Source organism: Rattus norvegicus, chromosome 13, assembly GCF_036323735.1.
Source record: "Rattus norvegicus strain BN/NHsdMcwi chromosome 13, GRCr8, whole genome shotgun sequence".
In the NCBI taxonomy this organism is placed as follows: domain Eukaryota; kingdom Metazoa; phylum Chordata; class Mammalia; order Rodentia; family Muridae; genus Rattus; species Rattus norvegicus.
The window spans coordinates 77528943-77673121 of record NC_086031.1 but is presented as its reverse complement, the minus strand read 5'-3'; the positions used below and the strand labels follow the sequence as shown (position 1 = coordinate 77673121).

Here is a 144179-nt window from a genome sequence, read left to right as displayed (position 1 = left end):
CTGCTGTCACCTGAGTTTTTGATCTTAGCCAATCGCACTGGTGTGAGGTGAAATCTCAGGGTTGTTTTGATTTGCATTTCCCTTATGACTAAAGATGTTGAACATTTCTTTAGGTGTTTCTCAGCCATTCGGCATTCCTCAGCTGTGAATTCTTTGTTTAGCTCTGAACCCCATTTTTTAATAGGGTTATTTGTTTCCCTGCGGTCTAACTTCTTGAGTTCTTTGTATATTTTGGATATAAGGCCTCTATCTGTTGTAGGGTTGGTAAAGATCTTTTCCCAATCTGTTGGTTGCCGTTTTGTCCTAACCACAGTGTCCTTTGCCTTACAGAAGCTTTGCAGTTTTATGAGATCCCATTTGTCAATTCTTGATCTTAGAGCATAAGCCATTGGTGTTTTGTTCAGGAAATTTTTTCCAGTGCCCATGTGTTCCAGATGCTTCCCTAGTTTTTCTTCTATTAGTTTGAGTGTGTCTGGTTTGATGTGGAGGTCCTTGATCCACTTGGACTTAAGCTTTGTACAGGGTGATAAGCATGAATCGATCTGCATTCTTCTACATGTTGACCTCCAGTTGAACCAGCACCATTTGCTGAAAATGCTATCTTTTTTCCAATGGATGGTTTTGGCTCCTTTGTCAAAAATCAAGTGACCATAGGTGTGTGGGTTCATTTCTGGGTCTTCAATTCTATTCCATTGGTCTATCTGTCTGTCTCTGTACCAATACCATGCAGTTTTTATCACTATTGCTCTGTAATACTGCTTGAGTTCAGGGATAGTGATTCCCCCTGAACTCCTTTTATTGTTGAGGATAGCTTTAGCTATCCTGGGTTTTTTCTTATTCCAGATGAATTTGCAAATTGTTCTGTCTAACTCTTTGAAGAATTGGATTGGTATTTTGATGGGGATTGCATTGAATCTGTAGATTGCTTTTGGTAAAATGGCCATTTTTACTATATTAATCCTGCCAATCCATGAGCATGGGAGATCTTTCCAACTTCTGAGGTCTTCTTCAATTTCTTTCCTCAGTGTCTTGAAGTTCTTATTGTACAGATCTTTTACTTGCTTGGTTAAAGTCACACCGAGGTACTTTATATTATTTGGGTCTATTATGAAGGGTGTCGTTTCCCTAATTTCTTTCTCGGCTTGTTTCTCTTTTGTATAGAGGAAGGCAACTGATTTATTTGAGTTAATTTTATACCCAGCCACTTTGCTGAAGTTGTTTATCAGCTTTAGTAGTTCTCTGGTGGAACTTTTGGGATCACTTAAATATACTATCATATCATCTGCAAATAGTGATATTTTGACCTCTTCTTTTCCGATCTGTATCCCTTTGATCTCCTTTTGTTGTCTGATTGCTCTGGCTAGAACTTCAAGAACTATATTGAATAAGTAGGGAGAGAGTGGGCAGCCTTGTCTAGTCCCTGATTTTAGTGGGATTGCTTCAAGTTTCTCTCCATTTAGTTTAATGTTAGCAACTGGTTTGCTGTATATGGCTTTTACTATGTTTAGGTATGGGCCTTGAATTCCTATTCTTTCCAGGACTTTTATCATGAAGGGGTGTTGAATTTTGTCAAATGCTTTCTCAGCATCTAATGAAATGATCATGTGGTTCTGTTCTTTCAGTTTGTTTATATAATGGATCACGTTGATGGTTTTCCGTATATTAAACCATCCCTGCATGCCTGGGATGAAGCCTACTTGATCATGGTGGATGATTGTTTTGATGTGCTCTTGAATTCGGTTTGCCAGAATTTTTTTTTTCTTTCTTTTTTTTTTTATTAACTTGAGTATTTCTTTATATACATTTGAGTGTTATTCCCTTTCCCGGTTTCCGGGCAAACATCCCCCTCCCCCCTCCCCTTCCTTATCGGTGTTCCCCTCCCAACCCTCCCCCCATTGCCGCCCTCCCCCCCACAGTCTAGTTTACTGGGGGTTCAGTCTTAGCAGGACCCAGGGCTTCCCCTTCCACTGGTGCTCTTACTAGGATATTCATTGCTACCTATGAGGTCAGAGTCCAGGGTCAGTCCATGTATAGTCTTTAGGTAGTGGCTTAGTCACTGGAAGCTCTGGTTGCTTGGCATTGTTGTACATATGGGGTCTCGAGCCCCTTCAAGCTCTTCCAGTTCTTTCTCTGATTCCTTCAACAGGGGTCCTATTCTCAGTTCAGTGGTTTGTTGCTGGCATTCGCCTCTGTATTTGCTGTATTCTGGCTGTGTCTCTCAGGAGCGATCTACATCCGGCTCCTGTCAGTCTGCACTCCTTTGCTTCATCCATCTTCTCTAATTGGGTGGCTGTATATGTATGGGCCATGTGGGGCAGGCTCTGAATGGGTGTTCCTTCAGTCTCTGTTTTAATCTTTGCCTCTCCCTTCCCTGCCAAGGGTATTCTTTTTCCTCATTTAAAGAAAGAGTGAAGCATTCTCATTTTGATCATCCGTCTTGAGTTTCATTTGTTCTAGGGATCTAGGGTAATTCAAGCATTTGGGCTAATAGCCACTTATCAATGAGTGCATACCATGTATGTCATTCTGTGATTGGGTTAGCTCACTCAGGATGATATTTTCCAGTTCCAACCATTTGCCTACGAATTTCATAAAGTCGTTGTTTTTGATAGCTGAGTAATATTCCATTGTGTAGATGTACCACATTTTCTGTATCCATTCCTCTGTTGAAGGGCATCTGGGTTCTGTCCAGCTTCTGGCTATTATAAATAAGGCTGCAATGAACATAGTGGAGCACGTGTCTTTTTTATATGTTGGGGCATCTTTTGGGTATATGCCCAAGAGAGGTATAGCTGGATCCTCAGGCAGTTCAATGTCCAATTTTCTGAGGAACCTCCAGACTGATTTCCAGAATGGTTTTACCAGTCTGCAATCCCACCAACAATGGAGGAGTGTTCCTCTTTCTCCACATCCTTGCCAGCATCTGCTGTCACCGGAGTTTTTGATCTTAGCCATTCTCACTGGTGTGAGGTGAAATCTCAGGGTTGTTTTGATTTGCATTTCCCTTATGACTAAAGATGTTGAACATTTCTTTGGGTGTTTGTCAGCCATTCGGCATTCCTCAGGTGTGAATTTTTTGTTTAGCTCTGAACCCCATTTTTTAATAGGGTTATTTGTTTCCCTGCCGTCTACCTTCTTGAGTTCTTTGTATATTTTGGATATAAGGCCTCTATCTGTTGTAGGATTGGTAAAGATCTTTTCCCAATCTGTTGGTTGCCGTTTTGTCCTAACCACAGTGTCCTTTGCCTTACAGAAGCTTTGCAGTTTTATGAGATCCCCTTTGTCGATTCTTGATCTTAGAGCGTAAGCCATTGGTGCTTTGTTCAGGAAATTTTTTCCGGTGCCCATGTGTTCCAGATGCTTCCCTAGTTTTTCTTCTATTAGTTTGAGTGTGTCTGGTTTGATGTGGATGTCCTTGATCCACTTGGACTTAAGCTTTGTACAGGGTGATAAGCATGAATCGATCTGCATTCTTCTACATGTTGACCTCCAGTTGAAACAGCACCATTTGCTGAAAATGCTATCTTTTTTCCATTGGATGGTTTTGGCTCCTTTGTCAAAAATCATGTGACCATAGGTGTGTGGGTTCATTTCTGGGTCTTCAATTCTATTCCATTGGTCTATCTGTCTGTCTCTGTACCAATAAATGCAGTTTTTATCACTTGCTCTGTAATACTGCTTGAGTTCAGGGATAGTGATTCCCCCTGAACTCCTTTTATTGTTGAGGATAGCTTTAGCTATCCTGGGTTTTTTGTTATTCCAGATGAATTTGCAAATTGTTCTGTCTAACTCTTTGAAGAATTGGATTGGTATTTTGATGGGGATTGCATTGAATCTGTAGATCGCTTTTGGTAAAATGGCCATTTTTACTATATTAATCCTGCCAATACATGAGCATGGGAGATCTTTCCATCTTCTGAGGTCTTCTTTCCTCAGTGTCTTGAAGTTCTTATAGTACAGCTCTTTTACTTGCTTGGTTACAGTCACACCGAGGTACTTTATATTATTTGGGTCTATTATGAAGGGTGTCGTTTCCCTAATTTCTTTCTCGGCTTGTTTCTCTTTTGTATAGAGGAAGGCAACTGATTTATTTCAGTTAATTTCATACCCACCCACTTTGCTGAAGTTGTTTATCAGCTTTAGTAGTTCTCCGGTGGAACTTTTGGGATCACTTAAATATACTATCATATCATCTGCAAATAGTGATATTTTGACCTCTTCTTTTCCGATCTGTGTCCCCTTGATCTCCTTTTGTTGTCTGATTGCTCTGGCTAGAACTTCAAGAACTATATTGAATAAGTAGGGAGAGAGTGGGCAGCCTTGTCTAGTCCCTGATTTTAGTGGGATTGCTTCAAGTTTCTCTCCATTTAGTTTAATGTTAGCAACTGGGTTGCTGTATATGGCTTTTACTATGTTTAGGTATGGGCCTTGAATTCCTATTCTTTCCAGGACTTTTATCATGAAGGGGTGTTGAATTTTGTCAAATGCTTTCTCAGCATCTAATGAAATGATCATGTGGTTCTGTTCTTTCAGTTTGTTTATATAATGGATCACGTTGATGGTTTTCCGTATATTAAACCATCCCTGCATGCCTGGGATGAAGCCTACTTGATCATGGTGGATGATTGTTTTGATGTGCTCTTGAATTCGGTTTGCCAGAATTTTTTTTTTCTTTCTTTTTTTTTTTATTAACTTGAGTATTTCTTTATATACATTTGAGTGTTATTCCCTTTCCCGGTTTCCGGGCAAACATCCCCCTCCCCCCTCCCCTTCCTTATCGGTGTTCCCCTCCCAACCCTCCCCCCATTGCCGCCCTCCCCCCCACAGTCTAGTTTACTGGGGGTTCAGTCTTAGCAGGACCCAGGGCTTCCCCTTCCACTGGTGCTCTTACTAGGATATTCATTGCTACCTATGAGGTCAGAGTCCAGGGTCAGTCCATGTATAGTCTTTAGGTAGTGGCTTAGTCACTGGAAGCTCTGGTTGCTTGGCATTGTTGTACATATGGGGTCTCGAGCCCCTTCAAGCTCTTCCAGTTCTTTCTCTGATTCCTTCAACAGGGGTCCTATTCTCAGTTCAGTGGTTTGTTGCTGGCATTCGCCTCTGTATTTGCTGTATTCTGGCTGTGTCTCTCAGGAGCGATCTACATCCGGCTCCTGTCAGTCTGCACTCCTTTGCTTCATCCATCTTCTCTAATTGGGTGGCTGTATATGTATGGGCCATGTGGGGCAGGCTCTGAATGGGTGTTCCTTCAGTCTCTGTTTTAATCTTTGCCTCTCCCTTCCCTGCCAAGGGTATTCTTTTTCCTCATTTAAAGAAAGAGTGAAGCATTCTCATTTTGATCATCCGTCTTGAGTTTCATTTGTTCTAGGGATCTAGGGTAATTCAAGCATTTGGGCTAATAGCCACTTATCAATGAGTGCATACCATGTATGTCATTCTGTGATTGGGTTAGCTCACTCAGGATGATATTTTCCAGTTCCAACCATTTGCCTACGAATTTCATAAAGTCGTTGTTTTTGATAGCTGAGTAATATTCCATTGTGTAGATGTACCACATTTTCTGTATCCATTCCTCTGTTGAAGGGCATCTGGGTTCTGTCCAGCTTCTGGCTATTATAAATAAGGCTGCAATGAACATAGTGGAGCACGTGTCTTTTTTATATGTTGGGGCATCTTTTGGGTATATGCCCAAGAGAGGTATAGCTGGATCCTCAGGCAGTTCAATGTCCAATTTTCTGAGGAACCTCCAGACTGATTTCCAGAATGGTTTTACCAGTCTGCAATCCCACCAACAATGGAGGAGTGTTCCTCTTTCTCCACATCCTTGCCAGCATCTGCTGTCACCGGAGTTTTTGATCTTAGCCATTCTCACTGGTGTGAGGTGAAATCTCAGGGTTGTTTTGATTTGCATTTCCCTTATGACTAAAGATGTTGAACATTTCTTTGGGTGTTTGTCAGCCATTCGGCATTCCTCAGGTGTGAATTTTTTGTTTAGCTCTGAACCCCATTTTTTAATAGGGTTATTTGTTTCCCTGCCGTCTACCTTCTTGAGTTCTTTGTATATTTTGGATATAAGGCCTCTATCTGTTGTAGGATTGGTAAAGATCTTTTCCCAATCTGTTGGTTGCCGTTTTGTCCTAACCACAGTGTCCTTTGCCTTACAGAAGCTTTGCAGTTTTATGAGATCCCCTTTGTCGATTCTTGATCTTAGAGCGTAAGCCATTGGTGCTTTGTTCAGGAAATTTTTTCCGGTGCCCATGTGTTCCAGATGCTTCCCTAGTTTTTCTTCTATTAGTTTGAGTGTGTCTGGTTTGATGTGGATGTCCTTGATCCACTTGGACTTAAGCTTTGTACAGGGTGATAAGCATGAATCGATCTGCATTCTTCTACATGTTGACCTCCAGTTGAAACAGCACCATTTGCTGAAAATGCTATCTTTTTTCCATTGGATGGTTTTGGCTCCTTTGTCAAAAATCATGTGACCATAGGTGTGTGGGTTCATTTCTGGGTCTTCAATTCTATTCCATTGGTCTATCTGTCTGTCTCTGTACCAATAAATGCAGTTTTTATCACTTGCTCTGTAATACTGCTTGAGTTCAGGGATAGTGATTCCCCCTGAACTCCTTTTATTGTTGAGGATAGCTTTAGCTATCCTGGGTTTTTTGTTATTCCAGATGAATTTGCAAATTGTTCTGTCTAACTCTTTGAAGAATTGGATTGGTATTTTGATGGGGATTGCATTGAATCTGTAGATCGCTTTTGGTAAAATGGCCATTTTTACTATATTAATCCTGCCAATACATGAGCATGGGAGATCTTTCCATCTTCTGAGGTCTTCTTCAATTTCTTTCCTCAGTGTCTTGAAGTTCTTATAGTACAGCTCTTTTACTTGCTTGGTTACAGTCACACCGAGGTACTTTATATTATTTGGGTCTATTATGAAGGGTGTCGTTTCCCTAATTTCTTTCTCGGCTTGTTTCTCTTTTGTATAGAGGAAGGCAACTGATTTATTTCAGTTAATTTCATACCCACCCACTTTGCTGAAGTTGTTTATCAGCTTTAGTAGTTCTCTGGTGGAACTTTTGGGATCACTTAAATATACTATCATATCATCTGCAAATAGTGATATTTTGACCTCTTCTTTTCCGATCTGTGTCCCCTTGATCTCCTTTTGTTGTCTGATTGCTCTGGCTAGAACTTCAAGAACTATATTGAATAAGTAGGGAGAGAGTGGGCAGCCTTGTCTAGTCCCTGATTTTAGTGGGATTGCTTCAAGTTTCTCTCCATTTAGTTTAATGTTAGCAACTGGGTTGCTGTATATGGCTTTTACTATGTTTAGGTATGGGCCTTGAATTCCTATTCTTTCCAGGACTTTTATCATGAAGGTGTGTTGAATTTTGTCAAATGCTTTCTCAGCATCTAAGGAAATGATCATGTGGTTCTGTTCTTTCAGTTTGTTTATATAATGGATCACGTTGATGGTTTTCCGTATATTAAACGATCCCTGCATGCCTGGGATGAAGCCTACTTGATCATGATGGATTATTGTTTTGATGTGCTCTTGAATTCGGTTTGCCAGAATTTTATTGAGTATTTTTGCGTCGATATTCATAAGGGAAATTGGTCTGAAGTTCTCTTTCTTTGTTGTGTCTTTGTGTGGTTTAGGTATAAGAGTAATTGTAGCTTCGTAGAAGGAATTCGGTAGGGCTCCATCTGTTTCAATTTTGTGGAATAGTTTGGATAATATTGGTATGAGGTCTTCTATGAAGGTTTGATAGAATTCTGCACTAAACCCATCTGGACCTGGGCTCTTTTTGGTTGGGAGACCTTTAATGACTGCTTCTATTTCCTTAGGAGTTATGGGGTTGTTTAACTGGTTTATCTGTTCCTGATTTAACTTTGATACCTGGTATCTGTCTAGGAAATTGTCCATTTCCTGAAGATTTTCAATTTTTGTTGAATATAGGTTTTTATAGTAAGATCTGATGATTTTTTGAATTTCCTCTGAATCTGTAGTTATGTCTCCCTTTTCATTTCTGATTTTGTTAATTTGGACGCACTCTCTGTGTCCTCTCGTTAGTCTGGCTAAGGGTTTATCTATCTTGTTGATTTTCTCAAAGAACCAACTTTTGGTCCTGTTGATTCTTTCTATGGCCCTTTTTGTTTCTACTTGGTTGATTTCAGCTCTGAGTTTGATTATTTCCTGCCTTCTACTCCTCCTGGGTGTATTTGTTTCTTTTTGTTCTAGAGCTTTTAGGTGTGCTGTCAAGCTGCTGACATATGCTCTTTCCTGTTTCTTTCTGCAGGCACTCAGCGCTATGAGTTTTCCTCTTAGCACAGCTTTCATTGTGTCCCATAAGTTTGAGTATGTTGTATCCTCATTTTCATTAAATTCTAAAAAGTTTTTAATTTCTTTCTTTATTTCTTCCTTGACCAGGTTATCATTGAGTAGAGCATTGTTCAATTTCCACGTATATGTGGGCATTCTTCCCTTATTGTTATTGAAGACCAGTTTTAGGCCGTGGTGGTCTGATAGCACGCATGGGATTATTTCTATCTTTTTGTACCTGTTGAGGCCCGTTTTTTGACCAATTATATGGTCAATTTTGGAGAAAGTACCATGAGGAGCTGAGAAGAAGGTATATCCTTTTGCTTTAGGATAGAATGTTCTATAAATATCCGTTAAGTCCATTTGGCTCATGACTTCTCTTAGTCTGTCGACATCACTGTTTAATTTCTGTTTCCATGATCTGTCCATTGATGAGAGTGGGGTGTTAAAATCTCCCACTATTATTGTGTGAGGTGCAATGTGTGTTTTGAGCTTTAGTAAGGTTTCTTTTACGTATGTAGGTGCCCTTGTATTTGGGGCATAGATATTTAGGATTGAGAGTTCATCTTGGTGGATTTTTCCTTTGATGAATATGAAGTGTCCTTCCTTATCTTTTTTGATGACTTTTAGTTGGAAATTGATTTTATTTGATATTAGAATGGCTACTCCAGCTTGCTTCTTCTGACCATTTGCTTGGAAAGTTGTTTTCCAGCCTTTCACTCTGAGGTAGTGTCTGTCTTTGTCTCTGAGGTGTGTTTCCTGTAGGCAGCAGAATGCAGGGTCCTCGTTGCGTATCCAGTTTGTTAATCTATGTCTTTTTATTGGGGAGTTGAGGCCATTGATATTGAGAGATATTAAGGAATAGTGATTATTGCTTCCCGTTATATTCATATTTGGATGTAAGGTTATGTTTGTGTGCTTTCATTCTCTTTGTTTTGTTGCCAAGACGATTAGTTTCTTGCTTCTTCTAGGGTATAGCTTGCCTCCTTATGTTGGGCTTTACCATTTATTATCCTTTGTAGTGCTGGATTTGTAGAAAGATATTGTGTAAATTTGGTTTTGTCATGGAATATCTTGGTTTCTCCATCAATGTTAATTGAGAGTTTTGCTGGATACAGTAACCTGGGCTGGCATTTGTGTTCTCTTAGGGTCTGTATGACATCAGTCCAGGATCTTCTGGCCTTCATAGTTTCTGGCGAGAAGTCTGGTGTGATTCTGATAGGTCTCCCTTTATATGTTACTTGACCTTTTTCCCTTACTGCTTTTAATATTCTTTCTTTATTTTGTGCGTTTGGTGTTTTGACAATTATGTGACGGGAGGTGTTTCTTTTCTGGTCCAATCTATTTGGAGTTCTGTAGGCTTCTTGTATGCCTATGGGTATCTCTTTTTTTAGGTTAGGGAAGTTTTCTTCTATGATTTTGTTGAAGATATTTACTGGTCCTTTGAGCTGGGAGTCTTCACTCTCTTCTATACCTATTATCCTTAGGTTTGATCTTCTCATTGAGTCCTGGATTTCCTGTATGTTTTGGACCAGTAGCTTTTTCCGCTGTACATTATCTTTGACAGTTGAGTCAATGATTTCTATGGAATCTTCTGCTCCTGAGATTCTCTCTTCCATCTCTTGTATTCTGTTGGTGAAGCTTGTATCTACAGCTCCTTGTCTCTTCTTTTGGTTTTCTATATCCAGGGTTGTTTCCATGTGTTCTTTCTTGATTGCTTCTATTTCCATTTTTAATTCCTTCATCTGTTTGATTGTGTTTTCCTGGAATTCTTTCAGGGATTTTTGCCATTCCTCTCTGTAGGCTTCTACTTGTTTATTAATGATTTCCTGTGTTTCCCTAAGTGTGTTCATGTCTTTCTTGAAGTCCTCCAGCATCATGATCAAATATGATTTTGAAACTAGATCTTGCTTTTCTGGTGTGTTTGGATATTCCATGTTTGTTTTGGTGGGAGAATTGGGCTCCGATGATGGCATGCAGTCTTGGTTTCTGTTGCTTGGGTTCCTGCGCTTGCCTCTCGCCATCAGATTATCTCTAGTGTTACTTTGTTCTGCTATTTCTGACAGTGGGTAGACTGACCTATAAGCCTGTGTGTCAGGAGTGCTGTAGACCTGTTTTCCTCTCTTTCAGTCAGTTATGGGGACAGTGTGTTCTGCTTTCGGGCGTGTAGTTTTTCCTCTCTACAGGTCTTCAGCTGTTCCTGTGGGCCTGTGTCTTGAGTTCACCAGGCAGCTTTCTTGCAGCAGAAAATTTGGTCTTACCTGTGGTCCCGAGGCTCAGGTTCGCTCGTGGGGTGCTGCCCAGGGGCTCTCTGCAGCGGCAGCAACCAGGAAGACCTGTGCCGCCCCTTCCGGGAGCTTCAGTGCACCAGGGTTCCAGATGGTCTTTGGCTTTTTCCTCTGGCGTCCGAGATGTGTGTGCAGGGAGCAGTCTCTTCTGGTTTCCCAGGCTTGTCTGCCTCTCTGAAGGTTTAGCTCTCCCTCCCACGGGATTTGGGTGCAGAGAACTGTTTATCCGGTCTGTTTCTTTCAGGATCCGGCGGTGTCTCAGGCGCAGAAGTCCTGCCGCTCCTGGGCCCTCCCCCACGGGAGCCCAGAGGCCTTATACAGTTTCCTCTTGGGCCAGGGATGTGGGCAGGGGTGAGCAGTGTTGGTGGTCTCTTCCGCTCTGCAGCCTCAGGAGTGCCCACCTTACCAGGCGGTTGGATCTCTCTCTCACGGGGTCTGGGAGCAGAGAGCTGCTCGGTTTGCCAGAATTTTATTGAGTATTTTTGCGTCGATATTCATAAGGGAAATTGGTCTGAAGTTCTCTTTCTTTGTTGTGTCTTTGTGTGGTTTAGGTATAAGAGTAATTGTAGCTTCGTAGAAGGAATTCGGTAGGGCTCCATCTGTTTCAATTTTGTGGAATAGTTTGGATAATATTGGTATGAGGTCTTCTATGAAGGTTTGATAGAATTCTGCACTAAACCCATCTGGACCTGGGCTCTTTTTGGTTGGGAGACCTTTAATGACTGCTTCTATTTCCTTAGGAGTTATGGGGTTGTTTAACTGGTTTATCTGTTCCTGATTTAACTTTGATACCTGGTATCTGTCTAGGAAATTGTCCATTTCCTGAAGATTTTCAATTTTTGTTGAATATAGGTTTTTATAGTAAGATCTGATGATTTTTTGAATTTCCTCTGAATCTGTAGTTATGTCTCCCGTTTCATTTCTGATTTTGTTAATTTGGACGCACTCTCTGTGTCCTCTCGTTAGTCTGGCTAAGGGTTTATCTATCTTGTTGATTTTCTCAAAGAACCAACTTTTGGTCCTGTTGATTCTTTCTATGGTCCTTTTTGTTTCTACTTGGTTGATTTCAGCTCTGAGTTTGATTATTTCCTGCCTTCTACTCCTCCTGGGTGTATTTGCTTCTTTTTGTTCTAGAGCTTTTAGGTGTGCTGTCAAGCTGCTGACATATGCTCTTTCCTGTTTCTTTCTGCAGGCACTCAGCGCTATGAGTTTTCCTCTTAGCACAGCTTTCATTGTGTCCCATAAGTTTGAGTATGTTGTATCTTCATTTTCATTAAATTCTAAAAAGTTTTTAATTTCTTTCTTTATTTCTTCCTTGACCAGGTTATCATTGAGTAGAGCATTGTTCTTTTTCCACGTATATGTGGGCATTCTTCCCTTATTGTTATTGAAGACCAGTTTTAGGCCGTGGTGGTCTGATAGCACGCATGGGATTATTTCTATCTTTTTGTACCTGTTGAGGCCCGTTTTTTGACCAATTATATGGTCAATTTTGGAGAAAGTACCATGAGGAGCTGAGAAGAAGGTATATCCTTTTGCTTTAGGATAGAATGTTCTATAAATATCCGTTAAGTCCATTTGGCTCATGACTTCTCTTAGTCTGTCGACATCACTGTTTAATTTCTGTTTCCATGATCTGTCCATTGATGAGAGTGGGGTGTTGAAATCTCCCACTATTATTGTGTGAGGTGCAATGTGTGTTTTGAGCTTTAGTAAGGTTTCTTTTACGTATGTAGGTGCCCTTGTATTTGGGGCATAGATATTTAGGATTGAGAGTTCATCTTGGTGGATTTTTCCTTTGATGAATATGAAGTGTCCTTCCTTATCTTTTTTGATGACTTTTAGTTGGAAATTGATTTTATTTGATATTAGAATGGCTACTCCAGCTTGCTTCTTCTGACCATTTGGTTGGAAAGTTGTTTTCCAGCCTTTCACTCTGAGGTAGTGTCTGTCTTTGTCTCTGAGGTGTGTTTCCTGTAGGCAGCAGAATGCAGGGTCCTCGTTGCGTATCCAGTTTGTTAATCTATGTCTTTTTATTGGGGAGTTGAGGCCATTGATGTTGAGAGATATTAAGGAATAGTGATTATTGTTTCCCTTTATATTCATATTTGGATGTGAGGTTATGTTTGTGTGCTTTCATTCTCTTTGTTTTGTTGCCAAGACGATTAGTTTCTTGCTTCTTCTAGGGTATAGCTTGCCTCCTTATGTTGGGCTTTACCATTTATTATCCTTTGTAGTGCTGGATTTGTAGAAAGATATTGTGTAAATTTGGTTTTGTCATGGAATATCTTGGTTTCTCCATCAATGTTAATTGAGAGTTTTGCTGGATACAGTAACCTGGGCTGGCATTTGTGTTCTCTTAGGGTCTGTATGACATCAGTCCAGGATCTTCTGGCCTTCATAGTTTCTGGCGAGAAGTCTGGTGTGATTCTGATAGGTCTCCCTTTATATGTTACTTGACCTTTTTCCCTTACTGCTTTTAATATTCTTTCTTTATTTTGTGCGTTTGGTGTTTTGACAATTATGTGACGGGAGGTGTTTCTTTTCTGGTCCAATCTATTTGGAGTTCTGTAGGCTTCTTGTATGCCTATGGGTATCTCTTTTTTTAGGTTAGGGAAGTTTTCTTCTATGATTTTGTTGAAGATATTTACTGGTCCTTTGAGCTGGGAGTCTTCACTCTCTTCTATACCTATTATCCTTAGGTTTGATCTTCTCATTGAGTCCTGGATTTCCTGTATGTTTTGGACCAGTAGCTTTTTCCGCTTTACATTATCTTTGACAGTTGAGTCAATGATTTCTATGGAATCTTCTGCTCCTGAGATTCTCTCTTCCATCTCTTGTATTCTGTTGGTGAAGCTTGTATCTACAGCTCCTTGTCTCTTCTTTTGGTTTTCTATATCCAGGGTTGTTTCCATGTGTTCTTTCTTGATTGCTTCTATTTCCATTTTTAATTCCTTCATCTGTTTGATTGTGTTTTCCTGGAATTCTTTCAGGGATTTTTGCCATTCCTCTCTGTAGGCTTCTACTTGTTTATTAATGATTTCCTGTGTTTCCCTAAGTGTGTTCATGTCTTTCTTGAAGTCCTCCAGCATCATGATCAAATATGATTTTGAAACTAGATCTTGCTTTTCTGGTGTGTTTGGATATTCCATGTTTGTTTTGGTGGGAGAATTGGGCTCCGATGATGGCATGCAGTCTTGGTTTCTGTTGCTTGGGTTCCTGCGCTTGCCTCTCGCCATCAGATTATCTCTAGTGTTACTTTGTTCTGCTATTTCTGACAGTGGGTAGACTGACCTATAAGCCTGTGTGTCAGGAGTGCTGTAGACCTGTTTTCCTCTCTTTCAGTCAGTTATGGGGACAGTGTGTTCTGCTTTCGGGCGTGTAGTTTTTCCTCTCTACAGGTCTTCAGCTGTTCCTGTGGGCCTGTGTCTTGAGTTCACCAGGCAGCTTTCTTGCAGCAGAAAATTTGGTCTTACCTGTGGTCCCGAGGCTCAGGTTCGCTCGTGGGGTGCTGCCCAGGGGCTCTCTGCAGCGGCAGCAACCAGGAAGACCTGTGCCGCCCCTTCCGGGAGCTTCAGTGCACCAGGGTTCCAGATGGTCTTTGGCTTTTTCCTCTGGCGTCCGAGATGTGTGTGCAGGGAGCAGTCTCTTCTGGTTTCCCAGGCTTGTCTGCCTCTCTGAAGGTTTAGCTCTCCCTCCCACGGGATTTGGGTGCAGAGAACTGTTTATCCGGTCTGTTTCTTTCAGGATCCGGCGGTGTCTCAGGCGCAGAAGTCCTGCCGCTCCTGGGCCCTCCCCCACGGGAGCCCAGAGGCCTTATACAGTTTCCTCTTGGGCCAGGGATGTGGGCAGGGGTGAGCAGTGTTGGTGGTCTCTTCCGCTCTGCAGCCTCAGGAGTGCCCACCTTACCAGGCGGTTGGATCTCTCTCTCACGGGGTCTGGGAGCAGAGAGCTGCTCGGTTTGCCAGAATTTTATTGAGTATTTTTGCGTCGATATTCATAAGGGAAATTGGTCTGAAGTTCTCTTTCTTTGTTGTGTCTTTGTGTGGTTTAGGTATAAGAGTAATTGTAGCTTCGTAGAAGGAATTCGGTAGGGCTCCATCTGTTTCAATTTTGTGGAATAGTTTGGATAATATTGGTATGAGGTCTTCTATGAAGGTTTGATAGAATTCTGCACTAAACCCATCTGGACCTGGGCTCTTTTTGGTTGGGAGACCTTTAATGACTGCTTCTATTTCCTTAGGAGTTATGGGGTTGTTTAACTGGTTTATCTGTTCCTGATTTAACTTTGATACCTGGTATCTGTCTAGGAAATTGTCCATTTCCTGAAGATTTTCAATTTTTGTTGAATATAGGTTTTTATAGTAAGATCTGATGATTTTTTGAATTTCCTCTGAATCTGTAGTTATGTCTCCCGTTTCATTTCTGATTTTGTTAATTTGGACGCACTCTCTGTGTCCTCTCGTTAGTCTGGCTAAGGGTTTATCTATCTTGTTGATTTTCTCAAAGAACCAACTTTTGGTCCTGTTGATTCTTTCTATGGTCCTTTTTGTTTCTACTTGGTTGATTTCAGCTCTGAGTTTGATTATTTCCTGCCTTCTACTCCTCCTGGGTGTATTTGCTTCTTTTTGTTCTAGAGCTTTTAGGTGTGCTGTCAAGCTGCTGACATATGCTCTTTCCTGTTTCTTTCTGCAGGCACTCAGCGCTATGAGTTTTCCTCTTAGCACAGCTTTCATTGTGTCCCATAAGTTTGAGTATGTTGTATCTTCATTTTCATTAAATTCTAAAAAGTTTTTAATTTCTTTCTTTATTTCTTCCTTGACCAGGTTATCATTGAGTAGAGCATTGTTCTTTTTCCACGTATATGTGGGCATTCTTCCCTTATTGTTATTGAAGACCAGTTTTAGGCCGTGGTGGTCTGATAGCACGCATGGGATTATTTCTATCTTTTTGTACCTGTTGAGGCCCGTTTTTTGACCAATTATATGGTCAATTTTGGAGAAAGTACCATGAGGAGCTGAGAAGAAGGTATATCCTTTTGCTTTAGGATAGAATGTTCTATAAATATCCGTTAAGTCCATTTGGCTCATGACTTCTCTTAGTCTGTCGACATCACTGTTTAATTTCTGTTTCCATGATCTGTCCATTGATGAGAGTGGGGTGTTGAAATCTCCCACTATTATTGTGTGAGGTGCAATGTGTGTTTTGAGCTTTAGTAAGGTTTCTTTTACGTATGTAGGTGCCCTTGTATTTGGGGCATAGATATTTAGGATTGAGAGTTCATCTTGGTGGATTTTTCCTTTGATGAATATGAAGTGTCCTTCCTTATCTTTTTTGATGACTTTTAGTTGGAAATTGATTTTATTTGATATTAGAATGGCTACTCCAGCTTGCTTCTTCTGACCATTTGGTTGGAAAGTTGTTTTCCAGCCTTTCACTCTGAGGTAGTGTCTGTCTTTGTCTCTGAGGTGTGTTTCCTGTAGGCAGCAGAATGCAGGGTCCTCGTTGCGTATCCAGTTTGTTAATCTATGTCTTTTTATTGGGGAGTTGAGGCCATTGATGTTGAGAGATATTAAGGAATAGTGATTATTGTTTCCCTTTATATTCATATTTGGATGTGAGGTTATGTTTGTGTGCTTTCATTCTCTTTGTTTTGTTGCCAAGACGATTAGTTTCTTGCTTCTTTTAGGGTATAGCTTGCCTCCTTATGTTGGGCTTTACCATTTATTATCCTTTGTAGTGCTGGATTTGTAGAAAGATATTGTGTAAATTTGGTTTTGTCATGGAATATCTTGGTTTCTCCATCAATGTTAATTGAGAGTTTTGCTGGATACAGTAACCTGGGCTGGCATTTGTGTTCTCTTAGGGTCTGTATGACATCAGTCCAGGATCTTCTGGCCTTCATAGTTTCTGGCGAGAAGTCTGGTGTGATTCTGATAGGTCTCCCTTTATATGTTACTTGACCTTTTTCCCTTACTGCTTTTAATATTCTTTCTTTATTTTGTGCGTTTGGTGTTTTGACAATTATGTGACGGGAGGTGTTTCTTTTCTGGTCCAATCTATTTGGAGTTCTGTAGGCTTCTTGTATGCCTATGGGTATCTCTTTTTTTAGGTTAGGGAAGTTTTCTTCTATGATTTTGTTGAAGATATTTACTGGTCCTTTGAGCTGGGAGTCTTCACTCTCTTCTATACCTATTATCCTTAGGTTTGATCTTCTCATTGAGTCCTGGATTTCCTGTATGTTTTGGACCAGTAGCTTTTTCCGCTTTACATTATCTTTGACAGTTGAGTCAATGATTTCTATGGAATCTTCTGCTCCTGAGATTCTCTCTTCCATCTCTTGTATTCTGTTGGTGAAGCTTGTATCTACAGCTCCTTGTCTCTTCTTTTGGTTTTCTATATCCAGGGTTGTTTCCATGTGTTCTTTCTTGATTGCTTCTATTTCCATTTTTAATTCCTTCATCTGTTTGATTGTGTTTTCCTGGAATTCTTTCAGGGATTTTTGCCATTCCTCTCTGTAGGCTTCTACTTGTTTATTAATGATTTCCTGTGTTTCCCTAAGTGTGTTCATGTCTTTCTTGAAGTCCTCCAGCATCATGATCAAATATGATTTTGAAACTAGATCTTGCTTTTCTGGTGTGTTTGGATATTCCATGTTTGTTTTGGTGGGAGAATTGGGCTCCGATGATGGCATGCAGTCTTGGTTTCTGTTGCTTGGGTTCCTGCGCTTGCCTCTCGCCATCAGATTATCTCTAGTGTTACTTTGTTCTGCTATTTCTGACAGTGGGTAGACTGACCTATAAGCCTGTGTGTCAGGAGTGCTGTAGACCTGTTTTCCTCTCTTTCAGTCAGTTATGGGGACAGTGTGTTCTGCTTTCGGGCGTGTAGTTTTTCCTCTCTACAGGTCTTCAGCTGTTCCTGTGGGCCTGTGTCTTGAGTTCACCAGGCAGCTTTCTTGCAGCAGAAAATTTGGTCTTACCTGTGGTCCCGAGGCTCAGGTTCGCTCGTGGGGTGCTGCCCAGGGGCTCTCTGCAGCGGCAGCAACCAGGAAGACCTGTGCCGCCCCTTCCGGGAGCTTCAGTGCACCAGGGTTCCAGATGGTCTTTGGCTTTTTCCTCTGGCGTCCGAGATGTGTGTGCAGGGAGCAGTCTCTTCTGGTTTCCCAGGCTTGTCTGCCTCTCTGAAGGTTTAGCTCTCCCTCCCACGGGATTTGGGTGCAGAGAACTGTTTATCCGGTCTGTTTCTTTCAGGATCCGGCGGTGTCTCAGGCGCAGAAGTCCTGCCGCTCCTGGGCCCTCCCCCACGGGAGCCCAGAGGCCTTATACAGTTTCCTCTTGGGCCAGGGATGTGGGCAGGGGTGAGCAGTGTTGGTGGTCTCTTCCGCTCTGCAGCCTCAGGAGTGCCCACCTTACCAGGCGGTTGGATCTCTCTCTCACGGGGTCTGGGAGCAGAGAGCTGCTCGGTTTGCCAGAATTTTATTGAGTATTTTTGCGTCGATATTCATAAGGGAAATTGGTCTGAAGTTCTCTTTCTTTGTTGTGTCTTTGTGTGGTTTAGGTATAAGAGTAATTGTAGCTTCGTAGAAGGAATTCGGTAGGGCTCCATCTGTTTCAATTTTGTGGAATAGTTTGGATAATATTGGTATGAGGTCTTCTATGAAGGTTTGATAGAATTCTGCACTAAACCCATCTGGACCTGGGCTCTTTTTGGTTGGGAGACCTTTAATGACTGCTTCTATTTCCTTAGGAGTTATGGGGTTGTTTAACTGGTTTATCTGTTCCTGATTTAACTTTGATACCTGGTATCTGTCTAGGAAATTGTCCATTTCCTGAAGATTTTCAATTTTTGTTGAATATAGGTTTTTATAGTAAGATCTGATGATTTTTTGAATTTCCTCTGAATCTGTAGTTATGTCTCCCGTTTCATTTCTGATTTTGTTAATTTGGACGCACTCTCTGTGTCCTCTCGTTAGTCTGGCTAAGGGTTTATCTATCTTGTTGATTTTCTCAAAGAACCAACTTTTGGTCCTGTTGATTCTTTCTATGGTCCTTTTTGTTTCTACTTGGTTGATTTCAGCTCTGAGTTTGATTATTTCCTGCCTTCTACTCCTCCTGGGTGTATTTGCTTCTTTTTGTTCTAGAGCTTTTAGGTGTGCTGTCAAGCTGCTGACATATGCTCTTTCCTGTTTCTTTCTGCAGGCACTCAGCGCTATGAGTTTTCCTCTTAGCACAGCTTTCATTGTGTCCCATAAGTTTGAGTATGTTGTATCTTCATTTTCATTAAATTCTAAAAAGTTTTTAATTTCTTTCTTTATTTCTTCCTTGACCAGGTTATCATTGAGTAGAGCATTGTTCTTTTTCCACGTATATGTGGGCATTCTTCCCTTATTGTTATTGAAGACCAGTTTTAGGCCGTGGTGGTCTGATAGCACGCATGGGATTATTTCTATCTTTTTGTACCTGTTGAGGCCCGTTTTTTGACCAATTATATGGTCAATTTTGGAGAAAGTACCATGAGGAGCTGAGAAGAAGGTATATCCTTTTGCTTTAGGATAGAATGTTCTATAAATATCCGTTAAGTCCATTTGGCTCATGACTTCTCTTAGTCTGTCGACATCACTGTTTAATTTCTGTTTCCATGATCTGTCCATTGATGAGAGTGGGGTGTTGAAATCTCCCACTATTATTGTGTGAGGTGCAATGTGTGTTTTGAGCTTTAGTAAGGTTTCTTTTACGTATGTAGGTGCCCTTGTATTTGGGGCATAGATATTTAGGATTGAGAGTTCATCTTGGTGGATTTTTCCTTTGATGAATATGAAGTGTCCTTCCTTATCTTTTTTGATGACTTTTAGTTGGAAATTGATTTTATTTGATATTAGAATGGCTACTCCAGCTTGCTTCTTCTGACCATTTGGTTGGAAAGTTGTTTTCCAGCCTTTCACTCTGAGGTAGTGTCTGTCTTTGTCTCTGAGGTGTGTTTCCTGTAGGCAGCAGAATGCAGGGTCCTCGTTGCGTATCCAGTTTGTTAATCTATGTCTTTTTATTGGGGAGTTGAGGCCATTGATGTTGAGAGATATTAAGGAATAGTGATTATTGTTTCCCTTTATATTCATATTTGGATGTGAGGTTATGTTTGTGTGCTTTCATTCTCTTTGTTTTGTTGCCAAGACGATTAGTTTCTTGCTTCTTCTAGGGTATAGCTTGCCTCCTTATGTTGGGCTTTACCATTTATTATCCTTTGTAGTGCTGGATTTGTAGAAAGATATTGTGTAAATTTGGTTTTGTCATGGAATATCTTGGTTTCTCCATCAATGTTAATTGAGAGTTTTGCTGGATACAGTAACCTGGGCTGGCATTTGTGTTCTCTTAGGGTCTGTATGACATCAGTCCAGGATCTTCTGGCCTTCATAGTTTCTGGCGAGAAGTCTGGTGTGATTCTGATAGGTCTCCCTTTATATGTTACTTGACCTTTTTCCCTTACTGCTTTTAATATTCTTTCTTTATTTTGTGCGTTTGGTGTTTTGACAATTATGTGACGGGAGGTGTTTCTTTTCTGGTCCAATCTATTTGGAGTTCTGTAGGCTTCTTGTATGCCTATGGGTATCTCTTTTTTTAGGTTAGGGAAGTTTTCTTCTATGATTTTGTTGAAGATATTTACTGGTCCTTTGAGCTGGGAGTCTTCACTCTCTTCTATACCTATTATCCTTAGGTTTGATCTTCTCATTGAGTCCTGGATTTCCTGTATGTTTTGGACCAGTAGCTTTTTCCGCTTTACATTATCTTTGACAGTTGAGTCAATGATTTCTATGGAATCTTCTGCTCCTGAGATTCTCTCTTCCATCTCTTGTATTCTGTTGGTGAAGCTTGTATCTACAGCTCCTTGTCTCTTCTTTTGGTTTTCTATATCCAGGGTTGTTTCCATGTGTTCTTTCTTGATTGCTTCTATTTCCATTTTTAATTCCTTCATCTGTTTGATTGTGTTTTCCTGGAATTCTTTCAGGGATTTTTGCCATTCCTCTCTGTAGGCTTCTACTTGTTTATTAATGATTTCCTGTGTTTCCCTAAGTGTGTTCATGTCTTTCTTGAAGTCCTCCAGCATCATGATCAAATATGATTTTGAAACTAGATCTTGCTTTTCTGGTGTGTTTGGATATTCCATGTTTGTTTTGGTGGGAGAATTGGGCTCCGATGATGGCATGCAGTCTTGGTTTCTGTTGCTTGGGTTCCTGCGCTTGCCTCTCGCCATCAGATTATCTCTAGTGTTACTTTGTTCTGCTATTTCTGACAGTGGGTAGACTGACCTATAAGCCTGTGTGTCAGGAGTGCTGTAGACCTGTTTTCCTCTCTTTCAGTCAGTTATGGGGACAGTGTGTTCTGCTTTCGGGCGTGTAGTTTTTCCTCTCTACAGGTCTTCAGCTGTTCCTGTGGGCCTGTGTCTTGAGTTCACCAGGCAGCTTTCTTGCAGCAGAAAATTTGGTCTTACCTGTGGTCCCGAGGCTCAGGTTCGCTCGTGGGGTGCTGCCCAGGGGCTCTCTGCAGCGGCAGCAACCAGGAAGACCTGTGCCGCCCCTTCCGGGAGCTTCAGTGCACCAGGGTTCCAGATGGTCTTTGGCTTTTTCCTCTGGCGTCCGAGATGTGTGTGCAGGGAGCAGTCTCTTCTGGTTTCCCAGGCTTGTCTGCCTCTCTGAAGGTTTAGCTCTCCCTCCCACGGGATTTGGGTGCAGAGAACTGTTTATCCGGTCTGTTTCTTTCAGGATCCGGCGGTGTCTCAGGCGCAGAAGTCCTGCCGCTCCTGGGCCCTCCCCCACGGGAGCCCAGAGGCCTTATACAGTTTCCTCTTGGGCCAGGGATGTGGGCAGGGGTGAGCAGTGTTGGTGGTCTCTTCCGCTCTGCAGCCTCAGGAGTGCCCACCTTACCAGGCGGTTGGATCTCTCTCTCACGGGGTCTGGGAGCAGAGAGCTGCTCGGTTTGCCAGAATTTTATTGAGTATTTTTGCGTCGATATTCATAAGGGAAATTGGTCTGAAGTTCTCTTTCTTTGTTGTGTCTTTGTGTGGTTTAGGTATAAGAGTAATTGTAGCTTCGTAGAAGGAATTCGGTAGGGCTCCATCTGTTTCAATTTTGTGGAATAGTTTGGATAATATTGGTATGAGGTCTTCTATGAAGGTTTGATAGAATTCTGCACTAAACCCATCTGGACCTGGGCTCTTTTTGGTTGGGAGACCTTTAATGACTGCTTCTATTTCCTTAGGAGTTATGGGGTTGTTTAACTGGTTTATCTGTTCCTGATTTAACTTTGATACCTGGTATCTGTCTAGGAAATTGTCCATTTCCTGAAGATTTTCAATTTTTGTTGAATATAGGTTTTTATAGTAAGATCTGATGATTTTTTGAATTTCCTCTGAATCTGTAGTTATGTCTCCCGTTTCATTTCTGATTTTGTTAATTTGGACGCACTCTCTGTGTCCTCTCGTTAGTCTGGCTAAGGGTTTATCTATCTTGTTGATTTTCTCAAAGAACCAACTTTTGGTCCTGTTGATTCTTTCTATGGTCCTTTTTGTTTCTACTTGGTTGATTTCAGCTCTGAGTTTGATTATTTCCTGCCTTCTACTCCTCCTGGGTGTATTTGCTTCTTTTTGTTCTAGAGCTTTTAGGTGTGCTGTCAAGCTGCTGACATATGCTCTTTCCTGTTTCTTTCTGCAGGCACTCAGCGCTATGAGTTTTCCTCTTAGCACAGCTTTCATTGTGTCCCATAAGTTTGAGTATGTTGTATCTTCATTTTCATTAAATTCTAAAAAGTTTTTAATTTCTTTCTTTATTTCTTCCTTGACCAGGTTATCATTGAGTAGAGCATTGTTCTTTTTCCACGTATATGTGGGCATTCTTCCCTTATTGTTATTGAAGACCAGTTTTAGGCCGTGGTGGTCTGATAGCACGCATGGGATTATTTCTATCTTTTTGTACCTGTTGAGGCCCGTTTTTTGACCAATTATATGGTCAATTTTGGAGAAAGTACCATGAGGAGCTGAGAAGAAGGTATATCCTTTTGCTTTAGGATAGAATGTTCTATAAATATCCGTTAAGTCCATTTGGCTCATGACTTCTCTTAGTCTGTCGACATCACTGTTTAATTTCTGTTTCCATGATCTGTCCATTGATGAGAGTGGGGTGTTGAAATCTCCCACTATTATTGTGTGAGGTGCAATGTGTGTTTTGAGCTTTAGTAAGGTTTCTTTTACGTATGTAGGTGCCCTTGTATTTGGGGCATAGATATTTAGGATTGAGAGTTCATCTTGGTGGATTTTTCCTTTGATGAATATGAAGTGTCCTTCCTTATCTTTTTTGATGACTTTTAGTTGGAAATTGATTTTATTTGATATTAGAATGGCTACTCCAGCTTGCTTCTTCTGACCATTTGGTTGGAAAGTTGTTTTCCAGCCTTTCACTCTGAGGTAGTGTCTGTCTTTGTCTCTGAGGTGTGTTTCCTGTAGGCAGCAGAATGCAGGGTCCTCGTTGCGTATCCAGTTTGTTAATCTATGTCTTTTTATTGGGGAGTTGAGGCCATTGATGTTGAGAGATATTAAGGAATAGTGATTATTGTTTCCCTTTATATTCATATTTGGATGTGAGGTTATGTTTGTGTGCTTTCATTCTCTTTGTTTTGTTGCCAAGACGATTAGTTTCTTGCTTCTTCTAGGGTATAGCTTGCCTCCTTATGTTGGGCTTTACCATTTATTATCCTTTGTAGTGCTGGATTTGTAGAAAGATATTGTGTAAATTTGGTTTTGTCATGGAATATCTTGGTTTCTCCATCAATGTTAATTGAGAGTTTTGCTGGATACAGTAACCTGGGCTGGCATTTGTGTTCTCTTAGGGTCTGTATGACATCAGTCCAGGATCTTCTGGCCTTCATAGTTTCTGGCGAGAAGTCTGGTGTGATTCTGATAGGTCTCCCTTTATATGTTACTTGACCTTTTTCCCTTACTGCTTTTAATATTCTTTCTTTATTTTGTGCGTTTGGTGTTTTGACAATTATGTGACGGGAGGTGTTTCTTTTCTGGTCCAATCTATTTGGAGTTCTGTAGGCTTCTTGTATGCCTATGGGTATCTCTTTTTTTAGGTTAGGGAAGTTTTCTTCTATGATTTTGTTGAAGATATTTACTGGTCCTTTGAGCTGGGAGTCTTCACTCTCTTCTATACCTATTATCCTTAGGTTTGATCTTCTCATTGAGTCCTGGATTTCCTGTATGTTTTGGACCAGTAGCTTTTTCTGCTTTACATTATCTTTGACAGTTGAGTCAATGATTTCTATGGAATCTTCTGCTCCTGAGATTCTCTCTTCCATCTCTTGTATTCTGTTGGTGAAGCTTGTATCTACAGCTCCTTGTCTCTTCTTTTGGTTTTCTATATCCAGGGTTGTTTCCATGTGTTCTTTCTTGATTGCTTCTATTTCCATTTTTAATTCCTTCATCTGTTTGATTGTGTTTTCCTGGAATTCTTTCAGGGATTTTTGCCATTCCTCTCTGTAGGCTTCTACTTGTTTATTAATGATTTCCTGTGTTTCCCTAAGTGTGTTCATGTCTTTCTTGAAGTCCTCCAGCATCATGATCAAATATGATTTTGAAACTAGATCTTGCTTTTCTGGTGTGTTTGGATATTCCATGTTTGTTTTGGTGGGAGAATTGGGCTCCGATGATGGCATGCAGTCTTGGTTTCTGTTGCTTGGGTTCCTGCGCTTGCCTCTCGCCATCAGATTATCTCTAGTGTTACTTTGTTCTGCTATTTCTGACAGTGGGTAGACTGACCTATAAGCCTGTGTGTCAGGAGTGCTGTAGACCTGTTTTCCTCTCTTTCAGTCAGTTATGGGGACAGTGTGTTCTGCTTTCGGGCGTGTAGTTTTTCCTCTCTACAGGTCTTCAGCTGTTCCTGTGGGCCTGTGTCTTGAGTTCACCAGGCAGCTTTCTTGCAGCAGAAAATTTGGTCTTACCTGTGGTCCCGAGGCTCAGGTTCGCTCGTGGGGTGCTGCCCAGGGGCTCTCTGCAGCGGCAGCAACCAGGAAGACCTGTGCCGCCCCTTCCGGGAGCTTCAGTGCACCAGGGTTCCAGATGGTCTTTGGCTTTTTCCTCTGGCGTCCGAGATGTGTGTGCAGGGAGCAGTCTCTTCTGGTTTCCCAGGCTTGTCTGCCTCTCTGAAGGTTTAGCTCTCCCTCCCACGGGATTTGGGTGCAGAGAACTGTTTATCCGGTCTGTTTCTTTCAGGATCCGGCGGTGTCTCAGGCGCAGAAGTCCTGCCGCTCCTGGGCCCTCCCCCACGGGAGCCCAGAGGCCTTATACAGTTTCCTCTTGGGCCAGGGATGTGGGCAGGGGTGAGCAGTGTTGGTGGTCTCTTCTGCTCTGCAGCCTCAGGAGTGCCCACCTGACCAGGCGGTTGGGTCTCTCTCTCACCGGGTCTGGGAGCAGAGAGCTGCTCCTACTACTTTATTAAAACCACTTTGTCTCCTGTCAGTGATCACAGAATTCACATAGTTCATTATAAAAGTATAGCTTAAATAAAATCATGCACTATCAAGAAGACAAAGAGCTGAACGAGACTTTGGAAGATCACACTCAAGGAAATTAACATTAATCCAGTGCGAAAAAAAATCTCCTGTTCAGTATCAAAATACATTTGAAGTAGAACCAAAACGGTTCCTTTGAGCGCTCCTGCACAGTTTTGAAACTGTGCTCTAAAGGATAACCCTGTAAATGGAAACCCTTCAAAGGAAATTTTGTTTTTTAAAAAGTACTAAGCTTCAGATATTGCATTTTTACTTTAATAAAAATACATAAAAAAATTTGGGAGGAAATAAGTTCAGCTTAAAAGCATTTTTTTTTATTTTTGGGGGACTACACTTTTGCATACACATATGTGTTCTAACATCTAGATCTTCCAAACTGAGCTCATTGAATGTGTTTAAAGCAACCCCTTAGTGTCTGTAGTATTAGAAATCACATTAACTCTGCAAGAGAGACACGAAAATATACAAATCTGCAAAAGACACACATTTACATGCGAGTTCACCGGGAGTCAGTTTACTTGTACCAGGCAAAGATGTCTCCCTCAGCAACCTCAAAGCTGGCATGTGACAGACGGTACAAAGAAAGAGCAAATGGCCCACTGCCAGCAGCAAAGACTACTAAGAGACAAAAACAGAGAAGAGGAGCAACTAAGAGGAAGACGGAGAGAAGCAAAGACTCCAACAAAAGCAATGGCGACCTCCTAGTCACATAGAAGAATTAAGCCACTCTCAATAATACCTTAGATCTTAGCAACAAGAGCAATGCCTGAGGCCAGGTCTGCTAGTGCACACCTGCGATTCTAGTGCTGGGGAGATGGGGCAGAAAGACTAGGACCTCCAGGTCAATCTAAGCTACATAGTGGATATGAGAACAGTCTGGGTTATATGAAATGCTCTGTCAAAAAAAATGAAAATAATCCATCATTAACATCAAAAGAACTATGAGCTATGTATTCCGAGGAGCAACGTATCATTGCACCCAAGGAACAAGAACAGAATATTCTAAAAGAGCAATAGAAAAGAAGCTTGGAGAAAATAAAAACGGGAATGAAAGAAAAGTTCAGGAATCCTACAGAAAATGAGACCAAAGATAAAATGATGAATCATACAAAACCTAAGAACAGGGTACGTGGGAAGCATAGCATGGTTTTTAATTGTTTCATTTTGTCCTTGTTTTCAGTCAAATCTAGAGCCTCACACACACTGGCCAACCTTTTATTAGATTCCCTTGGAAATTGGACAGCTGAATAAGAGAGCTTCCAGAAGAAGAAATGGACAATCAGAATAAAATATCAATAACACATCTCCACCTCTCAACACACACACACACACACACACACACACACACACACACACACACACACACACAAAACTGAAAGCCTAGTTTGCAAAGGCTCACAGAAAATCTTGCACAATGAGTTAAAAATTTCTCAAGCTAGGCTTCCTAGAATTCTGTTTCAGGCCTGTGAAGCTTCTAAGTCCCATTACAAGTTAACAGTGAGCTGTCCAGGTACAAGAGTCCATCTCAGAGAAGCCAGGGTTGGAGATGTGAATTGGGAGATATTTGCATAGGGAAAGTATTTGAAGCCAACACACAAATGAATCAGTTGGTGAAGAGTTGTGCAGATACAATGGCTGATAGCTGTAATCTCACACTTGGAAGACTGAGACAGGAGGGTTGCTTCTACTACACAGTCAGTGCTGGGCCAGCCTTGGGTTTTTCTTCCATATACTTCCTCCCAAAATCCCAGCATAAACACTTTGTTCAGTGCTCAGGGCTACCCAGATTTTTTAAAATACATACATACATACATACATGCATACATAAGCCAAAAGAACCTCAGATATATATTTTTAAATGACAACATGCAATTGCAGAAAGGTTCTCTACATATGTACATCCTATCCTATAGCACGCACGCATGCACACACACACACACACACACATACACACACACACACTTGCATACAGGACAACATGTAGAACAGAGAACAAGAAAGGGTAAATATTAGGTGACAGGGAAAGACTGGATGCAGGCGATGAGTACTTGAATCATAGAACAGGATATAAAACTAATTTTTCCTGCTTTTAATTCTGCCCAGATTTTAATATTAACAGCATGAGTTATTCTGAAGGACAGTGGGACAGTGGAATGTTCCACTCAGACAGGACACATGAACATTAGCAAACAGCTCCTCCTGCTGGCCTGGGTTTTAACGATGCTCTTCAAAAGTCCTGGGACAGGCTTAATGGACAAGCCAGAAGAACCGCAGATGACTCCTCAAAGCAAAACAACTGTTGTATTCACAGACCATGCTTATCCCGAAGAGATGTCTACCACTGGAAACTGTTACTATGTGTTCAGTATTTAATGGGAAAGCCCACCCCCACTTTCTAAAGACCATTTGCCATGTGAAAGAGCTATATCAAGTCACAATATATTGGCACATTGGTTCCAAGATGAAATCAGTTGAGAAATTAACTTCAGAAAGACTAATTTGGGATCTTATATTTCATGAGGCAAGACACGGATTCTTTGGAGAGAGATGTTCTCTACATACTAAGGATATTCTGCACCTACCTACAAATAGTTTGTTGGGGAAAAATATACTCTGCTAAAGATTTTTAAGACATCATTCCTACCAACTCTAGTAGAAAGGGATTGCATGACTGAATGCTGAAGGTAGCCATCTTGCTTACTGTCACCCCGAGAAATGTATCCAACTTCAGATAGCCTTAGGTAGCTGGAGCCCTTTAGAGAAAGTGAATACTCACAAAGAAAGTAGGAGATGGTATACATCGCTGGATGGCTACAATAAATTTGTAACAGCAATATGCCTTACAATGTGGTTCTGTGCATTGGCTTATGGCATAAGTCATTAAAAGTGATTCTAAGAAGAACCAACATAGCCCTGTGTGAGGGGACAGGCATGTGATGGAAAGACTGAGAAATCTTCCCTGGGGAGCTGGAGATGGCTCAAAGCTTATGAGAGCTTGCTGCTCTCGAGGAGAACTGGAGTTCAGTTCCCAACACCCACATAATGGCTCACACCTGCCTGAAACTCCAACTCCAGGGACCCAACAGGGGATCTGGCCTTTGCTGGCTCTGGCATGCATTTGGTACACATAACTCATACAGGCAAATAGATAAACACCCAAAAGGAAGCCAAGAAAGAGATCACCCTTGAAAGTTACTTTTCTTGGGTAAATTTTCAGGCCAAGTTTGCTGCCTGCAGATAAGTGGTCTGGAGGATCCGTACACCGTGACGATCATTCTGCAGACACACACAAAAGCATCTGGAGAACTATGAGAGCCCAATTCTCTCCCACGTGATTTCCTGAAATACCTTAAGCCTGGAAGAGTCTCTGAGCTCAGGATTTCAATTTACTCAGCTACTAAGAATTAATGGAAGAAAAGGAAGAGGAAGAAAAGAAGGGATCAGAAAGGGAGGAGAAGAGACAAGAACTTCTGTGAAGTGTTTTCATTTTTGCATTAGCAGTAATGTGGAGAACCCTTCTGAATACTCTAGTTTCCGCCTCTGAAAAACCTGAGTAAATGAGCTAACATGCTTATTTATTTTATATAAACCAATTCAGTAGGCAGCTACACACTGAAGATGAACGAATGCAATAATCTCTATTCTCCGAGTGCTGATATTCAAGTGGAAATTAAACACATCACCACGACACAAACAGTGACAAGTGTGAGATAGGCTTTGCAGGGATCATACAGTGGGGACCATCCTATGAGCTAACTGGGGAAGTGAGCCTTCAAATAGAGACAAAGGAGAGATAGTTGCTCTTCGGATGCCGACTGGAGGAGTAAGGGTATTCCAAGCCAAGGACTGTAGACGAGAAGTCCCTGAGCAAAAGATAGTGTGTCACATTGCTGAGGGGCCGGATAACAAAGTGTGGAAGACCCAAGGTTAAGACCAAGTAACAAGACTTTAGAGGCCGTGGCTATCGCTTCTGACTTGATCTAAATGTAAAAGGAACATGACTTAATTCGTGTTTCTAAAAACTTTAAGTACTACAGAGTATTTTTCAAGAGCATCATACTAAGGTATGCTTGATTTAGGATATAACTCACCCACTTAAGGATACAGTTTGACAAATTTTATAAATTTACTTAGTTGTCATCCATCAGTGCAGTCACCTCTAAATGTGTCCGGTGTCCTGGACGCCATTCTCTTCCTACACTTCTCCCCAAAGCAACCACTGATTTGATTTCTAACTCCATGGACAGGGCTCAGAAGTGGTTTATGTGATCCCAGTGTGGGAGTGTTGAAGTGTCGGAATGTTTAAGGGGTTGGGCTAGTAGCTGGCAATCGATCATGAGGTCTCAGGAATAATTATCGTACCACAAATTGAGAGACATAAACAGGTAGATGGATACGAGAGTAGCGTCTACACACAGGAAGGTAACAGCATAAGCCCACACTCAGAACAGCACCCCTATTCTAAGACGCATTCTTACAACAACGCCGATAAAGGAGAATGCAACAGTAGACGGTGACCAGGAATGGGAGGCAACAGGATGTCACTTGCTCTAAAGAACATCAGGAGGAGCATGAAAAGCAGAAAGCCTTTGTTCAGAGCTCCTGAGGAAACTGTCCCTTCAAAGACCCTGAAAACATAAATGAGTAACATTATACAGACTGAGCAGGTTATATCTAGGAAGATATTTGTATATACATGTCTATGCACGTACCCACAATTAGTGAAAAAGAGGCCATAAATAAGAAAAGAAGAGGGAAAGAAGGAAGAAGGGAGGGAGGAAGAAGAGAGGGAGGAAAGGAAGAAAAGCAAGCAAGGAAGGAAGAAAGGAACAGGAAGAAGGAAAAAGGAAGGAATGAAGGAACAAAGGGAGGGAGGGAGGGATGGGAGGTAGGTTGGAGGAAGAAAAGTGACAGGCAAAATTGTGTAATAATATTATAATCAACAAAAAGAGAAAAGAAAATCTAACCATCAGAAATTTCCTAGGAATTCAAACCAAAGAACAAAGTACACAGGAAGTGACCATCCCTGTTCTCCCAGGAGATCCCAGGGCTACAATCATTGTTGGGTTTCTCAAGACAAAATAAAATACATCCGTGGTCCTTTCTGCATCCACCTCCCCCGTCTAGTTCAAGATCTCCAGACTCATTGATCTCCACACCTGTACTCCCTTCAGCTGCCAAAAGCATGCATTAGTTTCCCCTCCCATGTACAATAAATCCTATCTATGGGACACTAGCCACAGCACTGCTCAATCCACCTCTTCCAATACTAAAATCTGGGCTGCTTGTCCCTTCTACAAAAGGTCACAGGACTGGGGAGACAGGTCTGTTGGTAAAGCATTTGTCTGGCAAGCATGAGGACCTGAGTTCCATCCCCGGATCCCCTACCCTTTTGAGACAGATTCTCACAAGGTAGCCTGGCTGTTTGAAAGCATGTGGTATAGATCAGGGTGGCCTCAAACTCAAAGATCCTCCTGCCTCTGTTGCCTGAGTGCTGGGATTAGCGTCATGCACTCCCATGCCCAGCGTTTCTTGCTCTTTAACTGCCTGCTGCAGTGCCATGTCCCTCTAATCTCAGTGCTGGAGCCATGAGACAGGAGACTACCTCGAGCTCATTGACCAGGCAGCCTGATTGAAGAGCTCTGAGTCAGAAACAGACCCTGTCTCAAAAAGAGACCTGCAAACATACATATGTACAAATACCCAAACATATGTATGCACCTGCACAGTTATAAAAAAATCAGAAAAACAAATGGCACATCCACACACATGTACACACGCACACATACTATACATTCTCTCATATAATTCAGATCATCCCTATATTGACTTACAATACCAAATGTGATACACACAGTATATAATTGTTGTTACACTACGCTGTCCAGCAATAATGGTGTGAAAAAGCATGTTTGATACAGGCTCCATTTCTAAAAGACGTCTTTGGCCCATCACTGGTTGTGGATGCCCCTGGTACAGAGGGCCAAGTCATCTCAAGGTTCTTAAATAAATCCCTCGGAATTGCCTGAGGGGCAGTGGTAATAAAAGTATCTTTTATTATAATGAGGTCTGCACAGAGCTACTAAAACCCTTAGAAATCTCTAAGCGATGGTGGCATCTCATTCCTCCTAAGAACCTGTGGTGGTTTGTTATGAGGTGGTTTGAAAACAGCCTCCATACACTCATAGGGAGTGGCACTATTAGGTGTGGCCTTGTTGGAGGAAGTATATCACTAGGGATGGGCTTTGAGATTTCAAAAGCTCAAGCAAGGCCTGATCATCTCCCTCCCTCCCTCTCTCCTTCCCCCCCTCCCTTCCTCCTTTCCTCCTCCTCCTTCACCCCCCCCCCACCGATGCCTGCAGATCCAGATAAAGAACTCTCAACTACCTCTCCAACCATATCAGCCTGCATGCCTCCTTGCTTCCCGCCATGAGAATAATGGTCTAAACCTCTTAATTGTAAGCCAGCCCCAATTAAATGTTTCCCTTTATAAGACTTACTGTGGTCATGGTGTCTCATCTCAGCAATAAAACCCCTAACTAAGCCTCAGGTCCACCTGGTCTCGGTTTATGGGAATAGGACAATTTAGGAGTCTTGGTTTCAAGGACAGAGTTACTAGCCTAAACAGCAAGTGGTTAGAGGATTAGGATGCTCGGCTTCACTCAGCAATGTCCAGGGGTGAGGGCAGGGCCCAAGGTCAAGGTCCAGGCGGAGTCTTTACGAGCTTCTAATTGCTGGAGACTAGGCTTTAGAAGGTGGTAAACCTCTGAAGACATCGGAAGCCCTGGCCTCTCTCTCTGATGCCGATCCATCTCCCCTTCTCACTCCCTGTGTCTCTTGTAATACACGTTATTACAAACATTACAAAACAACAAAGCATTTCCCTGGGCTTTGTGAACCACTTTAAGCAAATTAAACAGACAGAGGGAGGGAGTCGCGGAGAAGCCCCATTTGCAGCAACTCACTCAGTGAACCCGGCACAATGCAGGGCTTTCGCCTGGCACCTGAAGGGGAGAGGAGCTCATGGAATTGCTTTGCTTGGTGAGGGCCACCTCAGCCTGCTCAGTCTTTGCTCCGAGATGGAAGAGGCGTATGCTCAAGGGAGCCTAGCCTGAAGAGCAAAGCTTGATGACTGAAAGGCATTGTGGGAATTAGAACGTAGTCAGCTTTCCCCGTGTGGGCAGGGCCTGCGCCACGTCCACGGGAACGCCCCTGCCTGCCTGTGCACTTCTTTCTGGGTTCAGACTCTTCTGGTCTCTAAGTTGTCACATTTTGTTAATTTGCAGTCTATCAGCAAAATCAGATCATCTTTTTGATAGAAGCACAAAACAGTCAGGGTGGTTTGTCACTAATGGAGCCTGGCACTTGTCCAAGCTTAGCAGGAAATTTTCCTATTAGAATTATCTTTTTGTAAATTGTGTGAATGTTTGTCTCTGCTCTCCTTCACCTCCCTAAAGCACCTTCGGCTTGGTTTAATAAAGAGCTGGACAGCCAATAGCTAGGCAGGGGAAGATAGCTAAGACAACTGAACAGAGAGAAACAGGAATTCTGGGTAAGAATCGGGTGCCAGGGATTCACCAGGCAGACACGGAGGAAGAAACAGGTGATATAGAGGGAACAAACGGGGCACGGGGCACATGAGAGCCACTGTAAATGGGCTAAGTAAGTTTCACAAGCCTGGGAACGTAAGTTAAGGCCTACGTTTTCATTATTCGGGGCTGGTGGGTCAAAACAGGCCTGCGATAATTTCCCCTAGTTTTTCCACTGCCAACCAACACTGTAATAGCAAAAGCATGGTGCTGTGTAATCTTTTAAAATCTGAGTGCTTGAGTTTATATTTTTCCTATCCAGTGAGGCCCGAAATTCAGTATATAGTATAGACAGCCACCAAGATGCCATCTTTGCTTTTGCAAGAAATGACTTTTAAAAAAAAAAAGAAAAAGACAACATGTTATGGTTTGTATATGCTAGGCCCAGGAAGCAGCATATTAGGAGGTGTGGCCTTGTTGGAGTAGGTGTGGCCTTATTGGAGAAGTGTGTCACTGTGGGCGTGGACTTTAAGACCCTTGTCCTAGCTGCCTAGAGTCAGTCTTCTCCTAGCAGCCTTCAGATGAAGATGTAGAACTCAGCTTCTCCTGCACCATGCCTGCCTGGATGCTGCCATGCTCCCGCCTTGATGATAATGGACTGAACCTCTGAACCTGTAAGCCAGCCCCAATTAAATGTTGTTCTTATAAGAGTTGCCTTGGTCATGGTGTCTGTCAACAGCAGTAAAGTCCTCACTAAGACACAACACTAAGACTGTGTCAAGTTTGAGCTACATTTAAAGTGCTATTGGCATGTTAGAGAAAGAGAATCAGAGAGATCTTCACAAAGCTGGGAGGAATCAGTCACAGTTTTATTGGTGGCAAAGGGGAGAAATTCCAAGCTAGAGACAGCTAGAGAAAACTGAAAATCAAGTCTAAGATGACTGGGGTAGAGAAATATAAAAAGTTAAAAATAGGTTGGCCTAAAAGCCAAATTCTAAAACTTCACACATCTTGTTAAGTCCTTTTGGGCCTAAGGTAATTTCATTTCCTCATTCCTTAATCTTTGGTAGCTCTGGTACTCAGCACACGGAAGCAGATGATTAAATATTTGTTACACAAAAGCAGATGTGCGATGTTACATTCACTCGTGCTGAGTCAGTTGTCAGTTGGCCTAAATAACTGCGAGGAACCCTGACAGCAGGACGAGGCTGCAAGTCAAGAAGGAAATTAGCATATGACTTATGCGTGCTGCTCGATGAGCTCATTAGATGATTCCAAAACTGTTTTCTCAATGTTCCTACACAGAGTCAGATGGTGACAAAGGCAAAGCTGATCATCTTCAAAGGGAAAAAACCGCAGTTATGAAAATAAGAGTATGTTCACTTCAGAAAACTCTAGACACACGTCAGAGCTATGATAAAGACTACTTAAGTCCCTGATGTCACAGTAGCAGTGTCATTTCTCCTGTGTCAGAAAATATGACTGTAGTGACGTGGGTTTTCTACTGCACATATACTAACATCCCTTCGCTGAGCTGGTTTTCTGGTTGGACATGCAGACTCATGCCATATATTCATTTCGCTTCTGGAAATATATCTTTAAATGCATCCCTGATGTGTCCTAAATAGTCTTTCAAATCCCACTAAAGATGTATAGAAGAAGTTCAGAAAAGGCATGCCACATTAATGTAAAATAGCTTATGAATGGAAATCTCTGCTTCTAAAACGAACACTGCAACTCACCACATTCGCAATATATTTTCAGTCAAAATTCCAACTGAATTTGGAGGAGCTGTAAGAAAATGTTTCTAATGCATACAAAGAATAGTAAAGATTTTGAGTAGGTTATTGTGTGGGGGGGGCATATATGAGGATATGAAAGTGGGGGAAAAAGCCACTTCAAAGAAATAACTGAAAACTAGCAGGACACAAATAGAGCAGCAGAACAAAGGGAGTCCCAACAAGGCCTCAAGCACACAGTCTTCATATATCACAGGGGTGCCCTAGCCTATTCGAAAGGCAGATATTTAGTAAGGGATGTGAGAACTGGAACACAGGACACCAAGAGTCCTGCTACACCTTGTAAGTTGCAAAATTGGTTGTAATCTGAGAGGGAAACCTCTGTGGCTAAGGGGCACTGTGAGAGAGTACCACTGGGTACTCGGCAGAGATAAGGAGTCTGGTGGAACAGCCTGAAAAAAGACTACCAGTAGGTTTAAAGCATGAAAAGAAATTGTTTTTCAAAGGAGAACATCATAAAGCTAGCTGACAAGAAACAGCTGAGAAAAATACACACAACCTACCAGGAGGCACTTTGGAGATGGAGAAGGGAGGACCAGGAAGTCAAGGTTAGCCTTGGCTACAAAGTAAGTTCTAGACCAGACTGAGTTACATGAGAGCCTGGCTCAGAAGGAAGAAAAAAGAAAAGAAAAGAAAGCCACCATGTCTAAAAGTCTACAGTTATATAGAAAATACAGAGAATTTCTATTAATAAATAAATAAATCAGAAAAGGCAATGAAAATATTACACTGGGAAAATCACAGAAGCATCTGATATATCATCTATGAAAACTGATTTTTACACACTCTAGTAACCAAAAGCATACCAGTTAAAACAGCAATCAGAGAACAGAGCTGTGGTGACACAGCCCTGTAATCCCAGCACATGGGGGATGGAACAGAAAGGTCGGGAATCACAAAAAAAAAAAAAAAAAAAAAAAAAAAAAAAAAAAAAAAGAAAGAGAGAAAGAAAGAAAAGAAAAGAAAAAACACCCTTGACTACATCATAAGTTCCAGACTAGCTTGGAAAAACGTTAGCAGTGAGATACCGCCCATAAACACTTCAAGCTTTCACACTACCAAGAATTGCCATGGTTTAGAAGAATGGGTACTGTCAGTACTGTACTTCTAAACTGGGTGTGGCGGGTCAGCCCTTTAACATCAGCACCCTGAAGGAGGAGGGAGGGGGATGTCTATAAGTTTGAGGCCAGGGGAATGTTTATAAGTTTGAAGTCAACTGAGTCTACAGAGTGAGTTCCAGGACACCCAGTGCTACACAGAGAGACCCTGTCTCAACAACAAAAGAGGTAATTGTGGTTTGCCCCAGTGTGAGTGACGTTATATTGGGTATGTTTTAGATTTAGTTCAGTAGTGTGTTTCTAAGCCAGAGAATTTCAGCTGGCGCATGTCCTTTCGAAAAAGACTTCCTTAGAAAAGGAACTAAATGACTTCAATTCTGTGGGGTTTAGAAAAAGCAAATAGGAGGAGAGATGTAGTAAAAAGGTAAGTAGCCTATTAAGGTGATAAACTCTAATACACACTTCACATTTCAGACTCACAAACGTTATCCAGGTTGTGTCAACTGATAACATCAACGCTGTGAGTTTTCCAGATTCATGGTACTTTTTTTTCAGACAGTGTCCTATTGTGTAGCCCAGACTGGCCTTGAACAACACTCCTTTCTCAGCCCCCACGTGCTTTTACAAGCGTGTGCCACATCCCAGCTCCACTACACACTTGCTGGCCCACCAAACATATCATCGAATGTTCCTGTCAGTGAAATGATAACTCAGTTTAAAATGATCCCGGTTCCTTGCAGGGTGGTGATAGTGCAGGTGGATCTCTATGAGCTCGAGGACAGTTTGGTGTACATAGCAAGTTTCAGAAAAAAGAAAAGTCTCAAAAACCAACCAAATAAATGAAAGACCCTTCTTCCTAAAAGGTTTTTCAAGTTTTTCAGGAGAAAATGCCCTACAAAATATTCTAGAGAAGCCACAAAAGTCTTTTTCTTAGAATCTCAACTTTCATTAATGTAAGAGGAGGAAACTATCACTTACATAAATATAATTATTATTTACCTCAAGAGATAGGTTATTTGATTAATAATCTCACAGAGTTATAAAAGGATCAATGTAAAAGCATGGTATATTCAATTAATAAACTAAGAGAATAGAAGAGCATAAAAGCATTACCTTAAAAATTGTTATAAATTAAAAATGCAAGTATCAATTTTGATTTGCATTAGGGGCCCATCTATATTTACAATATATGAAAAGTGGAAATTGTGTCAACTATGTAAGAGTTTACTTTAAAGCAATACTAGGGGCAAACATTATGTTTAATTTTAAATTAACTGTATAACTGATGATAGGTTTCACCTCTTCTTTAAAAGGGTTTCCTTTCCCACACTTTAAGCTTTTCATTGAGTGATTCAAATTATCTTAACTGTAAGCACATTTTCTCCCAGCTTTCTATAATGAAAAAAACAAACCAATAAAACCCAGACTGAGTAGAGAAGTCTTTGAGAGCAGCAGGGTAAGAGTTCAGTCTCGGTGTTTCGGTTGTGAGCCTTTAAGAGCTGATGCATCTCTCCAGCTCAGTACCTTTTTCATGAGTTTCTAAGATGATTGCTTCAGGCTGACAAGAGATGTCTTTCTCATACCCCCCTTGAGACTTCCTTACAGGAACAGAAAGAGACGCACTCATGGACAACAGTTGGTGGCCTGCTGTGCTGGTTTTCCTCTTAAGTGTCAACTTCTATGGGGAAATACACTCACATATACACTCAGAGACACTCACAAAACACTCACATACACACATGTCCACATACATACTTACACTCATGTACATACTAACGTAAACACATAATCACACATACACACTCTCATACATACACTCAGACACACACAACACTCACATACACACACATTCACATACACCAACACTCAAATACACACATTCACATACACCCACTTATACTCATATACTCGCTCACACACACACACACATATTCACATGCACACACACTCTCACACACACACTCACATACTCACACATACACACATATTCACATATGCATACTAGCACACACAATCAGATGCTACATTCTAGTTTAGACACAAGCACCATCCTTACACTCACAGCAGGCTATTTTTATACACAAACAGCCCACAGAAAACACATAATAGTTTCCTCATCCTCTCTGTTTCTCCTCCTCTCTCTTCCTCCTCCTCTCTTCTCCTCCTCCTCCTCCATTATAAGGGATGAAACACTGAAGAGAACGAGAAAGTAGATAAACTAATTTAAGAAATTGTGTTTGAAGTTGTTTAGGGATACAAGATATCCAAACTATTAAACCCTCAAACTGGAAAGCTGGTTCTTGTTTGAAAGTCGTGGCCACACAATTTTCTCTTTCTGCATCCTCTAGAAGAGCATTACTGTTCGCCACAAAGCTGCCTTCCCCAGCTGCCAGCCCCATTACCTTCTGGAGAAGAAGCCATAGTTCACTAATGAATTGCCTCAAAGGTAATGACTGCAGTTCGTTTGTGTCATCAAAGTTGACCCTTGAAACCTCACGGCACTTCCTGGAAGCACATCTAAGACATTTGCAAGAGGTGAGTTTAGGTTAGCTGAGGACTCCTGGGAATTTTACAAGTCATTTTACGTTGAATCCTGGAGTCAAGCTCGATTCTGACATAGACGGAGTTTGCAACAAGAGCATCAGCAGATGAACAGAAGTGCTGAGCTGAGCTCGTGCTTCTCAAAAGGGAAGCCAGGCAGCAGCATCCTAAGATGCTCTGGAAAGAGAATTAGATTTTGACACGTGCATTTCTTCCTCTCACTGCCTGCACAGCAACTTGCAAAAGCAGGAGCGGTTCTGGTGCGTGGTGATTAAGAGGACAATGGTTCTTATTTATCTAACCTGTCCATAAGCACCAAACTTTCCTCCTGCCATTAGGGATCCCCCTGCCTACAGTCTTAGACTTCCGGGTGTTTCTGTGATGAGACCAACGTTCTTCTCACCGGACCTCACTCAGAGGCAGATGCTGGAAGTACTTTCCAGAGTTACTTTGTTGTAAAAACCCAGTGAATGTCTGTTTCTCATTTCAACTTCCAGCCAACTATCAAAAGTAACCCTACCTGTGCTGGAGATGTTGTCCAGTAGTTACGATCACACACGGCTTTTCCAGAGGACCTCAGCTGAATTCCCAGAACCTTCATCAAGTAGCTCAAAACTGCTTGTAACTCAGCTCCAGGGAGACCCAACACCTCTGTCCTTGGCAGGGACCATCACTCATGTGCACAAACTGCCACACACCTCCCTCTCAACATAATAGAAAAATGGAGGCAGCCTTGCTAGAGGTGACTGAACAGGAAAGGAGGACTGTTTTTCTTTTTTTTCTCAGGAAAGTTTTGATTGTTCAATGGCATGTCCCCAATCACTGCTTTTCAATCAAGTCTGTGTGCTCCACTAGCAATGTGTTTTTGTTTTGTTTTGCTTTTGTTGTTTTTTTTAACAATATCAGCAAAACCTGTGTCCCCGGAATTGAGTTCGCCATTGCATGTATTCAGACTAAGCACTGAGTCTTCCTGAGCCTTCTTTATGTCTGAGCCACCTCAGAAAGACACTGCCCTCTCCCCTCAGCTAATCCTGGGTGGAAATGTTTTCCCAGACCTCCCGAGGTGTGTGCTTTGGTTGACTTTTGATCCAATCAAGATTTGAGCATAAGTCTGCTTTGTAATAACACTTTTTAAAAAAATATTTATTAATTTTATGTATGTGAGTACACTGTTGTTGTCTTCAGACACACCAGATGAGGACGTGGGGTCCCATTGCAGATGGTTGTGAGCCACCATGTGGTTGCTGGGAATTGGACTCAGGACCTCTGGAAGAGCACCAGTTGCTCTTAACCACTGAGCCATTTCTCTAGTCCATAGTAACACTTTTTAGTAGCCAAGACTTCAAAGCAATGTCAAGTGGACAGTTACATTTAAAGAAAGTAAAGCTATGTTAACATTCCAGCAGGACAAAGGACACACTAGGTGTGGAGAGCAGTGTTTCGTGATGGGATCTGTGCTCCGAGAGACACAAGTAGCATCCCTTGACATTTTGCCACATTTGGTGAAGCTGGAGAACAAAGTCAACTACATAGTAAATATCTCAGCAACAGGCAGTACCAAGGAACGGGCAGGGCCTTGGTGGCAGTGAGCACTTGCAGGATAGCGCCTCCATCAGTGTTAGATAGTAGCTGAAGGTTGTAGCCACTGCAGAATACAGCTTATGCCCAGAAACCTGCTTAATTCCTACTTAGGCCATAGTAGTACTTGTCAATAAAAGCTTTACACTTTCAATAAGTTTGCGAAATTTATGGCACTCTAATCCTACATATAAAGTCTTAAACCTGGAAGTGGTGCCAGTACCTTAAATCCCAGTACTCAGGAGGAAGAGACTGAGGCAGGAGGATCTCTCCATATTTGGTGTCAGTCAGGGGTACATAGTCAGCTCCTGTCTCAAACACAAAATTGTTTTAAGCATTATTTGTTTACTTTCAAGCACTTGGTTTTCTTGCCATTCTCTTTACCTAAAGGAAATTGGTACTGTGGAGTCATCAAGGAGGAGCTAAAACCTAGCAAGTGATCTTTCTGGGATGGTTCCACCATGGACTGTACAACTATGACGGAGTCACTCTTCTAGGCAAGACTGAAGAGATTACATTTGAGGAAAGATCCCTGCTATGGATATGCTTTTCCTGTAAGCAGATCTCTGCAGAACAATGAGGATGTACTGTCTTGTAGTGATGCTATATAGACAAATAGATGATTTCTTAATTCTTAATGATGATTCTATAAGAATTACTAAAATTATACTAGTGATTATTAAGCCTCTTGTAATAGGACTGCTATTAAGTCCTGATATTAAAACTGCAATGAGAACTCTGTCAGTCTTCAAGTGTCATGAGTTAATTGCTTCTGAGATGGAAAGGGGTATTTCCAACTAAGAACACACTCCAAGAGGTCACAAAGTGATTAATCAAAGATCATAAAAAAGGAACTAACAATTTATTGTAGGTGCAAGGACAGAAGATAAAATATTAACTGGATTTAACTACACAAAACTTCAATGATAACTTAGTTGTGGTCTTTAACCCTACATGAACATATAGAACTAGTGACAGATAATAAATGTCTAGTCTTAATGAATACATATGTAAACATTCTGTCATAAACTTCTGATTCAATTTATGATTTGAATTTATCTTTTAGTGAACATGTGATCTATTCCCCTAGAAAAGGTATAAGGAACCAGGAATGATGAGACTGCAAGGGCATTAGCACATCAGAGCAGAAGGAGCGAGCAACATAGGAAAGAGAAGGGGAAACTCAAAAAGAACTTACCGATTAAGAGAGCAATACACAGAATGCAGAGAGATGCATGAATGATGATTTAAAACAGTGGGTCTCAACCTCTGGGTCTTGAACCCTTTGGGATTGTATATCAGATATTCTGGGTATCTTATATTTACATTACAATTCATAACAGTAGCAAAATTACAGCTAAGAGATAGCAGTTAAATAATTTTATGGTTGGGATCACCACAACCTGAGGGACTGTATTATAGGGTCACAGCATTAGGAAGATTGAGAATCACTGATTTAAAACCTCAGCCTGTAGCTCGAGCAGCTCAGGGAGCTGAAGCAAAAGGACTGTGAATTGAAGGCCAGCCTGGGTTACCTAGAAAAACCTGCCTAAGAAGTGAAGAAGAATGAGTTTAACCCCTTGAGTGCTCATGCTGTCAGAAAAGCATGTTGCTGCCAAAGTATTTTGGTACTTTTTGGTTTTGTTATGCTGCTGGGGAAGATGGGTACTCTTGAGGACTTCAGCCAGATACATATGATAAAGTCTTTATGCCTGAAAAGACTTCTTGGAAAATTTTATTACCGCTCTATATAATATATAAATATTGATTTAGAAAATGTGACTCATACATTCATTTTATGTTTCGATCACTCAAAATATAAATTTTGAGTACTGACTATATTTTCAGAAAAGTAACTATTGTAAGCAACATCAAGAAGTCTTCGTGTTGGATAACTCAGCATGGAACATGCTATAGTTAATTTAGTATTCTGAATAATAAATCTAACTGCTGTGTTTTATGGTATTTATTCTGCTTGCATCTGCTTAATTACACTGGTGCAATTTAGCCTTTTGTTCACTACTACATCATGCTGCCAAAAGTGGTAGCAATTGCTGTATTTGGTTAATAGAACTGTGAGACCATGTTGTCTCAGGAAAGAAAGCCTCTGTCTTTAATATGAAGAAATCATGTGCCTATCTACCATTACCAGGTGAAGTTAAAGTAATTTTTCAGTCTCTCTCATAAAATGTACACAGTTGGTGATTTAGAGAGTGGTGGTATTGTTTTGGGTTTGGGAAGTGTAGCCTAGAACTCACTGTGTAGACAAGTTTGATTTAGAATTCAGAGACCTGCCTGCCTCTTCCACTTGAGTGCTGGGGTTACGTGTGCATTATCTGGGAATTTGTTTAACCCCTCAAGTGTTCATGCTGTCAGGAAAACATGTTGCCTCCAAACTAAAATATATCCTTTGTATATAAGCATAAAACATAAAAAACATAAAAAAGATTATACATCTGTAGGATGATGTCATTATGCAGCAAGGCGGGTCCAGGATAAGGGGAAGCCTATCATTGGATGAGAAGGAAGGGTAGGCGGGGAGAAGTCTAGGAAGGAGAGAGGGAATCAAGATGGAGATGAAGGAGCTGGATGATCCAGACCCAGGCGGACTAGGTCAATTTTATCTTGTCTAGGTGGGCGGTTTATATCTTCATTAATTGGCAGTGAATTTATTGTGTGGATGTATTGTGGGTTGAGAATTTAACGTATACATCTGATTGTTGGGTTACAGTTTGCTGGGTCTTGATTTTACTGGGTAGTTGGGAGTTTCTACTTTAACTACCAGGGGGCGGTTGCTGGGAGTGTGGGCAGAGCCCGTGGCAGGGAGCCGCAATAGGCCAGCCACTGCTGGACTTCTAGAACCATGATTTTACTGGGTAGCTGGAACCAGAGAGCTCATGGCTAGCAGAGAGCCGCCGGAAGAGATGCTAATCTGAGATAAATTAGTGATAGTTCCAAAGGCTTGTTGGAACCAGAACTAGTGACCGCCAGGGTACGCAGAAACCCGATCCGCCATTTTTGGTTTGTTGGTGGTGTTGTTTGTTTTTGTTTTTGTTTTTACCTCAGTATACATCAACTCAACTACCTTGAAGCACACATGTAGTTGGTTGATTGGTTTAGCTTTGTTTTGAGAAAATTGTTTTGAGAAAGGTCTTGCTATGTAACCCAGGCTAGCTTCAAATGTTTGAGTTTCCTGTCCTATCCTGCCAAGCACTTAGATTACAGCCCCGAAATCCATACCAAAACAGCAAAAGTGTTTAATTATTTTACACAATTGGAACAGAAAGTCCATTATAGTTCTGAGGAGTCCACCTGGATGACTGCCGAGGCCACAGAGGCTAATTTTCTCATTTTCCAATAAGGACACGCGAGATAAGAAATGTGTGTTGCCGTAAGGACTGGAACTCACTGGTAGAGAGCTCACCTAAGACATAAAGCTGGGGTCCTATGCCCAGCACCACAACAATAAAAAGAAAGAAATCTTAGAAATGGGACTTGCTCGTGGCCACCAGACTGTGAGCTCTTTTCTTCCATTAGCAGCAATTGCACAAAATCATTATTTAACAAACGTGTGCTGGATTTATACTGTAAACAAAGAAAAGAAAGGATGTGATCACTCCTATGTTAGACACACTCTAGAACAAGAAGCCATGCAGGGAAGGTTTGTGCTTGCTAAGCACCATTCGTTAAAGCCATAGGTAAGGGTAGTGCAGGAGAACTTGGAGGTGAGTCTTGGAGGGGCAGTTAAGGAGCTCGTAGGAGCCTTGTGTGTGTGTATTGGGGCCCCAGGAGAAGAACCATGCTCTCTCTTTCCCACATCCACCTCAGACAAAGAAAGCTATCATCAGGAACTAAATTGGCCTTTTGTTTTAAAGTTTACCTCATGTATATGAAAGACTTACATGTATGTGCACCAGGCTGTTGGATTCCTCTGGAACTGGCCTTGTGGGTGGCAGTGAGGCAGAGTGTGGGTACTTGAAATCAAACAAACTCAGGTCTTCTCCGAGAACAAGTGCTCTTAACTACTGAGCCAAGTCTCCCGCCCCAGTACTGCTCTTATGCTTCCTCTCTGTGAAACTGTAAGAAACACTGGCCTGCTATTCAAACTTCTGTCTTAGTGCTATTGCTGTAAAGAGACACCATGATCATGGCAACTCTTATAAAAATATTTTATTGGAGCTGGCTTACAGTTCAGAGGTGTAATTCATTGTCATGGCAGGAATCATGGCAGTGTGCAGGCAGACGTGGTGCCGGAGAAGGAGCTCAGAGGTCTACATGCTGACGCTCAGGCAGCAGGAGACTGTGCCACACTGGGTACAGCTTCAGCATGTCTGACCTCAAATCCTGCCTCCATGGTGACACTCTTACTCTAACAAGGCCACACCTCCTAATAATGCCACTTCCCGTGAGCCAAGCATAGAAACACATGAAACTACATGAACCATTCCTACTCAAATCACCACAACTATCCAGACTGTAATATTTTGTTATGGCAGGTCAAGCTGACTAAGGCAGAAGGTTTATGAAATGAAACATTTCTAAAAGAAGGTGAAGAAAAAGTTGTGAAGTCACAAAGAAAAACCTTTAAAATATTTTATTATGAAATTTTTGTTTAATTCATGAAATGAAAGACTATAATAAACTCACAGGCATTCATAGGCTCACTTGGAACAATTATCAACATTTGACCATCTTATTTCATGTATTTTCTTACTTAATTTTTTATTTTTATTTGTTCATGGAATTGAGTTTTTAGATTTTTTTATCTTTAATTATGTATTTGTGGGTGTCTGGGGGAGGTATATGCACATGAATGTGTGTGTTGGGGATGCATATTCACATGAATGTGGGAGTCTGGGGGAGGTATATGTATGTGAATGTGGGTGCCTGGGGAAAACAGAAAAGAACATCAGATCCCTGAGCTAGAGTCACAGGTAGATGTAAGCTATGCAATGGGTCATTGTTGGGATCCAAAAGAGTTCTCTGTAAAAGCAACAAGTCTCGACTGCTAAGCCATCATTTGGGCCAAATGGGATGCTTTTATAGCAAAATCAAAATGCTAGCATTTTACCTACAAACATTTCTATAATTATCTCTCAGAGATGAATTTTTTTTTCTAAACAACACACCCACATAAACTTTGTCATACTTCATAAAATTAAGGGTAAATCTTGACATACGCCAATGTCTAGACCTAGATAAGCATAAAATTATGTACACATAAATGAATCGAGTTTTCAAATTATAATCTTCAATAAAGCTAAGAATTCTAAAACATAAAAGACAAAAAGAAGAGATTTCAAAACTAAAATTTTCAACCTTCTTTTTTCTTCTGTTGTTCTGCAAATATAAATCTGGTACTTAGAGTCCGGAGAATAAAAATAGGTTGTGAATCAAAACCATTAATCATGTCCTGTTATTTTTAGTTATTTGTCTCTTCCTGATATTTTAACTCAGCATCAGCTCAATATATTTCATCATATTTTTTTCTGGGGAAAAGTGTTTTTGCATCAATCATGGAAGATTTTAACCCAAAAGAAAAAATAACAATCTAAAGCTGAAACTGAATGAGTTGTCAGAGCCGAATGCATTCCCTTCCCAGGGTGGTTACTTCATCATTGAAGTTGCCATGTCAACTGTCTACCCTAAAAGCCACCAGAGGCAGTGAATGCCTCTGATACCAGCACTGAGAAGGAACTGGAACGAGGATTCGAGGATCAGGATCATCCTCTGGCACATCACATGTTTAGGCCAGGCTTGGTGAAATGAGTTATGCCTGAAAAGAAAATAATCTATCACACATCAACTATGATTTACGCATCGTCCATGGAGTTTATATAAAATCCTGTCCAAAAAAAAAAAAAAAAAACAAACAACAACAACAAAAACCCACAATACCTAGAATCATAAAACTCACAAGACATAAAAGACCAGACAACAGATAATATCACTCTCCTTATGAAAACAAAAGACTAATGGAAAATTGAAAGAACTATTTGCCTTGGGATGAACTTACAAAGTGAAGTACCAGTGTTTTATTTCTACTCGAATGTTCATAAAGACCTTTCTGTACTGCACAATAATGTTTGTTAATTGGGGAGGACAAGAAGATGGACAAAGCACTTGCTGTGCAAGTAGGACCAGAGGCCAGATCCCCAGCACCTACAAAATTGTGGAACAAGTGTGACAGCCACTTTTAATCCCAGCATTCATGAAGTGGAGAAAGGGAGTTCCCCAAACAAGATGGCTTTCTATTTGATGAATTAGTGTAAGCTAGGTTGAAGTAAAAAACCCTGCCTCAAGCTGGCCCGTCCCCTCCCTGAATGCAGCACTCTGGAGAGCTAGACCTATCTGCCGCTGGCAGCACTTGGAAGAGTGGGTATCGGTCCTGGGCCTTGCCCAGGCAACACATGGACCTGCCCCTGACGGCAGCTGGGGTTGGGAGTTAGCAGACTCCAAGGGTATGAGTATGGGAGAGTTGAGCCCACCACTCATCTGCCATGGGGTGACATAGGTGGAGAGGTGGTACAACCCCCAACCCCTCACCACCTCTGATAGTCAGGAAAGCTGCCCACAGGGTCATGAGCACAGGAGAGCTACTAGCCCTGCCCCTCACTGACTGCAGCACTCGAGAGATAAAGCTCTGTATCTCGTCTAGGCTTCACTGTAGTGCTGGCCCTGGTCGAGGGGGCACGGTGAGCCAGCCCTGAAGATGAGAGCAGGAAAGAGCTGGCCCCACCATTCATCTACCATAAGGTGTAATGGGTGCAGGGGTGAAGTCCTCCCCCATCACCCTTCACCACCTGTGGCAGATGGGAAAGATGGCACTGGGGTCCTAAGAGCAGGTAAGGTTGCTCTATCCCTCACCGACTGCAGCACTTGGGAGAGTGAGCCTTGCACCTCACCTGGACAGCACAGCAACACTGGCCTTGGGAGAGGAGGCACAAATGAGTTGACCAGAGAGTGAGAGCTCAAGAAAGCTGGACCCCCCCCCCACTCATTTGCCATGAGGTAGTGTGGGTATATGCCTCGCCTTCCCCTCAATACCTGCAGTAGTCAGAAGAGCCAGCTTGAGGACTTAAGAGTGGGAGAGCTAGCCCTGCTCCCACACTGGCTACATCGCTCAGCTCAGTAGGCCCTGAACCTCACCTTGGCTGGCCCTGATGGTGAAGGCAGCGGTGAGCCACCCCAAAGGTATGAGAATAGGAGAGCTGCCCCAGCCCCTCACAGGCTGCAGCACTTGGGAGAGTGGCCCTGAACCTTGACTGGGCATCAGTGGAGGTAGCTCTGGAGGCGTGGGTGTGGGTAAGCAGGCCCTGGGGTCACGAGAGCAAGAGAGCTTACCCTGCCTTCTGCTGACAGCAGCACTGGGTGTCCTCTCTGAAACAGTACTGTGGAGCTCACCTTAGTGGCATAGATAAGGAGAAGCCAGTGGGCTGACCTGCTGTGGTTCTGAGATGACCCACCCAAAAATCTACATAATCTGTGAACAGTTGGGATGCATGAAAGGGCCAATCCTGATCCAAAGATGCAGGGTCTCCATGACACAGGGGAACAATAGGATAACTGGGAAAAGTCCCAGCGAAGATCCAATATTGATGGTGTCACAGAAGCCAGGAAAGATCTTGAACCAGACTAATGAACATTTGCAAGTGAAAATGTGTGGACAGAGGGATATGCTATGGGACACACTGACACACTACAGCTTCCACGATATGATATTTTCTAACTTTGGTCTTTTTATGTTCTCTCTCTCTCCCTCCCTCCCTCCCTCCCTCCCTCTCTCTCTCTCTCTCTCTCTCTCTCTCTCTCTCTCTCTCTCTCTCTCTGTGTGTGTGTGTGTGTGTGTGTTATTTGGGGGTGAGTTGCAAGGGCAAAGGACAGATATAAGGGGACAGGGAGATGAGTAGGACTGGGGTGCATGATGTGAAACTTACAATCAGTAGAAAATTTTTTAAAATCCTACATCAATATACAAGGTAGAGAACAACTGACAAAAATATCTGGCAGTAGCCATGTGCAAACAACTGCATGCACACATTCCCACACACATTCATACATGTACACATATACACATTTGTAACACATACACGTATTCATACAAAAAGAATATATATTTATTGATTAGATTTAATATTGAAACTAAATTTTCTAACAGAAAAATACGTTTTCAGTTATGCAAAATGCAATTAATATTCATTATCCCACATTCTAGAACTGAAGAAGGAAACAATTCTTATACTTTTTTTTAAATCTGTATTTGTTCATTTCTTGCTATTACAAACGTGTACACTTGTGTTCAGAATTTATTAGCCCACTTACCATCACTGTGATAAAATGTCTGAAAGAAATGTCATAAGGAAAGAAAGGTTTGTTTGGCTTACAGTTTGAGTGAGTTCAGTTGGCAAACCACTCTTGGTTTGTTTTTTTTTTTTTATTAACTTGAGTATTTCTTATATACATTTCGAGTGTTATTCCCTTTCCCAGTTTCCGGGCAAACATCCCCCTCCCCCCTCCCCACTCTTGGTTTTATGGTAAGGCAGCATGTTAGGACCAAAGCACACTTCAGAAAAGACGTTTACTTCATGGAAACTAGAAAGAAAAAGAAAAAAGTGAAGAAAAGAAGAGGAGAAAGAGGCATAAAGAGCATAAAGAGCATTTCCCCAATAACCTATAACCCCTTTCCACTAGGTCCTGCCTCTTAAAGGTTCTGTTACCTCCCCATACCAACCCCCACCTACTGGTAGATTTAACTAACACCTGAGCCTCTGGAGACAGCCCCAGTTTATGGCAGGATTCATGCTGCATTTACGTTTTCATGAGTGAAGTCATCTTGTATCCTCCACCCCAGCTGTTCTTTCGAGGAAGCAACAGAACCACTTCCAAGGAAGATGAAGTCTAAGAGTCTTCTTTATAGCAAGGTACTTGTCGGTGCGGTTTTGTGCCGACGAGGTCTGATTGTCTAGCCAGGCAGCCTATTTGGCACCTCTCTACACCGATTCTATTCCATCCTTTTTGACCAGAACCAGCCTGGACAGAAGCAGGCTTTACACTACCAGGTATGCTCCCAATGGCAAATCAGCACACACACAAACGCACGTTGTCAGCCCATGTGTTTTTCTATTGGTACGGTTTGACTGCCATCAACAGCAGCATGAATACAAATACCACTTCACCCTCCCTTTAGATAGCATTTTGCAGGAGGATGATATGAGCAAATACATCCATGTCTGTCATCATCCGAAGTTTTTTTGATGCATTTCTCTCTATGGAGTCCCAACAGATGCAACTCAACTGTGCAATGTAAGGCGGACCAATATATGCATGTTGTTAGCAAAGAATCTTTTATCCTTGTGCCCTTTCATGTGTTTGCTTTAGCAGAACATCCTTTCTCCTACGTCTGCTTCAGCAAAATGTTCCTCCACGAATTTCCACATAGTCTTTCACCTATGTCCACTCCAGGAAAACACTCCTTCCCATGTTTGCCCAGCAAAGCACCATCCAACACAACTGAGTCTCCAAAGAGCCCTTAAAGATTCCACTTCAGTCATCCTGTATAAATGCTTGATGAAGGAGAGCACAAATGTGTCAAAACCAGACACTAACAACTCAATAAACTCTGACCACACCCAGGATCCGGCCCAGACGGAAGTTCACCCACGTCCATCTTTGTTACGTCACTCCAATTTCCCCCGAACAACATTCTCTGCTCAGAAATGACGGTGAGGCTTTTTTTTCTTGTAAAGTGCTTTGCTTTATGTATTCCTTGGCTTATAAAGGAAGGAGACTGCCATCATAAATCCTGGCCCCACAGAAATGCCTACTATAATTCAACATAATCCTATAAGTATTAAGTAAGAGGCCAAGAAGGCTCCAGCACATTGACTCCTTGTGGAGGGAATGGGCACCAAGAACAACATGAGCGACATGGGAGGAAAAGGAAGCACAGGCTTCATCCAGAGACCTTACCCATCATCTGCCAACTAACCTCGCCACCTTAACCAACCAAATCATTTCTTTCTTTTACTTGTTCCAGCAAACTTTATGAACGATTTCCAGTTGTGCCTCCTCTGAGGCTCACTGAACCGCTGTGGTCAGGTGTTGCTTGGCTTATGAATCACTGAACTAAGCTTATTAAAATCACTGAATTAAGCTTATTAAAAACGTAATGTGCCTGTTTGTTTGTTTTTTAACAAGTGTAAGTAAGGAAAAGTACATTTACTTTGTAAGTCATCTACCCCACTTCTCTGTGCATATCAAAAATCAAATGAAATCAAACCTAAGAGATTCTCATGCTCCCGTGTACATTGAGCACGTTCATGCTAAGACATGGAGCCAAATGTGCTGCCCATCAAGAGGCAAGTAGATAAAGAATACATTGTACATGTAATCATGAACATGTAAAGTTATTCACCCATAAATAAGTGTGAAACCCGGTCACCTGGTGCAAAATGATTGGAACTGATGCTAGAATGTTAAGCCAAACAGACCAGACACAAAAAGACACATTCTCTTTCATGTTTGCAAGCTAAAATACATATTGCCCCAGATGTAGGATACTGGTTACAAAATACTGGTAACATGGATATGCCTGACATGGTGTTGCACTCCTATGATCCCAAGATACTTAGGAGGTAGAGAAGGACTCTGAGTTCTAGGTCACTCTGAGTTACACAACAAGTCTCCTTCCTTAAAAGAAGAAGAAATAATGGAAGGGGGTACAATAATGATTATACTAGGTAGAAGGACCAGGTCTGGGTGTTGCACTACACAGACAGATTGATTGGAGTTCAAAATAACCTGCTGTGTATTTGATGAAGAGCTGCGAGAGCACTCAAAAGGCGCCAAATGAGGAACTGACAAGGAGCGGGAAAGGCTAATTACCAGATCTGATCAGGGAACACTCAATTGTGTTGAAATTCTACAGAGATCCCAGTTAAAGTGAAAATTAATACACTTAATAAAAATTATGTAAGCCAGGTTTGGTGATATACACCTGTGATCCCACAGACCCAGAGGTCTGAAACAGGAGGATTCTACGTTTAAGGCTAGTTTGGGCAACTTTAACAAGATCCTCTCTCAGAGTGATTCAAAGGTTTAGAATGTTGCTCAATGGTAGAATGTGTGAGGTCAAAGGAGGAAGGAAAGAAAAGAAGAAAGAAGGGAAAAAGGAAATAACTGAATAGTTTTCTTAGGACATGGTCTCATGTAGCACATGCAGGTCTCAAACTCAGCTATATGAGCACATGCTACGTAGCATACTCCCATTCAATAGCTACTCAAGAATATGCTACTCGTGAGCTATGTCCTTGGTCCTGAAATAGATGCACATCTCTTGTGATCTCTGTCTTCCTACAGTGTGAGCGGTAAAGTTATGTTTTTAGTTTTAATTACTGTGCCTAAGAGATCCATGAAACAAAAATGATTCTGGCCTGTAAGCCCCTTGTCCAAGGACCTTCCTGAAATCCTGGAGGCTGTTGTTTATGAGATAACAAGTCATACGTTTTCACTTCCCTAAACAAGTTCGTTCGACTAAAGTCCATTGGATGTGCTTGTTCACATGTGGGTGGGAGGCACATATGTAGGAAATACATCAGCGTACACTTGTCCCTCACTGGACCTCACGGGAAACACAAGGATATGCAGGTTTTGCCTTTTTTAAGCCTCTGCAAATTGGCATGTTCCTGGGAACCCTGGTATGGACCTGACCAGAGTACATCCACCTGCCCAGTATTTAACTAAAGCTTGCTTCGAACTTGGTTTTAAATTGTGGTAGTGGTCTTACATATTCTGGACCAGTGGGATTACCTAGGGCTTCCAGATTTATTGGGAAGGCAGAGCAATAACCATAATGAAGAAAAATGCAAGATCGTTCACAGGAGCCAGAAAACAGGACCTTACCTTGGTCTGTTAAAGAGAACATTAACCGGACACTCGATGAGGACAGTGAGACAGACTGAGACCTGTCATGATGATGATGCTAAGGGACCACAGCAACAAGGTCGTGGGCCATGATCCAGCAAAGGAAAGCACAGATTCCAGAACAAGAGGAGACTGAATGGGAAACTTTCTGAGAAAAACAAAACAAAACAAAACAAAACTTGCAGATAAGGGGTTTCTAGCTTATCATCTAAATAGATTTACTAAGTAGCTGCTGGCAGCCCTAGGTGATAGGACTCAACTACTAAGGGGTGGGGAACTAGTCTGGCTTAATGGAATTCTAACTTAAATGTATTTCACAAACACAGAAAGCCCAAGGCTGGGCCTATTCAAGCAGAGGACTCAAGGTTGAAAACTGAGTAAAGGTTTTGTAAAAGGAGTCACTTGACAATGGGTAAGGATTCAAAGGTGGCCTGTTAAGTCTGTCTCAAATCTTGGGACAAAGGGCTGAAGTGCCTATTTAATATTACAAAGCAGATCTGGCCACTAATTTCTCTCAGCATCCCTCACTCCGTACCTGTTACAGAGTATGGCGGGGGTACCCTTCTCGCTACCCTTAAACTCTCCACCCCAGGGGCTGTGCTGCCTGCCCTTCCCCCAGAGGCTCTTCCTTACATGGTCCATCCATTTTGCTTACTCACTCACCCCTCTTTTACCTTTTGACTTCTTGACTGCTGCGCCCAGCTCCCTCTGTTCCATCTCACTACCCCTCCCCCTTCTCCCCACATGGCTCAGGGTCATGTCCACTCTGGACTCTCCCAGATGAACCTGCTTCTAACTCTGTCTCCCTTTATCTACAGTAAACTTTCTCCTCCACCATAACCTGGGAGCAGTCATGTCCTTTCCCTCTTAACTCTTTTATAAAATTCATAACCAAATCAACAAAGCAGCAAGTTTACTTACCACCTATATGGTTTGGGGGGAAGTAATCATTTACTATCTGTAAATTGAGGATGATAACATCAATTATAGCTTTTATTAGGGATAAGAGACACAGTATACAAACATGATAAGAAGGGGTCATTTAATGAACTGATAAGAAATTTTTAAGTACACAAAGAAACACTGTCAAACAACCTAATTAAATAAATAAATAAATACTCATATAAAAATATTAAAGGTTATTACTGAAGAAAAGTTAGGAACATGGAAAATCAGAATTAGAAGAGACAGAATAAAGGAAGGACACTTCATATTTATCAAAGGAAAAAATCCTTTAGGATGAACTCTGAATCCTAAATATCTATGCTCCAAATGCAAGGGCGCCTACATTCATAAAAGAAAACTTACTAAAGCTCAAATCACACATTGCACCTCATACAATAATAGTAGGAGATTTCAACACCCCACTCTCATCAATGGACAGATCATGGAAACAGAAATTAAACAGAGACATAGAGAAACTAACAGAAGTTATAAACAAAAAAAAAAGGGACTTAACAGATATTTATAGAACATTCCATCCTAAAACAAAGAATATACTTTCTTCTCAGCACCTCATGGAACCTTCTCCAAAATTGACCATAAAATTGGTCACAAAACAAGCCTCAACAGATACAGGAAAATAGAAATAACCCCATTCATCCTATCAGATCACAACGGACTAAGGTTGGTCTTCAATAACAACGATAACAACAGAACACCCACATATACAGGGAAGTTGAACAACACTCTACTCAATGATGACTTGGTCAAGGAAGAAATAAAGAAAGAAATTAAAGACTTTTTAGAATTTAAAGAAAATGAAGACACAACATACCCAAACTTATGAGATACAACGAAAGCAGTGCTAAGAGGGAAACTCAGAGCTCTGAGTGCCTCTCAGGAAACAGGAGAGAGCATATGTCAGCAGCTTGACAGCACACCTAAAAGCTCTAGAACAAAAAGAAGCAAATACACCCAGGAGGAGTAGAAGGCAGGAAATAATCAAACTCAGAGCGGAAATCAACCAAGTAGAAACAAAAAGGACTATACAAAGAATCAACAAAACCAGGAGCTGGTTCTTTGAGAAAATCAACAAGTGAGATAAACCCTTAGCCAAACTAACCAGAAGGCACAGAGAGCATGTCCAAATTAAAAAATCAGAAATGAAAAGGGAGACGTAACAACAGAAAAGGAGGAAATTGAAAAAATCATCAGGTCCTACTACAAAAGCCTATATTCAACAAAACTGGAAGATCTGGAGGAAATGGATGATTTTCTAGACACATACCAGGTACCAAAGTTAAATCAGAAACAGATAAACCATCTAAATAACCCCATAACTCCTAAAGAAATAGAAGCCATTATTAAAAGTCTCCCAACCAAAAAGAGCCCAGGACCAGATGGGTTTAGTGCAGAATTCTACCAGACTTTCATAGAAGACCTCATACCAATACTGTCCAAACTATTCCACAAAATTGAAACAGATGGAGCACTACCAAATTCCTTCTATGAAGCCACAATTATTCTTATACTTAAACCACACAAATACCCAAAAAAGAAAGAACTTCAGACCAATTTCCCTTATGAATATTAACACAAAAATACTCAATAAAATCCCTGCAAACTGAATCCAAGAACTCATCAAAAGGATCATCCATCATGATCAAGTAGACTTCATCCCAGGCATGCAGGGATGGTTCAATATATGGAAACCCATCAATGTAATCCACTACATAAACAAACTCAAAGATAAAAACCACATTATCATGTCATTAGATGCTGAGAAAGCATTTGACAAAATTCAACATCCCCTCATGATAAAAGTCCTGGAAAGATCAGGAATTCAAGGCACATACCTAAACATAGTAAAAGCCATATACAGCAAACCAGTTGCTAACATTAAACTAAATGGAGAGAAACTTGAAGCAATCCCACTAAAATCAGGGACTGGACAAGGCTGCCCACTCTCTCCCTACCTATTCAATATAGTACTTGAAGTCCTAGCCAGAGCAATCAGACAACAAAAGGAGGTCAAAGGGATACAAATTGGAAAGGAAGAAGTCCAAATATTACTATTTGCAGATTATATGATAATATACTTAAGTGACACCAAAAGTCCACCAGAGAACTACTAAGCCTGATAAACAAATTCGGCACAGTGGCTGGGTATAAAATTAACTCAAACAAATCAATAGCCTTCCTCTACTCAAAGGATAAACAGGCTGAGAAAGAAATTAGGGAAATGACACCCTTCACAACAGTCCCAAATAATATAAAATACCTCGGTGTGACTTTAACCAAGCAAGTAAAAGATGTGTATGACAAGAACTTCAAGTCTCTGAAGAAAGAAATTGAAGAAGACCTCAGAAAATGGAAAGACCTCCCATGCTCATGGATTGACAAGATTAATATAGTAAAAATGGCCATTTTGCCAAAAGCAATCTAGATTCAATGCAATCTCCATCAAAATTCCAACTCAATTCTTCTTAGAGTTAGAAAGTGCAATTTGCAAATTCATTTGGAATAACAAAAAACCCAGGATAGTGAAAACTATACTCAACAAAAGAACTACTGGGGAGATCACCATCCCTGGCCTCAAGCAGTATTGCAGAGCAATAGTGATAAAAACTGTTGGTACAGAGACAGGAAGATAGAAAGAAACTAAAACCATCCAATGGAAAAAAGATAGCATTTTCAACAAATGGTGCTGGTTCAACTGGAGGTCAGCATGTAAAAGAATGTAAATCAATCCATTTTTATTGCCCTGTATAAAGCTTAAGTCCAAGTGGATCAAAGACCTCCACATCAAACCAGATACACTCAATGTAAGGGAAGAAAAAGTGGGGAACACATGGGCACTGGAGAAATTCAATGACTTATGCTCTAAGATCAAGAATCGACAAAGTGGACCTCATAAAACAACAAAGCTTCTGTAAGGTAAAAGGACACTGTTATTTGGACAAAACAGCAACCAACAAATTGGGAAAAGATCTTTACCAATCCTACATCCGATAGAGGGCTAATATCCAAAATATACAAAGAACTCAAGAAATTAGACTCCAGAGAGCCAAATAACCCTATTAAAAAAATGGGATACAGAGCTAAACAAAGAATTCTCAGCTAAGGAATATCAAATGGCTAAGAAGTACCTAAAGAAATGTTCAACATCCTTAGTCATCAGGGAAATGCAAATCAAAACAACCCTGAGATTCCACCTCACACCAGTCAGAATGGCTAAGATCAAAAACTCAGGCAACAGCAGATGCTAGTGAGAATGTGGAGAAAGAGAAACACTCCTCCATTGTTGGTGGGATTGCAGACTGGTACAACCACTCTGGAAATCGGTCTGGAGGTTCCTGAGAAAATTGGACATTGTACTACCTGAGGACCCAGCTATCCCTCTCCTGGGCATACACCCAAAAGATGCCCCAACATACAACAAAGATGCATTCTCCACTAAATATAAATAAGCAGCCTTATTTATAATAGCCAGAAACTGGGAAAGAACCCAGGTGTCCTTCAACAGAGGAATGGATACAGAAAATGTGGTACATCTACACAATGGAATATTACTCAGCTATCAAAAACAATGACTTCATGAAATTCATAGGCAAATGGATTGAACTAGAAAATATCATCCTGAGTGAGGTAACCCAATCACAGAAAAACACACATGGTATGCACTCACTGATAAGTGGATATTAGCCCAAAAGCTCAAATTACCCAAGATGCAATCCCCAGACCACAGGAAGCTCAAGAAGAAGGATGACCAAAATGCAGATGCTTCATTCCTTCTTAAAAGGGGGAGCAAGAATATCCATAGGAGGGGATATGGAGGCAAAGTTTAGAGCAGAGACTGAAGGAATGGCTATTCAGAGCCTGCCCCACATGTGGCCCATACATATACAGCTACCAAACTAGATAAGATGGGTGAAGCTAAGAAGTGTAAGCTGACAGGAACCAGATATAGATGACTCCTGAGAGACACAGCCAGAACATGTCAAATACAGAGGTGAATGGCAGCAGCAAACCACTGAACTGAGAATGGAACCCCCGTTGGAGGAATCAGAGAAAGGATTGAAAGAGCTAAAGGTCCTTACAACCCCATAAGATCAACAATGCCAACCAACCAGAGCGTCCAGGGACTAAACCACTACCCAAAGGCTTTACATGGACTGACCCATGGCTCCAACTGCATATGTAGCAGAGGATGGTCTTGTTCGGAACTGATGGGAGGAGAAGCCCTTGGTGCTGCCAAGGCTGGACCCCCCGTGTATGGAAATGTCAGGGGGTAATTTGTAAGGGGGGTAGATGGGGAGGGGAACACCCTTACAGAAGAAGTGGAGGAGGAGGGGATAGGAAGCTTATGGACAGGAAACCGGGAAAGGGAATAACATTTGAAATGTAAATAAAGAAATATCCAATAAAAAAAGAAGAAGAGATAGAATAGAGCAAGAGAGATAGAGGCAAAGGGTCTGTAGCCCAGGAGGAAAGATACTTCTTAAGTTGTTTTGTTTTGGCATAATTTAGTTCTAAGGTCCAGCCTATTGTTAAATAGAAAGCCTTGCAGGAGGAAGTCATAAAGCTGGGCAAGGGGACAAACCAAGGCCTGAGAGAAATTGATTTCTTCATTCAAAGGTAACTGAAGCAGTTGGAGGAATTTAAGAAAGGAAGAAACTCATTTACTTTCTAATTGTAAGATGCTCTCCAAATGAGAAAGGAGGTACAATCTCCATTCTCACTCTCTTAGTGTACATGTGCAATGCACACAAATAGGTCTGGAATATACACGTTCAACTGTTCTATTATTCACAGAAATAATAATATACTGACAGAAACATTTGTCCTCCTGAGTGTGGTGCCAGTCACCCAGGTATACACACATGACAACATCTATCAACTTGTGCACTTTAAACGTAGAAGGTATACTGGTAAATGCATCTCAATAAATTCACAAAACTTAGTAAAATTCTAAGGAAAAGGCTCATTCAAATAAAGGTAAAGATGGAAAGACAAACACACAGCCACTCTAGTTGCTTTAGGTGACAGGCCATGGTGACTTGGATTACAGTCACTGCAAGTGGAAGGGAAAAGCAAAGACCTGACTGTTAGCTGCATGTGGAGGATGCCCCAGATGGAGGGAGAATGGAGTCTGGGGTTTCCCCAGATTTCTGGCATGAACCAATTATGTAGATGGTGATACTGCAGGTTGGGTTGCTAGGGAACAGAACTATGCACATGGAGCCTTGGAGAGCAGCAGCCTAAGGGATACTGCAGGTTGGGTTGCTAGGGAACAGAACTGGTGGTACTGCAGGTTAGGTTGCTAGGGAACAGAGCTATGCACATGGAGCTTTGGAGAACACCAGCCTAAGGAGAGAAAAAGAAGCCTGCTTAGCCTGATATCCAATGCCAGCCCATCTGAGACTCTGAAACGAAGGCAGGCTGTCAGGATAGCTGATGAGGTGAAATGGCCAGACCTCTACACTGCCACACCAACCAACAGTGTACACCTCTGGGAGATAAACCCAGGAGAGTCAGCTCCCTTTAAACAGGTCTCACAGCCAAGGGCCATTCTCAACCTTCAGTCCCCATAGCTAACAAAATAAAACATTTCTTCCCAACAGAAGACCTCTCTGTAGCACATCCTTCTGTTCCCATGGCTGGTAGCTTTCTCATCCACACACAGAACACTCCTTTCTTGGGTCAATAGTAATTGTGTATGCTATAAACTCACAATCATCAGTCAAGTAGTATACAGGTTTGTTAGAAATGACTGAACTATGACAGTGTATTAGTTACTTCTCTCTGCTGTGGCAAAAAAAATAGTTTGCAGAAATAACTAAAGGGGGGCGGACTGGATTTGTTTTGGTTCACAGTGTCAGGGGTTTTGGTCCACTGTAGGCATAAATTTTTCACAGCCAATTTTAATAAGGGTGCAACCTCTCCTCTAGCCCACCACCCGGCACAGTTAGTGGAAGAGAAAAGTTATTAGGACATGGGGGAAGTAAACCTGTTTAGAAATAGTTTTGGGGGCGGGCAAGTCAGGGTTGTCAGGATGTCAGCAACTCAGTCCTATAGCAACATCAAATACAAATCAGCAGCTTCAGTCCAGCCCTCTTGGCAAGCAGACACCACCCAAGAACCAGCAGCTGCAGTTCAGTCCTGAAGAAGCCGCAAGGCTCTCCAACCATCCTGAGGCTGAGGAAGTGGCAAGAAGCCCAGGAACCTCACAGGAAGTTTCTCTCTGGCATCACCACATGTGGAGCTTGGCAATCACAATGTAAGGTGAACCTATAGGTGTGTCATTAGCAAAGAATAGTGAGGTGGGGCAGAGCAAACCAATGTTCAAGATCCCACCGCCTGTGGGGCCATATTTATCCTCCTTCATCGTGAGTCCTGTCACATGTCAGCTATAGCAAAACATCTTTTCACCAGCGTCTGCTTCAGGAAAATGCCAACAGACTTTCCAAAGAAGCCAGAAGTTTCCACTTCAGTCATCGTGCCAGGGAAGGGTTGATGAAGATGCTCTCTCCATATGATAATGGAAATGTAGAGCAGAGATTGCTCACATGGTGGCCAGACCAGGAACCAGAGAGTGTACAGGCAAGATCCAGGAACAACCTACTGATCAAGTCCTGTCATCAGTAACCTACTCAAAGTTTCCATAGTGTCCCCCAAACAGTGTGCCCTGCTGGAGACCAAGAGTTCAATTATAGGAAGGGGATAGTTCAATCTACAATGAAATTTTATTTTATTTTTTATTTTATTTTATTGAAATAGTGTTTTTTTCTTACAGTATATTCTGATTATGGTTAGCCCTCCGGTCCTGGCTAGTTTTATGTCAACTTGACAAGAGGCAGAGTGAACACAATTGAGAAAATGCCTCCATAAGATCCGACTGTGAGGCATTTTCTTAATGGGGGAGGACCCCGGCCATTGTGGGTGGAGCCAACCCTGCGCTGGTAGTTCTGGGTTCTATAAGAAAGCAGGCTGAGCTGGCCATGGGGAGCAAGCCAGTAAGCAGCACCCCTCCACAACCTCTGCATCAGCTCCTGTCTCCAGGTTCCTGCCCCGTTTGAGTCCTATGCTGACTTTCTTAAGGAATGAACATGGATATGAAAGTGTAAGCCAAATAAACCCATTCTTCTCCGAGTTGCTTTGTTCATGGTAGTTCATCAAAGCAATAGTAAGACTAACTACGACACCTCCCCCAACTCTCCCACATCCTTCCTACTGTCCCATCCACCCAAACATATAGCCTTTCTTACTCTCAGAAAATAAGCAAGAATCTGATAGTAAGAGCAGTAATAAGAAAATAAAAACTAACCAGAATAGGACAAACAAATGTGTGGGGGGGCACACATACAGACACAAAGAGACACATGTCTATCCACACAGAAATCTCATGAAACACAAAACTGGAAAGCATAATATATAAGTAAAAGACTTGTAATGTTAAAAAAAAATGCCCCTACAAAGCATTAGGAGGCAAAATCCTCCAAAATTACCATTGAGTTCGTTTTGTGTTAGCCGTCTACTGCTGGGCATGGGGCGTTCTCTTAAGTGTGGCGAGACTCCACCAGAGATAACTCACTTTTCCCTTTTGAGCAGTTATCAATTAGTGTTAGATTACGGGTTAGGGGTGGGGCATCTTCTCAGGTTGGCTAGGTATCATGGTTAAGTGGAAACTAATGTGTAGCATTATTTTCTTAGTTGCTATATTGAGATTTCCAAATTAAGAGATTCACATAGGGACCGACCAGTGGTGGGTAAAAGCACTTGCCATGTAAATCTGGCAACCTGAGTGTGGTTCCCCGAACCCACAGTGGAAAGAAAGAACTGACTGCTCTTCTGACTTTCACATGTGTGCAATGACACATGGTATTCTAAGAGTGTCTGTTTGCATGCAGTACACGGGCACAACAAGTAAATAATTTTTGTAAGTTTCATATAAGCAATGCTGACTACTGGAACAACTAGGTACAGTTGAGTGTAATTTGCCCAGGGTATAAGATACATGCAAAGCTTTTCAACGTCCTTTGTCCCTGATCCTATTTTCTCTTCTTTCTTCCAAGACCGTGTGCCATACGAAGTTAACAGTGGCACTGCGCTGAGCACTGAACTAATTCCCATTTGAAGCAATTATCTCAATGAGACTCTAATCAACTCGAAGAAGTACTTCTGAAACAACCATTTAATTAACCCCAGCAGAAATAAGAATGGAGAATAAAAGACACTGGTAAACAAGGACTAAGCTAGGCATGGGCTCCAGACTGTAGTGCAGGAAATTCCCTCTTCCACAAGACATTGCTCAAAATGCCTAGTTACCATGGAGCAAAGAAATAAGATTTAAACGGGGTAACTTCACTTGTGCACTGCATGTACAATAGGTTGGACAGGAAATAAATAAAGGGTCCTCATACTTTGAAAAATGCTAAAAGCAACAGCTAGGCCTGTAATTTCAGAAATAATTGAGTATTTTTCACATATTTGTCAGCATTATCTCAAATCTCTATTTTCTGGCCTAAAATTTTTTAAAAGCATTTTTCCTGTCTCTCCAATTACCACCACCTACATTCCCTTTTAATTCTTTTCTTTTCTGTATTTGCTGCCCCTGAGTCACTTCTTAGTGATCTCCCCACTCTGATCCCAGCCTTATGCTGTGACTCACTTCCTGGCTCAGGTGGACTCATTCGAGAATGCTTAAGGCAAACTGTGACCCAAGTCTTTCCATCTTCCCTCTTGGTTTTTCCTCCCTTCCCTTCCTCCTCCAGCCCCGAGTGAGTAAACATCCCAGATAATGTTCTCTGCCCTCTAATGGCACTGCACCCTCTTGACTTGGCTCACAACTCTAAGAACTTGGCTTCTCTCAGTTTAGATGTCATTGAGTGGAGAGCAAAATCCCAAATACTCCAGGATTTATTAGCACATGATAGGACAGAATTTAGCCAAAATGTATCTTTTATTCAATTATAAAGTTTTTTTAGCTAATTAATAATAGGTTGGCAAATAAAAATATTATGTTACTTTACATATAATTGCAAACATTTATATGTTAAATATATATTGTAATGTTTCACATAAGATGTATGAGAAGGCAGCTTCTTTTTTGCACTGTGTCTTATTGTGTGTGTGAGCATGTTTGTGTGTGAACGTGTATGTGTGAGCATATGTATGCACAAATGTGCCACATGTGCTCTGGGCACTCTTGGTCCACAAGAGAGAGGATCCCTAGGATATCATGCGAAGGTGTGTGAGTTGTCTGGTGTGGGTGCTAGAAACATAACTTGGGGTCACTGGAAGTGAGCAGGAACCCATGAGTCATCTCTCCAGCTCCAAAGGTGTTTCCTTGAAGCAATGACGATATTGTTCTTGTCTTCATTTACAGACTTGCAGCATCTGTAGTCATTAATAAGTTTACATGATTATTATGGCTTTCACTATATCCAATTCGTCATGTCTCACAGTCTTACTAGTATGAAACATCCTGGTTTTGTTTGTTTTTTGAAGCTGAGTCTTTCTATAGAGCCCAAGCTGGACTTCAACTTTCAGCTCTCCTTCCTGTCCCATCTTCTAAGTTTCCACATGCTAGGTTTCCAGCTCATTGTCCTATTTATTTGTTTGTTTGAGTTGGTGTTTCACTATATGACCTTCCCTGGGACTTGCTATGCTAAGGCTGACTTTGAATTCACAGAGATTCACCTGACTCTGCCTGCAGGGTGCTTGGATGGAAGAGGTGTACCACCACTCTCGGCTCCGCTGATTGCTTTATTTGTAACCTGATGTCTCAAACACTTGTTGTACCTACAGCTTTCTGGAATCAAACAAAGAGAAAGTAAACATTTTGATTAATCAATTAAAATTTATTTATTTTTGGTCTCTCTATGTAGTCCTGGCTGTCCTGGAACTCAATATGTAAGCCAAGCTGGCCTCAAACTCAACAGAGTCACCTACCTCTGCCTCGAAAGTGACGTTAAAGGTTTATGCCAACATACCCAGCTAAGTAAATATTTTATTTTAAAAAATCATTAGCAAATAACACTGAACAACCACAAAAGGATAGATTATATTGTTTGGGGAGTCAATTTGTTTTCAATTAGAAACTAGTTTGCCTGACTCCATACCACCAATTACAAATCTAGTAATAGCCTAAAATTATTGTTTTAAAACTCCACAAGTTTTCTTTTTAATTTTCCATGAAAACATTTTTGTTGTGTCAAATTTATCTACAGTATGGAGGTGTTTGGGGCTGTACAAGCAACTTAAGACAAAAAGTTTTTATTTATTTTTATGTGTGTGTGTATGTTGTATGTGCATATGTATGTACATGTATATGTAGTATTGTATATATATGTATGGTCACATGCATGGACATGTGCACAAGTGTGTGGCATGGATGGTGTGATAATGACATCAGTCCTCAATTGCTCTCCAATCGAACCCAGAGCACATGGATATGGCTAACCTAATCAGCCAGCTTGGCTTTGAATCCCTGTGGATATCTTCTGAGTGTTGGGAATTACAGGTGGCTGCCATGCCTACTTGACTGCTGTGAAGAGACACCATGACCACGGGAAGTCTTATATAGGCAAACATTTGATTGGGGCTGGCTTACAGTTTCAGATGTTTAATCCACTTTCATCATGGCAGGAAGCATAGTATCGTAACCTGCAGGCAGACGTGGTGCTGCAGAAGGATCTGAGTGTTCTCCACTTGATTTGAAGGCAATTAGGAGACACTCGCTTCCACAGGCAGCCATGAGGGGCTATCTTCTGCACTAGGAGGAGCTTGAACATAGAACCTCGAAGCCCGTCTACACAATGACCCATTTCCTCCCATAACTCCTAATAGTGCCACTTCCCAAGGGCCAAGCATATTCAATCCACCACATATGGGTTGTAGGGATCCAAATTCCAGTCCTAACCCTTGCATACCAAGTGCTTTACCCGCTAAGTCATTAGGTCAGTGCAAAAAGTGTTTAAAAAGTAACGTTTGCTGAAAACAATTTTATTACATTGTATTTCTTCATTGTGTGGAGGTTCCTGCCATTGACCCATGGGAAGGAGATGATAACTTGTGGGAACTAGTTTTCCACCTTGAGTACTAGGGATTAAACTCGGACCAGGTAGCTTGGGGGCAAGTATCTCTACTCATTGAGCCATCTCCCCAGCACCAAAAGTAGTATTTGACTCTGGACATTAACACGTGGAGATGTTAGTTGGATTCTCCCTCCTCCCACCACCAAAAGAAATGGGAAATAAAGAAAATAAGGCTGCCCTTTGAGAGTTAAACTTTAAGACTGCATAAAATGAGTTGGAATGGAAATAAGTAAACTTACCTTTAAAGCACAAACTGACCTGACTCCACTGTGATTTGATTTTCATTGAAAGAACATTGCTAAGAGGTAGCTATGGAAACAGAGGAAGGAACACACAGGGGCACTTCAGGGCAGGTGGCCATCCAAGTGCTGTTAAGGAGAGAAGAAGCCTAAATCAAAAGCACAGCAGTATGTCCCTGCTGCATTGGCAATCGATGTAGAAAACTGCGGCCACTAGAAACTCAATATATATTTCAACTTTTGAAACAAAATCATCCTCTTGTGGAAATAGATAAATCAAGAAATGTCCTCACATATAACTACTTGTTCTGAATCTATGCTCACCAAGCATCTTCTAACACCACCTTTGGTTTCTTGTACAAAATGCTGTATCTAGCCAGAGCAGAACCCATGCCTTTAATCTCAGCATTTGGGCGGAAGAAATAGGCAGATCTCTGGCTAATGCTGGGTAGTGGTTCATGCCTTTAATCACAGCACTGGAGGAGGGGGACTGATATAGGTGGAACAAGACAGACCTGGTCTATATAGTGAGTTCCAGGACATCCAGAGCTACATAGTGAGACCAAAAAAGATAATAATTTCTTTTCACTAGCTTTGTGGCTTTGAGCATGGATGTATACAAGTGACAGCTTATTCTGAGTTATCAACTTGACTACTATCTGGAATTAACTAAAACCCACAAATGGGAGAGGCATACCTGTATCTGAGCTTGGAAAACATACCTTTAATCAGAATCTTAAGGTGGGAAGACTCAACTCTAATCTGGGCTATACCTTCAGCTGGAAGCCTATATAAGGACATGGAAGAAGGGAACTTTTGCTATTTGCTCCCTTGCTCTTGCCTCACTAGCAAGAGTCCATTCCTTCACTGCTATTAAAGCCGTCTTTTCTCAGATTCTGGCATATATTGAAGACCAACTGAGAAGTCTAGCCTGGTGGAGTGAAAAACTACAGAATTCTTGGACTTTCTGTTCATAGGCAGCCATTGTTGGATTACCTGAACCAGAGTCTGTAAGTCGTTCTAACAAAATCTCTTCCTATATATACACATATAGAGATCCATTCCATAAATCCTGTTATTCTAGAGAACCCTAATGCAGAACTCTTAGAAACTCATGAATTAATATTCTGTTCATACATGTCAGCTTATTTGATTGTTAGGGGTGTCCTACATTGCTCAAGAAAGATACTTCAATTCCAGGATACAGAAGACTGGATTCTAATGGATTGTGGGAAAATTACCAAGGTGTTTTCTTGGTGTAAAGATAGGCTTCTCTCTGTCCTGTTATATCAGTCATCAAATATGTCCCATTTTAAGTGATCTCTGAAGTGGCTAAGGGTTATAATTCAGTTGGATTAGCGCTTGCCTAACATGTGGAAGGCTCTAGATTCGAGCCCCAGCAATGCAAAGCAAACAAAATCTAAAACAAATGATCACAAATGTCAGTTGGGAAAGAAGTTGCTCATGGTTACTGCGCCATTATTTTATTTTAGGGTTGTTCTAACGTGGTGTCATCCCATGAACACATATCAGTTAACAGGGGAGAAGTTTACTCAGACCAGGATTGGTGACAAGACTCTTTGGATTTATTATACACTATAGATACTTCTTGTGAATCATTTTCCTTTGGGGAAAGGGAGATCAAACCTAGAGACTTGCACATACGAGGCAAGGTACTATATGGGCACTGAGGTACGTGCTCAGCCCCCAGATACATTATTATTATTATTATTTTCCTTCCTCACTTCGGATACTTTCTTGTCTCTACCGTACACTTAAACCTAGTAAACATCTGCATGAGTGAATCGTAACTGTTAGTTTTCTCTGTTAAGTAGTTGGTTCAAGAGGTAAACTTTGCCTGAGAAGTCAGTAATAAACAGTGCCTTATTTTACACCAAAATTACAAACGCCAAAGATAGACTCAGCAAAGCATGCCGGTCCCTTTGTTCCTAACACTTGGATTACTTTTTTCACTCTGAAACTTCAATCTTCTCAAATTGCCACACTGTACCCTCACTTTGCTCTCTACTTAAGAACATTCTGTCAAAGCGCAGTTTGTAAATTTATATGCTCCTCCAATCAGTTGTGTCAATGCACGGAGACAAACCAAGACGTAATTCTGGATGATTTAAGACTTCTGGAATCTTCGCAGGTGAAAAGCTTTGTCTCCCTGAGATCGCTCTGATTGACGGAACTCCCTCCTTCCAGTAGGAGGTAGCGTTACCCTCCGCCGTGGGCCAGAGGCTGTCACGTGATCTCGCAGCCTCAACCCAGGAGGGCGGTCCTGCGGAGATTTGCTATACGTACGCAGCGTCATGACGTAGCACGTAGGGGCTGGCTAGCCGCCATCTTGCTTCTTTTTCCTCGCTCGCTCTCACCCTCTCAAGAGGTAGCGAAAGTGCTTTGGCGGTTTGTACGGCCGTGGCTCGGGCTTTCCGGACCGAGCGGCCCTGCGGACGATCTCTGGAAACTCCTTCCCCTTCCTTGCCCCTAATCCGTACCCGGCGAACCTCTGGAAGCGCGCAGACTTGGTTCTCACCCTGGCGGGTAAGGAGAGCGAGGGCCTCCGGGCCGTAAGGAGGCCCGATGGAGGAGGGCCGGCGCGGGGCGCAGGAGGGCCTGGGGGCCCGCGGCGCCTCTGCCTGGGCTCCCGGCATCTGGGCGTCCGCCGAGATCCGGCGCGGGCCCGCCGCCCATGTGCGCGGCGTGTGCTGCGGCGGGGTGGCCCTGTGGTGACCGAGAGAGCCTCTACCCGCGGGGCCTGCGCGCGCCGTTTTTCCACGGCAGCAGCTCCGAGTGCTCCTTCTGCCTGTGGATGCTCCTGTGGTGATGCTGGCGTTTGCAGCGAGCGCTGTGTAGCCCAGGCCGGTCGTAGAGGCTCTACCGGGAACCAGGACCAGCCCCACTTCCGCTAAGGACAAGCCGAACAACTTCTTGGAGGATTTGAGTAGTCTTTCCTCCCGCTAGGCCGCTCCAGCCCCGCATTTATGGGAAGACGGCACGGCTGCTGCCTCATTTTCAGAGAGCGTTTAGTATCACTGGTTGCTAGGGTAGAGAGACCCTATTTAAGACTGAAGAAAATAGCATGGGAGTCAGTGAGGACTCTTGCTTGGTTTTGCATATAAGGACCGCTCTGATCCCTTTAAAGGGATGTATGTTTGTTTGAAGTTTGTTCATAATCTTTGGGGTGGGGAAGGGGGGTCCAACTTGCCTAGTAATTCCTGACTCTTAAAACTACCCGGATTTCCGCATTGGCTGGTCTTCAGCCTTGGTTCATAAATTCATACCCCAGCAGGATACTTAGAATTGTACAGTAGGCGGCTCTCCTGTTAGGGTTTCTCTTTGGGAATGCACCAGAAGAATCGGAGGATGCTTGATTTATGGAGTGCTCAGTAGTCAATTCCTGCAGATAGACGTTATAGCTAGTGTGGTATGAAGCAAGCGTCCACCACGTCTGGCCTCCACCATTTTTTAAAAAGTAGATTTACGCTTCCATGTTGGTCATTAAGATGCTGCTTTGGCTGGAGCCATTTTTAGGTGTGTGTCACAGATGCACTGCAGCATCTTTTCTGCCTTGCCCCGAATGCATTGGTTCTCCAAAAATTAGAAATAGATTGAATTTGCATATAGTCAAGTAGTTATTGTTTGGTTTTTCTGGGATGAATTTGTCAAAATAAGCTGTTTTGGGTTTTTGTTTTTGTTTTTTGTTTTTTTTGTTTTTTTTTTTTTTTTTGTTTTTTTAAGAGGTGCGTTGGTGAACGTAGAATGCCGGCTTTTTCCTTAGCTAACCTCTAACTGTATGATCACAGACCTTTATATACATTATCCCTTTTGATTCCTTCTAGTCTTTGAGGAAGGTTCTCTTGTACTTGGTTCACAGATGAGGACAAGATATTTGAGAGATCGAAGTAATTTGATCAAGGTCACAAATTTGTAGGGGTACTGTAGTCAACGCCATACTTTCTAAACCCAAAGGGGATGCTCTGAACTATCAAAGTGCTCGTTTGGTCTTGTACTTTTATAATTGTTGCTAAAATAAGGCACATTTTTAACGGGTAGTTTTTCTTTAGCTTACTTTGGGTGTTTCAACATTGTTACATGTGAAGGTTAAAATGTTGCCAGATGTAAACGTGGGTTCTATTTGTTTGGTGACATAGGAAGACTAGAGAAAGAGAGATGAGCTTGAGGCCAGCCTAGGCTGCATAGTAAGACCTGGTGAATGTTTAGTTGATTTGTTTCGTTTGAGAAATTATCAATGAGACCAACTCTTCATTTATAAACTAAAGATGATAATATCAGTGCCTCTCAGGCTTGCTGTAGAATTTAATTAAGACTTTGTAATGGTCTTGTTACTGTGGTTAGTGCATAGTAAAATGATAGCTAAAAACGGAGGGAGAGCAATAGTACTGGTAGAAGAAGCTAGTTTTCATGCAGTATAATCTATGTTTTCAGAATAACCTAAGTCTTTGGATACTTAAGTAGTTTTCTTTTTCCTTCTCTCACTTCCCTTTACATTTACATACTGAGCTTTATTTCATAAAAATTCCTCCTTTGTTCTCTATGTAGTAAATAACCCTGGGATCAGTTCTAGCTCAGAATGAAGTGCAGAATTTCTTCAATGTCTTTTTTAAATATAATACTGTTTCCCTGAGCCTGTGTACTGCCCCTCACCCCCAGCTTCCACTTCCATTTATGAGTTAGCAAGGTATAATCTTTTTATGTGATTTATGTCATACTGGTATCTGTAAGAGTTCATCATTTATAAAATGCAAAAGAAGTCAATTATATATATGTTTAGGAAACTGAATTCTCTTGTTTTGGGAGTGGTGTTTGCTTTGAGACAAGGGCTTTGTAAATCAGATTCTGGCCTCAAACTCAAAAGAGATCCGCCTCTGACTCCTGGGTCTGAGATTAATGATGAATGCTACCACGCCCTGCAGAAAACATCCTACAGCCTTGCAGTTAATACCCAAGTTCTGACCAAAACACTTTGACTTCAGTAAAGCAAGACTTGTCTGTTGCCTTAGAGTGGAGTGACAGTGAATAGTCTGTGTTAATTGTTGCTAAGAAGTCTAGAAACTAACTAGGAATGTTAGTTTCCTGAATCATAGTATTTTAGTTCAGTGCTACCACTGATGTATCAATCTGAGCATCTTTGTAGATCAAAGTATTCTTTAGAGAGTCACTTGCGTTGTGTTTTCCTTCTAAAGTTACCTATAAACCTATCTTTGTGCCACTCATCCTTGTTGTAGAGTTTAACAGGAGGGTAGTCGTGTTTAGGAGCCTGTGTCTGCCTATTTGCTAGAAGAGCCGGGGTGTCAATGAAGTTCAACAAGCAACTTTTGTTTCATTGGCAGGCATTTTTGGCATATATTACCTAGGATATGAACACCATTACTGCCAGTATGTTGGATTCACCCTTAGAAGCACTGCTGGGTGCTAAATAGTAAAGGAAGGGACAACTAGCATGTGTAGAGAGCATTACTGGTATTTTTAAAAATTTATCTAGGAAGCCAGGTCATGATATTCATCTTTAATGCTAGCACAGAGGCAGAGGCAGAGGCAGGCTGAACTGTATGAGTTCAAGGACATCCAGGGCTACACAAAGAACCCTTTTCTCACAGAACTTCTATCTAGGAAGTTTTGTTTTCCCCTTTAGTTTCCCTTTACTGGGCCTTTTTCATGGTTCTCTCACTTAGCTTGTATAGTGGGTGCTGTAATAGTTTTTTAACATTATTGAGGGTTAGAAATGCTAAATAATACATCCACAAAAAAGGTTAAGTGAGCCAGTACTCACTGTGAGGCTGGTTTGCATCACATTTTTTTTTTTCTGGGTTTATTTGTTTGAGACTGGTTCCAACTGGTTTAGAAGTCGTTGTGTAGACTAGGCTCCCCTTGAACTCATTCATATATTAGCCTGCTACCTCTGCCTTCCCAGTGCTGAAGTAACTAAGAGTTGGGTATGGTGTATGGTGCCTTTAATCCCAGCAGTTGCGAGGTAGAAGCTCTCTTGAGTTCCAGGCTTGCCCAGACTACATTAGCAAGGTATGTGTTAGTGGAGGTTACCGCAGAACTGGAGAGAGCTCTTTGTTTGGCGTCCATGAGGACTTGGGTTTAGCTCCCAGTTCTGGTCTTCACATCACAAAATTCCCCTTTAATCCTAGGGTTATACCCAAGGAAGAAAATAAAGGAATGTGATAACCTAGAGAAAAATTGATGTAGAAAATCCACTCACAGAAAAATGTATCATGTCTGGTTAATGTGACTGTATGAGAAGACATGATAGCTAGAAAATAAAAAAATAATTGTTGGGAAGAAAAAGTGACTCAATGGGTTAGAGTGCTTCCTGGGAAATGAGAGTCTGGGTTCAAATCCCCAGCACTCATGAACACACATTGCTACACAGGCCTGTAACCCAGAGTAGTAAGCTTCCAGCTCAGTGAGAGACTGTCTCAAAAACAAGGTGGACAGTCTTAGAAGACTCCTGACATATTCTGGTTTCCAAATACAGGCACATCTCCACAAATATCAATGATTGTAATTTTCTTACTGTGTGTTTGTGTCCCTAAGTTTCACTCCATAGCTCAGGCCTCAAACTCCTCAGCCTCCCTGGTGCTAACATTACAGGCATTAGCTGTCGTCCGTGGCTGAGGTTTTTGATTGTCGTATTTAAGGCAGAAGCTCATATAGCTAGACTGGCCTTTAATTCACATTCTCCTGCCTCAGCTTTTCAAGTACTGGGGTTACAGGTGTGTTCCAGAGTTAGAGTTGGTTGGTCATTCCGAGTTCTGGGGAGAGTCTTGCACATGCTTGACAACTATTCTACCTTTAAGCTATATCCCAAACCCTATAACTTTAATATTTGTCAAGGACTCTACCCAACCCTAGGCTAAAACTGTTTTGGGGGTGAGGTGGGAGAGCACTATGTCTTTAACTCTGTATTGTAGTAAACTTTAGAGGGGAGTCTTTTCTTCCATTATAACACTAGGAAGGGTTTGTAAGTTGATGGTTACAGTTACCTGGCCAGTAAGTTTCGTCTTTGTCTTCAACCCACGTGTTGATACTTTTATTTCCCTGTTTCCTCACTCTGACCCCACCTGTGTCTCATGTGTATGGCGAATTTACATTTAATTAAGTGAATTTGAAATTAAAATGTACATGATTATTAGGTGATAGTTTTTTAAAAAAATTCTAATATGTTTTAAAATAAACATGTAAACTCTTAAATTCTAATCTGTGGGCCACTTCAAATTAGCATTCCACCAGTCTGTCTTCCGTCCTTTGGAACATAACTGCTATAAAAAATGAGTGCTGGATAAGACCAAGCAACAGTTGCAGATAATGAAAGCCAGGAGTGGTTAAAGCCTAGACCAGAGTGGATTCATGAAACAGGAAAACTGTAATGGAAACATTACAGAAAAGGATGCAAACTAGTCCTAACAGGTACTTAACAACGTACTAGGATGTCAGCGAAAGAGTTAGGAGAGTGGTGAAGTAAAGCTACTACAGAAATGGGGCAGACGGGCAGGAGGGTTACTAAAGTTCAACTTCTTAAATCTGTGGTAACCAGCCTCTGGTTTAGGTGACATATTCTTGGTGACCCCAAAAAACTTTAAGTGAAGTACCTGGGGGGGGGAGGTTAAGAGGCAGGGTGGTGGGAAAAGGTAATGAAACTGAGTTTCAGGTGTTTCAATACTCTGCTATAAGTATAGAACCTAGGTTTAGTTCTTTTCAGTTTGTATTGGCTGTCAAGTTTAGGTCTGGTCTCTTGACTTTACAAAGACACCATTAAATGTGTTTTCTGTGTCTTTTGAACTTAATATTCTGTGGTACCACATGACATCAGTCTTGCCTTTATTTATTTGCCTATTTATTTTTGAGATTTTGTGTTAGGGTTTCTCTGTAATCATGGCTGTTCTGGAACTCCCTATGTTGACCAGGCCAGCCTCAGTCTCACAAAGATCTGCATGCCCCTTATGTGCTGGGATCAAACGTAGGCGTATCATATCTAGCTTTAGCCATATTTAAAGCATAATCATGGGAAAGGAAAAAAAATGGGAAATTGGGTTAAAAACTCTCTATAGTCAGTAGATGGGCAGGCGGTGCTGTGTGAGTTTAAGGCCAACCTGATCTACTCCGAGAGTTCCACATGGCATACATATTGTGAGATCCTGTCTCAAACAAGTCACTGAATTTGAGTCTGAAGAAAAGAGATAGTAACACATCATCCTTCCTTCCTCTTTCCATTCCTCTTTCCATCTGGTAATACGTACAGGACTGCAGTTTGTGGTTCTATGGTCAGTACAGTGCACAAAGGGACTAGGGTGAAGAAGATAACAAGAACTTAAGTGTAGGCCATATTCCAGAGTTATGTGCTCTTTTAAAGACATCAGCTTCTGACTGAGAATTTTAGTTATTCCCAGAAAGACACTTTTTCTTATTTATTCAAAGACTTTATAGAGGTCTTTAGAATATCAGGAACAAGCTGGAGAGATGGATCAGTGGCTAAGAACACTTGTACTCTTACAGAAGAACCAAGTTTGGTTCCCAGCATCCACATGGTTGCTCATAACTATAACTCCAATTCCATTTTTAATGCATTTTAAAGATGTGTATTAAGGCAGGGCATGGTGGTGCACGCCTTTTTTTTTTTTTTTTTTTTTTTTTTTTTTTTTTTTTTTGGTTCTTTTTTTTGGAGACCGAACCCAGGGCCTTGCGCTTCCTAGGTAAGCGCTCTACCACTGAGCTAAATCCCCAGCCCCGGTGCACGCCTTTAATCCCAGCACTCAGGAAGCAAAGGCAGGCAGGTCTCTGAGTGAATATAGTCATGGTACAGAGAACCCTTGTCTCCAAAAACCAAAACAACTCCCCCCTCCCCCCTGGGGGGAAAAAAACCCAAAAGATAAGTATTATGACTTACTAAATATTTTTAGTATAAGTGAAAAAATGGTGTGTTAAATACAATGTAATCAAAGAGGTAAGAGCCTTTTAAGAGACAATATTTATCTTTAATCCTGTCACTCACAAGGCAGAGGTAGACGAATCTCTGAGTTGGAAGCCAGCACATGGAGAAACCTTGTCTGAAAAAGCCAGAAAGAGTCCTTATTTAATACAATTTAATTTTATCTTTAAGAATTTTGCTTGAATTAAACTTTTGATTTTTCAAAATATGGCTGTTGTATGGTAGTCTGTAATTCAAGAATCTCTTTTTGAGATTAAATTTTTTAGATAAAATCGAAGAGGCATAGTTTGGGAGGTCTAGAATTACTGTTGAAAGTTAGGAAAGTGGATCATTACAAGTTTTAGTTTAAAAGTGGAATAAGAGAACGGGAATGGTTCCTCATGCCTGGAGAGTGAGTCAGAGAGATTGCTGCTGGTTTCAGGTCAGCCTGGGCTACTTATTAAGTTACTTTCTCTAAAAGCAAAAATAAAGAGCATTTTTGGTCAGAGGTGTGAAGTTTGCTTCTATTGCTGTATTAGGTTTTATTAAATGAAGTTGTACTTTTGTAGTGTGGTTGTTTTGTGAGTCTAATACTGGGATTTGTGTATTATGTACTACAATTAAGGTTAGGGTGTAGAAAGACAAAACATCTTTCAACAGGCAGGAGGAGTATTCTGACACTTTGAAGATGAGAAAGATGTCATGTAATGTGTATGGCAAATTTGAATGTGGAAAAAATGAAAATTAGAAAGTGTAAGGGAGGGATATGCTCTCTTTAATGTTTAAAGACCAACATTTCAGTGATATTAGAAGAGTTACTAATTTAGGGAAGGGTACTATGCTTAAAATTCCAGCCCCCACTGTAACCCTTTCGTTATGTGGGAGATGGAGAAGGAGGATTCTGGGAAAGAATTCTTTTTCCCCAGAGCTTTGAACATTTTGGCCCATCCTTTCTAATTGAGATTAGCTTGACTAGTTTGACTAGTCAGAAAATCCCAGGGATGCTCCTGTCTCTCCTTAGCACTAGGATTTGAGGTGCAAAGAGCTGTTCCACCTCACCCCCACCTATGGTGCGTCCTGGTCCTCATATTCTCATCATGTTTGCAAAGTCCATTTTCCTACTAAGCCCCTCTCTTCAGCTCTTAGGACAGGACATTTTTAGCCTTTCCACATGCAACTCTTTTTTGTCTGGTTCTGGTATACAGAAATATACAAATTAAATATTTAGTGATTATGAATTTTATTTTAATACAATTCTTTTGGTATTTTACTTTTTAAAGATTAAAAACTTTACAGATGATAGCTTGTTTATTTTTTGCATGAATAATTAAGTTTTGTTTAAGTATTTGATTTGCCGGGTATAAAAACATTAACCATTTTTTAGAGATTGACTGTTACAGTGCTAAGAATGACATTTTGCACGAAGTCATAATATAAATATCAGAAGTAATGTTAAGGACTGTCTTATAAACTTGTGGGAATTGTATTGTAAACTGGAATGAGTTTGACAAATTCATCAACTTGAAGCAATTTTAAAATCAAGCAGAATGGCATAATACAGTCCAAAAGTAAACTAATTTGATGCGTGCTGAGGAATATTGGTTTCTGTAAGTAAACCACTACATTTCTATGCAAACAAAACACTTAATGTGCAGAAAATACTGAATTCATAAAGAATTCATAGCACAAGGCTTCGCCAGCATTGACCAAGGTGTTACAGGCTGCATTGTTGCGTGGCATAAGAGTGTACACAGTGAAGTTGTCCAAACATCGTGGTTGAGTGCTGCCAGAAGAAGTATTTTGGATTCATTGTATGATTGTAAGCTCAGAAGCCTTGTACTGTTACATTTTATGTTGTGACCCACATAAGAAGCTGACTCTGACTCTTTTTTCAGCAGTGGTTTTTTTAGATTTGCTAGCTAGATTGTTTTTCTAATTATAAAGGGTTTTCTCTGTATTGGAAACATAATTCCCTTATTTCCACTTCATTTTTCATTTTGTTTGTTTGAGATGTGGTCTCATAATCCAGGTTGGGTTTGAACTCTTGATATTCATCTTCTAAGTGCTAGGATTACAGACATGTACCGCCATACCCAGCAATGTTGTTACCAATTATGGCAGTTTTTGTATTAGACTTTATTTTTTAAGAAATGATCATTTTTGAGGCCTTCAACATATTGTGGTACATTCTTAGCTTTGCTATTATAGAAAAATTTTGATGTTTTCTATACAGAGAATTGAACAGGAGATGGTAGACAGGACAGTTGGTCTGATCTGATCACTGCATACTATGTGTGTATTACATATATAGCATATTAAGTGAGTTGTGATATGCCTCATATATAATTGTGTTAATTAAAATGAGTAAAATCATTGGGTATTATTTTAGACATTCAGTTACTGATTGGGAGAATGGGCATAAGACCTTAGAAGTTGGGCATTGGAATAGCTTGCTCTTTTACTTAGAAGCCACTTTTGATTGAGAAGTTATGATTGTTAGGTCACCATAGTCAATCTTTAAATGAGATGTATATGCTAAGGTATTTCCATATCCCAAATTGCAAATACCATAGTAATATGAAAACTTTTCCTCCCTCCCATCATTTCTTTTCAGAGCTCTGTTTTTAAGAAGCTAGTAGATTCTTTTCATGTCAGTTGTATATGCTACTCCTGGATATCACCCCACCCCACCCCACCCCACCCCCACAGACACACAGTGAAGACAGTCATGGGAAAAGGAAAAGGTGCCTAGCATATAGGGCATGTAGGGAGAAATCATTTTGCTTGCTTCCTAAATGCATCCTTGTAGAAACAAACACAATAGCAAATTCTGTGCTTTGGCAAAGTTACTTCACAGCTCTGGGTTATCTGTTTAATTCTGAAAATAGAGAATGGGGTGAGTTTTATTTTACAATAACTTACTTCTACTAGCGGACAGTTGAGCAGTTACAAAGTTTATGATCTGCCTAAGTTGTAAGCCAGCCAGGGGGGAGCCTTCAGTAGAACTAGCCAAACTTTAAATTTAGTATGATAAGTTCGGTAGAACAGTTAAAATCTCAGATCTACGAATTAGATTTTTATTAATGCAATAATATATAAAGAAATTCATGTTTGTGGAGAGGTAATTTTGGAGACTCTGCCAGTGAAACCCAATTTGGTTACCCTTCTCTTAGCCTTAAGCAATCCTCCTGCCTTAACCACCTGAGTAGCTAGGATTATAGACTCCTGCCACAAGGGAGGAAATTGAGTTTTTAAATTGTGACTATATAGTTATTAAGTTCTTTAGAAGGCCGAGATCTTATCTCATGGAACCATTAATAGATTGTTGACTTTCAGATAAGGTTATGATCTCATTTGTTATGTCTGCTTCCCTGCTCTATCCAGGTTTTAAAACAAGAGACAGAAAAGAATAAGATCCAGCAGATTATCTAGGCCATACTGGTCATCCCTATTACCCAGTAGATTCAGATAATCCTTCTCTAGCTCAAAACACACTCCATAAATGTCCAAATCCTCTTTCATAAGAAAATGACTGGTACATACCTGTAGTCCCAACACCCGGGAAGTAGAAACAGGAAGATCAGAAGGTCAGAAACATCATCACCTACATACTGTGAGGTTGAGACCAACCTAAACAGTGTAAATGCTACACTAATAGTTAAGATATTGATGCTGTTTGTGACCTTTTAAAAGGGTGTTTATAGTTTTTTAAAAAATATTTCAAAAATTGGTTTGTGGGTTCTGTACTTCATTCATATCTTTTTTTTTTTTTCTTTTTTCTTTTTTTCGGAGCTGGGGACTGAACCCAGGGCCTTCCGCTTGCTAGGCAAGCGCTCTACCACTGAGCTAAATCCCCAACCCCTTCATTCATATCTTAAAAGTGATTTTTCACTTTTTATTTGTACTTAGGGGGTATTGTTAAGCCTGGTACTTGAGTAGTGTTTCAAAAACAGACAGAAGATGAAAGAATTAAATAACTTTTTAGAAGGTTTATATTTCATGAATACTGACTACCTTGAAAATAGAATGGCTTGGGTTGGTGAACGTTTGATCATAATTAAATTTGACAGTTTAATTAAAACTGTAATGATAAAACACTGTGTTCTAGACTTAATACACAAATCATTCCCTGCCCCCGATATAACTAGGTGGCTTAAACAATAGAAATTTATTTCTCAAAGCTATGGAAGGTAATTTTGGAGGCTCTGCCTATGAAACCCAGTTGCAAGCGTGGTTTGTCTTGGTGAGAACGTGCTTCCTTTCTTACACATGAGCGCTTTCCGTTCTCCTATGACTGAGAGTGAGCTCTTGTCCCCTATAAGACTTTTATGTCATCATCTAGACCTAATTACCTCTCAGTTATGTTTCTACATACCATCACCTCTTAGGGCTTCATAACTTCAGGTTACACAAATCCCTCTTATAATCTGTGGTGCTTTTTATGTTATACTTGAAAATAACATTTCTGTGTATGTGGGTATATTTATTTAATGGAGGTATCACTTACTGCTCATAATGACTTATCTTTGGTGCTCCATATTGTAGGATGTAATACATTACGAGGAAGGAAACATTATCTATTTAGAATCCCTTTAAATAACACGTAACTTAATTTAAAATGATTCTCTCCTTAATGAAAATCATTAAAGTAAAATTGTCTTGGACACTTTTGAGGCATACCTGAATTAATTGATGTCACTGTTTTCTAGCTCTATGGGGTTTTTTGTTTTTTTTTTTGATAATTTTCTTCATTTATTAATTTTAATGACTTAGACTTTTAAGTAATTCTGAAACCTAGTCCAGTAATTTTATATTTGGCATGCCAAAACCTTAGCTTTTTGAAATGCGGGTCCCAAAATACAGTGCTAGATGAGAATATAGGTCAGTAATGGTTATAAGTGTGAGAAATAAATACCAAAGTTTAGTGATTTTTTTTTAAGACTAGAGATAAGAGAAATTGAGGAAGAACTTCTTTTGTGGAGAACATGTCACCTTTTTAAAATCCTTAGAATTTTTAAAGAGAGGAATAAACTTTGCCAAAAGTCTAGCTTCAGCACCTCACGCATTGAAGCAGGCGTGTGGAGTCGGCCACTGTCCTCAGCAGACTTCTCTGTAAGGGAGCAAAATGTAATTCTCTGGGGCCAGTGAGGAGGGGGCAAACATACACATACTTGGATGAAGCAAGGCTCCAACAACTTTATTTTTTCTCTTGCTCCTTTATAAACCACCTAAAACAAAAATTCTCTACATAAGATCACTTATCGTTACAAGTTACATACTCTCCAAAAACAATCACCACAAAAACATATTCTTCAAAAACAGATTAAAATCATTTCACTGAGGGAAATTACATGATTACTGAGTATATATTCTTTTTTTTTTTTTTTTGTTCTTTTTTTTTTCGGAGCTGGGGACCGAACCCAGGGCCTTGCGCTTCCTAGGCAAGCGCTCTACCACTGAGCTAAATCCCCAACCCCCTCTGAGTATATATTCTTTTGAAACCCACACCTAACTGAACATTTTCCATCTATCTTTCCATAAATTCATCTTAACCCCAAAGCAATAATTCTTTTGTCCTTAACTATTTTAAACACACCAACTCTATTATAGCTAATTTTTCCCTATGCTAGCTGAAAACAGTTTCTATTTACCAAGAAATGAATAATTTTTCTTATGTATTTTTTGAAACCTTAATTTAGCTAAACTGGCTAATCATCTGTTTATTCCACCTTCTAATGGTACACACTAAAATCTGTGGCCACATCCTTAGATCGCAAAATTAAGGAACTCAGACCCAACCTAGAACAAATGAATGTTTTCTTTGATCATTAACCTGCCTCAAACCTATTTTCCTTTCTACAAGTACCACTATGTGCTTGCAGGGCTTGAAAATTCACTGTGCTCCTTCTCTAGCCTACACAGCCCATACTACTCTACAAAGAGGGGCACATTCTACTCTTAGTTCTCTTTGTTACACCTTCCTGGCAAAGCAACTTAAACCATCTCCTGAATTTTCCTTATCAACCACTCTAAATTCCTAAAACTATTTAAATCAAGTCAGGAATTATGTAAAATCAATCTGTTTAAACAGCGTTCTTCTATAAAAGTTCATCTTCATATTGATCTGCAGAAAATTGTCCCAATAGATTGGGCTATCTCTCGTGAAGAAGTCACACCAGACTACATGCAGTTGGGGGGTCTCCCTATGCTCATTTATATCATGCTAGATATAAGATGAATATAGCAATGGTAAATATGAGAAGGCCCAGCAGAAGCAAGAAGCAATTTGGGGACAACCCCTGTGAGGGGTGCTTTGCCTCTCTGAGGCATAACCATCACAGCTGTGCAAAACAGTCACCTACTTCCAGGAAGCTCACTTGCTCACCACAGCTCCTCCAGATGGTGTCCGCTGACACTTATTTCTCTAGAAAGTTAAAATGGTAGAGGATGTCCATATATCTTACCTTATTTTCTTTGTCTTCTGTGTAGACATTTACCCCTGCACACACTGGCAGAGTTTCAGTGTTTGCCTTTTAATGTCTAGGTCTAAACTTTGTAGTCTCTGAAAATCATACCCTTATGTCAGTACTTTTCTGAGAGTAGATCTTGAACTTAATTTAGTAAATAGGCAAAACCAGCCTGTAAAGCAAGCTTGATTCTTTATACATAATCTTCTTACTGACAGCCATTTTGATGACTGTTGCTGAAGTCACCAATCTCCTTTGCTTCCCTTTCTCTCATTCCCTTCTGCTTTCAACTCTTAGTGCTGTTGTACCATCTGAGACAAAACTCAGCTGTAGTGGCTGGTAAGAATCAGAGATTTTGCTTTCAAAATGCAACTTGAACACTGTCTTCACTTGAAGTAATGATAGAAAGACAAAAGATGTTCACTGGTTAGCTTTCTGTCTGTGCATTTACTTTTCATACCTTTGCAATCTCAGATTTCTAAGCTCTTATCTCTACTTAGCACATGAGGACAGTATATTTCCTGATCACGATTTCTCTGTGGATATGGTAAACACTGAGTAAATAGTTGTAAGACTGTAGGGGTAAAACACTTAGGCTTGAAGCTCTGTCTAGAAACTTACATGATATTTTAGTATATCAGCAATTTAAAACTGTCTCAAAGATTGTAGTTTTAAGGAAATTTGGAAACATTAGCTTTACTGTTAATATTTCACGAAATGAACTCTAGATGAGATGACCAAAGGGGGAAGAAAAGAGGGAGAAAAGTTAGTCACATAAACTGTGATGTGTCTTTTTTTTTTTTTTTTTTTTTCCGGAGCTGGGGACCGAACCCAGGGCCTTGCGCTTCCTAGGCAAGCGCTCTACCACTGAGCTAAATCCCCAACCCCTGTGATGTGTCTTATATGAAGCTATTAGTTAGGCTTTTATATTCTTGTGTGATACTTGGCTTTTACCAGTTGCTATGTATATTTATTTTTAGTCAGGAAAGCAACTTATGGCCAGTTGTGCTGTCATACACCTCTACTTCCCACACTCAGGCAAAGCAGGAAGAGTTCTTTATTGTGAAATCTCAAAAGCTAACAACAAAAAAAACCAGTATTTTTTAATAGAAATGGTTTGTATCTACATTGTAGATCCTCCAGTCACTACCACTCTTGGTTTCAGCCATCACATTCAATTAGTTAGATCCAATCACCCACTGCCTGACCAGATTGCAGTTTCGTTATTGCTATTGTCTGTCTTAAGTTAGGGTTTCACTGCTGTACAGAGTCACCATGACCACTGGCAGCTCTTAGAAGGAAAAACATTTAATTAGGGCTGGCTCACAGTTTCAGAGATGTAGTCCATTACCATTGTGGGAAGCAGGTCACAGTGCAAGCAGACATGGAGTGGAGGAGGAGTTCAGAGTTCTCCATCTTGATTCTAAGGCAGCCAGAAGACTCTTCTGCACTGAGTGGAGCTTGAACATGGGACCTCAAAGTTCATCCCCATGGTGACACACCTACTCCAACAAGGCCACACCTCCTAATAGTGCCTTTCCCTGGGCCAAGCATATTCAAACTACCACATTATTGTTTTGTTTTCTAGATTTGTTTTATGTGTGTGTTTGAGTGTTTACCTGCATGCATGACTGTGCACCATGTGTGCAGTGCCCATGGAGGCCATACTAGGGGATGTGTCCTCTAGAACTAGAGTTACAGGTGGTGATGAATGCTGGAAGCTGCCCCTGGATCTTCTGCAATAGCAGCCTATGTGATTTTAACAGCTGAGCCAAGGCATCTTTTCAGCCCCAACGGGTCATTTTTATTTAATGTTGCTACATATAAATCTATGGAGGATTGAGATGTCTTTTTCAGGGGATCTACATTGTTATATAAGAATAATGAGAGTATAGTAAACATCTAGGAACCTTCATGGCCAGGAATGTACTTCTGTTGTTTATTTAAATTGAGCAGGTTGGATATTATTGAAATACAGGGATTATATTTTTACATATGCTAAATATTAAAGTTTTTTAATGTTTACAGAATTAAAATCTAGAATTTTATAATTGGTAAGCCGATTATATATTAAGAAAGCACTTAGATGGTTTTCCCGGTATCCGAATTCTGGCTGAGTCATCAAAAGAAATGTCATTGTTAGCACTGTGTGGTAGCATCCTTTCATCTCAAAAGGCTTATATTTATATTTTGATAAACTGCTTCCAAAATTTCATTTACATCTTTGGAAAACCAGTTACTTGCTTTACAATCATTGGTTTCCTGCATGTACTCCATTTATTGCCATATAAAATTTTAGGGTGTTTGTTTATTTTTGGCCAAAATCCGTTAGAAAGCAATATATAGTTGTACAAAATCTAGAAAATGTACAATATCTAATTTCACTGGAAAACGTTATTTTTATTAGGGTTTCTCAGTCATAGAACCTCTGACTTTTAGAGAAAATGATTGTTTTTTAATGCTAAAAGCAGGGTTGGGTGGGCGTCAGTTACTTAAATGATGTTTTTACAAATTGAATTCTTCAGATATTTAGGAATCCTTAGTATGAATGGTCATGTATTGTTAATATTATAAAACTATAGAGGCCTTTTTAAAAAATATTTTTATTTTATGTGCATTGGTATTTTGCCAGTGTGTATGTATGTGAGGGTGTCGCAGCCCCTAAAGCTGGAGTTTGAAGGTTGTCAGCTACCATATGGGTGCTAGGAATTGAACCCAAGTCCTCTAGTAGAGCAGTCAGTGCACTTAACCTCTGAGCCATCTCTCCAATCCAGAGGCTTTTATTAACTAAGTGTTTCGAGTTTCATATGTGAGTACTATATTTACATAATTTCCTCTCCCTCCAACTCTTCCTACTTCCTTCCATTCCCTTACAAATTTATAGCCTCTTGTTCTTTAACTATTGTTACACATATATAATTATAAATATAACCTGGTGAATCCCTTTAGTGCTGCTCCCATGTACATGTGTTTAGTGCTGACTCCTTGGGATTAGATAACTAGTCAGGGTCTTTGTCCCTGGAGAGGACTGGTTCCTCCCCTCAGCAGCTGCCGGTAGCCTGGAGCTCTTCTTTTTCCCTATTCTTTCATGTTGACATGCTAACTGGTGTTTTCATTGTTTTGGTCTTGTAAGGTGACTCTGTTGTCTGAATTCCTGCATGCAGCTTTCCTGTCCCATATATATAAAAGACATTCTTGCAGGAAAGAACTTCTATCCCCTTGAAGAGGTGTTTTAAAATTAGAATTGCTACAGATAGAGAGTATAGTTTTTATAGTCCCCATAAATGTGCTAATACATTTCTGGAATCAGAAGTCAAAGGCTGAAAATAAGTTCTTGAACTTGCTGTTTGAAGGATTTGGGGGATTGCTAAGTGCATTGTACTGGTTTGTTAAGATACTAATGTCAAATGCAGCCATGTATTCACATAACATATTTTTAAATTAGTTTTTGTCTAGTGGCTCTTGGCATGTAGAATAAACACAAAAGCAGTGCTTGTCTACCCAGCAAGCTCTATAAAATCTGCTTTCTGTCTACTTTAACTTCATCTCCTCCTTTTCTCCTTTAGGCATGAATTTTACTGTTGACCTTACACTTCTGGAATAAAAAGTTCAGTGGTTTGCACATAGGGGATGATTTTCAAGGAATATTTTTACTTGGCCTGGCCCTAGCTATTCTGCATGAACTATCTGGTAATGAGAGGGTGGGGGTTGGAGGTACTATAAGAAACCAGTCAGAGGAGGAGAACATTGTGTTTATCCTACCCCATACCTGGAGCTAATTTAGCAGGCAGCACACCCCATCTATCCTTTGTTCTCCCCTCCTCTACCTGTTACTGTTACAGGCATACATGACTATGTATTGATAATGTGTCTTTTTTGGTTTGTTTTTTATCTTTGAGAAAAGATCTGGTATGTAGCATAGACTGATCTAGATCAGTTTGATTCTACTTTAGCTTTGCAGTGCTGAGATACAAGTGTGGTCCACCACCCCCAGTCATTTACTTTTAGTGTTTGTTTTGATGTATGTATTTCATGTCTCTATGATATTTGTGTTGGTCATTACTTTGTTTCTTAGAAAGATTTTAGGTAGCCATATATCTTAGTTAAGGTTTCTATTGCTGTGATGAGATACCATGACAACTCTTAAAAAGAAAACCATTTAATTGTCTAGCTTATATTTCAGAGGTTCATTATCATCATTGTAGGAAGCATGCAGACTCAGTGCTAGAGAAACTCATTGATCTGAGGCAGCACCAGGAGACTGTGTGCCACTCTGGCCTGGCTTGAACAGAGGAGACCTCAAAGCCTTCCACCACAGTAATATACCTTCTCCAGTGAAGCCACACCTTCTAATAGTGCCACTTTATATGGGCCAAGCTTCCAAACACATGAGTCTATGGGGGCCATACCTATTCAAATCACCACATCATGATTCTGTAGTTCATTTTAATAATTTAAAAATAAAACTAAATCTTAGACTCTACCAGCAGCTAACTGAGACAGATGCAGATACTTACAGCCAACTGTTGAACTAAGGTTATGGGAAGGATTGAAGGAACTGAAGGGGATGGCAACCCCATAGGAAGACCAACAGCCTTGTCCATCCCCAGTGGGGATTTCTATATAATATATATAATCTATGATATATATTATATAATATGTTTAATATATATTATATAACATATTATATATATATATATATAATTTCTATGCTGTTAGAAATTATACCTGTATAAGGCCAGACACGGTGGTACATACCTTTATCCTAGGGAGAGGCAGAAGGATCTCGACGATGTCAGCACTAGCCTGATCTACACAGTGAGTGAGTACTAGGACTGTATAGGGAGGCCCTTCTTAAATATTCCTTTATGAGGCTGGGAAGCTCAGCCATTAAAGGCTATGCTTACAACTAAAAATATTCCTATATTCTATGTAAAGTTGAAAATGTGCTCAAAAGAGAAAAATATAATTAGGCAGTAGAGTGCAATATTAAGTAGTATATAGTTTTGAATGATGGGTTACTGTTAGAAGTAGCTAATATTAAAATTTTCTTTTTTTCTTTTCTTGTATGCATCACAAAGACTACTTTTAAGGGGTGTGGCAGGAGGTTTTGGACTAGATGAGTTTCCACCGAAATGTCGGAGAAGTCAGGCCAGAGCACAAAAGCAAAGGATGGGAAGAAGTACGCAACACTCAGTTTGTTTAATACTTACAAAGGAAAGTCCTTGGAAACACAGAAGACTACAGGTGAGCACATCCAGTAGCCCAACTTATGTGGTGTGTGGATTGGTTAATGTAGACGACACTGTATCTAATGTTTATGATTAGAAGCTAAGGTGAGCCCATTTATATTGGCCTTTATGTATTTGCATTCTTTTCAGGGAATAAAAGTTATATATTTTGCCTTTGAAAGTTTGTTTTTATTTTTTAGTTATGTGTAGATGTTAAAAGTGTGTGTCTTCCTGTGGATAGTGGATATAGGGAAGTGAGTGCAGGTGGCTGCAGAGGTCAGAGCTATGGTATACCCCCTTGGAGCTGAAGTTACAGATAGTTGTGAGTTGGAATTTAACAGCCCCTTACAGAACTATATATATATACACATATATACATACATATACATATGCACATACTTCTATATTCTCCCTTGTGTCGATAGAAAAGAAACTATGTTAAGAGACAAAGAGAGGTATGTGTGCGTGTGCGTGCGTGCATGCATGTGTGTGTGTATGCGTACACTGTTCAGCTACAGGGAAGAAAAAGTCCTATCTTTTTAACTTGGGTCCCTTGCACCAGTACATACAATGAAAACAGAGCATTTAAAGTATTGTGAACATATTCAGTATCATTCTTCTGTTTGTGGGTTTTGTTTGCTTGCTTGGGTTAGGAGGTGTTAAGATAAGATCTTGTTGCTATGTATTTTAGTTAGGGTTTTACTGCTGTGAACAGACACCATTACCCAGGCAGCTCTTATAAGGACAGCATTTAATTGGGGCTGGCTTACAGGTTCAGAGGTTCAGTCCATTTTCATCAAGGTGGGAACATGGCAGCATTCAGGCAGGCATGGTGCAGGAAACAGCTAAGGGTTCTATATCTTGTTCCAAAGACAAGCAGGAGAAGACTGGCCTCTAGGCAGCTAGGACGAGGGCATTAAAGCCCACACCCACATGGCACACTTTCTCCAATAGTGTGCCTAATAGTGCCACTCCCTGGGCCAAGCATATATGAATCATCACACTGTGTAACCCTAACTGGCTTAGATCTTACTGTGGATCAGGCCAGCCTCTGACAGAGTTATTTTCCCACTTCCACCTTCCAAGTTGTATAGTTTGAACTTTTCTTCTCTTAACATTTTAAGTTTTTTACTTAGAATAGATTGCCTGAAAAGATTTCAAAACTAGCATTGCCCCCTCCCCATGCTCCCAGGCCCATAGTATATAATGTTCCATATTTAGAAGTTAGAGGGTTTCGATGGGTGGGTTTGTTTTGGTTTTGGGACAAATTTTGCTGGGGTCCCAAGATGGCTTAATATGTTGAGTAGATTGTTTATACTTTTTACCTTGAATTAATGTTGTAGGTTTATAAACTCAATTCTACATGTGATTAGGGACTTGTCAGGGATTCCGTTGACTCCTGTTCATCTATATTATTTGAAGAATAAAACATAAAATTCAATAGATGTTCTAAGGAATTTGATGTTACTGATCTTTTAGTTACAGCTCGACATGGGTTACAAAGTCTTGGAAAAGTTGGTATTTCACGGCGGATGCCCCCACCTGCTAACCTGCCAAGTCTTAAAGCAGAAAACAAAGGCAATGATCCTAATGTGAATATTGTGCCTAAAGATGGTACAGGATGGGCATCAAAACAAGAGCAGCACGAAGAAGAAAAGTAAGTCAAAATCCTAAAAGAATAAAATATTTCTCTTATTGTAGGAAACAGTCTCTGCCATGCACTGAGAGTTCAGCTCAGATGTTCAATCACTCTGACATCTGTAATTCAGAGCTCTTTCATCAGATGAAAACACAGGTCAGCTTATTCTTTCATGGCCATCTGATGCCTACTGTCTCTCAGAATAAAATCTTGGGCCTCTCTTAAACACTGTTACTTAGCAAAAACGTGAAAAATGAACTTAACATCCTAGGAACAAATCTAGAAGCCAACCACCTGTGGGTGGTACCCAGCATTCTGCTTTAATAAGTCCTTGATTAATTTGAAGGTTAAAAAGATAGACATAGATATTATAATCTTTTATACACACTTATATATACACTTTATATATATTTAAAGTGTGCATATACACATATAGTAAAGACATAATAACTCTGTGTACACACACTTTCATAGTCTTTAGGATCTTGAGTCCAGTGGCATTATGCATAGGACAGACGGCAGAATAGCTAATGAACAAGTTTACTTAAAGTCAGTGAGAAACAAGACTCAGCACTGTCTGCCTCAGTCATTATTTATTCAGTAAATATTTTGTCTTCCATTTGTCAAGGTTTGTGCTGGATTATTAGCTGAGCTAAATACTAAATAGTTATTGATCAGTTGGTAGGATTTACATTGTTTGCACAGAACTTATCAAATTTCCATGTTTATGCTTAATTTAAGTAATATACTTGACCTCCTTTTTTGATGGATAATTATTTTATAGTAGAAAGTGAGCTGGGGCTGGGTATACCAAAAATAATACTAGCATTCTTTAGTTTCTTGAATAACCCTTTCATTTTTAAGTATTGCCATATTGCAGGGATTACATAAAACTGCAGGCTGTTTTTAATCCTGTTTTATTCATGGGACTGGATTAGACAGATTGCTGTTATATGTTTGGATTGTAATATGATGATGAATCTATGAACTGGCATATTGGAGTTAGCCTTTGCCCTTAATTATCCCAGTGTAAATGGAATGTCTGCATATGCTTAGGTTTCTGTTAATAGTTTCTTTGAAACATTACTGGTAGCTATTTTCAGTATCAAGTTGTTTTTGTTTTGTTTTTTTAAAACAAAATAGGAAAATAGGCATCTGTCATCTTTGTTATTCAAAGGTAGAGATGAATGGGAGAAAACACATAACTTTAAAGGTAATGATGCAGAAGCAAATCACTTATGAGAGATACATTTGTAATCTATAAGTATTAATAAATTTGTAGCCAAACTAAGCACACTTAATTTACATGAACTTAAGCATTTTTAACATGTAATATCTGAAATAATGGATTAATGTTTTTTTAAAGAGCACCAGAAGTGTCACCAGCACAGCCCAAACCTGGGGTTGCAGCTCCCCCAGAAGTAGCACCTGCTCCCAAATCATGGGCCAGTAACAAGCAAGGTGGGCAAGGAGATGGTAAGTGGACATAAGCTGGGGGATCTGGTTAGGTTTAGTGGTTACTGAACAGCCATGCAGGAAGTAAAGGCAGCAAGCAGTACCAGAGGATACAGTCATATCCTTGAACTCTGTGAGGCTACTTAAATTCCACTGTCAAAAGTCACATGTGATCTAAGGAACGCCTGCCTTTTAAAGAACGCCTGTGAATTAAGTAAGACACAGCTTAACACACATGGCTTGTACCCATAACACTTGGATGAGTATGAATACATCGTATATTGATACTGAAGTCTTTTCCTAATAGTCCCAAGTGTCTTTTACATATACTGTCAGGATTTCTGGGTAGTGAAAATTAGAATATTTATAAAGCACTATAGCCATAATTCTTTTAAAATAAATTCACACTAAAAAAAATGGACACGTATTTAAATGTATACATTGTCAGTTGCCCTTAGCTATTTAGTGTTAAATCAAAGTAGTAAACCAAATAAAAACATCTTAGCCTTGTTCGGGACTTGGTGTTTAGTCAGAGTATATTTTAATAATCCCATTTAAACTGGTTGTTAAAGATTGTATCAGAAAAGTTGGTCTTCGTTAGTACGAGTCATAGTAAAAGAGAAACAGACTCCTGCAGCATATCTGGAAGGTTCTCTCCTCATGGCTGTTCATTAACTTTTCAAAGGCTTAGGTACAGTTTATGAGTTTTATTGATATAAACAATCATTGGAATTTAGAATAATTAGTTCATCAGAAAGAAGCAAGAGCTCTATCCTGGGAGGGTTGCTTGAATTATCTTCATTATAAAAGTTACCTTAATGTGTTTTTGAAAAACGTTTAGGAATCCAAGTGAATAGTCAATTTCAGCAGGAATTTCCCAGTCTGCAGGCAGCTGGAGATCAGGAAAAAAAAGAAAAGGAAGCAAATGATGAAAACTATGGACCTGGACCCAGTTTACGCCCACCAAGTGAGAATGCTTCCTCATGCTTTGTCTGCTTCCCTGCTTTCTAGAGACTTAGTGTAGTATTTACTTAAAACACAGGATTTTTGTGCCAAACCACTTCAACTGTAGTGCTTATTGGAAATGTATAATTATATCTGACTTAGTAAGTCAGAATTTTGTAAGAAACCCAGATATCTTCTTTGTAAATATTTGATCCTTTTGCCCTTATCTATACCCTGTTCATTCCCTATTTCCTTTCCTCTTCTTCACATGCATGTATCTGCCTCAGCCTTCAAAGGTCTGGAGTTATATTATAGGCATATCCTCCGGGATTATAGGCATATTCGATTGTGCCTAGCCATATATATATTTAACAAGTTTTGTTTTTAGCATATTTTCCCTATTGTGTAAGATACATTCCCCCCCCCCCTTTTTTTTTTTGTACTTTTGTTTGTATTCCATGATTCCTTGTTTTCTGAATTCAATATTTTGGATAATGAAGAATACTTTATGTGCATTATAAAGCAGAAAATAAAAATAGAAAAGTGAAATTTTTGAGACATGTAAATGTTTTAGCTTCATATTGTCATCACTAAACATTTCATTTCAACAGGCTCTCTCTATGAGATTCCTCTGACAAAATTTTATAGGTTTATATTTTAATGTTATATTGTATTTTACATTTTAGCCTGTTTCTTAACAAACTTAAATATATCATAAATTTTTGTTTAACTTTCATAATGTGATTAATTACTCATTAGAGATTGGGTCAGCTCCACTATCGGCAATTGGTTAAATTTTGACACTGAAGTTACCTATTGCCTTCTAATAAATGTGGCAGCTTGAGTCAACAAACTGAGGGGAACACATGGCCTCTCACTGGTTCTGAAACATAGGAATCCAAAAGAGGCCTGGTTAAACATTAGGACTAAGAGAGTCTCTCTCAGTCCCTTTTGTTGGTACCGCTCATGACATGCCTTCCCCAAAATAAGTGTTGTAGAGAGTCTAAAGATTGGACTGTTTTCTTGAAGGGGGATATTTGTCTCTTATTGTCTGTTCAGAATTTCCTTAAAAGCAGAGTGGTTTGCTTGATTAAAGACTTAAATGAGTTAATGCCACTGACTCCGCTCGCCTGGTCCCATGTACTGGTAATAGTTGACTAAATAAAAATAAATGGATGTGGACAACTGCGTCAGCTTCTGAGTGGTAGAATCTCACCTGTCTGTCTTCCTCTAGATGTCTGTCTGACTGAGTCAGAATAGTGATCTGTGAACCACTACAGAAACACTGAGAACGCTTTATACAAGTTCTGATAACCCTTCTTTGATAGGTTGTCATGGAACAACCTTTCTGCTTCACAATCCATGACTCTAATCTGCATTATAATTTTTCTTTTCTTTTTTTCCGGAGCTGGGGACCAAACCCAGGGCCTTGCGCTTGCTAGGCAAGCACTCTACCACTGAGCTAAATCCCCAACCCCTGCATTATAATTCTTAACAGATCTCTCATTGGGTTTCCCCACTCCTTTACTATACTTGATGGGATTTTCTTAAAATGTGCTAAGCTTGGTGTTGCTGTTATGTTACTAATGTTTTCTTAATCCTTTCTGTCCTCCATATCAGATGTTGCTTGCTGGAGAGATGGTGGTAAGTCTGCTGGGTCACCTTCCTCTGATCAGGATGAAAAGCAACTTGCCCAGGATGAAAGCACGGCTATAACATCAGAACAAAATGACATTCTCAAAGTGGTGGAGAAGAGGATAGCGTGTGGTCCTCCACTGGCCAAACTGAATGGACAGCAGCCTGCCCTTGCTTCTCAGTATAGAGCTATGATGCCTCCATATGTGAGTATTGCTAAACATGGCAAGCAGTCAAAAGAATTTTCTACTCTGGGACTCAAATGGGAGTGGGGCAGATGTAGGTTTTTGGTCTCATAGACGTCTAACTAGAAATTAATTGTGAGTATAGTAAGGTAAACAGGTCACATGCCTCCCGCACGGGTAGCTTTATCATCAACAGAGACCACATATTTTCACAGCATATTAAGTCTCCTGCTCTTAGGAGCCAAAAGCAGGTTGAGCACTATGAATTTGAAGCCAGCCTGGTCTATATGGTGAGTTCCAGTCCAGCCAGAGGTACTTAGTGAGACCCTGTCTCAAAAACAAAAGCACAAATGCTAATTACAGTATCACAACTTTAATTATTGAGGAAATGTAGTTTTAGAATAACAGTTCTTTGTATTAATGAGTATTTAGATTATAGATTTAAAACATTTTTATGATAAAATTAGTTTGCTAAATTGCCCAACAGAAAACAAACCTAAATGTTAAAAACTGTTAAAATTATAATTAAGTTTTTAAATCTATATTTATAAGACAGGGTCTGTGTGCAGTTCAAGTAGGCTTCAAGATTAGTCCTATCTCAGGCTGTGAGTGCTAAGGTTATGAACGTGCTCTGTTATACCTACCTAAATTAAGTTTTACAGGAGAATAGTGGGAAGTGCCCATTCTCCATGATTGTAGGAAACTAAGTCAATCCTGAATACAGTATTTCATTTGTGCATATTTTTGGTTGTTTTAAAAGGAGAAAATCTGAGAAAGTGCATAGTTCCATTAATATGGCTAAATTTAAAAAATGCATTCTTAAATGATAGGTCACTGTTAGGATGGAGGTCATAGTAGACTCCTTAGGATCAGTTCATCTGTCTTGTCACCTGTCTGTAGATGCCTCTACTGCATTCTCTCTCAGCTGTGTGTAGATGCCTCTACTGCATTCTCTCTCAGCTGTGTGTAGATGCCTCTACTGCATTCTCTCTCAGCTGTGTGTAGATGCCTCTACTGCATTCTCTCTCAGCTGTGTGTAGATGCCTCTACTGCATTCTCTCTCAGCTGTGTGTAGATGCCTCTACTGCATTCTCTCTCAGCTGTGTGTAGATGCCTCTACTGCATTCTCTCACCTGTCTGTAGATGCCTCTACTGCATTCTCTCACATGTGTGTAGATGCCTCTACTGCATTCTCTCTCAGCTGTTTGTTTCAAGTTGTTTGTGCTTTGTTCCTTCTTTCTGCCATGTTTTATCCATTCTAGAGAAGCAGAGGAAATCACTTAAGTATTTTTTAAAAGTGGAAGGTTAGAGTTCGTTGTGCCTGAGGCACTGACCTTGACTCGCCCACAATGCTGAAGGATGACATCCTATGAGAGTATGACTATTTTTAAAAAAAAAAAAAAGTAAAGAAAACTTAATAAACTGACCTGGTCAGTTTGGGCCTAATTTTCAAATGGTGCTTCTAGATTTTTGAGCTTTCAGGTGTGGATATTGGAAGGAGCATCAAAGCAAAAGGAAGAGAAGGCTTCAATGCCTTCTAAGTTTACTAAGTATCAAAACTAAACACCTTTTAACACCATAAATAGATATTGAGAATTTAGAGATAGTTTCTGCAATTAGTGTTATGACAAATATGAATTTTAAGCCATACACCACATATAATTAATGTGTCTGAATAATTTAAGGGAGGAGCTAATGTGAACTAAAGACTGTATGTCTTTCAGTATAGGTGCTGCAGCCAATGCCTGGCTACCCCCATGTCCCCAGAGTTCCTCAGTACTTGACTGTTGACCTTGAGCTAGTATTTGACCATCTTTCAGTCCTGTGTGGTAGGAATGCCCTCTGTAAACACAGTCACACAAGAGTCCGCTAAGTGTGATTTCCTTATCTAAAAAGATTTTTGTTTTTGCTGTAAGACATTTTTAGCAGAAGCAAATTATTTTCAGGCTTATGTGTCTGTAAATAAATACTTGTTGAGACTCTCTCCATCCAGATCATAGTTGAATCCCTTAGTTTCTAGTGTTTTCATAATCTGCATCCACCCACCCACTTTTAAGCTTACCTTTTTGAATCTGAGCTCTCACAGACATTACCTTGACTCTTTTTTTAGTACTTAATTTATGTCATCTGTATAGGAACTTGACTAAGAACACATTTTATGTGCCATTCTTAACATCCCTCTGATCTGAAGTGAGTTCCTTTTTTTATCATTGAGTCTTTCTAGTTGTGTTACAAATTTGTGGTTTTGCATTTTATGTCATTACATAAATTAAAATTATATTAATGTGACTTGGAGGTTCTTCAGTGTCCTATTTAATATGTTTGTATTATGATTTCTGGAGGTGTGAGGACACATGTCTTTAAGATAGACAGACACACCCCCCACTCACCCCCCCAACCCCCGAGTTCACTTCTAGCTGTTTTATAGCGAACTGCAGGCCAACCAAGGCTATGTAGTAAGATTTCTGCCTAAAAAGAAAAAGACTTCCTGGGATCACTGCTCTGTAAGTGGTTTGTTAGTGAGTGTGAGTGGTAGTCTGTACTAGCCGACAAAGGTAACTTCATATTATTTGCTTCAATCATTGATGCTTTATTATATTTTAAGAGCTACTCAAACTGAACTTGTATACCATAAGTTACTAAATTTCTTTTTTTTTTTTTTTTCATCCAGATGTTTCAGCAGTACCCAAGGATGGCCTATCCTCCTCTACATGGTCCCATGAGGTTCCCACCTTCTCTATCGGAAACAAACAAGTAAGACTTAAACAAAGCCTACGGGGATGTGTGCTTATTAAGTTTTTTTGTTTGTTTGTTTGTTTGTTTTTTGTTTGTTTGTTTGTTTGAACATTGAGGGTTCATTTTTCTATTCTCAAAAGTACAGTTGCTTACCTCTTGTAAGGTAAAAGTAAAATAATAGCTAGGCAGTCGGCCTTCAAGAGACAAAAGCAGGAGGATTTTTAATTCAAGACCAATCTGGTCTACAGAGGAAGTTCCAGGACACCCAGGGCTACACAGAGAGATCCTATCTCCAAAACAAAACAAAACAAAACAAAAACCCTAAAATAGTTCAGTATTTTTAAAATGTTATTGGCATAAATTTTTGAAAACAGGAAATCATGATACTAAAACCAGTGATGATTATTTTTCTTCTTCCTGCCATGTTAATCATTCCATTCTTCTCTCCTCTCTTCTTAATGTGGGAATTTTAGTATCCTCTTAAATAATGGTTTTAATTACGTATTTTGAAATGAAAAGAAAAATTTCAAAACTATTTAAGCTACTAATTATATATTAATGATTTCTCTTATAATCGTGTCATTGCTGTAGAAAACACTAATGTCAAATTGAAATGAATTAAATTCCAATGTTTCAATAACTCTTAACTCAATATAATTAAAATCTGTGCATTGCTTTCTCTGCCTTCCCATTCATTAGAGGCCTTCGAGGACGAGGTCCTCCTCCTTCTTGGGCTTCTGAACCTGAACGCCCATCCATCCTTAGTGCATCAGAATTGAAGGAGCTGGATAAATTCGATAACCTCGATGCTGAAGCTGATGAAGGCTGGGCAGGTAAGAAACAGTCCATTAGGTACTTTGCACTGGTTGGCGTCTAGTCTGACACAAGTGGTGGCGTGTGTATGAGCCCCTCTAAGCGTGTGCTCTTTGACAGGCGCCCAGATGGAAGTAGACTACACAGAGCAGCTGAATTTCAGTGACGACGACGAGCAAGGCAGTACCAGTCCTAAGGGAGACAGCAGGTGACGCGACGGCTTTGCTCTTGGGAGCTTGATTTTGTTGCTAGAGCATGAGCATTGGGGCAAAGATGCTTCTCATAGACTTTTTTAATAGAATTTCTGTTTTTCTTAGATTACATACTTGTTTCAGTCAGGTTCTTATTTTATTTCTATGTTTATTTTTATTTGTTATCCCTTAAAAGCTTATTAGCTATCAGCATTAGAGATTTGGGAAATGGAGCTTTTTATATCTCTCATTACTTTTAGAAGGGCATCCAAGAAAGAATATGTGGGCTAATGTATAAGAAAACATTGGGCTTTTGCATGCCCAATTTGTGGTTTTTCTAGACATGGCATTATAATATATAGTTTCATGATTGGTCATCTGTGATATGTTGAGATTTTTTTATATGCAAGTATATCTTTTCTGAACCACAGTAAGCTAGAATGTAGTCAATATTTTCAATTATTTATATTTAACTGATATTTTGAGAGGACAGAAAAGGAAAGAAAGGTTGATTAGATCCATTCACCTCACAGATGAGTATCCAGTCTGAGCAGCTGCCGTACTGCTCTTCTGGTTACATTTGGGGAACGTGAACCAAGTAACCCAAGACACCACAGAAGCATGGCCTATATTACTGAGTTAGTGTCACTAAGTCACAGGCCTTTCATTGATTGCTTTCTGCATTTTCTTCTCTTGAAATTGTATGGAAAACATTTTATTACAGAGGAATATTTTCCTGTTACATATTGTTTCTTTGCTCTTCTCCATTTTGGTTCTTCAGTGAGGATCAAACTTCAAAAACACCTGAAAGCACAGAAAACCGAAAAGAAGGAGATGAAGCTTCCAGCACTAAGTCTTCTTCTCAGACACCTGCTCAGCCTCCAGTCACAAAAAGTCCTTATGGGAAGGGCCCGCCATTTAGTCAGGTCTGTTGGACCTGTGCAGATCCATATCATTACCTATACTTTGCCTGAGTTGATCTTAGAATTAAAGTTGGAGTGACTTGAGAAGTGGGTATGTAGTTTGCAGGCAGGCATGGGATACTGGTTGTAGTTTTTTTGAGATAGTTTCTTTGAAACAAAGTCTGTAGCTGGACTCACACATAAGATCCTCCTGCCTCTCCTCTTCTGGGTGCTGAACTGTCAGACATGTGATACAGTACTTTACTGGGATTATGTATTTCTTTGCTGTTTTTATTGCCTGTTAAATGAAATTATTAATATGGTTGCTAAAATTATTACGCCAAAACTGAAGATCAAGTCAGATCAAAGTAAAGGGATATTTTCTCAAAATAAAACAGGGGCTTTACCATCTACTGAATGTCTTATATATCTTGGTACTTGTGTGGGAGAATACACTGTAGAGAAATCTTAACATGAAGAAAATGGAGACTTACAATACCTGATTATTCTGGAAAAGATAGTAAAAGGAGAGAAATATATAGGGAACATATAGTTTGATCTGCTGAGCTGAGATGGGATAGCAGTAGCTACATTACAGACTTAAAGAGGCTGTAACTATGTAGGTGGCATATATTCGAGTGTGCACAAAACAGGTGGAAGAACAAACCTGTTAGTGTGCTACAAGGAGCAAGCTGGCAGTCTTGGGAAAGGAAAGGAAAATTTTCACTGTCTTTAGTAGGTTTGCTTGTTACCATACTGATCTGGCAGTGTGGCTCTGTAAAAAGTAATTTTACAGTCACTGATGAGCTTTTACTAAAATTAAGACAGGCCCGATGGGTTGACTTTGAACAGTTTTGAGCTCTCATTGACACTGGTCATAAGTGTGTAGGGTAACTGTTTAGTCTCGTTTTAAATCTCGTGGTCTTCTTTATAGGAGCGGACCTCATCTTCACACTTGCCACCGCCTCCCAAGTTGCTTGCACAGCAGGTAGATTTTAAATAAATGTTGGTGTATAGTATGCTATATTTGGCTTTGTTTAGTTTTCTTTTGTTGGCATGATGTTTAATGTTTATAACTTTCATTAACCATTTCATTTTACATTGTTCTTGCATGCTTTTCTTCTAGCTCATCATTCTTACCTAAAAAAGTGCAGTGTGCATCTCACGAAGTAGAGAAGCACAGAGCTGATTGCTGCCACGTTCACACTTTAGTCTTCTTCCTTCCTGCTGCCTTTGTTCCCTGAAGGCAGGCAGTCCTGCCACTCTCTGTCTACAAAGTCCCTTACCCTACTCGTCATTCTCTTTATCATCTGCTCTATTTTTTTGTTCTCCATCACAGCAAAATTCTTTTAATAAATTAAACTTAGCTGGATGAGTCATCAGTGTTTACCCCCACTCCCATGAGTGGTGTATGACCACATATCCACATATCCACATCCATTGCCTCCTCTAATAAATTAGATTTCCAAATGTTACTCTAACAAAGAACTTTACTACATTATGTTAAGAAACACGATAATAAAAATAAGGGACATAGCTCAGTAAAAATGATTTTTAGTTTCACAAAGGAAAATAGGTGAATGTGGTCTAGAGAAATAGCTCAGTGAGCAAAGTACTTGCTATACAGGCACGAGGATATGAATATCCATATACAGGAGAATCCATAGATGTCTGTGGTGTCTACAGTGTATATATATATATATATATATACACACACACACACACACACACACACACATACATATATAGTACATAAATATATTCATGTGTATAAAGACTATCATATACAGATTCACAAAAAATGAGTGGTCAGTAAGCACATGGGAAGGTACTCAGTATGTTTAAAACTGCTGTTATCTAATAGCATGGTAACTCGAATTTAGATCAAAGTGGTATTCTTTCTTTGCACCCATCATTGCCTATAGTAATAACATATAGGATAGTGTGCACACCTGAACAGTGTAGGAAGGCAGCTTGGCAGTTTCTTGTTAAGGAAACATAATTGAGAGAGTCACTGCCACCTGCTTATTCAGGAGGAATGAAAATATGCAGATGTGCATTTATACTCCAGATACACATCTGTCCTTGTTTTCTGTACCTGTAATGGAATGCTCAGTGGCAGTGAAGTGGTGTGAACCACCACGAAATAGCCTCCAAAGTATTGCAGTGAGCCAAAGAGAATAGCACAAAAGGCTCCATCGGTGAGATTCTAGGACAGGAAAACGTGGGTTAAAGTATATGAAGGTCACAGGTGAGAGCGGAAGTGATGTGTGTGAACAAGAGCAGGCAAGTTCTGTGTGTGCGCCATCCTCCTGTGATGTCATCAGAGATGTATGACTTCTAGGTCATGTACACATTTACTTCTTCACTGCTGTTTGGTTTCACTATGCTATTATTTTTCATTTTAAATTCTTACTGGGCTACCATGTAAATCTCATCTTTTTTTTTAATCTTGGTAACTTGTGTTGAAAATCTTGTGTTTTCTTTATAATTTAGCACTTCATGTGCTTTTTCTCATTATTATCTTTGCATAGTTTCTAGCAGTGTAGTTAAACTTTTAGTCATCATTTGAAAATGTTAATGAAAATATTACTCACATAAACCTCTAAATCTTCATAGTGTTCTGGATACAATGTAAATCTCTCTTCCCAGACTTCGTTTTCCTTTAAAGCAGTTTCTCTAGTAGTCACCTTGTCCCTTGCTTCTTATTCTGCTTCTTCCTTAGTGATCTCCTTGGTGTCATTTTACATATTTGCCTTGGTTTTTCTACCTGAGGAATTCCCCTTCTAAGGCATTTTATCTGCAAGCCACTACTAAAGAAAGCATACACTTAAGTTTCTGTAATCTCTAAATTGATCTTTTATCTTAGTGTAAACTGAGTGAGCAGTGATGCCTAACAGAATGAGTGGTCATTTCTTCACTCAGTATTTGATGCCCCAGTTAATTTTTCTCTTTCTGATTTTGTACATTGTCTAGACATAACTTAAGAGTCGTATGTACATAGCAGAGATCAGAGTTCAAGTTTGGGAAGTTGGTTCTCTATTTCTACTGTGTAGGACCTGGGATTAGACTCCCTTTGTCTGAGTTGGCTGGGGGTTCCTTGTGCCCTCTGCCACCATCTTGCTGGCCTGATTTCTTTTCATTATCTTATTTATGTTTTGGCAAAATTCCTTCTTTCTTTTTCCTTCTTTTCAACTCTACTTCCCTTCCCTCCATATTCATGGCGTACTGTCAGTCACAGGAAGCTGTCATGCTGGTGGTGGCTCAGGTGCTAAGGGCTCTTGCTGCCAAGCCTGACAGCCCGAGTTCACTCTGAAGAGTCCGTACAATGGACTAATAAGAGCTGGCTCCCTCTGACCTCCACATATGTGTACATCTGACCTCCATATGTGTATACGTGACACATATAAATAGATGTAAAACAAATTATTTCAAATACCAAGTTCCTGTCTTCTTCTGGTTTCTTACTCCTTCAGCATCCCCCACCTCCAGATCGACAAATGCCTGGAAGACAGGGCCCCTTTCCTTCAAAGCCTCCAGTACCTGATACCGATGAAATATGGAAGCAAAGACGAAAACAACAGTCTGAAATATCTGCAGCAGTGGAGCGTGCTCGTAAACGCCGTGAGGAGGAAGAGCGGAGGATGGAGGAACAGAGGAAGGCAGCGTGTGCAGAGAAATTGAAGCAACTGGATGAGAAGCTTGGGATCATAGAAAAGCAACCCTCCCCAGAGGAACTTAGAGAAAGGGAGAGAGAGAAGGAGCGGGAGCGGGAGAAAGAGCTTGAAAAAGAAAAAGAACAGGAACGGGAGAGGGAGCGGGAGCTTGAGAAAGAGCAGGAAAAGCAAAGAGAAATGGAGAGGGCGAGACAGCAAGAGAAAGAGTTAGAACAACAGAGGGAAAAGGAGCAGGAACTACAAAGGCTGAAAGAACAAGAGAAGGAGGGCGAGTTGAAGGAAAAGGAAAGAGAGGAAAAAGTTGAACCCCAAGAACCTAATGTAGAGCCTGCAACAGAAAACCAAGAAAGTGAAAACAACTGTAAGAAAGGTATTTTGTCCCACCCATACTTCATAGTTAATTGTGTATTCTGTTTGTTAATGGTGGAGAGTGAAGGCAGGGCCTTGCATGCGTGCATACACACACACACACACACACACACACACACACACACACACACACACACACACACACACTTGTGACGTGTCATCCTCTAGATAGATGGAACTAGTTTTCCTCAGTATAAAAACAGTTATGTCCCCCTTACAAATAACTTTGTTTCAGCATAAATAACTAGTGATCATGCTGAGGTTTTCATGTTATTCTTTAGATGCATTGGTTTTTGTTTTAACAAGCCCTTGCCATGTAGCCCTGAGTAGCCTGAAATTGCTCTATAGATCAGACTGGCCTCAAACTCAGAAATCTGCCTGCCTCTGTCTCCTGAGGTGTTGGGGTTAAAGGCATGTGCTACCACACTTGACTTAACTTCTTTTTTAAAATATACATAGGTCACTTTGGGTTTGTTTCGTCTTGTTTTGTTTTTGTATAGATTATATCATGTAAATACTGAGTGTTACATTAACATTTATTGAAATAAATTGGAAGTATTAGAACCTTGGTTTTTTGTCAAGTAAATACATTTGTAAATGGATGGTTTGGATCTGTGATCTCTTTAGAGTCCAGCTTTATGAGAATCCGTTGATATTCTAGTGATGTTATTGGTGGTTTCTATATTGAGTTACAAAATGAAGATTTCGAATATTATGGAGATCCTTTTTCCTCTTTAACAACATGTTTGATAAGATTATCTCTTACTATTTCTTTGAGCAGAAGAACAACCAGTTTTCACTAGACAGGACAGCAATCGAAGTGAAAAGGAGACCACACAAGTGGTACAGGAAACAGAACCTGAGTCAGGGTCTCAACCCCGACCTGCTGTATTATCTGGCTATTTCAAACAGTTTCAGAAATCATTGCCACCACGATTTCAGCGGCAGCAGGTAATACTAAAACCAAAAATACTTTACTTCATATATGCAGTTGGAAATACTTATCATTCACTATTCTGATAATACAATATAAAACAAAATAATTAAGCATAAGCATAGAAACTTCCCTTAGTTCCTTTTTTCTTTGCAGTACACTTGTTGAGAATTGGTTGAAGTTGACTTTCTCTGTCATGCCTTTTTTATCTTAAGCTTTACTCATAGACACATCTTCCTCTTCTAGGAAATGATGATGAGATGCTAGTGTAAATATGAAAAAGTGCTGCGACTTGTTTGGTCCTTTTCCAACTCTATGCTAGTTGTTTTTATCTTTAAATATCCCAAAACACCCTCGTTTTCACATACAGTTACACTGATTGATTATAGAATAAAAGTGTCAGTAAGTGTAATTTTGTTTTTCCAGGAGCAAATGAAACAGCAACAGTGGCAGCAGCAGCAGCAGCAACAGCAGCAGCAACAACAACAACAACAAGGCGTACTTCCACAGACTGTGCCTTCACAGCCGTCTAATGGTTCAGTCCCTCCTCCACCACACAGACCCCTTTATCAGCCAATGCAGCCCCACCCCCAACATCTGGCTTCTATGGGTTTTGACCCAAGGTGGCTCATGATGCAGCCCTATATGGATCCACGAATGATATCAGGAAGGCCTGCTATGGACATCCCACCCATACATCCTGGTGTGTTGGTAGTAACTGTGTTACTACTTGGAGTTTTTAAGTTTGCCTCATCCTGTCACCTTCTTTTGTTGTAATTCCTTCAATAGCAGAACTCTAGTAAGGACATAAAATAGGACCTCTGGGTCTTTATTGGGAAGTTAGAGCGTTTGGTGTAGACATTTGTAGCAGCTGTTTAATAGACCAAAGTACTAGCTTTTTGTTTTGTTTTAGAAATTTAAATCTTTGAGATGGCAATTATTCTTGACAAAATTTGTTATAGCATTCTCACTCTGCAAATATTTCAAACATTTAAATTTTATCTTCACGTATTTATTCCTTTTTATAGTCTATTATTGTCATAACAACTTGAATTTCTTCGTAGGTTAGCCAAAAAGTAAATAAGCCAGCCTTTTTTGGGAATCCATTTAGAATTAAGCCAGATAATCTATCATCAGAATGATACTGTGGAAGATTTAGCAGTGATTAAAAAGCTATTCACAAATTATAGTTCATTTAAAACGTAGTACGTGGCATGTGTCCATAATCCTAGGACCAGAAGGCTCAGAATTTAGGGCCATCTTAAAGGGTTGGTTGATTGGTTGGTTTATAAATCTCACTATTTGAATGGTGAGTTTTTTCGGTAACTTTAAAAAGGAACTTTTTTCTATCAGTTCCCACAAGCTGGATCCACTCACTCTGGCTGCTACTCTACCACAAGATCTGTGGGCCGTCCTCTCCATGCGGTACCCTAGATGGTTGTTACTATGCCTGGTGCACACACATCTCATTCTGAGGGCCCTTGTGCGTTCTCACTCCGAGCAGGCAACAGAACCAGATCCCCACGCTCCAATTGCCTCTTGGCCATTTCTTTCACACACCATCCTCTTTAGCCCAGTAAATCAAAGTTCCAGAAATTTGTAATTTATATTAGATCTACATGTTAAATTCCTAATCTACAATTCATCCACACAACAAAGTCACTGCCAATTAATAAAGATTTAAACTGCCCACCTAGACAAGACAAAATGGACCCAGGCCACCTGGATCTGGAATAACCTGCTGTTGTCTCCATCTTTATTTTCTCTTCCTCCTTCCTAGACTTTTCCCCCCGCATACCCTTCCTTCTCATCCGGTGATAGGCTTCCCCTTATCCTGGACCCCCCTTGCTGCATAATGATATCCTATACTGAATTAACCTATTTTAACAGGAAAGATGAATAAAATTTGATGTAAGAAATAATCTTTCCCCAAATTTAGCCTGTTGGTATGTATGATTCTGATCTCTAATCTGTTAGCTGTTTTTAGTATGCATATTTTTTTCTTTTAAAATAAAGTGGACCCCTATTGTATTTTCCACAAATAGTTTTTTAGCACTCATGTTGTATGTGTTTGCCATGGCTTTGTTTCTTTAACTTTACCTAATACTCTTGTCTGTGTGAACTTTTCTTACAGGAATGATTCCTCCTAAGCCGTTAATCAGAAGAGACCAGATGGAAGGGTCGCCTAACACCTCTGAATCGTTTGAGCACATGGCTCGATCTGCGAGAGATCATGGAATTTCTCTTTCTGAGCCTCGAGTGATGTGGGGGTCAGACCCCTATCATGCTGAGCCTCAGCGGGCAGCTGCTTCCAAGTCTACTGAAGAAACTGGGGATGCAAGGTAATAAGTCATTTAGAGAAGTAAAGGTCTTTCTGGGTGTCAGCAGTATCACTCATGGACAGAGGTGTTTGCCGTTAAGCCAGATGGCCAGAATTTGATGTCTTGAACCCATAAGTGGAAGGAAAGAACCAACTCCCACATCTGATCTCCACAGATCATATAATAACAAAAGCTCTTCCCACTCTATCAATACCACATTAACATTTCTTTAAAAGATCATTCTGATTTAATGTGAAGCCATGATGTGCTTCACTTTATCTTTGTGCATATTTTCTCCTTTTTCTTGTATTATATTTTTAAATCAACTAGGGCAAATTACTTATAAAAAACAGGAATTTGCTCTTTTTTTGAGGGAGGGGGGTCTGGCCAGTAGGATGATAAGATTCTTGTAGTAGTGAGAAATGATAGACCTCAGTCCTTAAGAGAAATTATGTAAGACCACAATTTAAAGCGAAATGATAGTTTATTGGTGTGAACTCTGATCTGTAGCCAGATGGCTAGTGTTTCTTTTATAGGATGTATTTAAATGATTACAATGTATAGGTATTTGTAATTGACGAATAGATAGACTTGCTCTAGTATATTAGTTATACTAATTGGTGCATTAGAAGCTCTTAGCAAAATGGTCCAAACATTTATGTAATTGAGGTTTTAGCACCCATTAGATAGATATAAAAGTCCGTATTACTGTCTACAATTACAGATACAAAGCTTTATACTGTGTGACTGAAACTTTACCCCATTATTTAGAACAGCATCTCCACCTTTCTGACTGCCCTGAGCCCTCTAGTAATCTTCATTCTATATTCTTGAATGAGCTTGGTTATTATATTTGTACCCTTGATACAGTTGTTGCCCAACCTTTATCTGTGCTAGTGTTTCACAGTTATGTTTTCTTATTTTCCAAGTAACATTGACATATTTTCTTCATTCACTCAATTATATAGACATTCTATATTCTTCTCTTGACTAAGGTTTTTTATTTAATTCAGGAATAAATGTGCACTTTCTACCTAGAATTCATTATTTCATATTCTATTCTTAATCATTTAAGTTCGGGGGACTGTGTTGTGGGAATAATGCAGCAGTGTTGAGGTATATGTACATATGAGGAAGCTTGTTTTGTTGGTCATACCTTTGAATTCTCATTCTCACACAGGCCTGAAACTGCAGTGGACCATGAGCATATGACTGCTACTTATCCTGTAGAACAGAGTCAGTTAGAAACCCACTCAAAAACAGATGTTGCTAGAGACTCAGCTGAAACAGAAGGACAAAAGTGTTTAAGCAGATCCGTGGAAGATGTAAGACCTCACCATGTTGATACAAACAGTCAGTCTGCTTGTTTTGATGTAATCGATCAAAAGAGCCTACCTACTCCTACAGACGAGCGGATCTCTGCACTGGAAAGTCAACCTGCCCGAAAAAGAAGTGTTTCCCACGGCTCTAACCATGCTCAGAATGCAGAGGAACAAAGAAATGAGCCATCTGTCAGCATTCCTAAGGTCACCAGCAGATGTACTGATTCCAAAGAAACCATAGAAAAGCCAGAGGAGAAGCCAAGAAAAGATGGCTTTCTGCGATCTTCTGAAGGACCTAAACCAGAGAAAGTCTATAAATCTAAATCAGAAACTCGGTGGGGTCCAAGACCAAGCTCTAACAGAAGAGAGGAAGGTAATGACAGGCCTGTGAGAAGGTCGGGTCCCATTAAAAAACCTGTACTTAGAGATATGAAAGAGGAGCGGGAACAGAGGAAGGAGAAAGAAGGTGAAAAGATTGAAAAGGTCACTGAAAAAGTTGTTAAAGCAGAAAAAACAGAAAAGAAAGATCTTCCTCTTCCTCTACCACCTCCAGTTCCAGTTCAGCCCCAGTCATTGGTCTCACCACCAGTACAGCCAGAACCAGAGAAACTACCCTCAACAGAAACGTCAGCTTTGACTCAGAAGCCATCTCAGGATGAGAAACCTGTGGAACCTGTTGTCAGTGTCCAGGTAGAACCTATAGTTAAAACTACAAACCAACAAACTGTTGCAGCACCAACAGTCAAAGAAGAGAAGCCACCTGAGAAAGTCATCAACAAAGATGTTGGAGTAGAAAGACCTCGCCCAGACTCTAGAGTGGCAGTGAAAAAGGAGCCACCTTTACCTGCTAGGCCCTATTGGAAGGAGGCCAGAGATAGAGATTGGTTTCCAGACCAAGGGTACCGAGGCAGGGGCAGAGGAGAGTATTACTCCAGAGGTCGGAGCTACAGAGGCTCTTACGGAGGGCGTGGCAGAGGTGGTAGAGGGCACACCCGAGATTACCCTCAGTATAGGGACAGTAAGCCAAGAGCAGAGCATGTGCCTTCCGGACCTCCCAGACAAAGAGAAGAGAGCGAGACACGCAGTGAGAGTTCTGATTTTGAAGTTGTTCCCAAAAGAAGGCGACAGAGGGGCTCAGAGACCGACACAGACAGTGAAGTTCATGAGAGTGCAAGTGACAAGGATAGTTTAAGCAAAGGGAGACTTCCCCTAAGAGAGGAACGGTCCGAAAACAAAAAACCTGTCAAGCCACAGCCGTCTTTTAAGCCTGAAAACCATGTCCGAATAGATAATAGGCAATTAGAGAAACCTTACATAAGAGATGAGGAGAAATCTAAACCAGGTTTCCTTCCAAAAGGGGAGCCTACAAGGCGTGGCAGAGGAGGAACATTCAGACGAGGTGGGAGGGATCCTGGAGGCCGGCCATCCCGCCCTGCTACCTTAAGAAGACCGGCTTATCGGGACAATCAGTGGAACCCAAGGCAGGCAGAACCTCCTAAACCTGAGGATGGAGAGCCACCAAGAAGACACGAGCAGTTTATGCCCATACCTGCAGATAAACGACCTCCAAAATTTGAGCGAAAATTTGACCCAGCTAGAGAGAGGCCCCGAAGGCAGCGTCCTACCCGACCACCAAGGCAAGATAAGCCACCTAGATTTAGACGGCTGAGAGAGAGAGAGGCTGCTTCAAAGACAAATGAGGTGTTGGTACCCACAAATGGCACAGTTAATAATGTTGTTCAAGAACCAGTTAATCCACCTGTGGACATTTCGGGAAATAAGACACCAGATTTGTCTAACCAGAACTCTTCGGATCAGGCAAATGAAGAATGGGAAACAGCCTCTGAAAGCAGTGATTTTAATGAGAGAAGAGAGAGGGACGAGAAAAAAAATGCTGATATGAGTTCACAAGCAGTTGTAAAGACTGGAGAAAGTGTTTTGCCTCCAAAAAGGGAAATAGCAAAGAGAAGTTTTTCTAGTCAGAGACCTGGAGTTGATCGCCAGAATCGTCGTGGCAACAATGGTCCACCCAAATCAGGAAGGAATTTCTCAGGTCCTAGGAATGAAAGAAGAAATGGCCCACCATCAAAAAGTGGGAAGAGAGGGTGAGTACTGTAATTTAGATTCACAACACACCTTGAAAGAAGGTACACAAGGTGCCGGGCTAGATAAAAAGACCCTGTACTCCCCAATGCTGTAACCTGTTAGGCCAAGACACTTCCCCTAAAAGGGCTTTCTTGGAGATAATGTATGGAGCTTTGGAAGTCCTTGTATATCTAGAAATGAATGGAGTTTTTTACTGGGAAGTGCTCCTGTGCTAATGAGTAGCTATCTATTCTTCGTTTTTCTCCAGGGGTGTGAAGGCTTGAATGTGTTAAAGCCCCATAACTCTGGCACTCTGCTGTTACCTCAGAATCCTCTGTGAATTGTCACCATAAGTTATATTCCCTTCTGGAGTTATCTTAGACCCAGAAAGCCAATTTCTAGCCACCTGGCTCACATGACCAGCATGAGTCCTCTGGCAGTGGATATTAATTGATTTCTGAAGAAGTTTTGTGTTTGAGGGTGTAGTAACTTAGTTGGTAGAAGTGTTTACCTAGTACTGCACAAAACTAGGCATGGTGCTTACATGTCATCTCAGCATTTGGGAAGGGAGTGCGCAGGGCAGTCAAATTCGAAGTTATGGTTCAGAGACAGCCTGGGAGATGAGAGACTCTGCTTCCCACAAAGAGAAAAAAAATTAATAAAGTGTGTTAGGGTTGCTCTTTTCTTTTAATATTAAAATGTTGGTTATAATGTTAATATTAGTTTCAGTTTTAAGTAGATTCGCTCCATTGAGCTCTTTGACATGTTTATTATAGAAGATAGAAGCTTTATATAATATGAAAAAAAACAAGAGTACAGGATATTTTAGCACATAGTATGCCATAAGCATTAATGGGGTGATGGCTATTGAGGCTAAGAGCACTGATAGAGGATCCTCTTCTAGAGGGTCTGGGTTTGATTCCCAGTACCCATATGGTAGTTAACTCCAGTCCTAGGGGATCCAGCTCCCTCCTCTTGCCTCCCTGGGCAATACTGAGTGCAGTCATAAATGCAGATAAGCACCTGTACACATAAAAATAAATCTTAAAAGCATTGTTTAGGAATTAGCACAATGATACAGGTAATCTTAATTTCATAGTTGAATGTAATTAGTATTTTCAATCAAAATTCTAGAGTAAGTTTGTTTAGTTAAAATTCTAGGCCAAGTTTGTTTTCTGACTACCTGCTCAATGTAAATTTCATTTTGTATATTCAAGAATCAGGGTAACAACAACAAAAGCAACACAATAAGTATTTAGCCAGACCAAATTATTAGAATTCCAAGTACTACTTAAAATCTTGATCTGATTTTTGTGTTGTGTAGATCGCAACAGCTTTAAACTTCTAGACATTCCAGTGGATGGTTGTAGTTACAACAGAGTTTTAAAGGGCCCATTTGGAATTCATTCCCCAACTGTTGGGAGTCATGTCAGACATTCAGTAATCTTTTATCTTGAAGTTCTATAGACTGATAGAAAGTTAAACAGTAAGCCCATTTTTGTTATGTTTTCTTAAAAATAAACTTGGAATTGTTATGTTAGGGAACAAAAACTAGGGAAATATTCTTTTGCCTTTGAAGTGAGTTTTCATATTAAGGGTGTTTTTAATGTTTCCATCAGTACATAAATCTGATTAAACTTTAATGTGTATATATGCCAAACAGTGTAAACACAATAGAATTCTTTTTAAATTCCATTTTTGTATGCTGCCCCATTTTAGGAGCTGATCTAGTCCTGATTGGATTACAGAAGTTCTTTTGCTATATCATATTGTAGCTCGTTTATAAAATGTTGGACAAACGAACCCAGTTACCTCCTGGGGATAATTAGAATACTAGACCTTAACTTTTGGGAGACCTTCAGAGACCTGGGCTGCCGTATTGGAGCATTAGTTTTATTGAAGGTCACAGCTGCTGAGAATGACCGGGTCTTTTTCAGTGCTGTCTTAGGAATCACTTTAAAACTGACAGGAGACACGTTTTTGTTTTGTTGGAGTATGTCAAAATTATCTCAAATTATTTTCTTTAGGCCATTTGATGAGCAGTCCTCAGGCACAGCTGGTGTTGACCCTGTCAGTGGTAACTCTGCACATCACCAAGAAGGGGTGCCTAACGGTGCAGGACAAAAGAATTCCAAGGATGCTACTGGGAAAAAGAGAGAAGATACCAAACCCGGCCCTAAAAAACCAAAAGAGAAAGTAGATGCTCTCTCACAGTTTGATCTAAACAATTATGCAAGTAAGTTCCAGATTCTTCTGCTCTCCTTCTTGGTGAATTGAAGCAGTACTGTGAAAACATAAGAATGGTGGGTGTTAGTAGGCATTTATGTTAGACATAGAGACTGATCACAATAATGACTTAGACTAAAACAACACTAACCTTTAGTATGTTATGAACGCTGGGTACAATTTTGTTAATGATACTCCAAGAAGATTTCACTGTTCTCTTTGGGAGGGGGTTGAAATTGATTAAACCAGTAAAATTGCAAAACATGCTTGAGAAAACACAGAAAAACAAACATTAAGTGAAAATTCTAAGTTAGAACTAAGGTGATTCTGAACATTTCTTTTTAAAAAGAAAAAAGTAATAGTCAATACAAGCAGAGAAGAACAGTGGGAGACAGTGTTTAGGCAAATTAAGGAAGCTACAAAATAAATACATATTAAATATGATGGATAATAAGCAATAAGGAAATATCAGGTGCAGAAATTAGTACAAATTATCTCATGCTAGATGGTTTTACTTGTAATAGTATATTTGTCATTTATTCAGATGAGACCAAAGCTAAACTGTGACTAAAACTGGGGTTTCTTAATGAGGTGGTAATAATGGAAGGTTAGGTGAGGTAGTTTTCCTAATTTGAGATGTAGTTGTTGTCTTGCTTCTAATTGTATGTGGTATTTTGTTGTTTATTTTTATTAAACCCTTGTTTGTTTAACTCAGCTCTCAGACATTATCTCTAGACCAATGGTTCTCGACTGTGTCTCAGTAGGAAGTTCAAATGCAAGTTGTCCTCTACCAAACGTATTGAATATGCCTTTGAGAACTAGAATTTTTGATTCCAATTGGGAGAAAATGAGGAAGAAATAACTGATCTTAATTGCATGTTTAGGAATTTTTAGCTGGATTATTTAGATAAGTGATTTTCAATATAAGTGGTTTTTCACTCTGAGACGTTTGACAGTCACTTTTACTTGTCAGAACTGGGGTGAAATATAACTAGTGAATATAGAGGGACAGGCATGCCACTAAAAATTCTAGTGTATAAAATAGCCAGACCATAGTCTGAAGTTATAATAAGGATATTACCTCTTCTCTCAAAATACCTTGTGTTCTCTGTCCCCTTTTTGTGCTGATGTGAGATGGATGAATGATGAGGTGGCATGGCTAGGTAGGTATGCTGTTAGTTACCACAGCAGAGTTACTTCAGTGGAGGCATTTTGATACCCTAGTTGATGAGGTAAACAGCTGTCAGGTAGCTCCTGGACAGCCGTTACCAATAAGCTGAACAAAGAAATGACCTATGCTTCAGGCAGGATGACATATGTTTTCACTGGATAATTAATGTCATAGAATTTAAAATTAAGCAGTATATTTTTCCACTTAATATTTTTGGCCCATAGCTGGAGTAGCCCAGGCCCTGTTATGTGAAAAGCTGAAGTGGATGTAGGATTCTGGTGTTGGTCACGTATGGTAGCCCCTTTAAGGTGGAGAAACATGAGAATTGATTGCATAGTAAGTTCTAGGTCAGTCTGGCTTACAAAATGAAACTTTGTCTCAAAACAACAGTAAATGATAGAACTGTGAATCAGTCTAAAATATTATGACACCCACAAAAGCTAGTTTTAATGTTTGTTTTACATTTTTCCTTGGTCTGTAAATAAAATCTTAATAAAGAAAATAGAATTGTAGGTTCTCTGCAAATTCCTTTAGTATTTTATATCTCTAGCCAAGTCACATCTCTTCTGGCTTTCAAGCATTATTTAACAAGATTTCGGTTTGCTATTCCGTCTACAGGATAGTAACTTTAGGCAAAATTATGATTTGAAAATACATGACAGTAATAATTCCCACTTTGATCACATGTATATGAAGCTAAGTACTACTGTTTGGTGAGCATTACACATTTCTGAGGCTGAGAAGGCATAATATACTTTTGGTTTGTTTTTATTTTCAAATGTGTGTGGAGAGTGGAGCTCACGTGCCTATATTTGTTTTGAATTATAAGGAAGGGAAAAGTTCTACTGGAAATGGTGCCACATATGTATAGTCCCAACACTTGACAGACAGGTCGAGGCAGGATCTGGAGCTCAAGGCCAGCCTCAGCTGTACAAGTTTGAGACTATTCGAGACCCTGTTTCAAAAACCTGAACGGTCTTATCTTTCAAAGCATGCTGTTTTAGGTTGTTTTTAATCTTGTCTATGAAACTTTTCAGAAAGGTAAAATCACTTCAAAATTTGCTAGTCCATTCTGGGCCACCTTACAGGGTAGGAAATAAGTGATGCTCTCAAATTAAAAGGAATCTGTTTCCACACCTGCAGGTGTTGTTATCATTGATGATCATCCTGAAGTAACTGTAGTTGAAGACCCCCAGTCAAATTTGAATGATGATGGCTTTACTGAAGTTGTATCTAAAAAACAGCAAAAGCGGCTACAGGATGAGGAACGCCGAAAGAAGGAAGAGCAAGTTGTACAGGTTTGGGCTTTTGATCGCTAACTTTGTACAGTGAGGCCTGGAACTTAGTAGCAGAGGCCCAGGGTTACTGTCTACTCAGGAAGAGTCGAGTGATTATCTTCACACCTGGGAACTTGGGTCATTTTAAAATGAGATATTAATTACTATAGCTTGCTCTTTTCCTTAAAACAGACCATAGTTGATTTAATTCAACAATATATCTTATTTTTTTACTAATTTGGTTTATGGTAAAATTCAGTTTGTTTTAAATTATGCTGGAAATTGAATGAACACAAGTATCCTGATTCAGAAGTAACTTTTTGTTTGGTTGGTTGGTTGTTGTCAAGGTGTCAAATTTACTTTAAATTTTGTCAGTTATTTTACATTTTGGGGGGGAAGAGTAGGCTCGTGTATAAAATTATATCTGTCCATATTTGCCATGCGTCCTGACTTCTTACAGTTTGTAATCTCATTAGTGTCCTGAGAGTGTCCAAACTGAAATAGCTAAGTTAGTAGTAAGTTCTAGAAACAATAGTAAGTAGAAATTACATATGTATACTGTTTCTTTGGGTGACAAAATAAACCTGTTTTTTTTAAGGTATGGAGCAAAAAAAATATAGGTGAAAAAGGAAGAAGTCAGACTTCTAAGCTTCCTCCAAGGTTTGCCAAAAAACAAGCTACTGGGACTCAGCAAGTTCAGGCCCCACCCTCTGCACCACTTCCAGTCTCTTCCTCAGCTCCAGCCTTAACATCCCTGGCACCTGCAGTTCCTGCATCCACCCCAGCTCCAGTTCCTGTGCTGGCATCAGCCACAGCTCTAGTTCCAGTGTCAACCCCAGCTCCGGTTCTGACTTCATGCCCAGCTCCAGTTCCAGCCTCAGCCTCAGCTCCTGTTCCAGCACCCACTTCATCTCCAGTCACAGCCTCTTCCTCATCCCAGCCGTCAGTCCCGGCTCCAACTCCTATCCTGGCCTCAGCCTCAACTACAGTCTCCATCCCTATTCTCGCCTCTGCTTCGATTCCTATCCTTGCTTCAGCCCTAGCACCAGCTTCAGTTTCTTCTCCACCCCCAGTGGTCTCAGCTACAGCCGTGCCATCTATTTCAACACCAGCTGCCCCAGCCTTGGCCCCAACAGCCTCAGTTCCACTTGCCCCAGCCTCAGCTGCATCCACTGCCCCAACCCCGGCCTCAACGGTACAGACGCAGACACAGAACCACAAACCAGTCCAGAGTCCACTTCCACCTTCAACACCATCTTCAAAGCAGCCACCACCTTCGATTAGATTACCTTCAGCTCAGACATCTAATGGCACAGATTATGTAGCCACTGGGAAATCCATGCAGACTTCACAGTCACACAGCTCTCTAACAGCTGAGTTATGGGATAACAAAGTGACTGCTCCAGCTGTGCTCAATGACATTTCTAAAAAATGTAAGTATGCAACAGATGTATGGGGAATAAAAGGACATAGAAGTACTGACATTTGTTTTATATCTTATTTAAGTATTTGAGGTTCTCTTAGCCCGCCCCCCAGTCGTTTATTGTCTCTTAGTAGGAAGCAATAACCTTAGCTTCCTTCCTTTTTTTAATAGTTTAGTTTCCTTTATTTCTATAAAATAGGGTTACAGCATACTTTCTTACATTGAGGTTTTATATCACCCCAATTAGAATAGCTATTATCAGGAAAACCAACGAATGACAGTTGAGGAAAAAAGAGAAGAGACACTTATGTACAACTGGTAAATTAGCTCAGCCATTGTGAACATCAGTAAGGAGATTTTTTTTTTTTTTTTAAAGAATTACCATAGGATCTACCTATTGCCTTCCTGGATGTCTGTCTGAAGGGATTTAGATCAGCAGAGAAACTTGTGTATTGATTTTAACAGTATGGACAATGACCAGGATAAGTAGTCAACCCAGATGCTCATTAACAGATGAATCAATAATGATCGAGTATATATAACACGATGGAATTGTACTCAGCCGTAAAGACTGATTTATGTCACTTAGAGAAGTGAATGGAAGTGGAAATCCGACTGTTAAAACAGTCATTCAGGAGGACAAGTGTTTTCTGGTTTTCTAATTGTGAGCTCTAGGTTAAGTCTGAGTAGGGTGCACGCATGGGTGAAAATAAACATAAAAGGGGGAACTAAGGTTAAAAGTGGTTTTCTCAAACTTGTCTATAAGGATAGGGAAAGAGAAGCAGTTAACACACCTAGAGAGAAGGGCAGCATAGTGAAGTAAATGGAGAACATGCTGTGTGGATTAAAAGATGATGATAGGGATGGGTAAAACAACCTTTGAATTGAGCTGCCATGGAGGGTGGCCATTTGAGAATCTCTTAGTCAGGCAGTGGTGGTACACACCTTTTAATTCCAGGACTCAGGAGGCAGAGACAGGCAGATCTGCCGAGCAAGTTCCAGGACAGCTAGGACTACACAAAGAAACCCTGTCTTGGGGAACAAAAATAGTCTGTGATGTAGAGAATTGTTTTATTGTGTGGCCACGGTTGTAATAACGAGTTGAATGTACTAGACTTCAGCGTCTAAAGTTTAATGGTCACATTTCCTCTGGCTTCTTTTTCAGTAGGTCCTATTAGTCCACCACAGCCACCTTCAGTCAGTGCATGGAATAAGCCCTTAACATCATTTGGATCAGCAACATCATCAGAGGTAAGAATAGACGTACTGGAATAGATGTCATAGTTTTTTAATAATTTCTAAAACTTCACTGTATCTAATTAATACCTAGAGGCCACTAAAACAGATTAAATACATGCCCAGAATTTCTGCTCTATTGGGTATAGGTTGGATTTTTTAGTACATTTATATCAAGTACCAAGATGATACTAATGCTGCTAGTCCTCCATATTTATAGGGTGCTAAATGTTAAACATTTTATTCTAAAATCCAGAAAGGACCTTGTAGAGAACATAATACAGTCACTATTTTCCAGGCTTGCCTCATATTCCTATCTAATAGGGTAATTATAAAAAAATTTACAGCTTACTGTTCTAACCATCCACAATATTGGTCAGTGATTATTCATTAAGTGAATGAACATTTATGAATATTTTTGATATCCCAGCTAGTCTCCTTTCTGAGTTTACAAAACTGGCACAGATAAGAGAAGCCAAAGACCCCATGGAAGAAATCAGCAGACACTTAAACAAGTGTCTTAAATCAAGATGATAGCAAAGAATTTTCCCAAAGTATGTGGAGGTAGCTTAAAGTGACCAACATAGTTTAAAGGCCAGGAGATCCTACCTGTGTGTCCGTTTTGGTTGAAGATTTGGAGAAGATAAAGAAAGTAGGTTATTAAATACCTGAGAAAAAGTCAATTCCCAGTTCATAGAATAGTAGGTATGAAAGCCATCAGGCAAAAACACGGCTGATGGGGCTGGAGAGATGGCTCAGCGGTTAAGAGCACTGACTGCTCTTTAGAGGTCCTGAGTTCAATTCCCAGCAACCACATGGTGGCTCACAACCATCTGTAATGGGAACTGATGCCCTCTTCTGGTGTGTCTGAGGACAGCTACAATGCCCTGCCTATAAGTCCATATAAGTCCTATGTATAAAATAAATAAACCTAAAAAATTCCACAAAAAAAAGAGACAGGTCTGATGTATTCAAAGTAGTTCAGGAAAGTCCAAGTGCTGGAGTGACCTAAGAGAACAACAGGGGCTTTGGAAAGCAAAGAGAACCATTGCAGGGTGTGATGCAAAGGCGTGCCTGGGTATGCATGTATAAACTGTTCTGTTAAGAACTGCATTGTCTTGTGGGTAAGGGAGTAAAGATTACAGTAGATCAAATGATGAATGTGGGATGTCAGGAGAAGGTGAGCCATTAACCCAAAACTGACTATTGGTGTGAACAGGAAGAAAGAAAAAAATTTTCATTAGTTTAAAATTAGCAAGGGTTGAGGATTTAGCTCAGTGGTGTAGAGCACTTGCCTAGCAAGCGTAAGGCCCTGGGGTTCGGTCCTCAGCTCAGGGGGTGGGGGGGATTTTAAAATGAGCAGATACAAATGGATTGTGATTAGGTGTGAGGATGAGATGTTATTGTCTGGGTTAGAGTGCTTACTGCTCTTGCACAGGACCCGAGTTTGGCTCCAGCACTCACAGCAGGTGGATCAAGCTGCCTAAGGGATCTGCTGTCTCTGGCACCCATTGGCACTGGTACTCTTGAGTCCACATTCCTTCCTCCACATGCTAATAACACCAAAATTTAAGTGGAAATGTCAGTTAGTAGTTGGCTATCAGAGTGTGTAAATCAAAGAGTCTGATTGAAGATTTTACTTGCAAAGTCATCTACATATCAGCATTCATGGGGTTGGATGAAATTACCAAGGTAAGATGAATTATAAGCTAAGTGTTAGCTCAGAGAAAAGTGGTAGATGCAGTTACCAGCTGACAAAAGAAGTATCTGGGAGAAAAGAAGGGTGGATCATTGTGTCTGGTACTGCTGCTGGGGCAAGTGGTACATGCACTGAATTGGCAGAAAAATTAATGCTATAGGGCCCATTGCTGACACTGACATGGAAACATATTAGCATAAAATTGAGAAAATAGAAGAGTAGAGAAAGCTTCAGGGTGCAGTCATTCACTACATAGAATTTTGGTTGGAATGTCACTTGTAGGACACAAATAGTGTGTGGTGTGCACATAAGCTATCATCTGGTGACATCATAGTAGTCTTAGTATGCTATGATACTTGCAGAACAAAAAAATGTCCTTGTGATGTATTTCTCAGAATGTGTCTTGTTATGCAGTTTGATCACAGTTACACTGTAGGTCAGAGTGTGGGTGTTTTCTCTTTCTAGAACTCTTCCTGTCACCTTAATTTCCCAGTATTCTCACATAGCAGGTCTGGAGTAGGCCTCATTTATTTTGGTATACAAGTTCTCTGGGGAACTCTTTAATAATTCAACAGTCACTGTGCTTCCTATTTGAGAGCCTTTATTTGATATGTATTGTATTATTTAATTTGATATTGATTGGCATTTTTTTTATGATTCATCATAGAGTGTATTTCTTGCAAAGTCAGTTCATACTGATTTGAAGGGGACAGTATGGGAATTTTGTTTTGTTTTTTTGGCTACAGAAATTCTGCAGGTATTCTAAAACCATGTGTTTTGTTAGTTATCTTATTTATCTTTCATAGTTTGTTCATCATCCTCATGTTCTTTGCAATTTCCAGCTCTTTAAGTTAACAAAATTGGCGCTTCAGACAATGGCAGGAATTCTCTGATCGCTTTCCATTTCCTTTTCCGTGAGAATCCTTGTGTACGTGTGTGCACGTGGAGATGAGTGGTCATCCTGGAGTATCTGTCATTCCTTGGGATTCTCAGAAAAATCGGGAACCTATTTATTGTAGAAGTTAGCAGCATAAAAGGCCAGGGAGGGCAGAGCACAGCCGCTGCTGAACAGTGGTGGAAGGCAGTATGTAGGAGCTAGATGCATGGAGCGTTACAATGACTTAGTTTTGTTCCTAGCAAAGCAAAAAAACAAGCAAACAAAAAAAAATCCAAATATGCTTTGATCTAACAAATAAGTTGCTGTTTCCTATTATTTCTGGCATTGCGCTCTGTTGGTGTTTAGTCCTTCCCAGTATGCTTTGCTCAGGCGTTTTCTCCATCTAGTTCTTAATGGCTCCTACCAATCTAATACAATCCAGATAAGATTGCCCAGCCCAAGGAATATGTTCAGAAAATTAGCTTTTTAATCAGTGATTTGCTTCCATGGGTATGTATGTATATTACCTTCCCAATCACACAATACTTTGTTGAGATTTTATTTCTAAGTTACTATCAGAGAATACTATTAGAATCTTTGGCCATTTATAGGTTAAACTTAAAGTTGTTTTAATGATGACACAGCTAGAAGCTTTTCTTAGTTTTTCTTATCACAAAACTAGGACTTTTGAACACTTAAGCTGAAGTCTCAGTTAATATGTAGAATTGCTTTAAACACACTTCTTTTGTGCTTTTTATATGTGGTACTGCATACAGCTTTCAGTCAAGTCTGAACTTTGTTTACTGTGATATACCAAGTGTTAAAACATTATTTTATTAGGGAACAAGAAATGGTCAAGAGAGTGGTGTTGAAATTGGAATTGACACAATTCAGTTTGGTGCTCCAGCCTCAAATGGGAATGAAAATGAGGTGGTTCCTGTGCTTTCAGAGAAACCAACTGACAAAGTTCCTGAACCTAAAGAGCAGCGTCAGAAACAGCCTCGGGCAGGGCCCATTAAAGCTCAGAAGGTAAGTACTATTCTTTAGGTAGATGTGATTCTGGAATGGACATATTGCTCTAAAATTCAATTTCGTTTTTAATAAATCTTTCATTATGATATATTTTGTCATAACATTAACTTTAGCTTCCAGACTTGAGTCTGGTAGAAAACAAAGAACATAAACCTGGTCCCATTGGAAAGGAACGATCATTAAAAAATAGAAAAGTGAAAGATGCCCAACAGGTTGAACCAGAAGGACAAGAGAAACCCAGCCCGGCTGCGGTCAGAAGCACAGACCCTGGAACAGCAAAGGAAACCAAAGCAGTCTCAGAAATGTCTGCTGAGATCGGAGCAATGATCTCGGTGTCCGCTCCAGAATATGGCACTGATGCAAAGGTAGGCATGCACTGACCATGTATTCGATGCACAACCAAGGTCCAAAGTGAGTGACAGGAGCATCATTGATGTACTTTTTATCCTGAACATTTGATTATAATGGTGGTTGTATCAAACCCTTTTTGGTGGCTTTTGTTGTTGTTTGTTTTTGGGTTTTTGTTTTTTTGGGGGGGGGCATGGTTTCTCTGTGTAGCCCCAGCTGGCTATAGACCAGGCTGGTCTCTTAACTCACACCCACCTGCCTCTGCCTCCAGAGGGCTGGGATTACCACCACCTGACATACAGCAAACCTATTTTGCGACGTTCTATCTATCATATGATGTAAATGTCTCTGCAAAAGGTTACATTTTTGCAGAAGTTTAACTGTATTTTGCTGAATGGCCTAAATAGAAAACTGTAAAAGATCAGAATTCTTTCCCTTAAGATTGTAAGCATTTCAAAGTTGTCTACTTGTCTGGTATGGCTGTATTTTGCCCTCTACTATTATTCTATTTTTAAAGTGAGACAAACTTGAAACAAATCACTGTTTCTGAGGTTGAACACTAAAAGTATTGGCTTAGTTTTGGTTGCTACATTGAATGAAAGACATGTATCTTTTAAAATGCAGTCAGCTCCCTTACATCCATGAGTTCAGGATCCATGAATTCAAATCTGGATCAAAGAAATTATTCCTCAGAAATTGGAGGTGGTTTGTTTTGGGTTTTTGTTTGTCTTCATTAAACGGTAGCATCCAGTGGTGGAACATTTCACTGTGTTGCATGCCATTAGTGATGTAGAGAAAATACCATAATTTTTTTATGTAAGACTTAAGCATCCACCTCTCTGCGGGCCCAGTATGTAAGTAGATGTGCCTAGAAAGGCAAGATATGTCAAGTGACTAGAAACAGATGCTTGTACTCTTTTGGGGACTTAAGTTACAGAAATATTCAATCCTGTCGATAGCCTTCTACTTCATGCTGTGAAAATATATTTTAAATATGCATAAAAGTCTAGCAGCAGTTGAGATGTTGTCCCCTCAAAGTGGGTCCACGCTCTTTCAGCAACTATTAGTTTGGTGGGTTGAAGTTTTAGGGCATAGTACTCAATCTGTCTCTCTCTCTCTCTCTCTCTGTCTCTCTCTCTCTCTCTGTCTCTCTCTCTCTCTCTCTCTCTCTCTCTCTCTCCCCTTCCATACAGCTTGACTTCTGTTAGACTCAAACAATGACCTGTACATTCAGCTTTGTTCTCTGTTGTTCCTCCACAGGAGTCTGTAACAGACTACACTACACCTTCCTCTTCTCTGCCTAACACTGTGGCTACTAATAATGCAAAGATGGAGGATACTTTGGTTAATAATGTAAGTAATCGATCAGATTTAGCAGGTCTGGATAGGAACCTGACTCATACACCACTGTATCTTAAGCATACTGTTGTGAAAAGTATTTGACTCTTAACAAGAAATGAGTTGATAGCAAGTTTGTATTTTGAGCAGTGTATAAATATACCTACTTTTAAAATCAGAGTTTAGGCCTCCTCCTCTCTTCCCTTCCCTTCCCCTCCTCTCCCCACAACCCTGTTGTCAGCTTTCAAAGACTTGTGCTGGGACTTGATTTTTATGAGCACTCATCCTATTAACCTACTTTGGTAAAAAGTTTTGGGTTCAGCCTTACATACTATAGTTAGTTTTATTAGTTTAGGTAATTTAGTTCAAAGTAAGACTTTTCATGATTCAATAGAGCCATTTACAAAAATATTTAAATTAAGGGCAGTAGAAAGTATTTTCAAATTGAACTACATAGACCTGACCTTGCCAACACTGCTTTTGTGGAAATTGAGCTGTAGTATGAATACATAAATATTCTATAATTTCTTAAATTACCTAATATTAGGTGATATTAAGGTGATGTGACACATAAAGCCTTAGTTTTCTAGAGCCACCAGATTGTAATCTGATGTTTTAAGTCAGTACAGTTTATCATTTTGCCTAGTTCAGTATAGATGAAAAAACTAGTCTAAAAACTGTAGCCTCATGCACAGCATAACTGTGACATTTAAAAGTTTCTTATATGGTTCTTGCTTTTGAAAATAAATGGCTCTTTTGAGAGTAAATAGGGGAAATTTTGGTCATCTGATCATCTTTTTGAATTTAAGGTAATGTAATCAAAAGCTGTCATATTCGAATGATGATTGTTCTTTCCAAAAATACTTGTATAGTTATAACGATTTCTTCAAAAGGACTTTCTCTTTTTCAGTATTAAAAAATCTTGATTTTGTTTCATATTTTTCCCTCGTGCTGTTTGTCCCTCTAGCATCAAGTATGTAGAATTTTAGAGAGGCGAGCTACATTAGGGGTCAATTAACAAAATTATAGCCAAATCAAAAGACTTACATAGCTAAGGAAAAGGGATGGAAAGGAGTCCACTTTACTTGATATTGAGAGCTGATTAGCTTGTCGAGAGTTTAGAATTTATAAGACTGCTTCATGCACCAAAGCCTGGAATAATCCACCACCACCACCACCACCACCTTTATGAGAAGAGTTTCCTATATAACAGGAAACTTCAAGAAAGAGCCTTTGTTGAGTTTCAACGCTGATTCCACTGCTAGCTTGTCTGTAATGTTACAATAAAGTATATGCTTTCATTGTGCAATCTTTCCTCATTTAAAAAATTTATAAAATGCCACTTTTTTCATTCTCTAAACTTGTAGCATTTTGTCATTGAAAAATATGTATGCCAATGAGCACTTTAGTCTCCGTGTACCCCTAAGGCCAATTAACATATGACTGTGTACACTCTGACAGAGAAGAAGACATGTAGTCTAAGGTACAGGTGAATAGTCTATATCTGCTAATTAGCAGTCTATCTAAGGCATCTGTGAATGAAAAAACAAAATTTAGGTTAGGGGGTATTGTAAATTCAGTATAGATGACGTCAGTGTTGTTTCCTTAGACCAAATGTGGTAGTGATTCTGTGGTAATGATAAAGTCTTCCATGAGCAAAAGTTTTAAGGCCTTTTGAGATATCTTTTCATTAATCTGTTCTAAGTTTCCATTTTAAAATGCAGAACTTTTGTTTTTAAAAGTACGTATCTTAGGTTTATTTCTGTTGGAATTTCATATAGGCTTCCTTTTAAAAAATGTATATGTGTACATGTATGAGCTTGAGGGAGTTTATGTGTACAGCTTGCATGAATGAACCCCCCAGAGCCAAAGAAAACATGTTGGACAACACTTGAACTGTATTGTGGTGTATCACCAGAAACAGAATCTAGGTCCTTTGAAAAAAAAAATGTAAGCACTCTGAACCACCTTTAAAATAAATGTCTTAACTTGTGTGGTAGTTCTGTTATCCAGTATTAAAATTATTGTGTATTTTGAATGTCCCACAGAGTTAAATACAGATGACCTTTTTTATTAGAGGTTTAGCTGATGTCATGAATTTACTTTAAAATCTTTGTTAGGTAGCATGTGTTTGACAGATCTCTGTTAAATATACAGTCAAAGTATCTCAAACTGATCTTAAAATCTGAAAGCATCCCAGCCATATTCCCTGAGGAACTGAGTGAATCAGAGGCAAACACAGAGCAGTGCACAGAGTAAGGTTACAACATCCAGGGACTGTGAGGTAGGAACGGTGCCTGCCACCCTACAGTTCTAACAGTGTTTGCGACAGCCCTGTCTTTACATGAAAGAGCGGTTTGGTGTGAAGAGGTAAGGGTATATTCCAAACCTTGCTGAAGAGGTTACTCTGCTTTTTGAATCTAGTTACAAGAGGCTGTTTAGGGAAGAGATTTGCACTGCTGTGTTAAATACTAAAGATAGGAACCTGCACTTGGTCCGTATATGCTGAAAGTTGTATTTCTTAGAGCTTCAGTGCACAGAGGATGGCTTTTGGATCAGTAGTATTATTACCAGCCTACCCCGGGGAATTTCTTTAAGATGGCAAGATTTCACTTCAAGTATAAAGAGTACTTGATACCTTGAGTAGTATGTACTTTATACCTGATAATTCGTACATATCCAAGTGGATAGTGTTTCTTTCCAGAACTTAAACATAGTTATCTGCCTCTGCAAACATTGTAACCTAAGTAATCAGGGGTGCTCCTTTTAGGACTGCTGGGGCTTTTGTAGCATACTTAGATGGTGACGTGTTGCCTGCCTTTTCAGGTGCCCCTGCCCAGCAGCCTTCCCCTCCCTAAGAGGGAGGCCATGCAACAGAGCTCCAGCCTGACCTCAGTTCCTCCTACTACTTTCAGCCTCACCTTCAAGGTATGTGCGCCATTGGTCTCTGCGCTCCTGAATCATTGCATGCAAGAAACACAAGTTCACAACAACTGTCTGTCTGTCTCTCTCCTCTCTCTCTCTCTCTCTCTGGTGACATCAAATCATACCTTAAAAATCAGTTAGCTTTTAACACTGCCTGACAATGACAAGGTCTTGTGCATTCTGTCATAAAAATTAGAATAACTTATGATTTGTACTCAGATACAAAGTGCTAATTATTACAAGAATGTTCTTTTTTCTTATAAGTCATTTGTAAATTGAATGGATGCAGAAATATTTCATGAAAAGGCTATTAATACAGGCATACTTTATAAGCAAAACTGAGAATTTATGGTTTGAAATACTAAAGAAGAAACTTGGGACCTCACACTTGAGGCAAGCACTTTACCTCCACACCCCCCAGTCCTTTGTTTCTTCATACACAGCCTCTTTAAGTAGCCCAGGCTGGCTTTTAACTTCATGGTCCTTCTATATGGGCCTAAAATAATTAAATTTTTAGTATCCTTGTATTTCCAAAGACAAAAACTGTTTTCCTTGATGGTTAAGAAGTGAAATCAGCCAAATATATGTATGGACAATAATATGTCATATAGTTTAGTTTTAGTATTCTTTCAATTTACTATACCTCCAAAATGTCAGGTTACTGTCTCAGTGATTGACATACTTTTATTAAGTCCCAACAAGATGTTTTGTTTTGACTTAACAGTTATTTTCAACACATTTTAATGAAGATCAAAAGTTGGCATTTCTAAGACAGGTAGATTATTGTCTTTTATCTGAGAAGGAATCTCCTAATCAATCAAAAGTCTTCAGACTTTCCTCTTACCTCATTATATATGGAGAATCCAAACGTAAAATATGACTGGATACACATCAGCAAAGCCAGTCTTCTGTCAGAAGTTAGGCAGGAACATCAGCTATTCTAAGGGGCGGAGGTCACAAACCTGGCTGTGGTTTCCATCATTCAGAACAACTAATGAAAAACTCAGCTAAAACACCAGAGCACATATCCTGAGTAAGAGCTCAAACCAAGGGCAGTGCAGGAGCAGAGAGGCCCTGTGCAAGCGCTAGGCTAGGGCTTAGGAAGGACCTTAAAAGCCAGGGGATTGGGTTTGGGACTGGGGTTCCAGTCCTACCCTACCCTCCACAGCTTTTATTTTAAAATAAAATACACTCGAATGGCATGGTTAGTGTGGGAAATATATGTGTGTTTAGCTGTGGTAGTCTGCACAGATGAAGTGGTGAGTAGTGTGGTTTTTAAAAGGGAGATGAAGAAATACTTAAGGTGGTTAAAAACTTAGAAATTGCCAGGCGATGGTGGCAGTGGCAGGGAGATCTCTGAGTTTTAGGCCACCTTGTTCCCTGGAATGAGTTTTAGGACAGCCAAGACTATACAGAGAAACCCTATCTTTAACACCACCACTACCACCCCACCTCAGGGGGGAAAAATTGTAGAAACAAATTTAGAAATTGGCATTTAGGACTGGAGAGATGGCTCAGCAGTTAAAGGCATTGACTGTTCTTCCAGAGGTTCTGAGTTCAATTCCCAGCAGCCACATGTTGGCTCACAACCATCTGTAATGGTATCCAATCCGTCTGGTGTGTCTGAAGACAGCAACAGAATGTTCACATATATAAAATAAATTACTTTTTTTTTTTTTTTAAGGAATTGGTATTTAAAGGGTGGTGGAATTATTCAACATTTGAAGAACGGCTGGTCTAAATTGAAGAGAAAGATCTATATCTGAAATTTTAATATTAAAAAGGGAAATTGATTAAGAAATAGGTGAGGTGACATCTGTGTAAATGTCAGGGCCTGAGAGATGAAGGCAGGAGTTGCTATTCAGAGTCATCTTTCAGTACACAGTGAGTTTAGGCCAGTCTGTGTCACAGTGAAACAGTGAAAGCAAACTGGATGTCTCACTGTTGTCACATCATTTAATATTTCAGTTCTAAATACACTGTTTTTCCAATTAGCTGTTTACCAAACTAATATTGCCTTTTCATTTTTAGTTTTTAAAACAGCGGGTGGAGAAATTTAGTTGCACATGTGGCAGGCATTATTATTATCTGAAAGTCAGTGGACACTTCTGCTCCATTTTAAAGACCTAATTCTGTCTTTTAAAACATTGAAGTCCATGTAAACCAGGGCTACAAATATATGTGGCTAAGACAGTACTTGCCCTGCCTTGTGTGTTTGAGAAGTATTGGTTTAAAAAGAAAGGAGCGGAGTGGGCAGTGTTTCTTAAGTCCCTTTCTGATGACAGGAAGAACTTTAAGGCTGTTTCATGGAGGAACCAGTTTTTTTTTATTACACCGGTGGGAGGTAGGGCCATTTGTTTTTGATAAGTGCTTTAGCTATGGCTTAATATGTATTTCCCAAAGCTTTCAATAAGTTCTGGGGGGTTTTTTGTTTGTTTGTTTTAAATAACCCTTTGGGTAGAAAGCTTGCAAACTCTCGAGCTGACACTATTTGGAATCTACATACTGGGGTGTAGAGGATGTGGTCTGTTGATTTTTCTTATTTGTTTTTTACTTTGTTTGCTTTAACAGAAGTCTATTTTATTGCAGATGGAGTCTGCACGGAAGGCATGGGAAAATTCTCCAAATCTAAGGGAAAAGGGGTCCCCAGTCACTTCTACAGCACCTCCAATTGTGAGTGGCGTCAGCAGTAGTGCCAGTGGACCAAGCACTGCTAATTACAACTCATTTTCCAGTGCATCAATGCCTCAGATCCCAGTTGCCTCGGTCACTCCTACAGCATCGCTATCAGGTAGAAATTTGTCATAGCTTTCCTGGTCTACCTTTTTGTTTAAAGCACTGAGGAGTGAAGCTAGTTGCCTGATGTTTCCTGGACAAGCACTGTATGTACCATTGAACCACACTCCCAGCTTAAATGATCTGCTATTCCCTGAGGAGAAAAAAAGTACTTTATGAAAACTTCCCTTCTCTTAATGTGACTTTTATTGATTGATGCTTAGTGGGAAAGATTTTGCCAGATCTTCATTGAAAAAAATCCTGTCTTCTAAATTTTTCTCTGAAGCTCACCCTTTTGTTGTCAATTTTTCATACCTAAGTATTTAACATAGTTCAGAATATAAATTCCTATAGCTTATAAATGATTTTTTCAGTGTGTTTAATTTAAAGGTATTAATGGAATAGGTTATATTTTCTAATGATGTTAGGTGGGTAGTGTTGCCTGGAGAAACGTTGTCACAGAGTTAGAAGAAGCTGTCCTCCCTTCCTTAGAGTTTGGACAAGTGCTGACTTGTAGGAGCTTTGTGGTCGTTAAAGACTAGCAAGTGTCTCCGAATGCTGACTTGTAGGAAAGTACATCTCTAGAACATTACCTATTACTTAGCCATATTGCTTCTGTTGGTTTTGTTTGTTTGTGGGGGTTTTTTTTGTTTGTTTGTTTGTTTGTTTTTTCGGAGCTGAGGACCGAACCGAGGGCCTTGTGCTTGGTAGGCAAGCGCTCTACCACTGAGCTAAATCCCCAACCACCATATTGCTTCTGTTTAAAAGCAAATTTTATTTCACGTTTTCACAGTATTCCTTGATGTTTCCAAAGCAGTGGAAATAACCTTTCCAGTGGATAAAAATACACCTTGCACAGAACTTGCTTGCTTTGTCTTTTATTTGGTGATTACAGTGTTGCTTTTGTATATTCTGCCACATTGTATTAATTTGAAACCCTACTCCACCATTGGTGTTTGGGCTGTCCTATAGCAATTTTTGTATTATTTTTAGTAGGTATATTTAGACAGTCCCAAAGTGAGCAAGGTAGTATGTGCCTGTTTTCTCAGCACTTGGTTGATTGAAGCAGGAAGATTAGAAACTTGAGGCCAGTCTGGACAGCTATGAAAGCACTGTCTCAAAACCTTGGCGATGACTCCCGCACTGTAATGTCATGCCAAATAATGCCCTAACTCCTTTTTTTTTTTTTCTTTCTTTAAAACTTGTCCATTCATTCCCCACTGCCCATTTTTTTAAGACTAGCTTGAACTCCTCTACTTTAGTGGGAATGGGTATAAAACAAACGGGAGATTGGTAGGATGAGTAGTTGTAAAGTTCCTCATCTGTCTTTGGAATGCAGTGACCTATTTCCAAGTCAAGCTAATAGTCTCTAGGATATTGTTGAGCAGACAGCGACAAGGATAAAAGGCCATCCATCCATCCTTCATACTGACAGGGCTTTCTTCTTCCCTTTCCAAGACATGGTTGTCTGTATTCCTGGAGCTCTCTGTAGGTGAGAATAAGACTCTGCCTGTACCTCCGGAGTGTGAGATTACAGGAATATGGCTAGGATTAGAGGAGTGTGCTACCGTGGCCGCTTTACATTGCTAGTCTTGAGACATTCAACCCCCTCAAATATTGTTGATGCTTGAAGACTTAATGTAGATAAAACCCATAGAACCCATACAATTAAAAGACATGGGTATGAAGAGCAAATATGCTATATTTTTCTTTCTTCAACTACAGGAGCTGGTACTTACACTACCTCTTCATTGAGTACAAAATCTACAACCACGTCGGACCCTCCTAATATTTGTAAAGTAAAACCCCAACAATTACAGACCAGCAGCTTGCCTTCTGCCAGTCATTTTTCACAGTTAAGCTGTATGCCTTCCCTTATTGCACAGCAACAGCAGAGTCCACAAGTTTATGTGTCTCAGTCGGCAGCAGGTAATATTTCTAGGGTTGGTTATAGGACTTGTGTGCTCTTTTCCTCTCATGACCCTTTTAATGCTTTGGGTTCTCCCCCCGCACCCCCCCCCCCAATGTACTTCTTGACAAGAATTCTGGGACTTTTAGAAGGGTGTGTCTGTCTGTCTGTCTCTCCACTTTTGTCTTCTATATTTATGAGAAGTTAGTATCTTATAATGCTGACTTCCAGTTTTCACCTTAAAAGTTCTATCAGTACCATCTATTAGTGCCTAATATCTAGTAATTCATAAAGCACATGAACCCACAATTCTTTTAAGAATCTTCTAAGACTTGTATGCTAATCTATATTGACAGTATTATAGATAAAACCCTTGATTCCTATCGGCATCATTGTAAAAATATATTTAAAATATTTTTAATATATTTAAAATCTACACCAAACATTTTAATCACTAAATGCTAGTTTGTTTCAGTATTGCCCTGTCCTACTCTGTAATTTAATATTGGAGTGGATTTGCCGATTCAGTGATCAGGTTTGTTTCTTGTGTGAAATGTAACCAGTACATTCCTAATTGAGAACATATGAGAGCTTTTATTTTGTATGGCCCAGTAGCACCAAATATACAATGTTTTATTCTCATGCACTTTTCTACTAGAAGCTTTATGTCTTTTTACATTTATACTTCTCCAGTGTCTGTTTTCAGAATGTTCACATTTAAAATCAGCTAGAAAATCTTTTTTTTTTTTAACTGCTATAAGTAATTTGATTTATAACTTGGAAAATTCTGAAATTTAGATAATACTGTTTGTTTTTCCTGATGGTCTAGCTCAAATCCCAGCCTTCTATATGGATACAAGTCATTTATTCAATACCCAGCATGCGCGATTGGCTCCGCCATCCCTGGCCCAGCAGCAGGGCTTCCAACCTGGTCTGTCGCAGGTGAGCATCCTTGACATGTATATTTCTTGACACTTCTATGGCATTTCTATCTTGGGCTCTAGAATTAGATTCACTTAGGTTAAAATCCACTTTGAATTACCTTGGATAGGCTATTAGCAAAACTTGGAGAAAATTTTAATTCCCACAATACCAGAGCTTAATATACCAATATGCAACAAAACTGTTTTTAAAGCGTTATTTTTATGTCTGGAGTTTTGTTCTTATTTTCCCCACCTTGTGATTTGTGTATGTGAAGCTTGTGCCTACTTATTACATGTGCATTTTTTTTATTGCATTGCAGCCAACATCCGTTCAGCAGATTCCAATCCCTATCTATGCCCCACTACAAGGGCAGCATCAAGCCCAGCTGAGTTTGGGGGCTGGGCCTGCTGTTTCCCAGGCTCAGGAATTATTCAGTTCTTCAATTCAACCATATAGGTAAATTGCCTTAAAAGTTTGTTTCTATAATTTTTAATAAAACAATTGAAGATTATGCAGTATCTAGTATTAATTCCCTTTCCCAAACCCTATTATTATAAACCAAATAATAAGTGTGTACAATCTATTTTTCAAGCCTGTGCCTGGTGATTTCAACTATGCCTTGGATTCTTTTGTTCTTGTACTTTGTTCAGGTAGAATTTTCATAACCCATGAACTGTCTTTATTAGAGCTATTCTATCTAGGCACGGTAACTCACACTTAAGAGTCCCAGTCCTCAGGAGGCAGAGGCAAAAGGATCATTTGTGCGTTCAAAGCCAGCCTCAAAGCAATTAAACAAACTTTACTTTCTTCCATACTGGTCTCAAGACTATATGTGTAATGTCACCAAAGAGAAAACTAAGTTTGACTCTCAGTTTTGCAGAGAACATGTAAAATGTAAATAATTATTATAATAGGTAACATGTAAACTATTTGTTGTCAAGAATGGGCTTTTTCCTCAAATTTTTCCATTTGGAGTTCTGTTGCAAACAGGAATTAATCGTGAAACAAGTGGTCAAAGACCTTGTCTTCCCTCCCTAATTACTGATTTAAGAGTACTTGGCTATTTGGGACACAGGATTTTCACACTCTAAGTAAAATTAATGTATAATGTGACCTCCTGCTTAATACTTTCCTTAGGTCGCAGCCAGCCTTTATGCAAAGCAGCCTTTCCCAGCCTTCTGTGGTCCTCTCTGGTACAGCTCTCCACAACTTCCCAGCAGTCCAGCACCAGGAGCTTGCCAAGGCACAGTCAGGTCTTGCCTTTCAGCAGACTTCAAATACTCAGCCCATCCCTATACTGTATGAACATCAGCTGGGTCAGGCATCAGGACTAGGAAGTTCTCAGCTGATTGATACACATCTTCTTCAGGTAAGACTGCTTTCTTTTGGTGTTCTTACTGGGTTTTTTAAATCCAGATTCTTTTAGTCCCATAATTATAACTTACAAAGAAAAAATCTGTATGAGGTAACTATTAAAAGATATAATGGGGGTAGAAAACAAAACAAAGATACTCCTTTTCGTTTGTTTTTTTTTGAAACGGGGTTTCTCTGTGTAGATCATGCTGGCCTCTGAACTCAAGAGGTCTACCTACTTCTGTTTCCCGAGTGCTGGGATTAAAGTTGTGCACCACCATGCCTGGCTATAATACTCGCTTTTTAAGAAGATAATGTTGACACAAATCGCATGGGACTTGCTTCTCAGTTTTTATTCTCTTTTCTTGTAAATCTTTCTAGGCAAGAGCAAATCTTACTCAAGCGTCAAATCTTTACTCTGGACAAGTACAGCAGCCTGGTCAGACAAATTTTTATAACACTGCCCAATCACCAAGTGCTCTCCAGCAGGTAAACTATGGCATGGTAAATTTCCTCAATTTTTTATATTATTCTTTGTATTGTTTTGTTGTTATTTTTAGGTTTATATAGATATTTTCAAATTGGCACTGAAATGCTGTGGGAATCCTACTAGGTCTACTGGAGGTGAAAGATGCTTGACTTGTGTAACAGCCTGCCCCTCACTCCAGTCCATTCTGGATTTACTTGGCTTTTGTAAGCTGGGTTTTCTTTTTTTTTTTTTTTTTTGGTTCTTTTTTTTTTCGGAGCTGGGGGACCGAACCCAGGGCCTTGCGCTTCCTAGGTAAGCGCTCTACCACTGAGCTAAGTCCCCAGCCCCGTAAGCTGGGTTTTCATGTAACGGTTTATAAGAAAGGAAGCCATGCATATGGAAGTTAGAAAATCATTTATTCAAAAATCTAATGCAATGCCCATGAGTGCTGGGGTGAAAGAAGGCTCTGAGGTAGTTAATGCAGCAGAGCAGCACTGCACTGAGAGCAGCGTCTTAAATGCATGGGTATGATTAGACTTTGCAGTGGAAAGTGAATGTTCTCTTCTGGTATTATTATGCATGGTAGAAGGCTAGAGGAGGAAAGCAAGCCATTAATCTTGCTGTTGCAAGGAATGACAGTTTACAATACCATCTTATCATCAAGTAAGAGTTGTCTGTTTGAAAACTAAAAAGACCTTTTACTTAAACTCAGTTTGACCAAACCTGTAATAATATAGAAATATTGGTGGAGGGAACTTGAGCTATTTTAATGCATATTTTCTGGTATTTGATTTGTGCTCTGGGTGTCTTCTGAGTTAGTGGCCATTTCAGTTATGTGGTTTCTCCACCACAGTTAACATATACAATGGACTGTTAATCTAGACCTTCGTGTGATAATGAAACCACCAAATAAATACCTACCACATCTCTCCAGACTGTGCCTGTTGTTAAGCAACTTGAGGCTGTATATTGTTGTCACCTCTAATACAAGAACATAGTCAGGGCTGAATGACTGGGTGTAGTGCTTCATACCTTTAATCCCATCACCTGGAAGATAGAGGCAAATGAATCTCTGATTTCAAGCCAGTCATGACTGCACAGTGAGACCCAACTTAAAGGGGGAAAGCAGAGCTAGTTACTTATTTAAAAGATTTGTACATACTATGTATTTGAAAGTGTGTTTACTTACATTTTTAATTTAAAAATTATTTGAAGATCTCTGTTGGTATATATGTAGGTACACACACAAAATGCTTAAAGCAAATGGTTACTTTGCTTGTTTGTTTGCTTTTCTAGGTTACAGTACCATTACCAGCATCCCAGCTTTCCTTGACTAATTTTGGATCTACAGGACAGCCTCTGATTGCCTTGCCTCAGACACTTCAGCCCCAGTTACAGCACACAACCCCACAAGCACAGGCTCAGAGCTTGAGCCGTCCTGCCCAAGTAAGCCAGCCTTTCAGAGGGTTAATCCCTGCTGGAACGCAGCATGGCATGATGGCAACCACAGGAAAAGTAAGTGAGATTTGGTTTTACATGAGGTTAGTAATGTTTGTTTTGTCCCCCCCCCCCCCCCCCCGAGCTGGGGACCGAACCCAGGGCCTTGCGCTTCCTAGGCAAGCGCTCTACCACTGAGCTAAATCCCCAACCCCTGTTTTGTTCTTTTTTTACCACTTTATAGTTTAACCATCATATATAGGATGTTAAGCATAAACACATTGCTGACAGAATTAGAGGAATGGTAACTTTTCTTCACAGATGTCTGAAATGGAACTAAAAGCCTTTGGGAGTGGCATTGATATCAAACCAGGAACACCACCAATTGGTGGTCGAAGCACCACGCCAACATCTAGTCCATTCAGGTAAGGTAGACATTTACATTTGCTTAGGAAATTATATAATAATTGAAATTTTTAAAATTCAGTTGTTAAAATCCTTAAGGTATTACCAGTCCTATGTTAAGCAGAAGTTCATGAGACATTTATTTTGTTAATTTTATTTAAAATGTTAACATTGCATTTTAAGAGCATTCTGTTACTATAAGTATAGGAACTCTCTCTTACTTTGCTGCTCTTAATAACATTACCATGTTCAGCCACTAAATGTGATAAAACTCCAAAAGTAAATGCCTTTAAAATCTAACAGCATTGTTTACCTGGCACTACTCTACTAACCAGTGACTTCTTTTCCAAGGGCTACATCAACAAGTCCAAACAGCCAGTCTAGCAAAATGAACAGCATTGTTTATCAGAAACAGTTCCAGTCAGCCCCTGCCACAGTGAGAATGGCACAGCCGTTTCCTGCACAGTTTGCACCCCAGGTAGGCAGATCTGAGTGGGAGTGAGTACAGTGCTTATAAGTGACGGCTAATCCAACTAAGGATGTGGCTTTATAGTCATAACATAGATGAGAGCAGTCACAGTGTGCACTTTTGAATGATAGCTTGTTTGGTTTTAAAAGTGAATGTCTGATACTCAAGTATAAATAGACAGATGCAGTAGTTGTTTAGTTTTAAAGCAGACATTACAAATGCTCAAGGTTCCCCACACAGCTCTGACAGTTCAAGTCCCGTCCCTTTTGTCTTTTTGGAAGAAGTTTGATTTTTCAGTGAAGGGTCCCAGTGCTTAAGTGTTCCAGGCCCACAGTTGGGGTTGTTTTTGTAGAACCTGCGCAGCTGGAGTGAGAGTTTTTAGGTGTTTTAAATAATTACAGGTGTGTGTGTTTCTCCTCCCTCTGCTTGCTGCATCCTGCTGAAGACTGGTTAAGATTAGTAACTCACAGACTAGAATTGGTTCCTAAGGAACCCATTTGTTGAGTTCCTGTAACCGTACCTTCAGATTATGTTCTGTATAGAAGTGTGCTTTTCAACAGTTTGTTTCCTTTTCCGGCTCCCCCTTAGAGTTTCCACCTGAAGTGCCATAGCATGCTTTGCCTAATTTTTCTGTTAAACTTTATGAGCATGGCCAATTTATTCTTTGTCCTTATTAATGGAATGGCACGATCCAAAAACTTTCACTGGCAGAGTGGGCACAGATTTACGCTGGGATAAGCCAACCTGGGCTAGGTGGCTTTTTTTTTTTTTTCCTTTTTCTTTTTCTTTTTTCTTTTTCTTTTTCTTTTTTTCTTTTTTTTTTTTTTTTTTTTTTTAACAGTTCAATGTTGTATGTTTTGTTTTTTTCACTCAGATTCTCTCTCAGCCTAACCTGGTCCCTCCATTGGTAAGAGCCCCACATACTAACACCTTCCCAGCGCCTGTACAGAGGCCACCAATGGCACTGGCCAGTCAGATGCCTCCTCCTCCGCTGACCACAGGCCTCATGAGCCATGCCCGTTTGCCACCTGTAGCCAGGGGCCCTTGTGGATCACTGTCTGGAGTCAGAGGCAATCAGGCCCAGGCTGCGCTGAAGGCTGAACAAGATATGAAGGTTAGTACAGTGTTGCTGGCCAACAGAGCAAGATCTGTCTCTGAATCCTGTCTAAAAAAATGCCTCTGGCCCATGGCCATGTGTCCAGGCATTTGTCGTCTTCACCAGACCTAACCAAGCTAACTGCCTTTATTTGTCCCGCATTCCCATTTTTTTTCTCCCTTCCATCCTTACCTTTCCTCCTTTTTATGACCCCTCCCCCCTTTGCCACTATAGTCAGAAAACAAATTAACATTTTAAACTATTCAGACGGATTGCTTATGAAATAAGTATTTGAGGGAGATCTGAGTTTCGATGCAGTATTTTCAAATATTAGAAAGAGGTAATATGGATTGTTTACTACCGGTTACCCTGTTTTGTTTTGTTTTTTTCTTTCCTTCCTGCCCTCCCTCCCCCACCCAACTTAATACATAATCATGATTATGTGAATTCTGGAATGGGTAAGACATGTTAGCTACCTTGATTTTTACTCCTTCAGAAATCATTTCAGTAATTTTCATCTTAAACTCCCCTCATCCTTTTTTGCCTGCCACCTGAGGTGGCTATATTCCACAATGCAATTATAGATGAAGAACTCAGAAAAGCACTTTGGGATCCTTCATGGTAAAAGACACAAATAATCATGGGTTTGCTGAGGCCGCCAGGAGTCTGTGTGGGGACAGTTCTTAGTATAAGTCTCACCCGTCTGCCTATACAACCAGTTGAGTTTGCTTCTGTAATTACTGTAGGGTTGACTTTAGGAATCTTAGCAGTTTTACTTGTCTTTAATCACTGCATAGCTTAGACCAGAACAGAGAAAAACTTAGTGCTTACAAGCAAGGACATGTGCACAGTAATGCTTTACTCTGAATTAGAAACATACTTTGTATTTTATATACAAGTTCCTTTGTATTTTTAAAGCTGAGTAATCCAACTTAGAGGTTACCCTTTAGGGGACCCCCTATGACACATCACTCAGTTTTGTTAGGCTCTGTCCCTAGGGTTTTCATCTGTTTGTTACTACTAAAAGTACTAGCACCAAAAGCTTTGCAGATTGTGTAGCCGTCTGCTCCTGGCTAATTGCCCCTTGATTTTTAAACATTCTTATGTTAAAATTGACATTAGAACATAATAATATTAATGGGTGGGAGAGTATAAATTTCTTAAATTGTTTGAGATTTTTAGATAGTATAGGTTTACCTATAGAACATGAAGGAGCTCTTGTGGTTTTGTTTTTGTTATGTGCAAAAGGAATAGAAAGTTAAGTTGAATTGAATACAGTATAGTACTATAATTTACAGATTAACGTAAGTATATTCTGTGGGGCACATTGTCATTGAAACTGAGATTATTTACCAGCTCAGAATGTGGTAGGAGCGATCAGAACTTAGTGATCAAGTGAAGTTGTAGTTACTAATTTCTGATGCTCTTCCCCTGCAGAAGAGAGCTGTGGGAAGAGGACTCAGCCACAAGACATTTGGTCCTAGGTGTTGGTAATGCCACAATATAAGTGCTTCCTTTTCATTTTATTGTAGACCACATATTGATAACTACAAGTTTTAAGTGTTACATTACATGTATGTTTTCAGATTTTGCAAGCAGCCTCCCCGAATAAAGCTTGGTATTAGTGAGCTGTTCCCAAAAAAAGATATAAACCAGCAGCAATGTGTATTTTACTGTTTATAAGAGGGCAGACGCTAGAAAGATGGTGGGGGGTGGTCTTATTTCAGGTTTCCTTTTAAAAATCACATAGAATATTTTCAGAGCTAGGAAGAAGCCTATGCATTAAAAACTTGAAAGATCATTTGGGCCAAACAAACTTAGGGAAAACTGATTTTTGTGATTGGTACAAAAATTTGAACTGAGATTGATTTGACAGGCTTTGGTAACGGTAGATAACGTTGCAGTATTTTCAGTTCTTGTTTTCTTATTTTTAAAGGCAAAGCAGAGAGCAGAGGTTCTTCAGTCCACGCAGCGGTTCTTCTCTGAGCAGCAACAGAGCAAACAGATAGGAGGCAAAGCCCAGAAAGTGGACAGTGATACAAGTAAACCTGAGACACTGAGTGACCCTCCTGGTACCTGTCAGGAAAAAGTAGAAGAAAAGCCACCCCCTGCACCCACCATAACCACCAAACCTGTTAGAACTGGACCAATCAAACCTCAGGCGATCAAAACCGAAGAAACAAAATCATAAAGGCTGTGGTTTATTGAGGGTGGGTGGGCAGGGAAAGTGAAGTCAAATAATGCCAGCAGCCACGGGGTGAAGTGATCTGTGGCACTGTCCTGTGAGATACACAAGGGGCATAGAGCATTTTACACTGACAGCTGCTACACCGATTACAACAAGGCTCCACAGGCTCGCACCTCCCGTGTAACATTTGCATCTTCGGTTGGTTTATATACAAGTGTGCAAACAGTCTGTAAGTGCGCACAGTTTAATCTTAAGGAGCATGAAACACCAGAAGTAGGAGAAGAGTGATAACCACAGAGTAGCTCAGCTGGACACTGGGCAGTCCCATTGCCCCATCAGCTGTGGTTCTTTTGCTCCCTTGTGTTCTTTGGATATGTCTATGGCATTTCTAGGCTTGAAAGTAAGATGATGCTATCTGGTGCTGGATAGAGGAGCCTTATTTTTTATTATGGCAGCTTGCTATTTTTGTAACATGGTGATTTGGTTGAACACAATAAAGTACAGTAGTAACTGATCTCCCCTTCTTCCTGGATGAGTGAGCAGATGATTAAATGTTGGTGTCAGCATCCTTGAGCATATTCAGATGAGCTTCTGCTTCTGTTGAAAAGGATGCTGTGTTTGATTGTGGTCCGAAGCTTTGAAGCACTACTTGGCATCTCCTTCCTTGGAGGTCTCACTGTTTAAACGTAACAGATTTGATAGCTTGTTGGTAAGGTGAGGTCCAGCTTGTCTCCACTAGGTCATCTTCATGTGAATCCGGTGGTTATACGGTTTTGTTTTAGGGATATTTCATTTTTTTAATAACGGTTTTAGCTGACATTCATGGAGAGAATGAATCCTTAGAACTGTGCCACTAGTGAAAGGAAATCCTGTCTAGAGTATGTTTCTTTACAAAGCTGTGTCACACACCATCCTTTGGGCCCTCTGCTGGAAAAGTAGAATCAAGTCTCAAATAATGCCTTTTAAATTGTATCCTCTAGTATTATAGATGTAGGACAGTACTGTATCATACCTCTGTGGATGTAAAATAGCTTGTACCTGCTTTATGATACGTAGTAGTGACCGTGCTTTATCAGAGCTGTTTTTAATGATGTTGCTCAGAATGTTTTCTTTCCAGATGATGATTGAGAAGCTAATTTAAAAAAAAAAAAAATGGTGCCAGGTACCACAAGAGTAACAGAACTGTGCTGTTTTCTGGGGTTTTGTTTTTTTACTTTTTTTTTTTTTTAATGGAGTGTGCTGGATGTCTCTACAGTTTTGTTCAGATGACTGCAGAACCTGGAAAAGCTGTTGCTGCTGTTGATGCATAACACACTGCTATTATTGGTCTTTTTATATAAATATAAATATATATATACAGATATATAATTTGAATTTTTTGAAACTTTAGCTGTGCTGTCAACTTTGGAAAAAAGTATCCCCGTTTACTGTGTTGAGTTGGCACTGTACAGAAATTAACAGCCATATTGGTCTAGAAATGTTGAACTTAAGTTTTTTCCATTTGTACAGGGGTAACGCACTGTATTAAATATGTAAGGTCTTATCTACGTGGGTTTGATTACAAAAACTAATAAAGTATTCTCTAAATAATGCGTTTTGGAGCTTCTAATCCATTCCAGAATCTGAAGCAAGGAAGACTTGTTAATATCCCAAAGACCACAGCCAAGAGTACATTTACAGTTATCCAAAGAGGTGATAAAGACTGTTCTGGGTTTATGAATCTTAAAGCTTATTCAGTCAAATGTGGTGTTGAGGAGGATAATACTTAGAGCTCCTGTTCTTGGGGTGATCAAACTTTGATGCAGAGTGGAAGCAGGAGGATGATCAAGAGTTAAAGGTCATTCTCAGCAAGTTTGAGGCCCATCCTGGACTGTATGAGACCCTGTTCTTGGAGAAAACCTAGGGAGACACTCATGCCTATAATCCCAGCACTTAGGAGCTACAGGCGGGCAAACCTTCTAGACGGTTTTAGCAGAGCCGGTCACTGAATCAATATATTTGTCTAGATACTTTGCGGTTCTTAAACATTCAAGGACATTGGCTAAACTTTTAGGTCTGTGGTTTTCTAAAAGTTCTGGCTTAGTCTAGGGAATCGGGAGAAGGGTGATGAGAGGGTTAGAAACTCTGCTAAGGGGGCTGGGGATTTAGCTCAGTGGTAGAGCGCTTACCTAGGAATCGCAAGGCCCTGGGTTTGGTCCCCAGCTCCGAAGAAAAGAACCAAAAAAAAAAAAAAAAGAAAAAGAAAAAAGAAAAAAGAAACTCTGCTAAGGAAGGTTTGTGTAAATACAGCTTACAGTCTTTACTCCAGAGCAGCCACAGCTCCTTCAGCTGCTCCTTCCTGTTAAAGCAGGGTCTGGGGCTTTTCACTTATCTAAGAAGTGAAAGGATGATAGGACAGGATGAGGGTAGATATCATTTTAAAAGTTCTTTTGGGGGTTGGGGATTTAGCTCAGCGGTAGAGCACTTGCCTAGCAAGCGGCAAGGCCCTGTGTTCGGTCCTCAGCTCCGAAAAAAAAGAAAAAAATAGTTCTTTTCATGTAAGTTCTGAGCTGGAGACAAGATCTAAAAGGTGAGGTGAGAATGTATTATAGGTTGTGAGTTGAGAGTACCAGAATGGAGCACGTTTTGGTGTTTCCTAATAGTTCAGTCACCAGTTGGTTCACTTTTCTTTCTGGTACTACCATTGTATATTAGTTAATTAGCATTGAGTTTTGCATTATGTAAGCAGTCCGACGAAAATGTAGTCCTTCAGAACAAGTATCCATGTTCTTTCTGGTCACGAATGTGTCGCTTTGGTATGGCACCTTTGACTCAGAGGCCCTCGGGATGAAATGTACTGCAAAGTTTCAAATGTGGAGAGGTTGCACTCCTGCCTCTCCATGAAACTGAATCAGAACCAGCCAGCTGTGTGGGTGGTAGAGCACAGGAGGGCACAGGAGAGGAAAAGAAATAATGGGGCACTTGGAAGTGGAGAGTCTACTTCAGGGCTTAAAGCAAAAATAAAGGGAGACTCAACATCTTCTAAAATATAACTGAAGGGGAGTTAGTCTCCCCTTCTCACTGTGCCGGCTTAGAAGTGCAGCCTCTTAAATGCAGGAACTGGGTCTGCACCTTTAATCCATAATCTGAATCATGCAACACCACTTGGAGCTTAGTTTAAGCAGTCTACAGTGACTTCACAGCTTTCATGGTACCTGACAACACTTGCCGGGTACACATTACATACATACATACATACATACATACATACATACATACATACATACATAGTATCATGCAAAGGTAATAACAGGTCTTTGTTCTGAGGATTGATCCCAGGTTTCTTGGGATTGCTCAGAAGAGGCTTCTTTGCTGCTCTTTTCCCATCACCATCCCTCTTTAAGACAGCTCTCATTCTCAACCCTGTCTTAGAAAAACAAAAGCCAAACAAAGATACTATATGTCAGCTTCCCTTCCTGAGCAGACCGCTGCTGTTTTCCGTATTTAACAGATATTTTACCCAAGGGAGTAGAACAGACAGAAACCGTGGTGTTTTTATATCAGTAGACTCTGAAGTCCCCACTTTACTCTATCCACTGTCTAAAGGAATGGTCTCCCTGGAAATCACTGCTTGGAAACAGCTGGGAACGATTAAGCAGTGCAGGATGTCCTCTTGCACAGCACAAGAAGCACTGTTCACCTGGAAAGTGCAGCCCAACTCTGAAATGGGTCAGGAACAGAAGAATGAATGCCAGAGGTGGGCTGTGACAGGTATGAGTGGGCCATCAGTCACCACCCCTAGAACAGTCTGCTTCGGACCGCTTTCTGCATATGCCCTCAGACCTTTAGCACAGCCTCTTAGCATTTCTTATAACCACATTATATTGGCAGAGAGTACCTCTATGAAGGGACACCCAACTTGTTTGTCCATGAGCTCAGCTGGTGGGAACAGCGTAAAAGGAGTTCTGTATTCTCCTGTGTGTGGGAAACACTGGCAGGACTGCCCAGCAGCTGCCATTGTGGCAGGGGAATGGAAGGAAAGGCAGGACTACTCCAAACGGTCCCTTCTTTCCTGGCTAGTCGGGATCTAGAAGAGGAAATGACTGCTTACCTCTGTTCCCCTAACAAGTTAACAAGCCAAAGATAAGCAGAAGCTTAACCACCTCAGCAAGGAAGGAGGAGAGAAAGTTGCTGATTTGTGTATTTGCCTGGTTCTTCACTTTCATTTCTCTTCCTGTATGCTTTCCTATCTATTCCCCCTTTTAAGTTCCTAGTCTATCCAATAAATGCTTTAGCCATCTTTCTGTTCTTAGTATGCGTATCATTGTTTGTATCTGAATGTCTGGCTTTTTTCAGTTCATGTGTTATGGTGGTCCATTTTCTTCTGAGTAATAGTGGGCTTTGAAACCTCAAAGATATTATGGATTATGGAAATGCCAAGAGTGGGCCATAGATAGGAAAGGTTTAAATGAGGCTGGAACATTGGAGGATCTTTTTTTTTTTTTTTTTTTTTTTTGATTTGTGAAAAGGCCATATGGAGACCTACAACTGAGTAAGAGAGACTGCCATTCAACTTTCCTACAAAGGAGGAAAGGAAAACATACTGCAAAGCTATGTGTGACCAGCAGAGGCCACTAGAATATAAAGAGCGAAGCTGATGGATGGAAGCAGTTGTTGATTATTTACCCATATGGGCCACTGACAGCATGAATCCCAAACTCAGCTGACCCTCTTCCCTTTCCCCCAACACCCCACCACCTTGACTCCAGAAAGAATCCCAATGTTTGTTTCGTCTGCTATTTTTTTGTCCCTTGTGTTTAAGCTTTGTTCTTATTTCATGTGTATGAATGCTTGCCTGCTTGTATGTATGTGGATATTGTGTCTGCCTGGTGCCTAAAGAGACTCCTGGAGGGATTGGGGATTTAGCTCAGTGGTAGAGCGCTTGCCTAGCAAGCGTAAGGCCCTGGGTTTGGTCCTCAGCTCTGGGGGGGGGAGGGGGGACAAAATAACAAAAGCGACTCCTGGAACTGGAGTTAGAGATGGTTGGTGCTGCTTTGTGGGTGCTGGGAAACAAACAATGCTCCCCTGACAAGATCCGCCCGTGCTGGGGCTGGGGATTTAGCTCAGTGGTAGAGCGCTTACCTAGGAAGCGCAAGGCCCTGGGTTCGGTCTCCAGCTCCGGAAAAAAAAGAAGCAAAAAAAAAAAAGATCCGCCCGTGCTTTTAACACCTGTCCCTCCCTGCCTCTGTCTCTGTGTGTGTGTGTGTGTGTGTGTGTGTGTGTGTGTGTGTAGTCCCACTACAGACAGTCATTTCAGTGAGTGTGTGTGGAGGCCAGAGGTCAGCATCAGGTATCTTCCTCAGTTGCACTTCACCTTATTTATTTGCTTAATTTGAGACTACGTAGCCCTGGCTGGCCTGAATTTACAGACATTTGCCTGCTTGGGATTACAGAAGTGGTCTGTAATCCCACTGTGATTGACTTTCCCCTTAGTTTTTTAGATAGGATCTCTCTGAACCTGGCTCTCACCTGATTCTGCTAGACTGGTTGATCAACAGGCCCCTGGGATCTGACTGTCTCCCCACCCCAGCCCCCAACACTGGCCTTCCAGACACATGATACTGTGCCAGCTTTTTAAGTGGGTGCTGAGAATCCTAAATCAGGTCCTGGGGGTCCTAACCCGGGCCCTGACACGTGATGGAACTAGAGGGCAAGTTCTAACAATATACCCTACAGCAGGTCTCTAGGTGATGGAGGCCAGAGGATACGAGTTCAAGGTCATCCTCTGGTACAGCCTTATCTAATGGGAGCCTCGATGGCCATAAAGCCAGCACAGCTGTTTGACAAAAGAGCCAGCGAAGCAGAGCCCAGTGACGCAACTGCTGTCCTGTGGTCTTCCATTTTTCATCTTGATCTCCACATGTGTCACGCCAGGGACTTTTAATATTTTACAGCTTGAGATACTGGATTAGTGGACATTTTCTTATGAATCATTTACACCTTCTCCCAGGAGTACAGCTCTCAAGCTTTCCCAGGAAAGTCCTGTGCATAGTACCCCACCCCTTCTAGGGAGGTATCCTTATCGGACCCTACTTGAAGGTTGTATCTCAGAGACACCAGAGATCTCCTTACAAGGCTATGACTCCAGGATTCTCTTGGAACATCTGCCCCTGTACTTACTCAGGAACAAGATAATCAGAACAAAGTAAACTTTAAAAGGTAAGCGATTCGGTGGGATAAGGGAGTGGGCAGCTGATCAGATTAAAGGCCTCTTCTTACTGGAGACTAAGCATTAGGACGTAATAACACACTGCTTGGGACATGACAGTGTGCCCAGGCTGGCTTGGAGATTTTCTTCTAATTGCCTTGAAACCACAAGATTCTTAAATATTGGGTTGATCTTAAATCTGGGGTTGATGTGGGGGAATGATTGTAAAAGTTCTCTTCTGTCAGTGTTTATCAGTGAGGACTAAACTTATGAAAAATAATAAGTTAAAACACGTGTCCGGGGACAAAAATGGGTCTGATCTACCCCTGCCTACTGTATAAATAAAGCACTCAGACTGCCAGTCAGTCAGGCTGCAAGACTCCCTCCTCCCTCCCTGACTCCTTTTCTCCTCTGTGGGACATGCCATTGCTAGTGCTAGCCCCTGAGTTTGAAGTCAGTCTATTGAATTTGAGGCCAGCTCAGTCAGGGCTACAGGAGACCCTGTCAAATAAAAAGAAAAAAGTAAAAGTAAATACAGAGAGATCATTAACTGCATACTACTTATAATCACTCCTGTGATTTCTTGCAATTGGTATACTCCTTAAGAACAGCATCAGGGCTGGGGATTTACCTCAGTGGTAGAGCGCTTACCTAGGAAGTGCAAGGCCCTGGGTTCGGTCCCCAGCTCCGAAAAAAAGAACCAAAAAAAAAAAAAAAAAAAAAAAAAAAGAACAGCATCTACATTCTTCTTTGCAGGGATCTGAAACAACTGCTTCTGCCTAGTAACTAAGTCCCAGTCCTCCACCAGTCATGGTTTTAATTCTTCAGGGATCTTTGCCTTCACCTCCATCCTACCCTTTTTTTTTTTCAAGTGTTTATTTAATGTATGTGAGTACACTGTAGCTGTCTTCAGACACACCAAAAGAGGGAGGCATCGAATCCCATTACAGACGGTTGCAAGCCACAATGTGGTTGCTGGGATTTGAACTCAGGACCTCTGGAAGAGCAGTCAGTGCTCTTAACCACTGAGCCATCTCTCCAGCCCTCCATCCTACTCTTGAATGCTTCAGTTAATGGAGTTGTGGGACGGATAAAAGAGTATTTCAATGTGATGCTGGACACTCAGCTGCTGTACCAAATTGGAAAGGTCTCAGTATGCCGGGATTCTGCCGGCTCACCCTGATGCACCAGTGTCACAAATCTATGGGGCGTATGTTGGCTTACACGCTCTCCCCCCCACCCCACTCCCACTTTGATGAGAAAAGCCTGGCCTCATTGTTGGGCTATCTGCATGATTCCCTTAAGTAGCTGGCAAAGAATTCTGTCTCTCTGTTTACTGCCAGTGATTACAAAGTGGCTTCTGCTGACTATCATTGCAAAGCCCTGTGAAGGTCTACTGACCGCTCACTATTGTCTGGTTTCTGTAAACACTTCTGTTTAGTCCTCTCATTGTATAATTGATGTTCTTTAAAACTGTCAAGGTAAAACAGGGCTTATGTTTCAGTTTGTTTCCTGTTCTGTTGTAGACAGAAAATAAAAGGAGTGCCCAGCTCCTTTCCTCCAAAGTTGCTACCAGCGTATGCAGTAATTAGACGAAGAAATTCAGTAGACCATTTTACTGCCTAGTTGACAACACTGCTTGAATGCTGGTGGTTCTATCCCGTTGACACAACACAGTTTTCTAATGTGTGTTAAAGCTACATGATGAGCTGCCCTGGCTCCTAGTGCCAAAGGTTCAACTGACTGTACACACCTGTACACACGCCATGCATTTGTGCTTTTCTTTAAATGGTGCTCGACGTCTGTAGACAGCCCACCCTCTGCGAGTCCATCTTTGTGGTTCCTTAGGCATTCATTCTATCTTTGCTCAAATTGTTGAAGGATGGTTTTTGTATTTGAGTCTAATGCACGCTCTAACATGAGAGAGGCAACGCGTTATTGTGTAGCCACCGTTTTCTGAAAAGTTGATATTCTAGGCATTGTATTTCAGATCCCAAATAAAGCTTGTTTTTAAATTTCAAAGCAAAAAAACCAAAAAGATGGACTTTCTTTGTCTTTCTGAAATTTGCATACAGTAATTGCTTCTGATCCCTTCAATGCAATCCCCAAATGCAAATTTAAAAAAAAAAAAATCCATGCTTTGGAAAGCCTTCACATCCTAGATACACAGGCACTTGGGAAGTCACCGGGTTAAAAGAAAGCCAAGAACACGGTGCCACGTAAGATCTGCATTCAAAGGGCTGGGGGCTTAGCTCAGTGGGGGCACACTTGCCTGGTGATCATCAGGTCCTGGGTCTAAGCCTTGCCTTAAAAGCAAAACAAAAAGATGAAATTTCAAGATCCTGGCCCAGCTTAAGGAGTTGTTGGGGGTCCCAAGAGTTCAGTTTTGCTGAGCTCTTGAAATACAGGAATGAAACTGGGCTCCTGTTTTCAAAACTGTATGACGTGTTTGGGGGAAAACAGGCTTATCCATGGCAGAATAGGGGTGGAAATACCTGTATCTACCTGTACAAGAAAGTGTTCATATCATCAGTCTACATTCATTCCTGCCTGGGCTGAACATATGTTATATTCAAGCATCTATTTAAGCATTTTTTAAGATAGGAGGGAGAGTTAATGAAGGGGGAGATTTTACAAATATTGTCTGTCTTACAGACAATACCCTAGGAGTAAGATAAAATTCTTTGACAGAAAAATCAAAACCCAGAGGTTAAGTTACTTGCCCAAGATCACTCAACTCAGAAGAGGAAGCTAGGAATCCAAGTGTTGACACTTCAGAGCCCAAAACACATAGCACCCCAGCAAAGAGAACTTGTTCGTTTGAAGCAGAGAATCACTATGTAGTCTTGGCTGACCTAAAGCTTGATATGTAGACCAGGCTGGCCTTGATCTCACAGAGATCTGCCTGCCTCTGCTTCCTAAGTCTGGCAGAAGTAATTTCAGGCAGAGGAAGGAGCACTGATTATTCTAGCTCTGGGAAGACAGTTGTTCATGCTTTTTAATGTGTACTCAAGAGCTACAGGTCAAGAGTTTGCTGGGCCAGTTCACCACAGCCTAAGCTGGTGGCTTCCCTGATGCCCAAGTAACATACAGTGTCCTTCTCTGTGAAGGACCCCCAACTTTTCCCCACAACGACCAAGGGGCATTTCGAAATTGGTAGACTCCATTGGTAGAGAACATTGTTGTCAGCTGCTACGAGCTTCAGGTGCAAATGAATCCCATCAACTCGCGTTCTGGAGAGCGAGAGAGAGACTCACTCCAGGAGGATAAAAGAGTAAAGGAGATAAAGATGTTGTTCATTCGTTGGCTCTTTCCTTCTCTGAGGAGATAGAGCAGCTGTTCTGTGGATACCGAATGCAATGGTAGCATTCCTTAGCAAGACGATGAGCTGAAGTGTGGAAGTGGCCATCCATGCAGAGCTGCGATTCACGGGTGAGTTCATTCATTGTGTCTCCACAGGAACCAACCTGTCCAGCCAGAAGCCCAGGCCGTTGAACTCTGGCCATTGAAGTTCGTGCTGTATCATTAGCAGTGTGACCACTGGAGTGGGGTGCAGTGTGCAGGGTCTTTTATTCCTTAAGGAAAGGCAGAACATGACCGCACGACCTGCAGGTTGATTGCCCGTGCTGTAGAGAAAGCTGTTATTTCTGACATCAGATAGACACAGGTTCAAGTTCTGTACATCCTG

At 40.4% G+C, this 144179-nt stretch overlaps 1 long non-coding RNA gene and 1 pseudogene across 5 annotated transcripts; one reads left to right on the top strand and one right to left on the bottom strand.

Moving 5' to 3' along the window:
• Positions 1-61484: 61484 nt before the first annotated feature.
• On the bottom strand, positions 61485-66495 carry LOC134481577 (uncharacterized). 4 transcript variants are annotated; one of them, XR_010057255.1, is made up of 4 exons: positions 65661-66495; positions 63899-64008; positions 62244-62355; positions 61485-61940 (listed from the first exon to the last, which is right to left on the bottom strand). It is a non-coding gene; the product is annotated as an uncharacterized LOC134481577 (long non-coding RNA). The 4 variants fall into 4 exon arrangements; XR_010057254.1 differs by having other exon boundaries at positions 63880-64008; positions 65661-66478; XR_010057256.1 differs by having other exon boundaries at positions 63880-64008; positions 66187-66324.
• On the top strand, positions 66196-135896 carry Prrc2c (proline-rich coiled-coil 2C; annotated as a pseudogene). The gene is made up of 35 exons (NR_111961.2): positions 66196-66426; positions 84369-84534; positions 85998-86175; positions 87524-87633; positions 88454-88579; positions 90178-90398; positions 93049-93131; positions 93813-93946; positions 94047-94134; positions 94899-95043; positions 95954-96007; positions 98496-99066; positions 99847-100016; positions 100426-100702; positions 102134-102341; positions 103501-105747; positions 107755-107963; positions 110268-110422; positions 111000-111834; positions 112990-113075; positions 116477-116665; positions 116782-117037; positions 118280-118369; positions 121181-121282; positions 123869-124070; positions 125780-125983; positions 126793-126905; positions 127207-127343; positions 128025-128256; positions 128622-128729; positions 130006-130224; positions 130468-130571; positions 130903-131029; positions 131895-132134; positions 134053-135896. The product of NR_111961.2 is annotated as a proline-rich coiled-coil 2C (transcript).
• The last annotated feature ends 8283 nt before the right edge of the window (positions 135897-144179 follow it).